General features: G+C 39.8%; 1 protein-coding gene and 1 non-coding gene across 2 annotated transcripts; both read right to left on the bottom strand.

Annotated features, from left to right (window-relative positions):
• Positions 1-24,064: 24,064 nt before the first annotated feature.
• On the bottom strand, positions 24,065-24,139 carry Trnal-caa (transfer RNA leucine (anticodon CAA)). Its single transcript has one exon. It is a non-coding gene; the product is annotated as a tRNA-Leu (tRNA).
• A 14,878-nt stretch (positions 24,140-39,017) lies between these two features.
• On the bottom strand, positions 39,018-129,257 carry LOC126175917 (kinesin heavy chain). Its single transcript, XM_049922987.1, has 19 exons — positions 128,740-129,257; positions 111,413-111,500; positions 100,232-100,459; positions 98,073-98,216; positions 90,588-90,712; positions 90,238-90,491; positions 84,710-84,896; positions 80,225-80,470; positions 74,351-74,557; positions 64,584-64,730; positions 59,866-60,006; positions 58,543-58,711; positions 58,268-58,442; positions 57,839-57,940; positions 55,810-55,942; positions 50,086-50,274; positions 48,883-49,018; positions 48,021-48,176; positions 39,018-43,015 (listed from the first exon to the last, which is right to left on the bottom strand). The coding sequence occupies exons 1-19, from the start codon at positions 128,896-128,898 to the stop codon at positions 42,999-43,001; spliced, it is 3,003 nt and encodes a 1,000-aa protein (XP_049778944.1). The 5' UTR covers positions 128,899-129,257; the 3' UTR covers positions 39,018-42,998.
• Positions 129,258-144,179: the final 14,922 nt, after the last annotated feature.

Genomic DNA, 144,179 nt, shown 5'->3' with positions numbered 1-144,179 from the left:
TCTTCTGTCAGCCATTGTATGTGAATATTTAGATTAAATGATTGACACATTTGAAAAATGCCTATTTAACCAAGATTAAACTACCAATAGAACATAAAGAGCAGCTACCCTGTAGAAACTGAGGAGTCAGCAGGTGGTTTGTTGCTCTCTAATTTACTTGATTAAATATAGCTTGCATAAGCATGAATATCACTAAGCAGTTTAGTGATAATTTATTGTTAACATATTGCACAGATTAAGTTTCAAAGATTAGCTTGTCTATCATTAATGTATACCATGACTCATTCAATATCCCAGAAGATTCTTCTTCTTGCTGATAGGATCTATGAAACGTGACAATCAGTCATAAAGCTCAGCATGGGCAAAGGGATACTAGAACTAGATACTCAATGCTAGGAAAAATATCATCTGGACCTATGAGCAATGGTACATGCTAATGGCATGTTACACTGTTGTCAACATGTACAGGAGATAAACACCCTACTTCCCAGCAGGACCCAATTTAAGTATGTGATGGAGGTCTTGTTGAGTAGGAACTATTCTAATGGCATGAAATGGGGCCCATGATAAGCAAATGAACAAAACGTTTGTTACCCCTGAAGTTTGCATGACAATGTGCCATGTCACTGTACCACAATTGTTGTGGTTGGTTTGAAGAACATTCTGGAAAATTGAAGCAGATGATTTGGCCACCTAGATCACCCACCGTGAATCCCACTGAACATTTATGGTACATAATCGAGAGGTCAGTTCATGCACAAAATCCTGCACTAGCAATTCTTTTGCAATTATGGGTGACTTTAGAGGCAGCATGGCTCAATATTTCTGCAGGGGACTTCCAACGGCTTGTTGTGTGGATGCCATTTCGAGTTGCTGCATGCAAAGCAAAAGGAAGTCCAAAATGATATTAGGAGATATCCCATTACTTTTGTCACCTCCATGCAATCTACTTTCTGGATGGCCCTCCTAGATCTCGTAGAGCTACTAAATCACATGGATGTTTGATTGCTATGCTTCACCTGCTATTCCAAATAGTTCCAGATATTTTCTGTGGGATTAAAATCAAATGATTTAGTGGCCAAGTCAAGTTGCAGTGGGATGCTTCATTGTTCATAAAAACAGAAATATACATGTTCAGCCTTGTGAAGGTGGCTGTCATCATCTTGGGAGATGGGAATGGCCACAGCATACTCATCATGAGGATTTAGAATAAAGTGCTACACTTTCTAACAAATTTTGTTGAAGTACACACCCTGGTTCATGTTAATGGTAATGTAAATAACAGGACCAAAGTCATGGTACAAAAACCACCCCAAAATATCACAGAAAGAGCTCCAACCTGGACCACACCTTCCACACACTATGGGTTAAATTCTTCATTGGGCAGCTATTGCACCTGTCACCTTACATCATTTGAAAAGAGCTATGACTTTTCAGCTCCCCCATGAACCATGGACCTTGCCATTAGTGGGGAGGCTTGCGTGCCTCAACGGTACAGATAGCCGCTCCGTACGTGCAACCACAACGGAGGGGTATCTGTTGAGAGGCCAAACAAACGTGTGGTTCCTGAAAGGGGCAGCAGCCGTTTCAGTAGTTGCAGGGGCAACAGTCTGGATGATTGGCAGATCTGGCCTTGTAACACTAACCAAACGGCCTTGATGTTGTGGTACTGCGAACGGCTGAAAGCAAGGCGAAACTACAGCCGTAATTTTTCCCCGAGGGCATGCAGCTTTATTGTATGATTAAATGATGATGGCATCCCCTTGGGTAAAATATTCCAGAGATAAAATAGTCCCCCATTCGGATCTTCAGGCGGGGATTACTCAAGAGGACGTCGTTATCAGGAGAAAGAAAACTGGCGTTCTACGGATCGGAGCGTGGAATGTCAGATCCCTTAATCGGGCAGGTAGGTTAGAAAATTTAAAAAGGGAAATGGATAGGTTAAAGTTAGATATAGTGGGAATTAGTGAAGTTCGGTGGCAGGAGGAACAAGACTTTTGGTCAGGTGAATACAAAATCAAATAGGGGTAATACAGGAGTAGGTTTAATAATGAATAAAAAAAATAGGAATGCGGGTAAGCTACTACAAACAGCATAGTGAATGCATTATTGTGGCCAAGATAGACACGAAGCCCACGCCTACTACAGTAGTACAAGTTTATATGCCAACTAGTTTTGCAGATGATAAAGAAATTGATGAAATGTATGATGAGATGAAAGAAATTATTCAGGTAGTGAAGGGAGATGAAAATTTAATAGTCATGGGTGACTGGAATTCAATAGTAGGAAAAGGAAGAGAAGGAAATGTAGTAGGAGAATATGGATTAGGGCTAATAAATGAAAGAGGAAGCCACCTGGTAGAATTTTGCACAGAGCATATCTTAATCATAGCTAACACTTGATTCAAGAATCATAAAAGAAGGTTGCATACATGGAAGAACCCTGGAGATACTAGGTTTCAGATAGATTATATAATGGTAAGACAGAGATTTAGGAACCAGGATTTAAATTGTAAGACATTTCCAGGGGCAGGTGTGGACTCTGACCAAAATCTATTGGTTATGAACTGTAGATTAAAACTGAAGAAACTGCAAAAAGGTGGGAATTTAAGGAGATGGGACCTGGATAAACTGAAAGAACCAGAGGTTGTACAGAGTTTCAGGGAGAGCACAAGGGAATAATTGACAGGAATGGGGGAAAGAAATACAGTAGAAGAAGAATGGGTAGCTTTGAGGGATGAAATAGTGAAGGCAGCAGAGGATCAAATAGGTAAAAAGACGAGGCATAGAAGAAATCCTTGGGTAACAGAAGACATACTGAATTTAATTTATGAAAGGAGAAAATACAAGAGGAAATGGAAGAGGATGTAGATGAGGATGAAATGGGAGATATGATACTGCTTGAAGAGTTTGACAGAGCACTGAAAGACCTAAGTCGAAACAAGGCCCCGGGAGTAGACAACATTCCATTATAACTACTGACGGTCTTGGGAGAGCCAGTCCTGACAAAAGTCTACCATCTGGTGAGCAAGATGTATGAGACAGGCGAAATTCCCTCAGACTTCAAGAAGAATATAATAATTCCAATCCCAAAGAAAGCAGGTGTTGACAGATGTGAAAATTACCGAACTATCACTTTAATAAGTCACAGCTGCAAAATACTAACTCAAATTCTTTACAGACGAATGGAAAAACTGTTAGAAGCAGACCTCGGGGAAGATCAGTTTGGATTCCATAGAAATGTTGGAACACGTGAGGCAATACTGACCCTACGACTTATCTTAGAAGAAAGAATAAGGAAAGGCAATCCTACGTTTCTAGCATTTGTAGACTTAGAGAAAGCTTTTGACAATGTTGACTGGAATACGCTCTTTCAAATTCTGAAGGTGGCGGGGGTAAAATACAGGGAGTGAAAGGCTATTTACAATTTGTACAGAAACCAGATGGCAGTTATAAGAATCGAGGGGGCATGAAAGGAAAGCAGTGATTGGGAAGGGAGTGAGACAGGGTTGTAGTTTATCCCCGATGCTATTCAATCTGTATATTGAGCAAGCAGTAAAGGAAACAAAAGAAAAGTTTGGAGTAGGCATTAAAATCCATGGAGAAGAAATAAAAAACTTTGAGGTTCACTGATGACATTGTAATTCTGTCAGAGACAGCAAAGGACTTGCAAGAGCAGTTGAACGGAATGGACAGTGTCTTGAAAGGAGGGTATAAGATGAACATCAACAAAAGCAAAACGAGGATAATGGAATGTAGTCGAATTAAGTCGGGTGATTCTGAGGGAATTAGATTAGGAAATGAGACACTTAAAGTAGTAAAGGAGTTTTGCTATTTGGGGAGCAAAATAACTGATGATGGTCGAAGTAGAGAGGATATAAAATGTAGACTGGCAATGGCAAGGAAAGCGTTTCTGAAGAAATTTGTTAACATCGAGTATTGATTTAAGAGCCAGGAAGTCATTTCTGAAAGTATTTGTATGGAGTGTAGCCATGTATGGAAGTGAAACATGGGTGATAAATAGTTTAGACAAGAAGAGAACAGAAGCCTTCGAAATGTGGTGCTACAGAAGAATGCTGAAGATTAGATGGGTGGATCACATAACTAATGAGGAGGTACTGAATAGAATTGGGGAGAAGAGGAGTTTGTGGCACAACTTGACTAGAAGAAGGGATCGGTTGGTAGGACATGTTCTGAGGCATCAAGGGATCACCAATTTAGTATTGGAGGGCAGTGTGGAGGGTAAAAATCGTAGAGGGAGACCAAGAGATGAATACACTAAGCAGATTCAGAAGGATGTAGGCTGCAGTAGGTACTGGCAGATGAAGAAGCTTGCACAGGATAGGGTAGCATGGAGAGATGCATCAAACCAGTCTCAGGACTGAAGACCACAACAACAACATGACTTTTCAGACCACACTAAATGCCTCCAGTCAACTACTTCCCAGTTTCTGTGTTGTTTGGCCAATTGTTGGTGTACAGGTTTATGTGCTGCTCTGAATTGTGGCCTTTTGCTAGATACCAACTACAAATGTCTATTGCTTGCAGTACCCTTTGCAGTGTTTGCTCAGAAACTGGTTGACGTGGACCTGCATTCACTGACAACTGTAATTCCCATTGTGTTTCGCAACTTGTTTTAAATGTTCAGAAATGTGCCATTTGTTAACTTCACAAAACAAAGAAAATGTAGTTTCCTATGACTATAGTGTCAGTGAGTCACAGTTTGAATCGATCAACTCACACGAATGTCTAGATGTAACACAGTGTAGGGAAATAGGCTCGCTTGTGGGTCAAGAAAGTGGCAGACTTTGGTTTATAAGTCAAATCCTGGGGAAATGCAGTTGATCTATAAAGGAGATTGATTACAAATCACTCATATGATCCATCCTAAATATTGCTCAAGTGTGTGGGATCCATTACAAAATAGGACTAATGGGATATTGGCTGTATAAAGAGAAGTTCAGCACAAATAGTCACTCGTTTGTCTGATCTGTGAGAGAGTATTGCAGAGGTGGTGAAGAAACTGAACTGGCAGAGTCTTGACCCTAGATGTAAACTGTCCCAAGAATGTCTACTTGCTAGGTTTCTAGAACTGGCTCCAGTAGGTATTTTGAGAACATGATGAGGTTTTGCAGGATGCATGGAGGCAGTTACAACAGGCGTTCAATAAATAATACAACACATTTTTTTTTGGAAAGCAGGTTGATTTTATTCGGGATTCCAGCACACCGTATTATTCCCCACTCTTTTGGCTACAAAACCCTAGTTTTCAACATAATCTCTGTTCAATGCAACAAACTTAGGCCACCTTAGTGGTAGGGCTTGCACACCTGTATGGTATCATTCTACTGCTCAATGTCAGAGCCAACATCTTGCTGCGTAAGTAAGCTCTCCATCGTGTACTGCTTCCTGCAGAGTGCATTCTTCATTGAGCCAAACAGATGGAAGTTGAAAGGTGTGAGATCTGGGCTGTGGTTGTACGAGGAAGAACAGTCCAATGAAGTGGCAATGTCTGACAAAAAAATTGTCACTTTCACCCTCGTAACATGCAAGACACTCCACACAGATGGTAACTTCGTTCCTCTTTATGGTTTTCTGTCAGGCAGCAAGGAACCGAGTAGCGCACACGTTTGAGGAAACCAACTGGTGGACGAGTGTGTCAGCACTACCAACAGAGTCGTCCAGTTGTGCAGCAGTGTTATTGCTTGTGATCCATCACACGTTCCAGCAATGCAGGAGTCAGAGCTGTGTGCAGCCAGCAGATACATGGGAGATCATACAGGTTTGTGTGACCTTGTTGCGACGATGACAGGCGCCTTGCCCAGGGACTCACCATGCTTTTTTTTTCACTGCCAGGTCTCTGTAGACATTCTGCAAGTGCCTATGAATATCTGTTTTGCTCTGGTTTTCCAGCAAAATAAACTCAATAACAACTGTCTCCTTGCAATGCGCCTCCACTACAGACACTATTTTGAAGGCTACATGTAACAACGCCATATATCAGAACTTCGTGAAACTACAGGGGCTGAAACAGGAATATTCCATGATGTCCCACTCCAAATTCCACATTTTTTTTCAATTGAAATTGGCAGATAAAAGAAAGTGATGTATTACTTATTAAACACCCCTCATAAACAATCATTCTCTCCACACACCACACTTGAATGGAATGAAAAAAAAAAAAAAACCCTAGTAACTGTTACAACCAGACGTACTCTCTGCCATGAACTTCACAGTGTTTTGCAGAGCATGAATGCAGATGTTTGAAACCAATTGTCATTGGCAATGTGAAACACTTGTCTCCTGTCCTTGATTAGAATCATTTTACAAGCTCTATTCTTACACCATGTGCCATGACTGTGAATGGTACTCCATTCTTTGTAGACAGCTTGGAAAGTATAAGTTGATACAGCAAATCAGACAACTTTATTCATGGAGTGGTCTTGGGAACATCCAGACATGATAGCTCCTTTCTGCCACATCAAGCTGTCTTACTGCATCAATTACATACAACTGAGTGGCACACATTACTTCACTGCCAGCACTTCTGGCAGTGGTGGAGGCTCACAAGACTGCCTGATATCATATCTGCATAATGACAGCAGTCCAAAGTGACCAGTGTGATCATTTAAGGGAAGAGACTAATATTTTGTCCAGTGAGCTTAAATCTACCATTCTCTGTCGCCAGCAAATGATAGTGCAGTACAGGAAACTACCGTCAATTACATGAGCCAGTTTGCCCACCTACAGCTGCTTATACTGTCCATCCGCAAATTCTCACATTGACGAGCCTCACGAGTCTCGCCTTGCAAGGTGCGTAGGTTGGCAGTACATTTGTGTCATGCCTGCACATGTTTCTTGGACCTGCAGTGGTAGGCTGGGGTAGTAGTGTTATGTGTGCATTGCAGCTATTAGGTATGTTATTATCAAGTTCTTGTACGAGATGAGTGTAGTGAGAATGTTTATTATTGGGGGGAGAGCTTTCTAGTGGAAGAAGTTTTCTGTTCATGAGGAAACTTTATGGAGCATGTGAGACAGCAATTTGGATTGCATTTTCCTGCATTCCAGACAACAAGTTCAGTTCATGATGCACCATTAACTGGTAGGCCCACAATTTTGACACAATGGAAGTTTGAAAACATTTTGGAAATTATGCTGCAGAGTCCAACAAAATCCTGGACATTGTCTTGTGGAGTGCAACAAAATCAGTGAGGAGATTATCACAAGAGGCTAAAGTCTCATGTACAACAGCACATAAGGCCGTAACCAAAGAACTGGGGATGTATCCGTATAAAATTACTGCAATGCAACAATTACAGTGCATGGACCATGTGAAACAAATAGCATACTGTGAAATATTTTAGCGATTTGGTGTTTCAGATCAAACCTTTTTCACTGATGAGGCTTGGTTTTACCTCCCTGGCTACATTAATTCCCAAAATTCACGAATTTGGTCTTCAGAAAATCCATATGCCTTAAGAGAAACGTCATTGCACAGAGAGAAAATCAGAGCGTGGATCACCATAATGCAGATGCGAACTAGAGGGCCATTCTTTTTCAGTTCTACTATCACTGCTGATATCTATTCTTCCCAGATAATTTATCCATTTATTTCCCTTCTGAATGAAAAAAAAAAGAGATCAATCATTCATTTTTCCACCAAGACAATGCTACTGCTCATACAGCACACCAGTCCCTACGACTTTTAGATGGTATCTTTGGAGACAGAGTAGTTACAAAAGGTCTTTGGCCCACATGCTCTGCAGATATCTCTCTGTCTGACTATATCCTTTGGGATGGGCTAAAATATTTGTACATTAAAATAAAAAAAAAGACAATAGATGAATTGAAGACACTGATAATTGATTATCTGCATTCAATTACGCTTGAAACATTGGTAAAGGTGTTCGAAAATAAATGTGAGTGTGTTGAAGTATGTCTTCAGGAAAAAGGAAAACCTTTCCAGCAGCCACTGTGATATTGGTGAGCAAAGTGTATTTAATTGTAATTAATATAATTAATTAATTTCATTACTTTAATGGTAATAATGTTGAATCCCATCTTCCAACATTACTGTAACCACTAGCAGTGAATCCCAGCCCCTAGCTTATACAGCAATGTGAATGTGCTGCCACCTTACGTGCTTTGGAAGATGAGACACTCAAAGCTCATCACTGTGAAAAGACTTCGTGGGCGCATTTTATATGATCTGCACCTACAGTAATACAACAGACCGTCCTATTGCTCCCAAAATTGTGACAGAATGGTGTGAAGCACTCCACAGAATTGAGGGTGTTCGTATGAGTGCCATATCAACCCCTTTTCCCCTCAGGTGGTCTGATCTTGAGCACAGGCCATCAGGTAGGGCGTTCAAGCCTTGGACACAGCTCCAACCAGTCTGCATGAGTGATGGGTGCCAGTTGAGCAGTAACAGGAACAGGGTGACTCCTTAGTGCCTTCAGTCTCTCATGGGAATGCATTTTATGACAATGAGGTAGCAAAAATGGTCACTGCTTGATACTAGTTACATGTAATTCAATTACTCGTGAGTGTATATGTGGCGGAAACAACTGAAATCTACAGATATTTGCTTCCATCTTCTGACTGCACAATTCATTACATCATCACCAAAGAAACAGTACTACATGAGAAGTGAAGCATTTATATTAATAAAAGTGACAGTAACTGTCCTAAATCATTAAATGTTTTGGAGAGATGAAAATATTTATGACAGCACTCTAAAGTGAAGTTTCACAGGGGAATCAAAAGTCAAAATGACTGGCATGTAATTTCGTTTTTACAGTAATTATGGTGGGATGAAATGCACATAACATGGCCATTTTGGGAATATAATTTAATATACGAAACATAAAAATATGAGGCAGAGCACATTATTCCAGACAAGTGACATATAGTTCTCCCTCCTCCCTCCCTCAGACATCGTTAGTTGCTTTTTCCAGGGCTCTTGGTAGGACCCTTAAAATAAGTCTAAATCTGTTGACTTTGAAATTTTCCTCTGTAACAGAAACAAATTCCTGAATCTTATTCTAGTGCTGAGTGTTAAAAGAAGAAACTTTATTTCCATTGAAATTAATGCCTGAGAGCTTTAAAAGCTTTTAGTGAAAACAGAAAGAAGTGGGCATATTGTATTGTTTTAGCTTTAATAAAAATGTGCTTGAACAATCAATACAGGACACTAAAGAAAAATTTGGAGAAGGAATTAAAGTTCAAGGAGAAGAAATGAAAACTTTGAGGTTTGCCAAGGACATTGTAATTCTCTCAGAGGCAGTGAAAGATTTGGAAGAGCAGTTTGAATGGATTGATTAGGGCTTTGAGAAGAGGATACAAGATGAGCAGTAACAAAATCAAAACAAAGGTAATGGAATGTAGTCAAATCAAACCACATAATGGCAAAGAAATTAAATTAAGAAATTAGATACTAAAAGTAATAGATGAATTCTGCTAGTTGGGCTGTAAAATAAGTGATGATGATTGAAGTAGAAAGGATATAAAATGTAGATTGGCAATTAAATATAAATTTAAGTGTTAGAAAATATTTTCAAAAAGTATTTGTCAGCAGTGTAGCATTATACAGAAATGAAATGTGAACAATAAACATTTCAGGCAAGAAAAGAATGGAAGGTTTTGGAATGTAGTGATACAGGGGAACATAGAGGATTATATGGGTAGCCTGCATAACTAATGAGGAAGTACCAAATATAATTGGGGAGAGAAGAATAATTTGACTAAAAGAAGGGATCAGTTGATAAGACACATCCTGAGACATCATCGAATCATCAGTTTAGCATTGGAGAGGTGTGAGAGAGAGAGAGAGAGAGAGAGAGAGAGAGAGAGAGAGAGAGAGTGTGTGTGTGTGTGTGTGTGGAGGGGGGGGGGGGGGGAAGAAAGGTGTGGGTAAAAATTGTAGAGGGAGACGAAGAGATGAAAAAGGTAAGTAGGTGCAAATGGATGTAGGTTACAGTAATTATTCAGAGACAAAGTTTTGGTCAGGATAGAGTACCATGGACAGCTACATCAAACCAGTCTCTGGACTGAAGACCACAGTAAAAACAATAATGTGCTATCTATTAAGTGGGGTGGAAGGGATGAAAATATAAATTTCTGTTACTTTTTTGGTCACTGAAACAGATCAGATGGAAATACTTACAGCAAGCTTGGAGCCAGTTGAGATTTATTATTTGCTTACCTATGAATATTGTAATAAAAATTTTACTCACCAAGCAGCAGTAGCAGAACACACATATAAAGATACTGAAATTCGCAAGCTTTTGGACCCAGTGGCTCCTTCTTTTGGCAGAAGTGTTGAAGGGGAAGGAAGATATGCAAGAAAAGGACTGATGAGGTGTAGGAAATGGAGAGAATTTGGAAAAGTTGCTGACCCCAGTTCAGAAGAGACTTACCAGATAGACTGAGAAGGAGATGTTGATTGTTGGGGACTGCACCTGAGAGCTTAAAGGTGCAAGACAGGGTAATATACAAAACAGATATTACTAACAAAACATAGTCCACAAGTTAATAAGAATGGAAAGCTTTGTACAGTATGTGGTAAAGTTGGGGTTAGGGAAAATAGACATGTCAGAAAATAAAAGATATACAAAACTAAAATGTCGTTAAGAAAGGAATAGTTACTGAGAAGAAATGTCGAGACTGAAGAAATTAAATTAAGACCAGATGGGTAGCGAGAACCAAGAACATGTTGTAATTCTAGGTCTCACCTGCAGAGTTGTGAGAAAATGGTGTCCGGGGTAAGAATCCAGATGGCATGTTTGGTGAAACAGGCATAGAAGTGATGACTGTCACGTTATGGAGCATGATGTGCAACAGGGTATAGTGTTTTGCCAGCACACACCCTCTGCCTATGCCCCCATTCATCCTCACTGATAACTTGGTGGTAGTCATGCCAACATAAAAGCCCAAACAGTGTTTACGTAACAGTTGGTATACGACGTGTTGTTCCACAGGTGGCTCTCCCTTCGATTGTATATATTTTTTCAGTTACAGGGTTGGTATACATGGTGACAGAAGGGTGTATAGGGGAAGTCTTATGGCAAGTACGGTCACAGAGCTAGGAGACATAGCGTAGGGGAATGGGTGCTGGATGAACATAGGGTCGGACAAGGATGTTGCAGAGATTGGGAGGGTAATAAAAGGCTATTCTAAGTGTGGCGGGCAAAATGTCAGGCAGAATGAATCTCATTTCAGGGCATGATTTTAGAAAGTTGTAGCCTTGCAAAGTAGCTGATCAATACATTCCTGACCTGTATATTACTGAGTGACAAGAGGTGTACTGCTGAATTAGTTTGGAGGGATCAGGATTGGATGTGATGGCCCAGGAAATCTGCTTGTGAACTAGGGTGGTGAGGTAATGATGTCCAGTGATGGCTGAGGTGAGAATGGTGGTGTACTGCTGTAAAAAGTCTGCATCTCAATGAATGTGTTTGTCTTGATGCCGAGGCTGTATGGGAGGGAACGCTTGACATGGAAGGGATAGAATCTGTCAACATCTAAGTTATTAAGTTTAGTTATTAAGTTTATTGTCTATAGAACTGTGTGTCTGACCCTCAGTGAGTATGAGTTCAGCATCAAGGAAAGTGGCATGGGATATGAATAGAACCATGTGAAATTTAATTGGGAGAAAGTATTTTGTTCATTTCCAAGCAAAAGTTGTTTTGAAATGTCTCATCTTCCAGTTTGCTCCTTATTGCTCTCAATACAACACCCCCTGACAAAGATTCTAAAAATTTTAACAGGTCAGCCTCACCATTGAGTCCATATGGCAAATATGTCATCACTGTATCTAAACCAAACAAGGGACTGAAGGCTCTGGATCCCAGGAAAGACTCCTCCAGGTGACCCATGAAAAGGGTGATATAGGAAGGAGCTATCCTGGTTCCTTTGGCCATGCCCCTGATCTCTTTGTGTGTTTGCCCCATGAAGTAGATTAAAGTGAGCAGTAAGGACATTATAGTTTTGAAATCTGATGGGAACTGGTTGAGGAAATGGTCAGCAGCAGGCAGACCACATACATGGGGATGTTGGTTATGAGGGAGGCGGGGAGGTGGCATCAATGGTGACAAAGTGTTTAGTGGGAGTGGGGCATGCACAGGTTACAGATGATGGAGGAAATGGAAGTCTTTGTACTATAGGTTGCAGTTGTTGATTAACTAAGACAGAAATATGTTTGGTGGGTGCTTTGGAGATGGAAACTATGAAACTGCCAGGATGATTGAGTTTGTGGATCTTAGGAAGAAGGTAAAAGATGGGGAGGGTGTGGTTTGGGTGGGGTAAGAAGTTCTATGAATTGAGATGCTAATCCTTGTGAGGGCCCTGAGATTGTAGGGAGTGACTGCAGGTCACTTTGTATCACAGGGGTGGGATCTTGATAGCAGTTGTTGTACGTAGAGGTGTCAGACAGATGGCATAGACCCTTGCTTATATATTCCTATTGGTCAAGTACCAGGATGGTGGATCCCTTGTCCACCTCTGCTTCTTTTGCCATGCCCATCATCTTGTAACATTCCAAACCTTCCTCTCTTGCCATTATGAATCCCATCACATACTACATTCAATTCTTTCAAAAATACACTTTTGCACTGTCAAAACTAAGGTCCCACATTCATTTTCTTGAGACCTGCTTGTCCCTAGAAGTTACCCCAAAGGCCTATAATTGAAAGTCCCTGTTTATTGATGTAATCCTACTCTACACCAGCTCCTTCTACAGTTTCAAATACAGCAATCTCTTGCACTTACTGTACCCAGCTAATCTGTGACCTACGAGGTCTGTTCATATAATTCCAAAACATTTGTAATTTCGGGCCAATGGTGTGTTGGAGTGAAATGTGATTGGCACCCCTGCACATACCTGTGTTTAATGTGTAACTGCTGGAAGTTTAATTGTTGTATGTCTCCTAGTTATTGTTCAGTGCTTTATTGAGTAAAACATTGTGTCACACACTTTGTGAATTTCGAGATGGTGGAGTTAGAGGAGCAATGCGTCTGCATTAAATTTTGAGCAACTTCAAGAAAACCTATGCAGATACACATCATATGATGCAGGAAGCCTACAGTGATGAGTGCCTAAGCTGTACTTGGTGCTATGAATGGTTCATATGATTTAAAAATGGGCGAACGGAAGTTAAAGGTGACCCTTGTTCAGGACTCCCTTTGACATCTACCAACGATGCTCATGTCAGGAACATTAGCAAAATTGTGAGTGCCTATCGAAGAATGATGGTCTGAAAGATAACAAAAGAATGTGATATTTCAGCTGGATCATGTCATGAAATCCTGACGCAGCATCTTGTAATGCATCGTGTTGCTGCCAAGTTCATCCCATGGCTCATGAGTCACAACCAGAAAGACCTTTGCCTCATAATCTGTGAAGAGCTTTTGGATTGATCAAATGAGAATGAGATCTTCCTTAAGAGAATCATAACTGCTCATACAATATGGGTTTTCACAGTGTGTTGGGAGAGGTTCTCCAAGACCAAAGAAAGCTCATCAAGACAGTCAAATGTCAAAGCCATGCTGACAGTTTTTTTTTCTTTTCTAGGAGTAGTTCATCATGAATTCATACCACAGGGTTAAATTTTTAATTGATGGTACTATCAGTATGTGTTGCAATGCCTACAAGAAACTGTGAGAAGGAAATGGCCTGAAATGTGGCGAGACAATACATTGCTCTTGCGCCATGATAACACATCAACACATTCATCTCTGTTGGTGCGTAACCATTGCATAAAAAAAATGAAATCACTGTGCTGCCTCATCCTCCATACTCTCCACACGTGGTCCCTGTGAACTATTTTTTACTTCCAAAGTTGATATGCAATGACAGATGAAATAAAAGAAAATTCGCAGATGGCACTTTGCACCATCCAGCAAAAGCCATACCAAGACTATTTCCAGAAGAGGTAATGATGGTGACAGCGATTAAAAGGTAAGCATGGAAAAAATTTGTGGACAAAGTTCAGGAATTTTTTGAATGACCTCATATATGCCTCATCTGCCAATTTTCACTCCGCCACACTTCTTTCATTCTACAAAATCCTGCCGTTGTCTGCCCCTCATGTTTCCTTGGATGATATCATCCAACAAGCCAACTTTAGACTGCAACAATAGGCCAGACTTCACCTCATGAAGCTATCCCACCTTCTCCTGAATTACCTCAATAGTAGTGTTTCCCTTCCTGTCCCTCTCCAGTTCCCTGAAAGCTGCACCATCAACCACCACTCCTCTGCTTCAAACCAAGCTTGGCCAGCCTCTACCACTGATCCTCGGAGCATGATAACTCATGATCACAAGAACTAGTCACAACAGTACAGTGTTCTCTACATGTTACCTAAGGCACTCTCCCCTCCTGAATTATCTGCATTATCCAAGGGTCTCACTTTCACCACTAAACCTGTATTTGATCTTGTTGCCTTGGTGAAGGACCTGCTTTCCTTCACATGTAATGTCAACTGCGAGCATCTCTTTGCAACCCAATCCCAAAATCTTTCCAACAGCAAATCTGACATTGAACCCTGCCTTGAACAGTTCCAACCATGATACAAACTTGACCCACCACTGCTACCTCGAAATCAAACCTTCCAAGCCTTCCAAGAACTCACAATATCCATCATTGCTTCAAAACTCTTCCTCAGGTCCGTACAATAAGATCCTAACTTGTCTTCTGCAGAGCTCCAGGCTCTTTGTTCCCTGAAAAGCAATGACTCCCACCATTATCCTCCCTGTGGACAAGGTATCTACCACTGTCGTACTTGACAGACAGGCATATGTAAGTGAGAGTCTATGTCAGCTGTCTGACTACTCTATGCACAGCAGCTGTCATCAAGATCCCATCCCTGTGATACACATTGACCTACAGACCCTCCTTACAACCTTAGGCCCCTCACAAGGACTAATATTTCAGTCCATAGAACTTCTTATCTCACCCAAACCATGCAACTCGATGTTTGACGCTCTTCCTTAGACCCACAAACCCAATCGTCTTGGCAGTCCCATAACTGCTGGCTTCACAGCACTCACTGAACATACATACTGCTTAGCTGATCAGCACCAGCAACCAATAGTACAAAGACTTCCCTCCTGTATTAAAGACACCAACCACTTCCTCCATCATCTGAAATACTGTGCCTGACCCACTCCCACTACATGCCGTGCTTGTCACGAGTGAAGCCATTTCCCTATGGGGTGTGATTCTTACTATCGTTTAACAAATCTCTGAAGTGATGTAGATGATGCTGAGATGGTACATTTTTTGTAAGACACATGGGGCCACAAGTTTCAGGAAGTACCCCGAATGAGGATGATAAATGTCCAACATGTGACATCACCAGCTGATGTATGTCACCACATGTGCAGGAGTTGGGCTTGTTGACCCTACCTTCACTGGTATGGGGCAGTGGTACATTTCAGTCTGCAAGGGTACTCTATTTTAGTTCTTGCATCATCCAGTGTGATACAGTAGAGCTCACAGTAATGGTAATACAAGACTATAATGAATCAGTTTACATTTACAAAACCAGAATAGCTTAGTGGAGCAATGTGGTGCAACAGTTGGATTGACAAACCCAACAGCTGTATGTGTGATGAGATGTGTCATCTGGTGAGGTCACATTTTTAACATTTGTCATCCAATTTTGGGGTATTTTCCAATGTTTGCAGACCCATGTGTCTTACACTAAATTACTTTTCTCAGCATCATCTATGTCACTTTGTGGTTTTTTAATCATTAATAAGAATCACCCTGTATTCCAATATCCCCCATGTACAGTGTCATGTGGTTCTATTCCGGATCCCATGCTACTTTCCTTGATGTTGACCTAATCCTCATGAAGTGTCTGCTATATAGTTCTGTTCCTGTTAAACTTACTGAGAAACAACAGTACTTACATTTTGACAGTTGCCATCCTTTCCATGTCAAACATTCCCACCCATACAGCCTTGGCATTCAAGACAAACATATTTGTGCAGATGCAGACTCTTTACAGCAGTACGCCACCATTCTCACATTGCCTTCACTGGACATAAGTACTCCACTATACTAGCTCAAAAGCAGATTTCCTGGGTCATCACAACCAATCCTGATACTGCTGATCCCCCCAATGACAAATTAGGAGTGCATGTCTAGTAACTCAGTATTATCAAGGGCCTGAAATTATTATTCAGCTACTTTGACAAGGACATGACTTTTTAAAATCATGCCATGAAGTGAGGTCCTTTCTGTCTGACATTTTTCCCACCACATTTAGAAGAGTCTCTTGTTGCCCTCCCAATCTCCGCAACATCCTTTTTGGATCCTATGCTCCTCCTGTACCCATTCCCCTACCCTATGGATCCTAACCCTGTGATCTTCCCCACTGTAAGACTTGCCCTATGCATACTCCTAGCACCACCTATACTAGCCCTGTAACTGACAAAACATGCACTATCAATGGGAAAGCCACCTGTGAAACGACACATGTCATTTACTAGCTGTTATATAAACACTGAGCTTTTATGTTGGCATGACTATCACCAAGTTATCAGTGAGGATGAATGGGCATAGGCAGAGGATGTATACTGGCAACACACACTATCCTGCTGTAGAACATGCTCTATAACATGACAGTCATAACCTCTGTGCCTGCTTCACCAAATGTGCCATCTGGATTCTTACCCCAGACACCAGTTTCTCAGAACTCTGCAGGTGGGACCTGGCATTACAACATGTCCTTGGTTCTCGCTGCCCACCTGTCCTTGATTTACATTAATTTCTTCTGACTCAGCATTTCTTCTCAGTAACTATTCCTTTCTTCTCCCCCTTTTACTTTTGTATATCTTTCATTTTCTGACATTGCTATTTTTCTCTGCACCCTCCCCCCCCCCCCCCCCCCCCTTTCACCTCAACCACATACAATGCACAGAGCTTTCCACACTCACTAACTCATTCATCCGATGTTTCGTCAGTAATCTCTGTCTTGCATATCACCCTATCATTCACCTTTAAGCTCTCAGGTTTTCAAATCTCATCCAGTGCAGTCCTCAACAATCAGGCTTTTCTCCCCATTCAGTCCAGCAAGTCTCCCCTGACCTGGGGTTCTTGGCAACTCTTCCAAATTCTCCCCATTGCCTATATCTCACCAGTCCTTTTCCCCTTTTCCTTCAACTGTCTTCCTTCCCCTTCAGCCCTTCTGTCAGAAGAAGGAGCCACTGCGTCCAAAAGCTTGCAGATTTTAGTATTCTTATATGTGTGTTTTTTTGCCTCCACTTGGTGAGCAGACTTTTTTTATCTATCCAGTTATATTACATTTTCAAAAATAGGTTATGTTCATTGATATAATAAACATTTTGTTACATACAGGGTGAAGCGAAATTTGTGCACTCGGGTATCACAGTACGACTCCTCACATGCCAGCAATAAAAAAAATGTCTGTCACAAAATGTCATCAGGCGAGTATATCCAGCAGAAATAGGACGTTAAAGAGTGGCAATCTGGCAACACTGTAACCACGTGTATGGTAACTACCTCTGTTAGCACATATCAGTCATGTACAGTTGGTGCATCGAATAGGGTTTTGGGTTAGCATGCAGGAAGTCGATGGTTCGATCCTGAGTTGAGGCACATGTTTTTTATTTGGTAAATGTAGTCCAGGTAGTATGGTATCTGTCATCTTAATTATCAATAGCGATTGCAGCAGGTCCTCTAGGAAACATTTGCACTTACATACTACAATCGTAGAAATGGAAGATTGGTCAGCTTTGAAAGAAGCCCCTTCCACATTGTGGATGTGAATTTATTCGCACCACTTCACCTACTAGATGCGAAACCTGTTTTCTTTCTACCCTCCTTCAATGGACCCATAGATTAGTACCCACTATCATTCTTGCCTTGTTCAGGTCCATTACATTTAGTTAGGGTTTTACATTACCAGTAGGACTAGCAATGTGCTCTGTGAATAATGTCCAAACTCGGTTACTATTTGTATGTGTTATCAACATGGTCCCGCTAATTATGTCTTTCAACAATGAATCTGGTAACCACATGCTGTTTAGTATGTATCTCAATGCATTATTATTATTATTCTATCATCACACCTATTATTGTTAGTGAGACAGTGTAATTTGAATTTCACAATTATCAGTGTTGGGATGAATCATGCAGAACAATATCTGTCAGATTGGTAATGTGCATTAGTTGAAAAGCACGCAGGATTGAAAGCATGTTTATAATGTATGCGTTGTCCACCAGACAGGGACTAGTTGCGTGTGGAATAACATGCCCATGACAGACTCCAATGTACATGCTTACACATATCAAATTTTCTCATTGTAAACCTCTAAACCAGTGTGACAGACGTATGGCATACACAAACGATGAATATGTGGATATGCTTCTGGTCTTTGGTGCATCCAATAAACGGGCTGGTGTTACCACTCATGAATATGCTGCTAGATATCCTCACTGATGCCATCCACATAAAAATGTGTTTTGTCATCTGGAGCTGCACCTTCGGGAGTCAGGTTCTCTTCTTCCACCATCACATGACAGAGGTCATCCACGGTCTTGCTGTACTCCAGCTACTGAGGAAGCTATTCTGGAGGTCATACACCAAGAACCTCAGTGAAGTGTATGTAGCGTAGCAAGGTAGCTGCGTGTCTCCCAACACATGATTGTTAACGCGCTGCACAAGCATGAGCTCCACCCCTATCATTATGCTTTCATGCGACACCTGCATCTGCAGATCGCCATCAGCGGATGCAATTCTTTGAATAGTTCCAGCAACAACAGGAAGCCAACAATGACTTCCTGAATATCATAATATAGTCAGATGAAGCAGCTTTCACTTGGGAGGGTGTCTTCAATATGCATGATGCCCACTATTGGTGTGAGGTTAACCCTGATATCACCCGTGACTGTGGATATCTAGTTCACTTTGGCATCAACATCTGGGCCAGAATATTGGGCGACAGGTTGTTTGTGCCCCTACATGTTGCCTGACTGGTTGGCTGCATGAAGGTATCATGGATTCCTCTCAAACTATCTGCCTGATTCGCTGGAAGATGTTCCACTACATGTTCAGCAGAGGATATGTTCCAACATGATGGTGCACGCCACATGCTGGAATTAATGTGTGACAGTATTTAGACAGAAAATTTCCAGGGAAATGGCTCGGATGTGGATGTCCAGTTGTATGGCCACCATGTTCACCTGACCTAAATCCTCTGGATTTCTTCCTGTGGGGACACCTGAAGGAGCAAGTGTACTCTACTCCGCCAACGAATTGGGAAGAATTGGTAGCACATGTTCATGCTTTCTCTTGTTACTGTGGATGCAGCTTTGTTGTGAAGCATCCAGAGCTGTATGATTTGGCAGGTTGCACAATGTTTGGACATGCAAGGAGGTCGCTTTGATCATTTGTTGTTCTGAGGACAATATATTCTGTTGTGAAGGTCATGCGGTCATTAATATGGACGTTATTATTGTCACCTGTTGCTAATGTGTGACATCTGAGCCCTCATATTACATGTAGTACAAATGACAAGTAGATGTTGTGTTATTGTACTGTACTACCATCTTTAGAATCTTGAAATTGATATTGTTTTTGTAGTTATTCTGTTGTATGATAGGTCATATGTTTCGACTGTCTATTTCTTTTTTGTCTTATTTGTTATGTTCAGCGTTACAGACTGTTGTAAATTTAGCATACATGTGACCTAAGAAATGGTGTACACTACAGTATGAAATGTCAGAATGAAATTAGCAAATAAAAAAATGTGCTGCAACCCAGGATTGAACCATCCACCTCCTGCACGCTAACCCAAAACTCTATCCACTGCACCAACTGTACAGCACAACTAATATGTGCTGACTGAGATAGTTACCATACATTTGGTTACAGTGTTGTTAGATTGCCACTCTTTAATGTCCTTTTTCTGCCAGATGTACATGCCGGATGAAATTTTGAGAAAAACATTTTTTCATCGCTGACATGGCAAATTATATGATAACAGAAGCAAAAATGTTCCAGTAAACATGGATCCATAAATGAGCCATCTGCGACATACTTGTGAATGTGTGGTTATGCGCCACCACTGGCTTCAGTATTACATATTGTTGTGGTATTTGTATTTGAAATGTAAAGTTTTTGATTAACCCCATCTAATTGAATCTAATTTCCACTTGCAAAATATTTCATACTGAAGTCTGCAGTGGGCTCTAACCACACATTTCCAGTTATCTCACAAACGGCTCATTTGCAAACCCATGTTTATTAGAAAGTTTTTGCTTCTGTCATCAGTTACTCTGAACAGTGTTAGTTTTCACTAAAATTATGATACCTCCATTATACAAATGTTGCATATCATCTCGGTGCCCTAAGTGGCCACTTGGACCTTAAACTGTCCCAGGCCATCACTGGACTTCAGGAGATGAAATTTTTAATACTGCCAAAACACACATGTGCAAGGCGCTAGCCAAAATACCAGAGAATTTCATTGCATCAGTCAAACCAGGAGCAGCACAACATTCTGCCACCAGATGTCTTGAGGTACATCTCTTAGCTACTGCAGCACAAAGTTGTGTTATCTATGGCACATGCAATTCTGAGTTGCAGTGGTGCATTTTGGGAAGTGTTTCAGTGCTTCTGTGAATTGTAAAATGGATCAGGATTTGCATCAAATTCTGTTTCAAGTTGAAGAAAACTGCAGCTGAAAGCCTTCACACCCTGACGTAGGAAATTGGTGAGAGTCCACTGAGTCAAGCAAGAGCATTTGAGTGGTTCAGGCACTTCAAGAAAGATCGAGTATTTGTGGAAAATGACAAACATTCCGGTAGACCGTCAACATGCGCAGCACCAGAAACAATTATGAAATGCATAATGTGATTTACGAATACCAAAGGCAGACAATTCACAATGTTTGTAACAGACTTGGACTGTTGTGTGATGAATTCTAGCTGATGAACTGAACATGAGATAAATTGCAGCAAAGCTTGTCTCTCATCTCCTCAGCATTTACTAACAAAATTTCAGGTTTCAGATCAGATGTGCACTGAGCCACAACAAAGAGTTCTAGAGTATCCAAAGTTCTTATCCATGTCACAACAGGGGATGAATCTTGGGTCTTCATGTATGGTTTTGAAATAAAGCAACAATCACGACAATGGAAAATGCCATCTTCTCCAAGGCCGAAAAAGCTCAACAGTTTAGGAGTTTGTTTCATCTGGTCAGACTATCAATGGGTAGTTTTACTGTGAGGTTTTGAGGCAACTGAGCGAAAATGTTTAGCTCAAATGACCAGAGTTGTAAAAAAAGAAAGACTGGTTGGTGTGCTATGACAACACACCTGTGCAACTGTCCCCCCACCCACCCCATTCACTTGACCTAGCCCCATGCGACTTCTACCTGTTCCTGGAGATGAAAATCGCATTGCAAGTGCGACATTTTAATTTGATTGAAGACATTGAAGTGAAATCGCACCGAGTCTTGAATGCACTTCACCCTGTGGATTTCCAGGAGTGCTTCCAAAAATGTAAATTACCCTGCGGTAATTGCATACATGTCCGAGTTGACTACTTTGAAGATGATGGAAGACATTAAGATGTAAGTACAGTTGTCTGATTTTTTCAATGAAATTCTCATATATTTTGGGTAGCAGCTTGTATATATGCATGACACTATCCTTTCTCTTTCTTTTGAAACTACTAGTTCCTTCTTTGGGGAAAATTAAAAAGGAAGGGCAGGTTACTCAAGACCCCAGCATGAGAGGATACCACCTGTTGTGAGCATAAGAGGTGACAAAGATGAAGGCTTTCCACACACAGGGCGACCCATTGCCAACACATTTTGGTAACTTTGCTTTAATTTAAAAGGAACAAGCGGTTTGCAAATACTAGCTTTGTATGGGAACTGGAAAAACATCCCATTTTATTCAACTCCATGCCATTGCAGGAGGGATTTGACAGAAAAACTGTGGGTGTGAAATAGGAAAAGATTCAATATATTGTGTATGTAGTATACCGTACATCTGTTGTTTAAAATAAAATTTCTGGTACGTTAGTGAGAGCAAATATATGAAAAAATATGTGTCATACCTAGAGTATTCTTTTGTGTGACTAGCGGTCTGTGTCTTTCTGTAAAATTATATTGTCAATGGAAACAAGCAGTGAAAACAGGAGGAAAATGACAGAGAAGACACAAATCTCTGATATGTGTAAAGACAGTTGTGTTGACATACAAATAATTTAATGAGCACAAACTACCATCACCGCATTTCTGTGTATATAAATTTCAAGATATTTGGGTTTTCAAAATAAAACTAATGCTGTGTTATTGCAGAAGAAATCAGCTGTGCCAAATCATGGTAGTACTGTTTAGGCATTCTGTAAAAAGCTATGAATTTCAAACCTGTCTGTTGCAGCTCCTTGGCTGCTATATATAGTCTGCAGTTTACATTTCTTAGGATGTATGGCTGAATCAGGAGTTTTCTTCATTTTCTCACTGGTGTGTAATAATAACAGAGAACTACATCTTATTTTGAGCTTGAATATGTGCTCAGCATATGGAACAAAACAAAAAATTGTTCCACTGTGGCAAACAATGCTCCATATCCTCCACACTCATACACAGCAACTGCACTTTCTCATTTCAGAGTTGTGCTGTGCATGGAATGGGTTGCCATCTAGTCAGCAACAAGTTGTTGACTTAGATTAATCACTCCTTGTGTGAATAGCCTTATGTCTCTTAGGGAGTAAGAAGTCAGCACTGTGGCAGGTTCATTCCAGAGATAACTACGATAGAGTGAGAAGTAAAGATGAGTCTGGAGGAACAAAAATGAAATCAATTAATCAGTAGGGTAATTAAGAACTGCAACAACACTAGATGGGAGGAGGCAGGGGGGGAGCAGAAACTAATGAAAAAAAAGTGGGACAGGAGAGCAAAGATGACGTTGAAAGTGATGATGACAGTGAATTTTCCTTTTGACATAAATATGTAAAAAAAACATTACTTATGTGTAATTAAAGTACTTTTAAGCCCTAGAACCTATTTTTGCTTTTCAGGTTCAAGTCCCATTGCGGCACAGTTACTAATCTAAGAGTAGGTTTCGGTTGTGTTTGCCACTTATAAAAAAGAGGATGATTTATGTGAAAGTTATCTACATCTACAATCTGCAAACCAGAGAGAGGAGCATGGCAGAGGGCACGTTCCACTGTACTAGTTATTAGGGTTTCTTCCTGTTGCATTCATGTATGGAGCAAGGGAAGAATGATGTCTCTGTGTGTGCAGTAATTTTTGTTCTCTTATCCTCACCTATGTGAGCGATACGTATGGGGTTGTAGTATATTCCTAGGGTCATCATTTAAATCTAGCTCTTGAAACTTATTTTCTGGCAGCTAAAGCCAGACTACAAGCAGCAGCACATGATGGGAGACACAACCAAATAGGGGTAAGGAAGAGGCTGGTGGATGATGGAAAGGGTGGAGGTAGGGATAGCGGGACAGGGGTGAGGGATGATGAAGTGCTACTAGTGGGAGCCTACACAATATCCTCATCCATTCCTACACACAATCCCTGTTCCCAATCCCTTGTCTTGTGGCTCACATCTGTGTAATACACTTAGATGCAAGGCCTGTCCCAAACATCCTCCCAACACCACAAACATCACCTATTTCATCAAAGACAGGGCTACCTGTGAAATCAGTTATGTGATCTACAAGCTAAGCTGAAAGTGCTGTGCTGCATTCTACATGGGCATGATTGCCAACAAGCTGTCTGTCTGCATGAATGAGCACCAACAAACTGCGTGCAAAAAACAACTGGACCACCTATTGCTGAGCACACTGCTGGACATGACGTTCTTCATCTTAATGTCTGCTTCACAGCCTGTACCATCAGCAACTATCCGATTGCCTTGATCCAAGGCTTTCAGTATGTCACATGAGAAAAGTAAGAGTTAGGCATCAAATGATCAATGTTTTCAGACTCCCTGCTGGCTGGCATTGAGACGGTCATTCTGTTCAAGATATCTCATTATGAAACTTCCTGGCAGATTAAAACTGTGTGCCGGACCGAGACTCGAACTCGGGACCTTTGCCTTTTGCGGGCAAGTGCTCTACCAACTGAGCTACCCAAGCACGACTCACGCCCCATCCTCACAGCTTTACTTCTGCCAGTGTCTTGTCTCCTACCTTCCAAACTTTACAGAAGCTCTCCTGCGAACCTTGCAGAACTAGCACACCTGAAAGAAAGGATATTGCGGAGTTTGGAACGTAGGAGACGAGGTACTGGCAGAAGTAAAGCTGTGAGGACGAGGCGTGAGTCGTGCTTGGGTAGCTCAGTTGGTAGAGCACTTGCCCGCGAAAGGCAAAGGTCCCGAGTTCGAGTCTCGGTCCGGCACACAGTTTTAATCTGCCAGGAAGTTTCATATCAGCGCACACTCCGCTGCAGAGTGATAATCTCATTCTGGATACCTCATTATGTTTGAGCTCAGAATATGTTCTACGATTCTACAACAAATTGGTGTCAAGGATATCTGATGGTAGTTTTGTGGATCACTTCTACTACCTTTCCTGTAGATTGGTGTGACCTGTGCTTTTTTCCAAGAACTGGGCATAGTTTTTTGTTTGAGGAATCTACAATAGAAGAGGGGCTAGGTCAGCTGAAAATTCAGTATAGAAGCTGACAGGGATTCCGTAGGGCCCTGGAACTTCCTTCAGTTTTAACAATTTCAGCTGCTTCTTGGTAGTAATAGCCATGTCAGCTGACAGACAGCTCAGGTTTGATTGTTATTTACGTTTATATTCAGTCTTCCCTTAATAAGCAAATTTCTCTAAGCTTTTGATTGGGTGTCTCTATAGTCTTCTCCAATCTTTTCTCAATTTACATTAAAGAAAATATTGCATTCTAGATCGTATAAAATGTCTCAGATCCACTTGGCTTTAACAGCTGCATCCATGCTCAGCAAACCACCGTGAGGTGCACAGCAGAGGGTACTTCCCATTGTACCAGTTATTAGGGCTTTTTCCTGTTTAAGTCACACATGGAGCATGGGAAGAATGACTTTAAATGACTCCATGTATGTTTAATACTTTTGCTGCAGCATCGGTGCAGGCGTGCAACTCTCCAGTGCGACTCGGCAACATGCGCGTGCGGGCCAGTAACACTCTGAAACGGCAGGTACCGCTCGGAGCCGACGCACCTAAGCACGCCTGAGCTACAGTCTGACGTCAAGACCTTGTGAGATCTGTAGGATCATGTTCTATACCGACTTAATGATGACACCTTAGATGCATTACTTCAAATAAGCTTCGACTGTATTGTGCTCATGTTTTAAAGTCTGTTTGCTGTCTGACACCTATAGGGGTCACAGGCGGCATTCAAATGTCGTGATTTGTTGATGTTGTTGTTGTGGTCTTCAGTCCTGAGACTGGTTTGATGCAGCTCTCCATGCTACTCTATCCTGTGCAAGCTTCTTCATCTCCCAGTACTTACTGCAACCTACATTTTTCTGACTCTGCTTAGTGTATTCATCTCTTGGTCTCCCTCTAAGATTTTTACCCTCCAATACTAAATTTGTGATCCTTTGATGCCTCAGAACATGTCCTACCAACCGGTCCCTTCTTCTTGTCAAGTTGTGCCACAAACTCCTCTTCTCCCCAATTCTATTCAATACCTCCTCATTAGTTATGTGATCTACCCATCTAATCTTCAGCATTCTTCTGTAGCACCACATTTTGATAGCTTCTATTCTCTTCTTGTCCAAACTATTTATCGTCCATGTTTCACTTCCATACATGACTACACTCCATACAAATACTTTCAGAAAAGACTTCCTGACACTTAAATCTATACTCGATGTTAACAAATTTCTCTTCTTCAGAAATGCTTTCCTTGCCATTGCCAGTCTACATTTCATATCCTCTCTACTTCGACCATCATCAGTTATTTTGCTCCCCAAATAGCAAAACTCCTTTACTACTTTAAGTGTCTCATTTCCTAATCTAATTCCCTCAGCATCACATGACTTAATTCGACTGCATTCCATTATTCTCGTTTTGCTTTTGTTGATGTTCATCTTATATCCTCCTTTCAAGACACTGTCCATTTCTTTCAACTGCTCTTCCAAGTCCTTTGCTATCTCTGACAGAATTACAATGTCATCGGCGAACCTCAAAGTTTTTATTTCTTCTCCATGGATTTTAATACCTACTCCGAATTTTTCTTTTGTTTTGTTTACTGCTTGCTCAATGTACAGATTGAATAACATCGGGGAGATACTACAACCCTGTCTGACTCCCTTCCCAACCACTGCTTCCCTTTCATGCCCCTCGACTCTTATAACTGCCATCTGGTCTCTGTACAAATTGTAAATAGCCTTTCGCTCCCTGTATTTTACTCCCGCCACCTTTAGAATTTGAAAGAGAATATTCCAGTCAAATTACTAGTTTTCCTGGGTGTTTCATTACATATGGGTAACGTTAAATATCCGCAATTACAAGACTACTGGAAGAAAGTACCGCTGTTTGAGAATAGAGGAATAGCAATGAGTATAAGCAGAGACCGGTATTTAATCATATTACGCTCTCTGCATTTTGCAAAAAAACCGCTTCCAGGGAACCGAAAACCAGACGACCGTTCATATAAGATACGACCTGTATTGGATTATTTTAACATGAGAATGTCTCAATTGTATTACCCAGGAAGAGATTTATCAATAGATGAATCAATGATTCTTTGGAGTGGAAGATTGTCATTTAGACAATACATAAAAAGCAAACGTAATAAATACGGCATTAAGGTATACATGGAATTCAAATTTTTCCTGAATGCAGTGGATTTGTTGCTCGTTTGAATTGTATTTTTTGTTACATTATCAAGAAATCACGAACATTTGAATTACGCCTGTGACCCCTATAGGTGTCAGACAGCAAACAGACTTTAAAACATGACCACAATATAGTCGAAGCTTATTTGAAGTAAAGCATCTAAGGTGTCATCATTAAGTAGATATAGAACATGATCCTACAGATCTTACAAGGTCTTGACATCAGCCTGTAGCTCTTGTGTGCTTAGAAGCATCGGCTATGAGTGGTACCTGCCGTGTTGGAGTGTTACCGGCCTGCACTCGAACGTTACCGGCCTGCAATTGCACGCTGCCCAGCCGCACTGAAGAGTTGTGTGCCTGCACTGATGCCGCAGCGAAACATCTACATCTACATGATTACTCTGCAATTCACATTTAAGTGCTGGGCAGAGGGTTCACCGAACCACAATCATACTATCTCCCTACCATTCCACTCCCGAACAGCGCGTGGGAAAAACGAACACCTAAACCTTTCTGTTCGAGCTCTGATTTCTCTTATTTTATTTTGATGATCATTCCTACCTATGTAGGTTGGGCTCAACAAAATATTTTCGCATTCGGAAGAGAAAGTTGGTGACTGAAATTTCGTAAATAGATCTCGTCGTGACAGAAAACGTCTTTGCTTTAATGACTTCCATCCCAACTCGCGTATCATATCTGCCACTCTCTCTCCCCTATTACGTAATAATACAAAAAGAGGTGCCCTTTTTTGCACCCTTTCGATGTCCTCAGTCAATCCCACCTGGTAAGGATCCCACACCGCGTAGCAATATTCTAACAGAGGACGAACGAGTGTAGTGTAAGCCATCTCTTTAGTGGACTTGTTGCATCTTCTAAGTGTCCTGCCAATGAAACGCAACCTTTGGCTCGCCTTCCCCACAATATTATCTATGTGGTCTTTCCAATTGAAGTTGTTCGTAATTTTTACACCCAGGTACTTCGTTGAATTGACAGCCTTGAGAATTGTACTATTTATCGTTGTTGTTGTTGTGGTCTTCAGTCCTGAGACTGGTTTGATGCAGCTCTCCATGCTACTCTATCCTGTGCAAGCTTCTTCATCTCCCAGTATCTACTGCAACCTACATCCTTCTGAATCTGCTTAGTGTATTCATCTCTTGGTCTCCCTCTACGATTTTTACCCTCCACGCTGCCCTCCAAAGCTAAATTTGTGATCCCTTGATGCCTCAAAACATGTCCTACCAACCGATCCCTTCTTCTAGTCAAGTTGTGCCACAAACTTCTCTTCTCCCCAATCCTATTCAATACCTCCTCATTAGTTACGTGATCTACCCACCTTATCTTCAGCATTCTTCTGTAGCACCACATTTCGAAAGCTTCTATTCTCTTCTTGTCCAAACTAGTTATCGTCCATGTTTCACTTCCATACATGGCTACACTCCATACAAATACTTTCAGAAATGATTTCCTGACACTTAAATCTATACTCGATGTTTACAAAGTCCTCTTCTCTCATTTCCTAATCTAATTCCCTCAGCATCACCCGACTTAATTTGACTACATTCCATTATCCTCGTTTTGCTTTTGTTGATGTTCATCTTATATCCTCCTTTCAAGACACTGTCCATTCCGTTCAACTGCTCTTCCAAATCCTTTGCTGTCTCTGACAGAATTACAATGTCATCGGCGAACCTCAAAGTTTTTACTTCTTCTCCTATTCCGAATTTTTCTTTTGTTTCCTTTACTGCTTGCTCAATATACAGATTGAATAACATCGGGGAGAGGCTACAACCCTGTCTTACTCCTTTCCCAACCACTGCTTCCCTTTCATGCCCCTCGACTCTTATAACTGCCATCTGGTTTCTGTACAAACTGTAAATAGCCTTTCGCTCCCTGTATTTTACCCCTGCCACCTTCAGAATTTGAAAGAGAGTATTCCAGTTAACATTGTCAAAAGCTTTCTCTAAGTCTACAAATGCTAGAAATGTAGGTTTGCCTTTTCTTAATCTTTCTTCTAAGATAAGTCGTAAGGTCAGTATTGCCTGATGTGTTCCAACATTTCTACGGAATCCAAACTGATCTTCCCCGAGGTCGGCTTCTACCAGTTTTTCCATTCGTCTGTAAAGAATTCGCGTTAGTATTTTGCAGCTGTGACTTATTAAACTGATAGTTCGGTAATTTTCACATCTGTCAACACCTGCTTTCTTCGGGATTGGAATTATTATATTCTTCTTGAAGTCTGAGGGTATTTCGCCTGTTTCATACATCGTGCTCACCAGATGGTAGAGTTTTGTCATGACTGGCTCTCCCGAGGCCATCAGTAGTTCAAATGGAATGTTGTCTACTCCCGGGGCCTTGTTTCGACACAGGTCTTTCAGTGCTCTGTGAAACTCTTCACGCAGTATCTTATATCCCATTTCGTCTTCATCTACATCCTCTTCCATTTCCAAAATATTGTCCTCAAGTACATCGCCCTTGTATAAACCCTCTATATACTCCTTCCACCTTTCTGCCTTCCCTTCTTTGCTTAGAACTGGGTTGCCATCTGAGCTCTTGATATTCATACATGTGGTTCTCTTCTCTCCAAAGGTCTCTTTAATTTTCCTGTAGGCAGTATCTATCTTACCCCTAGTGAGACAAGCCTCTACATCCTTACATTTGTCCTCTAGCCAGCCCTGCTTAGCCATTTTGCACTTCCTGTCGATATCATTTTTGAGACGTTTGTATTCCTTTTTGCCTGCTTCATTTACTGCATTTTTATATTTTCTCCTTTCATCAATTAAATTCAATATTTCTTCTGTTACCCAAGGATTTCTATTAGCCCACGTCTTTTTACCTACTTGATCCTCTGCTGCCTTCACTACTTCATCCCTCAGAGCTACCCATTCTTCTTCTACTGTATTTCTTTCCCCCATTCCTGTCAATTGTTCCCTTATGCTCTCCCTGAAACTCTGTACAACCTCTGGTTCTTTCAGTTTATCCAGGTCCCATCTCCTTAAATTCCCACCTTTTTGCAGTTTCTTCAGTTTCAATCTGCAGTTCATAACCAATAGATTGTGGTCAGAATCCACATCTGCCCCAGGAAATGTCTTACAATTTAAAACCTGGTTCCTAAATCTCTGTCTTACCATTATATAATTTATCTGATACCTTTTAGTATCTCCAGGATTCTTCCAGGTATACAACCTTCTTTTATGATTCTTGAACCAAGTGTTGGCTATGATTAAGTTATGCTCTGCGCAAAATTCTACAAGGCGGCTTCCTCTTTCATTCCTTCCCCCCAATCCATATTCACCTACTATGTTTCCTTCTCTCCCTTTTCCTACTGACGAATTCCAGTCACCCATGACTATTAAATTTTCGTCTCCCTTCACTACCTGAATAATTTCTTTTATCTCGTCATACATTTCATCTATTTCTTCGTCATCTGCAGAGGTAGTTGGCATATAAACTTGTACTACTGTAGTAGGCATGGGCTTTGTGTCTATCTTGGCCACAATAATGCGTTCGCTATGCTGTTTGTAGTAGCTAACCCGCACTCCTATTTTTTTATTCATTATTAAACCTACTCCTGCATTACCCCTATTTGATTTTGTATTTATAACCCTGTAATCACCTGACCAAAAGTCTTGTTCCTCCTGCCACCGAACTTCACTAATTCCCACTATATCTAACTTTAACCTATCCATTTCCCTTTTTAAATTTTCTAACCTACCTGCCCGATTAAGGGATCTGACATTCCACGCTCCGATCCGTAGAACGCCAGTTTTCTTTCTCCTGATAATGACGTCCTCCTGAGTAGTCCCCGCCCGGAGATCCGAATGGGGGACTATTTTACCTCCGGAATATTTTACCCAAGAGGACGCCATCATCACTTAATCATACAGTAGAGCTGCATGTCCTTGGGAAAAATTACGGCTGTAGTTTCCCCTTGCTTTCAGCCATTCGCAGTACCAGCACAGCAAGGCCGTTTTGGTTAATGTTACAAGGCCAGATCAGTCAATCATCCAGACTGTTGCCCCTGCAACTACTGAAAAGGCTGCTGCCCCTCTTCAGGAACCACATGTTTGTCTGGCCTCTCAACAGATACCCCTCCGTTGTGGTTGCACCTACGGTACGGCCATCTGTATCGCTGAGGCACGCAAGTCTCCCCACCAACGGCAAGGTCCATGGTTCATGGGGGGGACTATTTATCGAGTAATCAAATTCCAATGGATTTCTTTTGGAACTCACATGGATCACCTCACACTTATCGTTATTTAGCGTCAACTGCCACCTGCCACACCATACAGCAATCTTTTCTAAATCACTTTGCAGCTGATACTGGTCTTTGGATGACCTTACTAGACGGTAAATTACAGCATCATCTGCGAACAACCTAAGAGAACTGCTCAGATTGTCACCTAGGTCATTTAAATAGATCAGGAACAGCAGAGGTCCCAGGATGCTTCCCTGGGGGAACACCTGATATCACTTCAGTTTTACTCGATGATTTGCCGTCTATTACTACGAACTGCGACTTTCCTGACAGGAAATCACGAATCCAGTCGCACAACTGAGATGATACCCCATAGGCCCGCAGCTTAATTAGAAGTTGCTTGTGAGGAACGGTGTCAAAAGCTTTCCGGAAATCTAGAAATACGGAATCAACTTGAGATCCTCTGCCGATAGCAGCCATTACTTCGTGCGAATAAAGAGCTAGCTGCGTTGCACAAGAACAATGTTTCCTGAAACCATGCTGATTACGTATCAACAGATCGTTCCCCTTGAGGTGATTCATTATGTTTGAATACAGTATATGCTCCAAAACCCTACTGCAAACTGACGTCAATGATATAGGTCTGTAGTTCGATGGATTACTCCTACTACCCTTCTTAAAAACTGGTGCGACCTGCGCGATTTTCCAATCTGTAGGTACAGATCTATCGGTGAGCGAGCGGTTGTATATGATTGCTAAGTAGGGAGCTATTGTATCAGTGTAATCTGCAAGGAACCTAATCGGTATACAATCTGGATCTGAAGACTTGCCTGTATCAAGCGATTTGAGTTGCTTCGCAACCCCTAAGGTATCTACTTCTAAGAAACTCATGCTAGCAGCTGTTTGTGTTTCAAATTCTGGAATATTCCATTCGTCTTCCCTGGTGTAGGAATTTCAGAAAACTGCATTCAATAACTCCGCTTTAGCAGCACAATCGTTGGTAACAGTACCATCGGCACTGCGCAGCGAAGGTATTGACTGCGTCTTGCCGCATGTGTACTTTACACACGACCAGAATTTCTTCGGATTTTCGACCAAATTTCGAGACAATGTTTCGTTGTGGAACCTATTAAAGGCATCTCGCATTGAAGTCCATGCCAAATTTCGCGCGTATGTAAATTTTAGCCAATCTTCGGAATTTCGCGTTCTTCTGAACTTCGCATGCTTTTTCCGTTGCCTCTGCAACAGCCTTCGGACCTGTTTTGTGTACCACGGGGGATCAGTTCCATCTCTTACCAATTTATGAGGTATAAATCTCTCAATTGCTGTTGCTACTATATCTTTGAATTTGAGCCACATCTCGTCTACATTTGCATAGTCAGTTTGGAAGGAATGGAGATTCTCTCCTAGGAAAGCTTCTAGTGACACTTTATCCGCTTTTTTAAATAAAATTATTTTGCGTTTGTTTCTGGTGGATTTGGAAGAAACGGTATTGAGCCTAGCTACAATGACCTTGTGATCATTAATCCCTGTATCAGTCATGATGCTTTCTATTAGCTCTGGATTGTTTGTGGCTAAGAGGTCAAGTGTGTTTTTGCAACCATTTACAATTTGCGTGGGTTTGTGGACTAACTGCTCGAAATAATTTTCGGAAAAAGCATTTAGGACAATCTCGGAAGATGTTTTCTGCCTACCACCAGTTTTGAACAAGTATTTTGCCAACATATCGAGGGAAGGTTGAAGTCCCCACCAATTATAACCGTATGAGTGGGGTATTTATTTGTTACGAGACTCAAATTTTCTCTGAACTGTTCAGCAACTATATCATCGGAATCTGGGGGTCGGTAGAAGGAGCCAATTACTAACTTAGTTCGGCTGTTAAGTATAACCTCCACCCATACCAATTTGCACGGAGTATCTACTTCGACTTCACTACAAGATAAACCACTACTGACAGACACAAACACTCCACCACCAATTCTGCCTAATCTATCTTTCCTGAACACCGTCTGAGACTTCGTAAAAATTTCTGCAGAACTTATTTCAGGCTTTGGCCAGCTTTCTGTACCTATAACGATTTCAGCTTCTGTGCTTTCTATTAGCGCTTGAAGCTCAGGGACTTGCCCAACACAACTACAACAATTTACAACTACAATTCCGACTGTTCCTTGATCCAAGCACATCCTGTATTTGCCATGCACCCTTTGAGATTGCAGCCCACCCTGTACTTTCCCGAGGCCTTCTAACTTAAAAAACTGCACAGTCCACACCACACAGCCTCCGCTACCCGTGTAGCTGCCAGCTCAGTGCAGTGAACTCCTGACCTATTCAGAGGAACCCGAAACCGAACCGAACCGGAACCGAATGTGCAAGGGATTTTACATACTCCTGCTATTGCAAGCAGCAGGCATAGGTCCTTAGCAATGTTAAAATATTCATACACTTTTCGTGTCAATTTAAACGCTGTGTCAATACCGCGTCTTCTGAGCACTGTGCTGATATGATCTGTGACAGTTTTTATGAATTGGAGTCAAACATTCCCTCTAGTTAATTCTTTTTCATTAGAAGCTCCAAGGCTTTTAGAGTGTAATGCCTTATTTATCTCTTTCTAGAGTATCCGTTTCTTCAGAGTAGTTCTTAACACTTTGCCGTCCAGTGACACCACAGTGGTGTCGTGCGCAAAATAGCGGTCAACGGCCAGCGACACCGCAGGGGTGTGGTGTGCATAGTATCGCTCAGTTGCCGGCAACGCCACACTGGTGTCATTTGCATAGTATCGCGCAGTGGCCGGTGACAGCAGTTTAGTATCTTTTTCATTCTGTTGGTGTTTTGTTTAGCTAACAATAAGTTACACACATCAACAAGTTTTTTGTTTTTATAAGTACTTGTGCACTTTCATCATGGCAGACAAAAGAGACGATACGATTATTTATGATGAATGTGCGGACGTCTTGTCTGACGTTCCGGACGACTTGGCCGATTGGTAAGAAGACATTGGATATAAAAGAAATGAAAGTGAAGCAGAATTGCTGGAAGATAGTGAAATACATCCAAGAAGAATTCGGCGAATGCTACTGTTGCCAACTGATTCGGATGAACCAGACGAAGAAGACATACTATGATTTATTGAGGACCAATAATAGATTTGAAGGATTTCCGTGTCCACACATATTTCCCAAAGATACACAGAGTGTCATGGATATCATAGAAATATATATTGGGAACAATTTATTTCAATACATTAGCAATGAAACCAACAAGTATTACAATCAAAATTGCAATAGAAGGAAACTGGATAAAAGAAATGCCAGATCTGTCGATGTTACAGGACCCGAACTTAGAAAATGGTTTGGACTTACTATCCTTATGGGAATTGTAAAAAAGGATCGATGATTACTGGTCAACGAATACGTTGATAGACACACTGTGTTTCACAAAACCATGTTCTGCAACTGATTCAGACAAATGTTATAATTTTTACATTTTTCCGACATCAACAATAAACCAGATTATGCCAACCGGTTTTTCAAAGTGCAATTCGTAATTGATTATTTTTCCAAAAAGTTTAAAGAAACATTTAATCACATTAATAACATTAAGTCAAAACATCTCAATTGATGAAGGAATGATACCATGGCGTGCACAGTTAAATTTTAACGTTTACAATCCGTCGAAAATTACGAAATATGGCATACTCATTCGAATGTTGTTAGATTCGATTACGGGATTCATTTCCTCTTTCAAGATATATTCCAGCACTGGACAACCTTTAGCAAAAACAGTGATGGAACTATTGACACCTTACGGAAAGTGGCATCACCTCTACATGGATAATTATTATAACAGTGTAGAACTTGCAGAGAAGTTACTTGAAAATAAAATTCAAGTTTGTGGAACGAAACGGCAAATTAGAGGATTTCCGGAAAAATTAAAGCGCGCAGAAGTCAATGTGTTTGAAGCTTGTCATCAACGGAAAGGTGACAAGCGGCCAGCGACAAGCCAAGCAATCCAAATTAGTGCTGCCGGCGCCAAGCGAATAAATTTTTACGAGATGTGCAGATGGCAAAGTGTTAAATGCCCATCCTCCAAGTACTGTGGTTCATAGAGTCTTTTAGTCTGGTCCACTGATGTTCTGATTATTCATCTTTTGGATTTGGCTGTGGACTTTTTGCCCTAAGGATCTGATGGGTTTTCTAAGTACCTGTAAACCCAAAAATGAGGAAATATAGAAATTCTAAGAGCTTTTTAACAGTAAAGGATTGAAATCAGACAAACTGAGTGCTAAATAAAACAAACAGTGCTAACTATTCCCTGTTAAAAGTTCCATATCACACGTCGGCCGACACACCTCTGCAATCTTGAGTAGCAGTTTGATGATGTCATTAACCAACCTTTGCATAGATATAAACAGTCCAGCTCGCTGGGCTTGTTGGAGACTAAGTGCTTTCTGCGTCATTATTGCCTCTGATGAGGTCTCCAGCATTGGACCACAGCATTATCCCCATAAAACAAATATTGCCAATAACTCAAAAACTGGCCATGAAAGCCTGCATTGTATGATTGCTTCTACATCTGTCGATGACTCTCCACTCCTGCATCCTCCCTACTAAGAAATCCTTAATCCAGTCACAACTTTCACTTCATACACCATAGCTTGTACTTTTGATAATAAGCGTAGGTGTGATACTGAGTTAAATGCTTTTCGGAAAATGAGAATTACTGCATTTGCCACAGTGCATTGATCTGTTGCTTTCAGGAAGTCATGTGACAAATATGTAAGTTGGGTTTCACATGACCCCTGTTTTCAGGATCCATGCTCGGTTGCATGGAGGAGGTCATTCTGTTCTGAGATCATCGTTACATTTCAGGATAAGTTCTAAGATCCTACAACAGACAGATGTCAAGGATACTGGACAGTAGCTTTGTATATCACAGCTGCTACCCTTCTTGTAGATGGATGTCACCTGAACTTTTTTCCAAATACTGGGCATTGTTTTTTGTTTGGTGGTGGTGGTGGTGGTGGTGGGGGGGGGGGGGGGTAGGTTGTGTGTGTATCTATGACAGATTGTAGTTAAAAGAGAAGCTAACTTGGCTGCAAATTTGGTTTAAAATATGACAGGGATTCCACCAGTCTCCTGCTTTGTTCATTTGTAGGAGTTTCAGCTGTTTTGCAAAGCCACTGATTCTAATATCTACATCACTCATCTTTGCGGTGGTGCAACTATTACATTGGGACAATATCCATGGATTACCCTTTGTAAACAAACATTTGAAAACATGAGTGCAGCATTTCTACTTTTGCTTTGCTACCCTCAATTTCAGTTCCTGTCTTGTCCATGAAATGTCTGGGCACCAAGTTTGCTGCAAACATCCTGGCCTCTTGTGTGATTTTTCTGGATCACCATTCCAACCCTCATACAATAAGATACCTGCAGCAGTTATTGCAAACAGTTCATTGAAAACACTTTGAACATTAGCGTTTGGGCTCCATTAAAGCCATCTCGTCAGACGGCACTTAGAAGATGATGAGACCTTAGTCAGACAGATCACTCAGTGGATGTGACAGCTGTCACAAGAATTACTTGCTGCAGGCTTTCAAGACATTGTCAAACAATGGGATCAGTCTGACATTAACATCCTAGTACACACACTAGAGAAAAATTCTATCTACCAGAAGTGTGCCTTGTAATGTTGAAAGTCTTATGAAGATCTCTCAATTGGTAAAAAGAGTGTCTCAGTGTTCACATCTCTGTGAGGGGACTGCCAAGTGGGAGGAGACCATCAGAAAAAGCCTGAAAAACCAGCAAATGGGTAACATTCTACGAGTCTGAGTACAGAATGTTTGGTCTGATTGTGTTATGGAAGCCACTAAATCTGGAAAGAGATATGCAAATGCTTGATTTTGATAATAATGTGAATCAATTGAGTGCAATAGAAAGACTATAAGGAATTTTGCTCATATGAATATATCTAACTACAGCAGCAGAAAATGTTATAACAGGAGCACAATTTGTTACGGATAGGAAGATACAGCAGAGTATATTACTATGAACAATCAGTAATAGGATAATGCATATCAGCACTGACAGCAAAGCAACACCAATACAAGACAGTTCACGCCCACATGCCGACAGTACAACCAGAAGACAAAGAGATAGAGTATAAGGATACTGAATGAGTAACTCGATACCTAAAGGAAAATTAAAGTCTAATAATCATGGGGGATTGTAACATTAGAGTTAGGGAAAGAAGAGAATAATATAAGCTTGTTATTACAAAAGGAGAAGTGAGTTCTACAATAAAGGTGACCTAACAAAAATTAATAATACTGTTCACTAATCACAAGTGGTGGTGGTATACATGGAAAAAGCATGGACACACCAGAAGTTACTGACTGGATTGAATCACCACAAGAGCTTCTAAATTAAAATACTGGGTTATATGTAAGAGTGGTGATGAAAATTAGGGATCTGCTAGATGGCAATCAGTTTGACTTCAGAAAAAGGGGCCACAGAAGCACTTATAATGTTTAACTTGATAAGACAGACAGAAATCCAGTCACTTTTATAGGATAAGCCAGCTTAGAAAAAATGATACAAGACATTCGAAATTTTTCTGACAATAGTTTAAAGCTATAGGGAAAGATGGGTAATGCACAATAGTACAAGAACCAAGAGAAAACAACAAGAATGTAAGACCAGGAGAGGAGTACTCTGATTAAAAAAAACCGCAACTTGAGGCTCATTCCATTAATGGAATTATCACTCGGTATCAAACCAGACATTCTTTGCTCAGATAACAAAAAAACAGCTTTTCCTTTACTTAAAAAACTGCTTTTAATTTTTTCCTTGTGTGTTATCTAGAATATTATACAATTAATTTAATAATTTTCTAACTGCTGCCAGTCACATGTAGCAACAAATCTCTTATAAAGTTATTGTAGCTTGCAGTACATCCTAAGATTTATTTGTTTATTCTTTATCTATCCACTGATTGATTAATTTTATTGCAACAGTGGTGCGAGTTTTTGCTTTAGTAATTATATGGACCATGAAGCAATCTAGACGAATCCCTAGCAAACATCTGTTGGGTGAGATGTAGCTTGAGTACCACATACACTTGAAGCCAAAGTGGCATGGTGTTACATTGCTAAGATATATTAAATATGATATATGCAAAATGCTTGACTGAGAAAGTGCTTAGGACAGTAGTCATGAGGTGGTCTATTATCGAATAATAATTTATACTGTGAATGTTCAAAATCCAAGGCAGACTCGTGTCAGCGAACAGGGGGCACTCGAGCTATGAATGTCAATGTACTTTGGTTGAATCCAGAATTAATGTCGCACAGTCACCAGGATAAACTATGAGTGAAGTTCAGAATCTGTGTTTCTGTAAATAATACGAATGCCCAACACTAACAAAATTTTCAGGTAAATCACAAAGCCTATCTTCTGTAGACATCAGTGAAAGCTTAGACAAAAATTCTAATGCTAGTTGCATATACAAAGAGAGGTGTGTGTGCGTGCTGTGTTCTGAGCATTAAAAATTTACTTTGATAGCACTTCTGCCTTTAGACTGTTGTGTTTACTATAACCACTTTCCTTTGGTGTATTTCCCCCTTGGACTGAAAATGTCCCGGCTCACACTAATGGACACCAATGACAGCACTTATTAAAAAATACAGTATCGGCACAGTCAATTATGCGATACTGAATTTTCAATAATGATACTGTCTTATTTAATAGCTCTCGTTCTTTTGGAAACAGATTCATATGGACCCCTGCGACGCCAATACCTGAATAACCAATATCTTGTGCAATTAAAGCCAAGTTAATTGCCTTCGATTTCAAAATTTGAGGGAGAAGAGCAAAATACAAGGGAAATGAATTGTGCTTTGATCTGTTGCTCTAAATGAATATTTTTCCCACCTCTTTTTCAAGGACTTACAGTACCCAAATTAAGTTCACACCATATCAACAATGCAATGGTCATAATTTCCTTTTTTTTTAATAAAAAGTTCCACTGATACATTTTTTTTTACACAAATTAATGGCAAAAATACATTTTATTAAAATTACAAATCATTTGAAAAGGGGAAGCAATAAACAGAAGTCACAAGTTAATGCAGGAGTCTTTTTAAAAATCTAAGTACCAATTAAGCCAGTTATAATGTTTCTGTTGAAACACAGTCAGCAAGTCAGCCACAGACTGACAAGATATTAATTTTTACTAAATCCATATATTTAGTCAACTTAAATTGCACATTTCTTGATCACTACACATTTATTTTTGAAATGCACTAACTTATAACATTACAGTGAAGCTTTAGATTTAATGGACATAATTTATCAGTTTCAAGTGAAAAACAATATTTTTGAATTGAAATCTTCATTACATTCCATTAAAAACAGTGCACAATTTTGTTGGCAACCCTGCACATGTGTATGTTGTGTAATGGAAGCACAATGTGCGTCCTAAATAATAAATGATGCCATGAGTAGTAAAGCTTATTGCAGGTTCTCAGTACAAATAAATCACACAAACAGCACAGTTAAACATTTACCATTTACACATTCCAGCTCATAAATAATTCCACGGGTACACACATGCAGCAATATGTCAACTTCTCAATAATAAATTAATAAAACAATTTCGAATTTCATCGTGCATTTTATAGTAAGACACCTGTAAGTCTTCAACGCATAAACAATTTATTTTACATCTGATCAAACAAAATATATATAAATCAATGATGTATTTCTAGATATACATCACGCATTCCATGTAAAAACGCATAAGAAAATTACAGCACAACTCAGCCATACATTTCTTTTTAGAAAATAAAAAATGTATTGCATAACATTCTGCATAAAGCACACCGGAAGGTTCTCAACAAAGATACAGCTTCAAGATCATAGGGTTTATATACAGTAAATCCTTCCCCGGGACAACCAAGAAAGGTTATTTGCACAATAAATTAAGAACATATCACAAACTATATGAGATTACACTAATAACATAAATAAAGCACAATAATCACTAATACCTCATAGCTAAAGTATTGCAATGTAATGTATCCCACAACCCAGTTGTGAAGATAGTATGTAGACTTTGATGTAATTACCTAAAATACTAACACAAACCAAAATATTGCATAGCTGTATGCACACCAACAGCACAACCAACTAGTGGGTCATTAAAACATCTAATTAAAAATGGGAAGATTTCATCATCTGCTCCAATGGGCCTTATTAATGTACCAGCAGCAATGCAGCTTGTAACAATTGATGAAAATAGATGCTGATGATTTCCTTAATAGTTGTTCGCTCACAAGACTAGACCTTTTTAAGAATATCTGCATATTAATTACGTTTAACAAGACCTGTAATAAACAACAGGTCTTTCTTGACTGAATGAAATTAGTTCACTGACTAAATTTAATCCTAAGCATTTCAGTAACATGTGATCTCAAATATTCCAAATATAACTGACTGACACATGAAATTTGTTTCCTTCTGTTAAAAAGTTTCAAACAACCCATCATTGAGGAAATCATTACAAATGAAAATAAAGGACAAAAATTAACAATTTGAGCTATAAACAATTTCCTCATGGCCTGTTGCTTAAAATGGCTTGTTTTAGACAGTATTAACTGAATTCCTGAACGTGAAAATTTCAGGTAACAACAACTGTCTGATGATGGTATCTGTTATACACTTTGTAAAAGATGATTAAAGGGGAATGGTCTGAAAAGTTTGATAGATTCCATGGACTCTGCAGATACAACAACAGTGTGATTATGACAACCCCAATATACTTCTTAAACATAACATTACAATACTTGAGAACAGTATACTGGTTTATCTCAAAGATAGTAATGTTGGCCATTACTGAGATCACTTTTCTGAAATATACAACAAGAAATTAATTCTAAATTTTAACTGCATATATGAAAGTGTGTCAGAAATAAAGTCCAAAGCTGCTCAGAATAATAAATAACAATTAGTCTGATAAATAACACTCTGAAGGAAAAAAAAAACACTTTAAATAAATATATTACCAAATCATAAATAAATACTATTTTGTATAATCTTATAACAGTACTGAATAAAATAAAGTTGTTTGTCAAGAATTTACAGCAATGGTGTTTTGATAGACCTAGAAACAGAAGTGCGCATTCACAAACATATCTATAAGTTTTGTTCATCAAATGGTATATTACAAATTATGCGCATGGAACTGGCTTAAGATGTTTTTCTCACAGTTGGAATGTACATACAAAGAAAATATTTCTGGAGTTCAAATCTATGACAAACTGGTGAATTACTGAATGGCTTATATCTCCAAAACTGCTGCAAAAGCTTTTAGGTACACTTCTGTGAGGGACATAATAAAAAGATAGTACTATTGGCCCAAACCAGGAGACAGATGCAAAGTAACACAAACTTTAGCTGCACAACATATTGCATTCCACAATACCTATCCCCAGTCACAACTTAGCCCTTACAGAAGTGCTTATCAAAGCTTAGCATACATCTAAGCCAGCCTTCTGTTCCAGATGTAGCCAGCTACCCACAAATGGGAGCTAATAAATAGTTCTCTGCAGCTTACTTGGACATTCTTATGAATGCCATGCTGAACCAAAGTGAGGCTTGTGGAATTTCAATCCATCCCTATACTAAATGTTTTTCTAAGAAGTAGGAATAATAAATTTTTGTGTAGCTGAAAAAAAAAAAAAAAATGCAGATGACTGCATCATCTACTGAGAATAGTATTGCTGTGTGGCTGCTATACTGATCTAAAATTACACCTACAGTTAATGAATTAATTTGCTTTTTTCTGCTTAAAAAAGCCAGGAACAAAATGGGAACATCTTTTATTACACAACTGCCCTCTCCTAACACTTAAAGAACTTGGTAGTACAGGAATATAAAATGAAGTGGGGCTGTCAGCACTAACGACAAATGCACAAATGCCAAGAATCTCAAACAGCGTGGCCACTGCATTAAAAAAAAAAAAAAAAACCATGTTAATCATACAAGTTTTAATAATTACAGCTATGACAAAGAACAAGCTGAAGTCACATTTTAAATGCACTTTTAATTTTATGGATACCGACTAGTTTGGAACTTTTGTCTTTATCTTCAAACTGACAGCTTTCATAATGAGGAATGTGTAAATGTTAAATTAGTTTTTGAAACTCCATGAAGCATGTTACAATCAGCTGAAAACTGTGGCTTCAAGAGATTTAAAATATCACTATTTACATGTTTGCATATAAAATCTATAGGCACATCCTCGTCACAAAGGAAAGAATTGATGGATCACTTGGGTGACATATTGCATTAAATAAAATGCAGCATAATATACATGGCAAGATATTTTTATAGTCTTCTACAGCTGTAGTGCAAACATTCCCACTTCAAATTTGCACACAATCCCATTACAGCTCTTTTCCCTACTCTTTGGTTGCACGAAAGCCACAAAAAAAGCATAGCTGTAAATTGACACTGCATAAATATTACAGAAATACTAATCAACCAATTTTTTTTTTAAAAAAAGAATGTCATTTTGCTAATACTTTCCCATTTATACTGCACAGTACAGCATTAGTTCATGTTGTACACCAATGAAACCACAACACCAGCAACCTATGCACCAGGAACAATGTGTTTCATGATTTGCTTACAGCCAACTTGCTGCTTTGATTCTTGCAGCATCATGAATAACAAAACAAATGTACAACGTGAACCGATTTATGCTCATCAATGAAACTGGTGAACAAAGAAATAAAATGCTGATGACCTCTTCTTTTACATAAGCACCGAAGAATTAAAGAAGTACTGGTTACTTGTTACAACATTTGCGTATTACATATTTCGGTGATTGATACTGTCCATTAATATTATTGAGTCATGTCAGGAATTAATTAAATCCTAATTTTCTTCTACAGCACCACAATGATTAGCTGTTCAGCTCTCATTCATTTCTGTAACAAATTAAAGAAAATACTTACAAAACAGTAAAAAATATGAAAACACTAGAATGTTACATGAAAGAATGGGACAGAACTACTGGCCAGTACTTCCATAGGCAGCAAATTTTCACTACTGCCGATACACACATAGAAAAGTATGAAAGAACAAACAGCTTTAGTTGCAAAACTGGATTTTTATTTTATTTATCCTCCACTGACGTATTTCGCCTTATGCAAGGCATCTTCACATTTGCTGGCAAAATATGGTGTTAAGCACATAGGACATCACGTGTACACATGCCCCAGCAGGAAACCATCATGGACAGAATTTGAGAAACATTGTGCAGTGTCTGATACAGAAGATGTTAAATACACGGCAAACCATGCCTAAAGCACATGAAAGCCACAGCATGTAGCTGCTCTCGTCAATTAAAAAGGCCTCATGCAGTGTTCTTGTCAGATATGTGGTGCTGTCCACAGGCACTAAAACATGTTTAAACCTAAATATAATGGAAAATCCAGGTTGGAATAACAACAACATTGAAAAGGATAGTTACTACTCACCATATAGTTCAGATGCTGAGTTGCAGATGGCCACAACTAAAAGACTGTCAAATAAAGCTTTTGGCCAAATAGTCCTTCATCAGAATAGACAACACACACGCACGCATGTGCGCAAACGCAACACTCACACTCTCTCTCTCTCTCTCTCTCTCTCTCTCTCTCTCACACACACACACACACACACACACACACACACACACACGACCACAGTCTCCGGCCATGTCAGAGACTATGGTCTTTGTGTGTGTGTGTGTGTGTGTGTGTGTGTGTGTGTGTGTGTGTGTATGTGTGTGTGCGCGCGTGTGTGTGGCAAACCAGTAGTCGTTATCGCAGGAAGGAGGCAAAAGACAAAGCCTGGAAATCCTAAGTGTAACTAAAATAATAAAAAAACAGAGATAAAAACCCAGAAAAAGACAGCACAGACAAGGCATTAGAAGATCATTCAAGACAAGGCATTAAAACCAAGAAATGAATAAGAATAGAGAGAATATGAGGGTGGTTTGAAAAGCTCTCGGAATCACTACGAGAGGACAGTGCTAGCGCAACGAATTGCTCACGTAATATTCACTGGACTGTTGCCTGTAAACATGTGCCACGTCAGTCCTCTCGGAAGAGAGCTGTGGCAGTGATGTGGCTCTGTTGCTGTTCCCGTGTAGTGATTTGCGAAAATGGGGAGGGGGGAGGGGGGAATTGAGCAGCGATTAAGTAGTGTGTTGGACCGAGACTCTAATTTGGGACCTTTGCCTTTCGTGGGCAAGTGCTCTACGAACTGAGCTACCCAAGCACGACCCATCCTCACAGCTTCAATTCTGCCAGTGCCTCGTCTCCTACCTTCCAAACTTCACAGAAGCTCTTCTGCGAAGCTTCTGTGAAGTTTGGAAGGTAGCAGACGAGGTACTGGCAGAATTGAAGCTGTGAGGACGGGTCATGAGTCGTGCTCGGGTAGCTGAATGGGTAGAGCACTTGCCCGCGAAAGGTTAAGGTCCCGCGTTCGAGTCTCAGTCAGACAGACAGTTTTAATCTGCCAGGAAGTTTCATATCAGCGCATGTTCCACTGTAGAGTGAAAAATCTCTTTCTAGTGATTACGTACTTCATAAAGAAAGGTATGAAAGCGAAGAACATTCGTGCCGATTTCCAGAATACACTGGGGGACTTTGCTCCTTCACATTCAACTGTTGGCAAGTGGACAAATGACAAATGGTTGGGAGAGCTTAAATGATGATCCGCACACTGGTAGGCCAAGATGTGTCACTACTCCAGAAATCATTGCAAAAGTGCCCAAAATAGTCACGGAGGAGTGCCGATTAAAAAGTGCATCAAATTGCTCATGCTTGCCAGATGTCATCTGAAAGCGGTTATCACAGTTTAACTGAAGAATCATTTCACGATGGGATCAAGGCACTAGAACATCGTTGGACCAAGTGCATTAATCTACAAGAAGACTATATTGGAAAATAAAGTTTCAGTGAGGCAAGTTATTTTTTTATTCCATTCCGAGAATGTTTCAAACCACCCTTGTAGAAAGGTGGAAAGGGTAGAGGCCAGGCTCTGCCACCAAGCAAGGGCTGCCAAGGGTCCTCGAGGGGGTGGGGGGCAGCAGGGGAGGGATGCCCCACCAACCTCTCAGGCGGTCAATGACACCAAAAAGCCATACCTTGAAGGGATGGATAGCAACCACCTTTGCGGGCAAAACGTATCGGCAGATCAGCCACTTTGGCATTGTCTGCTAGCATCACAGGGCCTGTTTGGGCAAAAGCTTTGTCTGGCAGTCTTCTAGTTGTGCCTATCTGCAACTCAGCATCTCCACTATATGGTGAGTAGAAACTGTCCTTTTCAATATTCTCATTATTCAAGCCTACATAGATGTACCACATAGTAAATACATAGGAGGTGCAGTTCCTCACGCTACCAGCTGTGTGATGGCAACACTGAAATTTCTGTTTCCTGGAGAGAAGTACTGGCTCTCTAAATTTTATATATATTACAAAGATATTTGGCATGAAATGGCTATGCAAAAAAACATAAACCTTTTCTGTTGATGGCAAATATTAAAAACTTATGACTACCAAAGGCATACATCAGTATCATTCTGCATAATTTGACAAGCCATTTACAGTTGAATTATATGTCATTATTACAGTTTCACTTTAGACAACATGATATTGAAATGGAGGATAATTTAATGTAGAAACAGCAACATCTCATTCATTTTCATTCATCATTCAAATAAATATTTTTAACAATACATCTGTAAAATTAGTCTGACACAAGAGAAATTATATTATGTGCATTTCAAATCAGGTTATCATCATATTAATGTGCAAATGAATTATGCCTCTAACTGTGCTCTTGTTGTTGTGGTCTTCAATCCCAAGTCTGGTTTGATGCAGCTCTCCATGCTACTCTATCCTGTGCAAGCTTCTTCATCTCCCAGTACCTACTGCAACCTACATCCATCTGAATCTGCTTAGTGTATTCATTTCTTGGTCTCCCTCTACGATTTTTACCCTCCACGCTGCCCTCCAGTACAAAATTGGTGATCCCTTTATCCCTCAGAACATGTCCTACCAACCGATCCCTTCTTGTCAAGTTGTGCCACAAACTCCTCTTCTCCCCAATCCTATTCAATACTTCCTCATTAGTTACGTGAATTACCCATCTAATCTTCAGCATTCTTCTGTAGCACCACACTTCTAAAGCTTCTATTCTCTTCTTGTCTAAACTATTTATCGTCCACGTTTCACTTCCATACATGGCTACACCTCATACAAATACATTCAGAAACGACTTCCTGACATTTAAATCTATACTCTATGTTAACAAATTTCTCTTCTTCAGAAACGCTTTCCTTGCCATTGCCAGTCTACATTTTATATCCTCTCTACTTCGACCATCATCAGTTATTTTGCTCCCCAAATAGCAAAACTCCTTTACTACTTTAAGTATCTCATTTCCTAATCTAATTCCCTCAGCATCACCTGACTTAATTCGACTACACTCCATTATCCTCATTTTGCTTTTGTTGATGTTCATCTTATACCCCCCTTTCAATACACTGTCCATTCCGTTCAACTGCTCTTCCAAGTCCTTTGCTGTCTCTGACAGAATTACAATGTCATCGTCGAACCTCAAAGTCTTTATTCCTTCTCCATGTATTTTAATACCTACTCCAAACTTTTCTTTTGTTTCCTTTATTGCTTGCTGTGCTCTTACCAGCTATCTATCTGGTGAATGGCCATTGCCAAGAACTTTGGTCAAGACCACAGAGCTGACTATCCAGTGGCAGAACATGCTGTTTAATACAACATGCTCAATTACAATGCTGCTTCATAGCCTGTGCTATATGGGTGCTCCTTCTCAACAACAGCTTCACTTAACTACGTATCTGGGAGTTGTCCTTGCAACACGTCTTTCGTTCCCGTAACTTTCGTGGCCCCAGTTGCAACTAGCTCCCTGCTCCACACTCACCTCAACACTCCCAAAGGAAATTAACTTCACTCACCCTGCAAACACAGCATTTTCCCTGCAGTCTCCCCTTCCTCTGTTTTGTTACCCCTTCCCAACTCACTCCTCGGAGTCATTGGCATGACTGATGCCCATGTTGCATTCCAATTCTGAGCATCTACTGCCTTTCTCACCCACATTCCCATCTCTCATACTTTTTGCCTCCCGCCAAGCCACCCTTCTCCAACCCCCTCTCTCCTCCTTGACTCCTTTTTTCTTTCTGACAACCCCAGCGAAGTTGCAAAACTGTGTTGCCAGCACAGTATATTCAGCCAACACAATATAGCGAAGAGTGTGTGTGTGTGTGTGTGTGTGTGTGTGTGTGTGTGTGTGTGTGGCGGCATATGGGCGCGCACGTGTGCATTGAAAATGGTAGTTTTCAGGTCATCTTAAATTTTCAGTCTTGTCTATTTGTCTTTCGAGAACTCAACACCTCAACTAATTGATGAGTTGTTACCTTTGCTTCTAATTTATGTAGTGACACTCAAGAGTCTCATTAGGAAATTAACAATGTCTCAGAGCACCAAATATTATGTACTTACTGCAGTATGTTTGTAAGTATAAAATCAAAATCCTTAACACTTTCTATTAACCTGCAATGATTATTATGTACATGATGCACACCATTTTACTGACCACTTTAAAACATCTGATTTTGTGTTATCAAAGTTGTTTTTTAAGGTCTTACTGCATGGATATATCCGTCTCTATTAGGCAGGTCTGCAGTTTACATAATGTGTTCCACATCAAGAAATGATGTCCTGGGACTTCTGAGTGAATAAAAGTTTCTGTGACTTCTGAGTGAAGAAAAGTTTCCACCTCAGACAGATGCTGCTCTGCTGAACAAGAGAGAAGGTGGTAGGGATGGGGAGAGGGAAGGGGGAAGGGGATGATGACAGGATTGGACAGGTGGCGAAGGAGGGAAAGAACAGAATGTCAAATACTCACCTCTGTAGCCACCAGCCATAACTGCTTTCTTCTTGCGCATCTCATCGTCATTAATAAGTCTTGTAAGTGGTGAACCCTGTACAACACCGCCTCCTCGAATAGCAGCTGGGTTACCACTAAGATGTGTATGATGCTGACCAGCACGAATTGGTTTTGCTGTAATAATGGAAATATTCTATATTACCATACAGGCATAAAAAAATTAATAAGTTCTACAGCGAATTTAAATGCTTTCAAAAGAACCACTGTTCAGGATTAATTAGTCTGAACATAAATTTCCTCACATTTCTTATAAATACACAAGTAGTTATACTGCTACAGGCACATTCCTTTAATGTGAGTCTGTTGATATAACAATGCTCTTAATATTTTATTTATTCTTCAAAATGAACAAATACATAAACAATCCAGCGCACTACAGAAGATGCAAGTGTTTGTGTTTTGTGGAACATATTCATATTTTTGTTCTTAAACACTGAACACCATTTACTTCGTTTTTAATGCACTCCAATGGGTTGCTCATACAGCACAACAAGGAGTATTAACTTTCTAAACACAAAGTTAAGGAAAGGCTTGATACAATCCATGAGTAAAGAAAGTACATGGCATCGTATAATCCAACAAGCCTGTGCGGCATTTTCTACATCAGTATGTGAAAATATAAGATCTGATAAAATGACATGACAAATGAAAAATTAAGTAAGAAATCCGAGTGAGTGAAGCTGTCATGTGTGTTCCTAACACCAATGGAAACGGTCACAAGAAATCAATTATGATGTACATAATTTATCATTTAGCTTCCATATTTATTTCCACCAGTTATGCATCAACCAAGATATATGAACATTCAAATGAGACATACCAATCTGGGCACTGGGTCCGCGTCTCGCCAAGTTCTTCTGACGAACGGCTTCCTTTATACGGTCAACCTCATACTGGTACCTCTTGCGGTCCTTCATAGCACCTTCCTTAGCATCCTTCAGCGCAGATTCTAGTGCCTGCAAGTAATTAATTTATTAAGATTACTCCCACCAGCTACTAAGCGAAGCTGCAATGTCTGCATAGTCATTAAAGTACATTGAGCAACAATACTTTATAACAAATAATTTTCTTCATGGATTTATAAAATTTGTGAAAACATTGTTTAGGTATACAGTCATTCAAACCCCATAAACGGAAAGCTGATGAGGAAAAGAGACTGGATGACAATCCCTGGAAAGAAACACATCTATGAAATTTCTTACTGCAGATGACGATCTGTTGTCCTAAATTTCACAAATATAAAATGTTTCTAAAAAAAACAGCAGAAGAAGCAGAGGTCACTCTTTCGGCAACTGAAGCCATTTTCATAATACTGTTACACTATCGTGTCATATATTCTGAGTTAACTGAAATTTAGTCATGTCAGAGGGTTTGAAATGAATAAAAAAAACTATTTAATATGTTTGATGGTCTGTATCTCTATCAATATATATCAATTAAGTGGTCAGAAATTACCTCAATTACTGAAGCTAATGAAACAGTCTTCTAATCAATTAAAAAACCTTAAATTAAGAAGACTCAAACAAACTTCATTTACCTGCAGGACTGTATTTACTTAAAGTTGTTCCATTACATAGAGGTTAAGGGAAGACAGTGGACCAGTTACTTTGTAAATATAAGGAAGAGCCGCAATATTCCAAGGAACTATTTAACACGATGTGGCTAGCCGACTATCAGATGAATTAAAGCTAAATGACAGAACCACAATGTTGGCATTAATTTTATTCAACATAACAGTTTCCCTTCATAAGGAACAAACAATATAAAAATCATCATTCAACAAAAAGATTTTTTCCTTTCTTCAGCATTCTGCCTTTTAATTATTTTTCCAGTATTTTACAGTTTCTTCTCAAAGAAAATTGTGAGGTGCCCATTATATCTGTACACAGATTACACTTGGCTGAAAGAAGAAACAAAAGTTGTGTGAACTTGAGAAGAAACTAATAAACTGAAGAGGAGCTACACTTGGGACCCATTCTACCACAATACCTAATCGAAAGATGCTAAAATGAATATACAGTACCTTAACTCTTTCCATAGTAGCACGTAGCCTCTTTTCCAGTTTAGGAAGTTCACACCGCAGGTCAGCATTATCCCTCACAAGCTGCTTATGTACTTTTGTAAGTTGATCAAGATTGTTTTCAAGGAAACTGATCTTCTGTTTCTGTGCAAGTGAACCACCATCATCTTCATTGTCTTCAGCATTTGCAGACTAGAGACAAAAGAACAATATTTATTAGTCACAAAACACTAATATATGATAAATAACAGACATATTACCTCATAGGGGCACACATAACCTGGTTCAAAATTAATTACAGGATAGAGCGAAATGCCAGAAGATTATTTGAAGAAACCTGTCACTATGATAGCCAACTTCAAACAAATTCCTATACCATGAATCTGAATTATTTAATGAAAAAGCATATTCTAACTTTTTAACCATTTATTTACAGATGTACATAACAGCTATTAAGTATATACGCAAACACATTTTTGAAACTATCTCTATAATTTTATACAAAATATTTGATCACAGAATTTTTAATTATTCATTGTTCTAGCACACAATGTGATGATGATAATAAGTGTCTACAAATACACTGGTGCATTTTGGAACTAATTTTACTGCAGTATGGTCTGGGGACCTTTTCTGTTATCTTATTCCTTTTCTGAAGTTGATAATACAAATTGTCTTGGAATGTATTTAGTTTTCTATTTTTGTTTGCCAGAACTAACAAGTATTTCTTTCTTAAGCACAACTTGGCAGATTCTTTGCTGGGCACACAATGTCTTTGCTTGAGCTATAACATGAAAATGGCTGATTTAATGTTTGGAGCAGCCATACATAACATTTTTGAAATTCCCTCTCATTTGATTCTTCGATAAACTGTTTGGTGGGAGAAGAGGAACACCCACGCTTACATAATTGTGAAAGATTAATTACATAGTATTAGACCAAACAAATAATTATGCATAGTTAGATAACTATGACATTACATGTTTTCTTACAATCTGAAATTTAGAAATTAATTTTCTGAATCCTATTGTTATAGGATTTTCTCATACTTACTTTGTTACCGTGACATGAAACAACTAGGATATTTGCACTATACAGCAGCAACCTCAAAAACTAAAAATGGTTCAAATGGTTCTGAGCACTATGGAACTTAACATCTGTGGTCATCAGTTCACTAGAACTTAGAACTACTTAAACCTAACCAACCTAAGGACATCACACACATCCATACCCAAGGCAGGATTCGAACCTGCGACTGTAGCAGTCGCGCGGTTCCGAACTGAGCGCCTAGAACCGCTCGGCCACCGCAGCCGGCCCTCAAAAACTAACAGCACCAAAAACTATACCTTATGAAGAGCAAATATATTTAATTTGTGTGTGAACTGACAAATTAGATGGGCTAGATATTCTGCATTGTTGATCAACATGGACTTCATAAACCTTATATGCAATTACAAACAGAAATATACTCAATTTGATCAGTGCTTGTAAAACCTAAGCAATTTACACCTATAATGGTATTTAAATCTGACAGGAGTTCACTTGTGATGATAATTCTCAAACTGCAAGCTTCCTGAACTTCTCTTTTATCCTATGAGCCCAAAGACTTCTACAGTATAACCCCACTTTTACGTTCCAGGAATTAACATTTTCTCGCTGTTTACAACTTTTTTTTTTTACCACTCCTGTGCAATTTCCTATGCCCCCAATGTTAATGCGCACCCGATTTTGCTTCAAGAAATTCAAAATCATCCTGCGATTTACACTTCATGAAAAAATGTTTGTGGAGAAAAAACTGTCATAAAATGACAATGGCATGATGTTTGTCATCAAGTAGTGTTTACAAACATACATGATTAAGTTTCTTGACACCAGGGCACTCTACTAAGTTAATTTGACTGGTAAATTTGTAAAAGCTGGAACAATTCATGCCGTATCTCCTGCCACTGCCGAGTGCTACTTGGCGTGGAGGCTGATGGGAGTAATTAGGTTTAGTCGAATAAAGATATCGTGACCAATCACAACCATTTCCAAACTGTCTCTACTGCATAAGTGCAGTTTTGTGATTGTTGTGATCTTCGTGACACCTTTGTCGAACCATATTTACCATGTTTCATTGTTTGGTCATTTGTAGCGCTAGTTGACACCTTTACTCACTTTGTACTGCTCAAATGTTTTTGGTTTAAAAACAGCACCAACTGCGTATTTTTTCATCCTGAGCTAAACACGTCAGAGAATCTATCCTCATTGTCAAGTGCAGTATTTACGTATGCATTTTTGGTGATTTTACACAAACAATGTGACTGATAATTTGCGTGTGTGGTTTTCTACATAACTGAGGGGACACAGTACCTGATAGCCTCAAAAGATGACTACAGTGCAAGTGATGCAGAACAACACATATGAATACACCACACGAAACACTTATGTAAATATTTGCGCTTGACAACAAGAAATAAATTCTCGAAATGCGTCATGCTAAGTATGAAAAAGTACATAACTGGTGCTGTGTTTCATTTTTTCAATAATGAATGACAACTGCAGGCTTTCCAAAACGTCAATTAACAAGTATGAAATTAAATCTGACATTTCTGCTTCCCAGACAGTTATCACTTCCAGTTACATCAATGGTTTTCATTAAATAAACCTTTATTAGATAAATGTACATAGCTGCAAAAAATGCAAGGGGGTTATCTTATACATAACTTTTACAGGTTAAAACATTTCCCACATCTTCCCCGCATCTTTTTTCATTAAGTCCCTTGCAAAGTGTAAAAGTGGGGTTTCACTGTATTTTCGCTTGCTGTAAAATGATGAAAACTAATATCAAATAGCTGATACTGTAGCTAGTAACAGTTCCTGGTAATGCTTTGAGTAGCAGGGATTGTGGAATAATTGATGAATCATAGAACATTTCATTTGCACCACACGTGATCACAAACACGAGACACATAAAGACACTTCATGGAACAGCAGACACACTTTCCCTGCTAGAGAAGGAGACATATAATACTAACAATGGCTGGCAGAAAATCTGGTTAAAGGACTGTGTGAAAAAGTAAAACAGGACAATGAAAAATTCACCAATGAGACTCACACGACCATTAAAGGTTAAGAAGATATATACATTCATGCTAGCCCTTGTTTTGTGGAAGGTCTAGCAATATGGTATGTAGTTAATGCTACAGGACACTAATTTATTATATACTCTGCGCACAACCGATAATCCATGCCTTCTTCTATACTTGAAAATTGCTTACTGTGATAGAAATATACTAAAGTGTATTCAGCTAGTATTTAGGTGCAGTGGTGTACAGAGTAATAAAAGGGCACAGTAGTTTGTATAAAGCTACCCAAGGAGCAGTACCCCTCCCATAGTTCTGAATGATCAGCGTCAATCTGTAAGTAAGAAAGACTATTACAAGATAATTATGAGATTTTATTCCTAATAATATGATTTTATAACAGAACAAGTAGTTTATTCCCAAAGAACATAACAGCAAACTTAGCTTATAGAATCCCAGAATTCAGAAAATACATCTTTGTTAGGCTGTGTTATTCTATCAGCTTGCTGTTGCATAAAGTTAATATACTGTATTGGTGAACAGGAATGGTTATTTTTAATCACTAACAGGATCAGGACTGATTAAGTTAAAAATCTTTAAATTTTATTGGAGTATTATGAGAAGGGTAGATCACTGATCATTGTGCTTGGTCACAGAGTTTAATTCTTTGTGTGTTAGTGTCATTGTCTTTCAAATAAACTCAATAGAATGAAAAACCACTACAAGTTTCAAAGATTTTATTTTTAATTCAATGACTAGTTTCGGGCTAAGACCCTTTTTTAAATCTACATAATGAAGTTGAATGTGTAATGTACATTTTCTGACATCTTTGGAAATGCCATTTTTGACTTTGTTACATTGATTTAAAAATCTGTCTTCACCCGACACTAGTCATTGTATTAAAAATAAAATATCTGCAATTTGCACAGGTTTTTCATTCTACTGATAACAGAAGTTGCTGACTAAAGCTACTCCAGGATGCTGGAAGTTCACAAGTTTCTTATAACCTGTTCACATTTGCCACATTAAAACTTCTGTATGTTAAATGGAGACAATTACAACAGCACAGAACAAAACATGGCTGGCAAAAATATGAGGGTTGTCCATAAAGTAAGTTCTGTTTCTATTTCTATCTGCAGCACTACTATAATTGCAGTTCCGAGTAAGTGCGGCAGTTACTCTGACTCAAGGAGAAGACATGTACGTAATTTTCAGATCACTGCTGACTAGGTGTGCTTTGTAGTGCTTCTTTATAATGTCAGCCGTAATTCAAAATGCCGCCGCGTGTGAAATCAGATCTGCAATTCGTTTTCTAAATGCTAAGAAAGTTAAACCAATGGAAATTCATCAGCAAATCTGTGAGGTTTATGGACAAAACGCTACGAGTGATTCAATGGTTGGAAGATGGGTCAGACTGATCTGTGGTTACTGACCAACCGGTTCACACAACTGAAGAGAAGATTAAGCACAACTGTAAGTTTACACTTAGTGCCCTTGCTATGGAAGTTCCGCAAATCTCACAATCATTAATTCATGAAATTGTTACTGCAAAACTGAACTTTCGAAAATTTGGCTCATGTTAGGTACCCAAAATTCTTACTGAACAACACAACAACACAAAAAAGAACAGATGAGCAGTGCACTTCAGTTTCTGACACGCTGCAATGAAGAAGGCAATGGTTTTCTTTCTCTGATATCATGGGGGATGAAACTTGGGTACTGTAAAACACCCCTGGGGAGGAAAAAACACAATCAATGGAATGGACGCACACTTCATCCCCACAAAAGGTTAAGCCTAAGCAAATCTTGACACCTCGAAAAGTCATGTGCACTGATTTTTTGGGACAGAAAAGGCATTTTGCTGATTGATTTCTTGCCACAAGGCCAAACAATCAATGCACATGGTTACTGCAAGACCATTAAGAAACTGCGTTGCACAATACAGAACAAGTGCCGACGATTACTGTCAAAAGGTGGTGTTTTTTTTCCACGATAATGCCCGACCGCACATGGTGAATGTGACCAAACAACTCTTATGGGAATTTCACTGGCACACATTTGATCATCCTCCATACAGCCCGGACCTCGCTCCTAGCAACTTTTATCTCTTCTTATACCTAAAATCTGTCCTTGGTGTTCAGCACTTCAACGATGATAATGAGCTGAAAGAACACGTTACCACATGGTGGAATACACAGGCGGAAACCTTCTATGAAGAAGGCATACAAAAACTTGTGCCACGCTATGACAAGTGCCTACAAAATTTCGGAAGCTCTGTAGAAAAGTAGTTTAACAGGTGTAGATTTTTGTACAATAAATCTTTTTTCTATATCTGTACATATTTGTTTTATATAACCAAACAGAACTTCCTTTGTGGACATAACTCGTAAATCAGAATAAATTATTTCTAGCAGGATAAAGAAAATGAGAACGATCCAGTAAATTTGAGTCAAGAAACCATACTTTTGGTGAAACTGAAATAATGACTTAAGTCATAAAATAAATTTTGTTTGGTTGTCTGTTTGAAGTACTATTACTATTCAATATTTATTGGGGAGAGGTAATTGCCACAGTGACACAAACATTATTTGCTATGAAATATTTGATTTTAAACAACAAAAAATCTATTTATCTAAAATCTGGTAACACTTCTAAATCTTACCTTCTTGATGCGAGCCTGCAAATCTTGCACAAACAACTTCCTCAGGTTGTGCAATGTCTGCAGTTCCTTCGCTACAGTGTCCTCAAGACCTTTAAGATCTTTTCGAGCCTGCTCTCGCCGTTCATTCGTAAGACTGTAAATTTGAGAAAATCATTTAACTTGCAACAACTGCTAAGAAGATTAGCTAGACAACAGATTACTGCAAGGCACCACAGACAAGCAGATGAAATTTACATATGAAGTTGCTTAATAGTTTACTGTTTTATGCCACTTCTGAGAATTAGGATTGTCACCTTCAAGTTATTGCAGTCACTGTTCGAATAGACTGAAAAAGACAAGTTTAATTCTCAAATAATTGTGATGATGAGACTGCTTCCCACATAATTAAATGCTACCTGCTATTGCTCAAATACCTAACCATGGATAATGAAAAGGACAGATTGTTACTCGCTATACAGGGGAGGCAATGAGTCACACACAGACACAATGAGAAAGACTACTAAACATTTAAGCTTTCAGCAAAACGGCCTTCCTCTGACTCAGGCCACAGCAGCCTGAGACAGTGGCTGTGTGCGTGTGTGAGTGTGTGGGTGCGCGTGCACACGCGCTAATTCCAAAGAAGGCCTTGCGGCCAAAATCTTAAATGTTTAGCAGTCTTTTCATTGTGCATGTCTGCAATTCAATGCCTCCTCTATGTGGTGAGTAGGAGCCTATCCTTTTCATACTATTACTGTTATTCCGTCCTGTCCTTCCCACTGATTTAAAGACAGGTAATCTGATTCATTAACTGTGTCCAAGCTGATTAAGAACAACATGAAACTTCCTGGCACATTAAAACTGTGTGCCGGACTGAGACTCAAACGCAGGACCTTTTCCTTTTGTGGCCAAGTGCTCTACCAGTTGAGCTACACAAGCACGACTTATGACCCGTCCTCACAGCCTTACTTCTGCCAGTACCTTGTCTTCTACCCTTCAGACTTCATAGAAGCTCCCCTACAAAACTTGAAAGACTAGCACTCCTGGAAGAAAGGATATTGTGGGGACATAGCCACAGTGTGGGGGTGTTTCCAGAATGAAATTTTCACTTTAATCTAACAGGAAGTTTCATATCAGTGCACACTCCGCTACAGAGTGAAAATTTCTTCCTGGAAGGACAACATGTTCTCAGTTACAGTGTTTTAACAATGATAGCCTAGTATGGTGAAGAAACTGTTGGTTTGTAAGAACTCATCAAGCTAAAAGTGGCCCCAAAAACCTATCAAGCATTTTACACATCTTTGAAACACATTTACATCCAATCAGATGAGCACAATTTTCACTACAAATATTCATACAGAAAGAACGATAGACAGATTATGATTAAGGACAATTCACCAACACCAGGGGAACCGATCAAAACATATACAGTACGAGATTTTTGGGAGCCAGTACAATGCTGTAAAACAAGTTGATCATAAAGAGTTGAGACATTCATATTTCTTAAAACACAGGGTTTTTCCTACTGACTGGTCATTTAACATTAACAATAAAAGAATGAAGAAAACATCCAAGGGTATATTACTAGAAGCAAAACAATGCAACAGAATTATTTAATGTTCCACACAATAAGGCAGAAGCAACATCAGCCAACAGTTACTGATTTGACTACTGCAGCTGTACCTAATCTACATCTGTACTCTGCAAACCCTAGTGAGGTGTATGGTAGAGGGTATGTCTCACTGTACCAATTATAAGGGTTTCTTCCTGTTCCATTCACATATGAAGTGTGGGAAGGATGATTGACTGAATGCCTCTGTGCATACAGTAATTATTCTAAGGTTATCCTCATGATCCCTATGGGAGTGATATGCAGGGAATATATTGCTGGAGCAATCATTTGAAGCCAGTTCTTGAAACTTTCTCGGGATAGTTTACATCTCTCTTCAAGGGTCTGCCAGTTAAGTTCCTTCAGTATATCTGTGACACTCTCCCACAGATCTGTGTGTGTTATTTTCCATACAGTCATCAAAATAAAATCAATGATACGTACATAAGTTCCTGCAGCTTTTGGCTCTTTTCAGTCTCTTCTTGTTTCAGTTTCTCGTAGTCCTGCTGCATCTGCTGGTGTGCTAAGGTGAACTTTTGGTTTAAGCTGTAAATGGAAAGAAGAAAATTAATTATGATGATCATATAATATTAGGTACAGATTCGTTTTTTGAAATGCACTTTGGTAGTGTTGTAACAATTTACTAATTTTGTTAGCATTCAATGAAAACACAAAAGCACTCTCTATAACACACAGCAGTAAAAAACTAGTGGTACTGTGGTAACATTTATGGTAACCTTTGATACCAACTTTACCTTTACCACAGTGACTCCCCATCCCCCTCTTTGTTACAGTACATTTATGCAAATTGTTACAGTACATTTATGCAAATTTAACATAAGCCAAGTATGATGATCTTATGTGTTCACTTACTCCTTGAGTTCATTTATTTGTGACTGCTTTTCCATTATCTCGTCTCTCAATGTTCCAACCTGCTTCTGGTGAGCGTCCCGCAGTTGGTCCATTTGAGCTTCAAGTGCAACCCTCATTTTGTTTGCTTGTTCTTTTTCTTCTGCCTTCTCCTTGCTCGATACTGCATGCATTTGCTCTGTAATTCAATTCATAAATGGATAAGTACATATGACGGCAGGGAAAATATTCTTTATTAACTCAAGGGGCCTAAAAATGTCTAATTTTTAGCAACTTACCAGCTGCTTTCATTTTTGCACATTCCTCTCTCAATGCATCAACTTCTTCTTCAAGAGTGCGCTTCTTATTTTCAGCTTCCTGCATGGACTCCTGCAGTGTCTTCATCCTCGCTTCATGTTGAGAAATAAGCAGACGACATTCTGCCAGGTCTTTCTCGTATTCTGTTATCTGTTGCGGGGAATAGAAATAATGCAGATTAACCCCACAACATATATACTATTTGAAACTTTTACACTTTATCCACAAATATTCTATACTGTTGCAACTTATGAGTACACACAACAAACCAACCATGCTCTGCTATTGAGCTTACACTTAATACGGTCAGGTCTTTCTACCTCAGTTAAGTTTTAGTTTCACTTTATTCAACAACCCTTGTGGTATCATTGTTGTTGCCATCATCATCTTTCTTGGCTGTTTTGATTCTGTAATTTAGTCATCTTCCAACATCTGTTACTGCTGCCTCTCTCTGACGCACACACACACACACACACACACACACACACACACACACACACACACAAAGTTCTAATATTTTTATTACAGTCTTATCATGTCTTTACAATGATAACTGGTTTCATTCATATTCTGAATATGTTAGTGTCCACTATAATTGCAAAACAACCCATCAATATTATTGCTGTGCACAACCTCTGTAAGTCACTAATTAGTCACTACAATGGATCAAGATGTTAAGAAATGAACAAAATCATTTATCATTGTAAAGACAAATGCAACAATAGACTGTAATACAATAGACTGTAATAAAAGAACAGAGTAATAATTCAATTGGCTCATATTTTTATCCAATTCACAAGTCAAGCTTTTGTATGTGTGTTAAGCAAATACTATTTCCAAGTGCTACACGAGTTTCCATTTACTTCTTTTTGTCATTCCACTCACTGAACCTCAATAAATTTAAAGTAAATTCCCATAACCAGTCTGTTCCCACTGCATTTTTAGATGATACAACTACAGTTGAATGCTTGGCTCTCATTTTTTTGTTTAATGTTACCATTCCAAACTGCTGTTATTGTGGTAGATGATTCACATGTTCCAATCTCAAAACAAATTTTCACAGCTAAAGAAAAAGTTCATTAAGAGAAAATTTTATACTGACCAAATACCAAGCAACTGTCACATACTCTCCTCATTTCTTGCATAAGCCCATAAGTACTGAAAAACTTCAATTTGAATTTCAAAAATTTCCTGGCAATTTTGTGTGTTTAAACTATTCAACAGAATAAATCAGGTCAGCTGCAAAAAGCCTTAGACCAATCTGATGTTTGGATGTAGCGTAATTTTATCATGCAATACCTTACCTTTTTGTTACAATCCATCTGATAGGTTTCTAGTCCTTGACAGCGCTGAACCAGATTTTTAACTTCAGATTTCATTTTCGAAATATACAATCGCGCAACAGTAAATTCCTCTTCTAACTTGCCATTGCTGTCTGCAGACACCTAAAAACATATATTATGACACAGTTAATCACTTGACACAGATACCAGAGTGAATATGAAATTAAATAAAACACTGATAGACAAGATGATTCTACACTTTTACACAATGGCCCATCTCATAAAAGTAAAAACAGGTTTCACTACCTGAACCTTGGTGACCTTAGTTTACTTGTTTCTCTGATCACGACACATGCCTAAATTTGCACAACTTTATAATAAATTAAGAAGCAGTTGGCTGCTTAACATATTGTATACAACTAGGTGGAAAGTTTACTTTGCAACACAGATCAATATTAGATCAATGCACTTGTCAAGTACATCTACAGTTGACACAACCTCTTCATTGAACTCAGAAACACTTTCCAGCAACAATTTCTTTGGAGGAAAGGATAAGTGGAAGCAGGAATACATCACACCTGAAAAGCGAGGTAGGTGAACCAAAATTCCATACTCAAAACCTGTTTTTCCAATTTCAACATAGGTTTGCAAGCAGGTGCACTGTTTGTATAAATGAGGAATTTTTTTCCTCCTCTTATTTTCTAATCCAGTACTGTTTTAGTCTTTGCATGTAACCAACAAGAAGCACGCCTTTTGCACCCCATGACGTGCTGACCATAAACGTTTCAATAGACAAAATTAACAAAGGAAGGTGAAGTTAAGACTATGTTTCATTTCTTCTGGCATGAGGAAATAGAATCAGATCTCAAACACAACAACAAATCAGCACGAGTTGTTGAATGCCATTTGTAACAATCCAAACACTGCTGAAAAATTCATTTTTGCATTTGCTTTCAGTCTACATTCAACAAATGTGGCACCCACACCCACCAAAGCTTTCCTGTAATTAATTCTTCAAGTAAAGTGTACTATACTCTCTCTCTCTCTCTCTCTCTCTCTCTCTCTTAATATTCATATTGTGATAGCTATTTCACACATTATAACTGTGATTTACACAATACCATATTGTGTATCTCATCGGTGTTTTCAAGTGTTGTTACAGTGGTGTGCTCTTTGTGTGGGACATATTCAAGAAATTTACAACCACATTTGACTTAGGTTGTACATTTGTTAACTGTAGCATTTGAGAAACAAGACTTCTTACAAACTGTAAAAAATAAATTACAATGGCATCAATGTTCTTTCTGTGCCTGCCAGGGAATTTTAATCTTATCCTTTTACTGATGCACAAAATGCACTAAGTGGACAACAGTACTCAAAGACTATCTACCCAAAAGCTTTTCAGTCCCTGCAAGCAGTGAGGGTTGAATACAATAAAGGAGGGAAAATAACAAGAAAAAGGTGAGTTCTTAGAACTAGTGTTCTTTATTCTGTCAAATATATTTACCACCACTGATAGAGGGTGTCCACAACTGTTTTACTCATTTATCACTGGCTATTGGCCTTTGGGGCTGAAACCAGTCATGTAAGCAAAGGCATTTTTGCACAACTAGATCCGCCATTTAATAAAATGGTTTATGAGAGGCTCCTACATTTCCTTTTTAAATATTTTGAACCTGTTTAACAGTTCTTTACTGTGTTTTTATTATTGTCTATTAAACTAATGGTGTGCATTTAGCTGCTCAGCCAACTCGTCATTCCCATTTTATTGCAACAACTTGACTTAACACCAGAAAGTACACCAGTAATCAATCACATATACAAAACATGAAAAATCATTTTTACTATTCGCAAGGTTTTTTTCCTTTTTATTCCTCTCTTATTTTCAGAAGTCTCATAAAGGCAAGTGTCCACAAACTGGGTTAGTATGTTACAGTTCTTGTGTATGTGCCCATCTGCCATTTAACAACTTCGATACAAGCGAGTGACAGAGGCCTCAACGATAAAGTACCACCACCGGCTGGAACATGTCATAAGTGTGATGCCCATAGCCCAAATTACCAGCTATGCAAATTGGACAAGATAGTGTTGTATACACAGTGGAACCACCTCTCATCATGCCAGGTCCTGGATGCCTATGATGATGGACGCAATCTGGCAACGTTTGTTCTCCTCTGAGCCCCCTACACACTAATATGTCCATCATAATGCAGTATAAATACATCCATCATAATGCTGTACACAGAATCTGGACTGAAAAGACGGCACAGTGCAACTCTTGTACCCAGTTCTGTCACTGACTGCACCACTGGCTACATGTCTTGCCTATGATGCCTCTTCAAGGGAAGCCACACCAATGATCACTTTGTTGACAAAGCCTTGATGGTCCATATGTTCTGGCACTGTGTCTTGAGTACTACTCTTGTTGCAAACAATCCTATTTCCCGACACGAGGTACATAAAAAGGTCTGAAGATCCTGGACAGGTGAGCAAACCATATACCTATCTGTATGGGGCCACTGGGATCCTGCACAGTGTTGAGTACAGTCATCCAGAATCCATCAATTTCACATCTGCCCAACACTTGTGGGATCCCCATCAACGGAAGCAGAAATGTCGCAGAATCATAATTCGCCACCTTGAAAGGCCAAAATCCTGCTGCTGTCTAATTCTGATAATATGCTTGTAGCCTCCTCTCCTTCCTACATAATGCCTATCACAGCATCTAACAACCAACCTACAACAGCAACAAAAATGATCAATTTTTGAAAATATAAAATGTAATTGGATAGACAAAAAATCTACTCATCAACGAGTGACAGGAGAACACACATATAAAAACATACTGAAATTTGCAAGCTTTTGGAGCTGATGGCTCCTCCTCCTGGCAGAAGAAAGAGGGCTGAAGGGAAAGGACTTGGCGAGGTTTATGCTTGGGGACTGTTTGGAAAAGTCACCAAGAACCCCAAATTGAGGGAGACTTAAGCATCCACTTCTGCATGACTTTTCCGATTTCTAAATTCACCAAGTCCTTTTTCTTCAGCCCTCTTCCTTCTGCCATAAGAAGGAGCCACTGGCTCCAAAAGCTTGCAAATTTCAATACTTTTCATAGGGGTGTTCTCCTTCTGCCACTTGGTGAGTGTATCTCACAAGATTCAAATGTTAATTTTGATTGAGAAACTCACTACTTAACCTTTGCTTATATATAGAATAATGATGCTGTCACTCTTATGTACTTTGTGAAATGTGCTGCAACATAAATTATTTGCATATCCAAGCATTCAGTACACATCATGCCAAGCTGACACTTGTTGCACGTAGCCTTCATGGCATTGCAATTTTCATTGCCAGCAGTGTATAAGCAACATCAGTGTGCTACTTTAATACTCTTTGCAGAACAAACAAGTCAATGTAGGTGCACATGTTACATTAATTAAGATGTCTTAATGCAGGTAGATTCTACAAAAAAAAAAGTAGCATGGATGTGGAAGACAGATGGTGAAAGCATATATATTTTCACTATCTCAAGTGATACAGGAATCAAATAACATAAGAAAATGGAGAAGAATACTCCAAACAGCAAACTGCTACTTTTAATCACTTCTAACTGCAGCAGTTCAAGAATAATTATGTTAGAATATGGAGAAGTCTTGTAGCACCCAAAGATCAGCACCACCCCTACGTACATTAGCTACTCCAGTTTCATATTACCTCACCTTTCAACAGCTGGTATAAAGAAACAACTTTAAAACCCGGCCAATCCACTTCTGTAACGAAATTATGTATCGTATAATCTTACATGAAGAATGCCCGAACCCATATTATTTATCATCTTAGTACTGGAAGAATATCTGCCAGTTATGTATGCATCATTAGGAAATGGTAGTTACAGAGAGACAGAATGGCTGACCAATACTTATCTTCACAAGGTGAATTTCCTCGTACTACTGATAACACACTAACCACTGAATGTGTGTTAACTGCACTGCCTTTTATACATGGATAAATACCACTAAACTGGCTGAGAGAATAAATGTCCTCCTTTGGGACACCCAGTACCTAGTTGCTCAGCATGCTCTACAGCACAAGTCAAGTGACCCAAGTGCTTGCTGCACCAAGTAGATTGTTTAGTTCCTCCCAACTAAGTAATTTCCATTAACTCTTGAGCACTTAAGTAGTTTTCTTGAACTCTTGGGACTGGAACTTCCAAATAACCTCACATCCTGCCACCCTCCTCAATGCCTCCTTCAACATACCTCATCCCTTTTGGCTGATTTTCTTATTTACTCAGTAATCTACTGTTACATTTCTTCTTTTTAATCTTTGTGTGTACACATCACACTCTGTGGTTTATCCCCACCTCCTTTTCTGGTTTTCTTGTACTTCTTAGCAGCACTGTTCACACGACTCTCACTCTGATGTCTTCCACTTTGTCTACAGCTCCCCTTGTTCTCAGTACTGGTGGGACACCTCTCAATATTGAGTCTAGGTGGCCCGCCTCTCACTTCTAACCTTCCCTAACAAATTCCTCTTTCCTAATAGTTCCAGAAGACAATACTTTTTTAAAAAGGTATTTGTATGTCTCAATAGACAGTAATTACAATCTCACACCTAAAGGTAAATATTAGCTGAATTGTTTCCTCATGATTTAAAATTTTTCTCAAGTGAATTTTACTTTTTACATCATGAACTAGAAGTGCTAACAATATAATACTAAATTCACCAACTTTAAAACAAACCTTCATATCATTATCACCTCCAATAGCAACACCAATTTCTCCTAGATCTTTCAACAGGTTGGTGAGCATTTCTGTTATGCGTTTCCTTTGGTGAGAGGACATATCTTTCAGTTGCTGAAGTTCTGATGATGTTGAGTTCAGCGCAGACTGAAAAAGAAATTATTTCAAATAGCAAGTGGAATTTTGTTACTGTATGTAGAGCATTGTACATTTCATTGTATATGTGTAATGAAATATGATAAAATTAATGATATGGTTATAATAGAAGGAAACATTCCACGAAGGAAAAATATACCTAAAAACAAAGATGATGTGACTTACCAAATGAAAGTGCTGGCAGGTCGACAGACACACAAACGAACACAAACATACACACAAAATTCAAGCTTTCGCAACAAACTGTTGCCTCATCAGGAAAGAGGGAAGGAGAGGGAAAGACGAAAGGATGTGGGTTTTAAGGGAGAGGGTAAGGAGTCATTCCAGTCCCGGGAGCGGAAAGACTTACCTTAGGGGGAAAAAAGGACGGGTATACACTCGCACACGCACACATATCCATCCACACATATACAGACACAAGCAGACATATATATGCCTGAGTCTAGGTGGCCCGCCTCTCACTTCTACTTGTGTCTGTATATGTGTGGATGGATATGTGTGCGTGTGCGAGTGTATACCCGTCCTTTTTTCCCCCTAAGGTAAGTCTTTCCGCTCCCGGGACTGGAATGACTCCTTACCCTCTCCCTTAAAACCCACATCCTTTCGTCTTTCCCTCTCCTTCCCTCTTTCCTGATGAGGCAACAGTTTGTTGCGAAAGCTTGAATTTTGTGTGTATGTTTGTGTTCGTTTGTGTGTCTGTCGACCTGCCAGCACTTTCATTTGGTAAGTCACATCATCTTTGTTTTTAGAAGTATGATAAAATATATCTAAAAACAAAGATGATGTGACTTACCAAAAGAAAGCGCTGGCAGATCGATAGACACACAAACAAACACAAACATACACACAAAATTCTAGCTTTCGCAACCAACAGCTGCTTCGTCAGGAAAGAGGGAAGGAGAGGGAAAGACGAAAGGATGTGGGTTTTAAGGGAGAGGGTAAGGAGTCATTCCAATCCCGGGAGCGGAAAGACTTACCTTAGGGGGAAAAAAGGACGGGTATACACTCGCGCACACACACACACATATCCAACCACACATATACAGACACAAGCAGAAGCATGATAAAATACGCATCTCTCTCTCTCTCTCTCTCTCTCTCTCTCTCTCTCTCTCTCTCACACACACACACACACACACACACACACACACACACACACACACAGGTGCCTCTGCTAAAGTACAATAACTGCAAAAATGATTATGACTTGTTCTGACTGTTGCTTCAAGTAACTTTAAAGGTAATCCACAATGTCTAACCTTGAATCAGAAATAGCAGCCACCATACTAATCATAACGTTGCTGTTTCTGTGTATAAATAAAGCTGTAAGTAGCAGATAACACAGAATTTTTCTGCTATACACAACACTACAAAGGCAGTTATATACTATAATTAAGGATAAAGTATATGCGCGGAAGTATGGTTTTGAATAACTATTCCTGAAATATGTGCATGTTCGTGATCTTTTGTCAGAAAGTACACCAAATTTTACCATTTGATGAAGATTAAAATTTTAATCTAACAGCTATTTACAGTCCATTTGAGGTACACCAAAATATAAATGAGTGATTAGCAATCAATCTATCTGACTGCATGAAATTTAAACATTCGTGGTTTAAGATGAAACTTAAGAAATGTAATTCTTATAGTTCTGCTGCTATTGCATTTTTAATGTCACTGTACCAGTAAGGGCAATGTACTAGAAGGCAATATTATGGAAATTGAAGAGGACATAGATGAAGAGGAAATGGGAGATATGATACGGCGTAAAGAGTTTGACAGAGCACTGAAACACCTAAGTCAAAACAAGGCCCTGGAAGTAGACTACTGACAGTTTTGGGAGAGCCAGCCGTAACAAAACTCTACCATCAGGAGAGCAAGATGTATGAGACAGGGGAAATGCCCTCAGACTTCAAGAACAATATAATAATTCCAATCCCAAAGAAAGTAAGTGTTGACAGCTGCAAAAATTACTGAACTATCAGTTTAGTAAGTCCTGGTTTGGAAGGTAGTGAGACAGGGTTGTAGCCTCTCCCCAATGTTATTAAAACTGTATATTGATCAAGCAGTAAAGGAAACAAAAGAAAAGTTCGAAGTAGGTATTAAAATCCATTGAGAAGAAATAAAAACTTTGAGGTTCGCCGATGACATTGTAATTCTACCAGAGACAGCAAAGGACCTGGAAGAGCAGCTGAACGGAATGGACAGTGTCTTGAAAGAAGGATATAAGAGGAACATCAAAAAAGCAAAGCGAGGATAATGGAATGTAGTCAAATTAAATCGGGTGATACTGAGGGAATTAGATTAGGAAATGAGACGCTTAAAGTAGTAAATGAGTTTTGCTATTTGGGGAGCCAAATAACTGATGACGGTCGAAGTAGAGAGAATATAAAATGTAGACTGGCAATGGCAAGGAAAGCGTTTCTCAAGAAGAAAAATTTGTTAACATCGGGTATAGATTTAAAGGTCAGGAAGTCGTTTCTGAAAGTATTTGTATGGAGTGTAGCCACGTACGGAAGTGAAACATGTACGATAAATAGTTTGGACAAGAAGAGAATAGAAGCTTTCGAAATGTGGTGCGACAGAAGAATGCTGAAGATTAGATGGGCAGATCACATAACTAATGAGGAGGTATTGAATAGAATTGGGGAGAAGAGGAGTTTGTGGCACAACTTGACTAGAAGAAGGAATTGGTTGGTAGAACATGTTCTGAGGCATCAAGGGATCACCAATTTAGTATTTGAGGGCAGTGTGGAGGGTAAAAATCGTAGAGGGAGACCAAAAGATGAATACACTAAGCAGATTCAGAAGGATGTAGGCTGCAGTACGAACTGGGAGATGAAAAAGCTTGCACAGGATAGAATAGCATGGAGAGCTGCATCAAACCAGTCTCAGGACTGAAGACCACAACAACAGCAATAGGCGTGTACTGAATTGCTACAACCAAAGGCCCTTTACTGTGACTTCATAGTGGCCGCTAGCTCAAAAATACTGTGTCCAGAGATAAGTTATTATTCTGAACTGGGATCCTCTGCCCCAATGCTAGCTGGATTGGGCTCAAAGGAACAAAGTTCTATAAGAGCCTGCAGTCTCCATTCTGAGAGAGAATGAAATATGAGTAAAAAACAAAAAAAATTACAAGAATGAATGATAAGGGGCAGGCCACTGTCAGATCAATAGCAGGGCCGCATGTAGTCCGCAGTCTGCGCATCCTTGGTCTAGAACACAAATAATCTCTTTACCCGATTATAAGATGAGGTTTTTTCCCAATTTCGTCATTCGAAAAACACGGGTTTCTTCTTATATTTACAGACGAGACTACTTCTGCTGAGGTAAATGTTTTTACAATGTTTAACAGATTAATACAGGAGACACCTTACATTTACAGATGTAGTTTTGGCCATAGAGCTTTTGTACAAATTTACTTTGAAGAGTTCAGAAGGGTAATGTTCAGCAAATAGTGCTTTCGTTTGAATAGGATCGAGATTTCCCGATACGCAGAAGTGTTCGATACCGTATCGATATTGCTAGATCAATCATGTGACATTTGACTTGTGGTGCTAGTGCAACTGATAGATACATCAGGAACTATGAACTAGGCCTACAATTATCTAATTTATTTTAATAATAATAAACAATTGCTTTAACTTCTCATGTGGAGCATAGGGCTGCAGCGAAGCATCCCCATCTTTTTCTATCTTCTACTAGTATTTTCACTTCCTCCCATCCTATTCCTTGCCTTTGACCTTCTGCTTCAACTGATTGTCTCCACATAATTCTGGGTCTGCTTCATCTCTGCTTAAAAATCTGACAATTTTGTGAAGCACATGAGGAAATGGCATTAAATTCTATCAACTCACAACCTTTTGTTGTTATTTGAATAGGTTTGCAACAGGACCTCTCATACATATATTGATACCGCATACATATATTTATGCTGATTTTAATGTAAAGGTAGCATTCAAAGGTGAAAGCCTTGTCCTTCAAACACCATTGCACTATTCTGAACCAAAGACAGTATTTTACTTGGCTATGAGAAACTACTGATTTACAAAGTGTGTTGCAAATGAAAATTCAGTAGCTGTTCACATATTAGCATACTGGAGGAAAATGTTATCAGCTTTTAATCACCTTTAGAACAATACAGTGACATTCAGATGAAACAAGAAGGAAAATTAATACAGAATCAAAAGTTCAAACAAACAAAACAAATCTCATTAAACTGACTGCAATAATCACAAGAATAAATTATTAATGGAACAATGCATTGCGGAGACAGTACCAACAAATGGCACTTGATCGTGGGATGAGCAAAAGAAGTTCGAGAATTGGCCTGAATCATGATAACGCACTTTTATTTATGTATCACCTGCTTTAGTTTCATATGACCTGCACCCTAGAGGATATAGCCATCCATGTTTCACTGTTGCTCAAGCACAGCACTATGGAAGGCTTTTAAGGAGGGGGGGGGGGGGGGGGGAGACAGAGACACAAACATAGCTGAAACTGAGTGTTGGGAAGGGACTGGTGAGCAGGCAGCAAATTTCATATTGCTGCCAACCAGAGGAATCTATACTGTGTACTTTGGATTTTTTGAATATCTACCACAGTTTGCCTGAATACATTTGTAGTCAGAATTGAACTGACATCAAAATATGACAAATTTTCAACAATAGTACATATTTCTGCAGGATATGCTAAACATCACGCTTCGTGCAGCAATGCTGCTGACTGTCATGATGTGTTATGATGAAAATGATAGGGGATGTGTCAGCTGCTGGTTCTACACAGCCAATGAGAGAGTGGCAGGCAGACGATATATTTTTATAGCGAAAGACACTGTAACATTCTCACATCAGTACAGAAGCAAAATAAACTGTGTGTTAAAAAGAATCACAACATATGCATAAGACTTATTAATAAAAGTAGTTGCTTTCTTAGAAGACCGCTATTGTTAGTTCTATACACAGTTCTACAGGTGTAACTGAACTTAGGTAACATAGACGTTTAGTTTTTTCCAGTAACTATAAAATTTTACCACGAGTGAGAAGAGTGGGCTCTGTTGTAGGTTTGTGAGTAGTGGGTTACGGTGTGGGGTTTGTTCAAAGTATTTTCATTGGGGGGAATGTAGTGGGGAAGCCAGTGGGCAGCGAAAGATCTGTGCCCTTCAGGTGCAGTTACGATATGCAAAGGAGGAGGGTGAAGGATGCTGTGGAATGGGAACTGGCAATTGGCAAAAAGGCAGCGAGGATGAGGAGGACGTATTCAGACAGTTGTACTTTGTGTATATGCAATAGATCTGACCAACTGTCAGAGTTGAGTGTAGAGGAGCCTGGTGTAGCTGTAGATAACATACATCAGACCTCAGCAGTTAGGAGGCCTAAGTCAGTTGCAGAGTCTAACAGAAAGAAGAAAGTTCTGCTGCTGGGTAGTTCGCACGGTAGAGGTGTGGGCCAGCAGTTGCAGGAAGTGTTTGGGAGTGAGTACCAGGTCACCAGCACTGTGAAGCCTAGTGCAGGGTTGGCTCATTTGACTGACAGCATAGGAGAGTTACGTAAGAAGTTTGCGGAGGAGGATCAGGTAGTGATAGTGGGTGGAGCAAAAAATAGTCATGAGAGGGACGGGGAATATGATGTAGGTGGTGACCTGGTAAAGATAGCCACTCAAACTGGTGGCACTAATGTGCATTTTGTGCAACTGTTTCAGCATCATGATCGACCACTTCTTAATGTGGCTGTTAGGCGCGTTCATATGGGTCTGGAGAAGGCACTGATGGCAACGGGCATGGGTCACATTGCAGTGGTGCCAGTTGAGCCTATCAGTAGATCGGGTTTCAATAGGCAAGACCTGCACCTCAACAGGTAGGGGAAGGGGAGGCTGGCAAAGCTTATAGGTGACGGTGTAGTGGGTGGTGGTGGGATCACTCAGAAAAAAATTCCTGTAGTAGTTGATGTTAGAGCTGCACCTTTTTTAGATTGAAGTCAGCTGATAGGTATACCTGCTTAAACGAAGTCCCTCTAACTAAGGAATCACCTTCAGAGGACATCATGTTTCCAAGTAGAGAAGGAATTAGCATATTTCATCACAATATATGAGGTATTACAGATAAAGTTAATGAACTGCTTATAGATTATTGGTATTTCGGAGCACCACTTAAGTAATTTGACGATTCAGAGGCTTCCTTTACCAGGATACAGATTAGCTGGCTGGAGTTCCTTGCAGAATGGGGTAGTGTCCATGTATGTAAAAAACAGTATTCCATTTGAGTTCATAGACGTATCACGGCACTGCACTGAACAGATATTTGAATGTTGTGCAGGGGCAGTTGAATTGAGTGAAACTAAACTTCTTATTGTTGTTGTTTATGGGTCCCCTAGCTCTGACTTCAGAGCATTTCTGCTCAAGCTAGAGAGGGTTCTTGAGTCACATTATTGGAAATACCAGAAATTAGTTGTATGTGGTGACTTCAATTTTAATTTTGTATATGATTGTGCAAGGAAAAGGATGTTGGTAGATCTCCTAAATTCATATGATCTGATGTAGACTGTGTTTTTTTCAACTAGGGTGCAGGGGAACAGGAGCACAGCCATACACAATATTTTTATTCATTCTTCATAACTAGATGGGGATTCTGTTAGTAAAAGAATGAATAGCCTTTCAGACCATGATGCACAAATTTTAGCACTAAAAGACTTTTGTACTCAAACAAATGTCACATATAATTACAAACTATATAGCAAAGTTAATCCAACAGCAATAGGGAGTTTTATAAACCTCGTCAAGGAACAAGAGTGGCAGGACGTTTACAGTGCCGATAACATAGATGAGAAATTTAATACTTTCCTTAACACATTTCCCTAGCTCTTTGAGAGTTGCTTTCCACTAGAACGTTCTGAATGGGGTACTAGCAGAAAAAGGCAGCCTTGGTGGCTGACTAGTGGGATAAGGATATCATATAGAACAAAGAGGGAATTCTATCAAAATGTTAGTAGTCACAATCAAGCTACAGTGCCCATTACAAACAGTACTGCAAGGTGCTTAAAAATGTTATTAGGAAGACAAAGAGTATGTGGTACACAAATAGAACAGCTAACTGACAGGATAAAATTACAACCTCATGGTCAGTTACGAAGGAAGTGTCTGGTCAGCAGCAAAAGGTCGACGATATAAAGTTAGTTCGTAGTAAAAATATTTCTGTTACTGATAAATCAGATATATGTGCAGTATTTAACAATCATTTTCTGAGCATAGCTGGCGAATTAAATAAAAATTTAGTTTCTACATGGAATCAAATAACACTCTTCGCAAATGCCTTTCCGAGATTGTTGTCTGAAATACTCCTCTGTGATACAGACAAGGGGGAGAGAGTCAATAACTAAATCACTGAAGACTAAGGACTCTCATGTATATGAGGGAGTGTATAGCAGAATATTAAAGTACTGTGCAGCACGTTAGCCCGATTTAGCCATATTTATAATTTCTCCTTTAGGAATGTCAGTTTCCTGAACGATTAAAGTACTCAGTAGTAAAGCTGCTTTATAAAAAGGGAGGGATAATGTAGAGAATTTTAGACCTATTTCCATGCCATCAGTGTTTGCTGAAGTCATTAAAAAGGCTGTGTATGTAAGAATAATTGATCATTTTATGTAACACAATTTGCCATCAAACGTACAGTTCGGCTTTAAAAGTCGTTTAACAACTGAAAATGCTATATTTTCTCTTCTCTGTGAGGTACTGGACAGGTGAGGCACATTTTTTGATTTAACTAAGGAGTTTGATTGTATTGTTCACAAAATATTGCTCCAGAAGTTGCACCATTACAAATGGTCAACCTCTTACTTTAGCAACAGACAGCAAAAGGTCATTATTCACAATTTTGAGCATGGCTGTGATGTGGGGTCTGGGTGGGGTACAGTCAAATAGAGATGCCCCAGGGATCAGTGCTGGAACCACTCCTGTTCCTTATTTTTATAAATGATATACCCTCTAGTATTACGGGTAACTCCAAAATATTACTATTTGTTGATGACACTAGTATGTTGTGTGCAACACTGGGTCAGTTTCAAATAGTGCAGTTCATGACCTAAGGTCATGGCTTGTAGAAAATAAACTAAAGCTAAATCACAGGAAGACTCACTTTTTACAGTTTCTAACACACAATTCAACAAAACCCAACATTTTAATTTCACAGAATGGGCATATGATTAGTGAAACTGTACAGTTCAAATTTCTGTGTGTTTAGATAGATAGTAAACTGCTGTGGAAAGCCCACGTTCAGGATCTTGTTCAAAGACTTAATGCTGTCATTTTAACTATTCAAACAGTATCTGAAGTAAGTGACCATTCTATACAAAAATTAGTCTACTTTACTTATTTTCATTCGCTTATGTCGTACGGTATTGTATTATGGGGTAACTCTTCCGATTCTAAAAGGATAGTTTTGGCTTAGAAACGGGCAGTTCGGGCAATAAGTAGTGTAAATTCGCAAACTTCTTGTCGACCCCACTTTAACGTTTTCCACAAAATAATCGTCGGCGTGAGTATCTGCAACTCTCTAACCATCCTTTTGAACAGTGAGAGATTAGAGTACTTTAATGATAATCCCAACTACACACACACACACACACACACACACACACACACACACACACATATCCATCCACACATATACAGACACAAGCAGACATTTGCAGACATTTTGCTGCTTGTGTCTGTGTATGTGCGGATGTCTGCTTGTGTCTGTATGTGTGTGGATGGATATGTGTGTGTGTGCGCGCGCGAGTGTATACCCGTCCTTTTTTTCCCCCCTAAGGTAAGTCTTTCTGCTCCCAGGATTGGAATGACTCCTTACCCTCTCCCTTAAAACCCACATCCTTTCGTCTTTCCCTCTCCTTCCCTCTTTGCTGATGAAGCAACTGTTTGTTGCGAAAGCTTGAATTTTGTGTGTATGTTTGTGTTTGTTTGTGTGTCTATCGATCTGCCAGCAGTTTCGTTTGGTAAGTCACATCATATGGAAACATTCCACGTGGGAAATATATCTAAAAACAAAGATGATGTGACTTACCAAAAGAAAGCGCTGGCAGGTCGATAGACACACAAGCAAACACAAACATACACACAAAATTCTAGCTTTCGCAACCAACGGCAACCAACGCGCGCCCACACACACACACACACACACACACACATATACAGACACATATACAGACACAAGCAGACATATTCAAATTGAATTTGTCTGCTTGTGTCTGTATATATATGTGTGTGTGTGTGTGTGTGTGTGTGTGTGTGTGTGTGTGTGTGTATACCCGTCCTCAATTTGCGAAGTTATAAGATCATGTCAATGTGCCAGCCTTCTCAATGTAGGAAGCACTGCATTGTAATAATAATAATAATAATAATAATAATAATAAATAATGAATGATTGTTTGCAATCCAAATTTAATACTGACTAAGCACTTTTAACTTTTTCCACAAATTAATCGTCGGCGTGAGTATCTGCAACTCTCTAACCATCCTTTTGAACAGTGAAAGATTAGGGTACTTTAATGACAATACCAACTACATTTTTATATCAATCAATGGAATTTGGGAAAGGAGGTGAAGTTTACCTGTTTCTGCATAAGTTCTTCTGTAAGGCTTTCATATTCCTTGTTTTTCGTTTCCACTTCTTGCGACTTTTGGTCATAATTAACTGCTAATTCTTCCAGAGCTTGAAGGACTTCTTTCACTTCTTCCTTTGCACTCTCATTCTCCTGCTGGATCCGATTCATCTCTTGCTGAAGCAGTTCATAATCTCTCCTAGTTGATGCAATAAGCTGTAATGAATGAAGATATATTTGTCATGGCAATGCCATTACAAACAATGCAATGTTACTTGTTCATTTAGAGCAAATTTCAAACAATTACTGCAAATATTTGCCTCAAGATCTGTAGATATCACACTTCAGTTAACTTTCTTTAAAGTGTGGTAAACTAGAAAAGTAGTGGAGTTGGATTTCTTTATAATACTACAAAATCAACATTTAACAGTTTAGTTTAGTTTCTTGTGGTGGGAAACAGTGTTCTCTACAATAACAATGGAATTTCACATATATTCCTTATTTACATAACACCACTAAAAATGAATGTGGTACATAACATGGTATTTAAAACAAAAATACATTTGTTAGTCACCAATGATTGAGAGATTTCTAAATGTACATCTACTGGACATATATAGATTCACTTAAGCTGATTTATAATGACAGGGATACTCCATGCCAATCTTGTTGCAAGTCTCCACACCTCTGAAAACTGCAATTATGCAATTTTTTGGAAATGCTCCACTGATGTGTAAGCATGGATGCAATTTTTTTTTGAATACCCATTGATATCCTTTCCTTAGTTCTGTTTAAGCAACATTACAGTTTGGATGTTTTGTGTTCTTCAAGGTAATATATGGGGCATTAGTTAAAGTTTTAATTACCATCTTGAGAAAAAAGTTATATAGTTAATTCTCCTTTTGTTTGCGGGTACAAGTCTGCAGGTCTCGTGCAAACTGAAATTCCCACACCACAGTAACATAACACACAAGAGGAGCAGCCATTTAATAAATTGGAGTATCGTAACCCCATTTTTTGCATCTGAGGGGGAAAGATGCTGCAACAATTGATACTGAGACTGTCGAACTGTACAGTAACAACGCATTATTGTACCCATTATTTTACCCATGATTAATGAGGACACCATAGCTGTTTTAGTAAATGTCTTTGAAGAAAATATTCCAGCTAGCTGTACTTTTTGAGAAACTATTATCATAACTAGTTTTGGGAATGAGCCTATCATCAGATGGTAGCGAGGCATTCTTGTGCAAATTAGAAAAGGATATATTAAATCTAGGATGGACTGTAACAATATTATGAAAACGATAGTTGCTACTCGCCATATAGCAGAGATGATGAGTCGCAGATAGGCATAACAGACTGTCACAGAATAAGCTTTAGGCCAATAAGGTCTTTGTCAAAAGTGGTTGCAACTTAACTTTTATGGCACATAAATGGTTGCACAGGCAGCCCTGCTTTAATGGGATAGGTGATGTTTGTGACCTGACTGGAGTAGGTGGGTGTGGGAGGAAGTATGGGACAGGTCTTGCATCTAGTTCTATTACAAGGATACGAGCCATGAGGTAAGGGGTTGGGAGCAGGGGTTGTGTAGGGATGGATGAGTATATTGTGTAGGTTCGTTGGCCAGCAGAATACAACTGTGGGAGAGGTGGGAAGGATAGTGGGCAGGACAGTTTTCATTTCAGAGAATGACAAGAGATGGTCGAAATCCTGGCAGAGAATGTAATTCAGATGCTTACGAGAGGAATGGTCCTCTATAGCCGGACGGTGAGACTTTGGAAGGTAATGGGTGACTGGAAAGATAAGGCATGAGAGATTTGGTTTTGACGAGGTTGGGAGGATAATTACGGTCTGTAAAGGCCTCAGCAAGACCCTCGGTATATTCCGAAAGGGACTGCTCGTTGCAGAGGATGAGACAAGCACGGGTGGCTAGGCTGTATGGAAGGGACTTCTTGATATGGAACAGGTGGCAGCTATTTAAGTGGAGGTACACCAACAATATGTCCACACCACCTGCTGCTCCTGCTGCCGCTGCTGCTGCTATGCCTATCTGCGACTCAGCATCTCTGCTATATGGTGAAATGGATAGATCTACTCACCACATAGCAGAGATGTCGGGTCGCAGACAGGCACAGCAAGAAGACTACTTAACATGTAAGCTTTTGGCAAAACACACATACACACACGCACACACACACACACACACACACACACACACACACACACACACACACAAAATCACCATCTCAGACTACCAAGACCATGTGTGTATGAGCTGCATCTGCGTGTGCGTGTTTTATCCGTTTCAGAAGGAGGTCTTCTGGCCAAAAGCTTCCTTGTTTAGTAGTAGTTTTGCTGGGCCTACTTGCAACTCAACATCTCCGCTATGTGGTGATGAAATTGTTGTCATGCCACCCTGGAAAATCTGTTGTTTGTACAATTTCAAGTTGTTGTTATCATGAGGAAAGGTTTTCATTTGTGCCTTACAGTCTTACAATACTATATTGTAATTAATAAACAAAATCCTTTACTCACGAATGTAATGCTGTGAAGTTTGTACAAGAAATCCTCACTGCCATCTCAGTGTGCCTGGTTGTAGTTTTATTTTCAGTGATATTTACAAAAGCACAACTTAATGGTTAGTGTTGCATGCAATTACAGTGACAAAGAACAAAGTGTCAGATTATCCCAGTGAAGGAAGTGAAGACCAGTCATAGATCAGTTTTTAACATTATACATGGTATTTCAAACATGACAAATGTATTTGGCCACCTGGTTCCACATCACCTCACATCCATCCAAAAACCCCACCAAACTGAAGTACCAGCTGAAATGTTACAGCTGTTCCAGACTAATCTGGACGACTTCTTTAGCCACATAAGTACCATGGACAAGTGCTTCAAGTACCATTATGACCCCAAGACAAAGGAGCCAAGCAAGCAGTGGGAATGTGAACTCGTCATCATCGGAGAAAGTGATAATGAATGTTTTTTGGGGGGGCTATCATATTGCAGCACCAACAGATTGCGCTCATAAGGGTGGCAAATTGTTGGAGGAGCATATGACAATCTCCCGACATGGTACTTTTGTTCCACGAAAATACCCCACTTTATTCTGCACAGGATGCAGACATACATTTTGCTTCTCAGAGCTAACAAATTTTGTCTCATCCCCACGACTCTCAAGACATGACACCCAGCCACCATCTTCCTCTTTCCTCAGATGAAGGAACCATTATGTGGCAGGCAGAATATTTCCTCTATAGCTGGCAGGCAGAATATTTCCTCAATAGCCAGGATGAAGACTTACACAGACAATTTCTCCACCAAAGCACCCATCACTGGAAAAAATGTGTTGGACTGAAGGGTGAATATGTAAGGGACTAACAGTCATCAAATTTTAATGTTGCTGATTGATTTTTTTCAAGGTGACATAAAATTTATCACTATCCCTCAAACATTTCTGGCAGCTTTTGTTTTCGATGAGTCAATACTTGAATGCAAATTCTAAAGTCCACTGATTAGTGGTCACAACCGTGAGAGCAAGTTTCAATTTTACCACTTTAATGTAATATACTTCTAGTGTATTTTCTCTTTGAGTTGCATACTGACACAATTCCTCAAATGGCATAATGGTTAGCGATGTTAATAGCAGTTAGTCTGCTTTAACCTACGGCATTTGAAAATGGAATTTATGTTGACATGATGGGAATTATACAAATTTTTAAAGTATCTCTAATAATTACTTTTTTGTTGTGTGTGTGTGTGTGTGTGTGTGTGTGTGTGTGTGTGTGTGTGTGTGTGTTTTTAACATTTACACACATTTATTGATTTATATGACACAACTGACAGGAAAACCTCTCTCAGAGTAATAATGGCAAGAAAGTATAGTATCACCATTTTGCAGGCAGACCAACAAAGGGGGAAGACGAGGGAGGGTGAAGGGCGGGGGGAGGGGGTAGAATTCCCCAATTTCCAAGTTCAAAATACACTTTTCTGGGGTGAAAATAAACTATACTTCAGGTGAAAGCACATTTTTTGTCATGTTTAGTGACAACATAATTTATCTCAGATCTGTAAAATTTACAAATGCTTTGAATGTAAAGGCTTTATACACCAGTGTAGAACTTCTCCGCACTTTAGGAAACAAAACCACGCAAAAAACGTGTTTTTGGAAGATCTCTGATGTGTGGCAATACGTACACTGCGTATTTCCTTGTTATGAAAGTGTAAATACAAACTTCGCTAAATACAGCATGGTAGCTTCCGATGAACTGAGATTGAGACTGCACTGTGCAGTGAGGTTTTGTCAACCAATTGTAGTCCGTCATGTGGTCTTGCCAGCAAATAGCAAGCCGATATTCAAAGCTTAGAACATGTGATGCAATCAGTCAAGCAACATCACTGTTAAGTAATGTGTCTCAAAAACAGGAAAAGTTTATGGTTTAAATTAATATACGGAGGGTGTAGTTAAGCATGGTCCTAAGAAACTAGCTTAAATTGCAACAGCTGAATATTTCTGACAAGCATGACCATAAATAATTTCAGTACTGTGCACCAAACATTTCATGCATTACCTGGCTGAATACACGTTCTGTGTAGTACTTTGATTTTTCCATACAAAAGCCCATTACGTGTGAAACTGCTCACGAACTCACCTCGCCCTTTTTTTGAAGGATAATTATAGCTTTTTCCCATCATTACTGCGTAATTTGTAATCTACGAAAGAACTGAAATAAATATGAATAACCAACCTTGAAGTTTGGTCTTTTTTAGCATGTGTTATCATTTACGATATATCAAACACAAATGTGCCAGAAAATGTTAAACAATGGCTCAAACAGGTGATTTTCTGGGCCTGAAATTTTTCTAAGTGGCTGGCCCCCAAAGTGTTGGATTTCGAAAGAGTGTCAAATACTCTATGATTTAAGAAATTCATTGCACATTCTCGCATGTAACATAATTCATCTAGCATAAAAGGAAATCTGCTTTGAAAATAACACTTCTCAAACCAACATTCACAATATTTTCCCATGGTCTGTTACAAATGTAAAATGTTCTGATGTAATGCTTAACGAAAGCAGTTTATTGTTACACAGTACTGCATAGTCTTTGCACTTAATGCCTTTGACACATTTTGCTGTTGGCAGACACTTGTGTTTGCATTGTGTATTGTGGTTGTAAATGGTGCATTTTCAATGCAAAAAAAGTTTTATTTTGGTGTTATTCTCATGTTTATGTTTTAGTGCTGCAGTATATTCTGCAGTAGTAGGCAAAGTAAAATTCTTCGTTAGAGTATCAGTTCTTACTAGACAAATTAAAAAAAAAAAAAAAAGAAATGAACTGAAAACTAAAACAATGAAAAATTCTTTAATTGTAAAAAAAAATCCATCTATTTCATGGATGAAAAAACTGCCTTGTTTTTCCATGATTTCCTGGTTGTTGAGATGTGTATAAACCCTGCAACAGATACCTTGAAGAACTGTAGATACCTTGGAATGTTGAGATTTTGGGAGAACATGAACTCATCAGCTAAACAGATTCAACTGCACTCCTCAAATAGGCATAATGATAAAAAAAAGGGGGGGGGGGGGAGATGCCAAGGAAGTGACAACAGATCAATGGACATACATTTTACTGAATAGGCTTACAAACAGCAACTAAAATGTTTGCTTTTATCTCAAGTAATCTATGTAGTAAAGCTCCTCATTCTGGAACCTATATGATCTGAAAGAAACTAAAGAAAATTGCAGACCTAGTATGATTTCAATCAAAAAATGCGAAAAATTTTCAACTGCTAATGTCACTGGCCACAGGTAACCCTTTGACTGCAATCATTCTGAAGAAAGATTGCATTAAAGCAATTAACTGAAACTGTTACCTCCTCTTGTTCAAGCATCTGATCCTTTAACTTCTCTACAAGCTGACTCTGCTGGTTGATCTCTTCATCTTTTTCATCAAGTTGCTGGTACAGTTTCTCACGTTCCTCTTCCAATTTTTGCCTTTCTTCATTTGACAGTGATCCAATCATCACACCTCCACCTGGAGTTGCTGGCACTGGGCCCAAAACATCATCTTTTTTAACCTCTATTGACTGAGTGATAGGTGTTGCAGCATCCAGAGGTTCCTAGAAAGAGACATTTTTTATACTAAATGTTCCAATGCAGAGTACTTTCATTTCTATACATCATCCCTTACTACCATTTAACTTATGTAAACAAAAGCAATAGCTTGATAAATGCAATACAACTGAATTTTAAATAATCCACAAAATTCGTGTATATAAATAGAGCCTTATAGTTTATATATCTAAAAAGAAAGATGATGAGACTTACCAAACAAAAGCGCTGGCAGGTCGATAGACACACAAACAAACACAAACATACACACAAAATTCAAGCTTTCGCAACCAACGGTTGCCACATCAGGAAAGAGGGAAGGAGAGGGAAAGACAAAAGGATTTGGGTTTTAAGGGAGAGGGTAAGGAGTCATTCCAATCCCGGGAGCGGAAAGACTTACCTTAGGGGGAAAAAAGGACAGGTATACACTCACACATATCCATCTGCATATACACAGACACAAGCAGACATTTGTAAAGGCAAAGAGTTTGGGCAGAGATGTCAGTCGAGGCAGAAGTACAGAGGCAAAGATGATGTTGAAAGACAGGTGAGGTATGAGCGGCGGCAAATTGAAATTAGCGGAGACTGAGGCCTGGCGGATAGCGAGAAGAGAGGATATGTTGAAGGGCAAGTTCCCATCTCCGGAGTTCTGACAGGTTGGTGTTAGTGGGAAGTATCCAGATAACCCGGACGGTGTAACACTGTGCCAAGATGTGCTGGCCGTGCACCAAGGCATGTTTAGCTACAGGGTGATCATCATTACCAACAAACACTGTCTGCCTGTGTCCATTCATGCGAATGGACAGTTTGTTGCTGGTCATTCCCACATAGAACGCTTCACAGTGTAGGTAGGTCAGTTGGTAAATCACGTGGGTGCTTTCACACGTGGCTCTGCCTTTGATCGTGTACACCTTCCGGGTTACAGGAATGGAGTAGGTGGTGGTGGGAGGGTGCATGGGGCAGGTTTTACACCGGGGGCGGTTACAAGGGTAGGAGCCAGAGGGTAGGGAAGGTGGTTTGGGGATTTCATAGGGATGAACTAAGAGCTTACGAAGGTTAGGTAGATGGCGGAAAGACACTCTAGGTGGAGTGGGGAGGATTTCATGAAGGATGGATCTCATTTCAGGGCAGGATTTGAGGAAGTCGTATCCCTGCTGAAGAGCCACATTCAGAATCTGATCCAGTCCCGGAAAGTATCCTGTCACAAGTGGGGCACTTTTGGGGTTCTTCTGTGAGCCTTATAGTTTTAAATACAAATAATGTGAATGTAGCAAAACAATGTAAGTAAAATATTGTAGGAAATTAAAGTTAACTTCATTATGAAGAATCAATTGAATATGACTAGAAACGTGTTCTGAAACCAAATGTTGCATGAAAATAATTGCATTCTTTGTTATATCAAATGCTTGTAAAGTGTATCACGGACAGACACCACATTGTGAAACAGCGTTAATAGGAGGTAACGATCATCTACTGTCAGTTATCTGTGTTCACCATTACAACCCACAGAAATATCAACTCTAGCCTCCATTTGGAACTGAAAAGCAAAATATATAGGCTGCGTAAATCTGTGCCTTACAGAGCACTGGAAGACCTAAGTCAAACAAAGACATCTGGAGTAAGCAACATTGTCGGAATTATTAATATCCTTGGGAGAGCATAACATGGCAAAACTATCCCTCCCGATATATGAGACAAGCTCAATACCCTCTGACATCAACAGGAATATGATAATTCCTGTTTCAATGATTGCACATGTTCAATGATTGCACATGCTGACAGGAGTGAACACAACAGAATCACCAATTAGTAATGACTGCAAAAATACTGACACAAATTATTTACAGGAGATGAAAGGACTGGTAAAAGCTGACCTCAGGACATTTAGTTCAGGCTCCAAAGAAAAGAAAGAAAGGAAGGAACATGAGAGAGAAATCTCATTCTACGACTTATCTTACAAGATAGACTGAAGAAAGGAAAATATACATTTTAGATTTAAAGATTTTTTTAAAAAAAATTTATGTTGACCACAATACACATGGAAATTTTTAAGGCGGCAGGACTAACATGCAGGCAGTGAAGGGTTTTCTATGACATGTAGCGAGACCAGACAGCAGTTATAACAATGACATCAAATGGAAGATGTAGTGGAAACGGGAATGAGACAGCTCTGTATATTATCTTAGTGTTATTTAATCTGTACATTAAGCAAGAAGTAAAGGAAACCAAATAGAAATTTGGGAAGGAGCTTAAGAGTTCAGGGTGAAGAAACAAACACCCTGAGATTTGCCTATGACATTTTAAGTCCATCAGAAGAGCCAAAGATGTGGAAGATTACTTGAACGGAATTAGTAGTGTCTTGAAATGAGATGGTAATACAAATATCAACTAAACTGAAACAAGGGTAACTCAATGTAGTCAAACAGAATCAGGCAATGTTAAGAAAATTAGATTCGGAAATAGATGCTGACAGTTGTAAACTGATAATGACTGAAGGTTTACAAAAGAAAGCTGAAGATTAGATGAGTAAACAGATAATTAATGAAGATGTGCTTGTCTTGGGGAGAAAAGAAATATATAACATAAATGGAGTAAAAGAAGGAGACAGTTGAAAGGACAGATCCTGAGGCACCATGGAATTGTCAATGAAGACGCTTGCAAAGAATAGAGCAGCATCAAAGCGGACTTCAGACAGACCACAATAACAAATATAATTTCTCCAAATAATGAACCCCAAAACACTCAGCTGCTGTTAACACAAAGCTTCATACCTGACTATTTTCATATTATTTTCCTCAATAACAATACCGATTTCATAACAGCTTTGGGGCAATACGTAGCTCTGACCTCTTCCAATTTCTTCATGTTCTGCAAATTGGGAATGAAGAAGGTCTGCTATCCTGATATTCTGCTGCTGTCAAACACTGCCACTATCATCATAACATATGTGAGTGAGAATGGCACTTTGATGCCTAGGTATTAATGAAAGCAATGAATTGAGAAAACTTCACTATCAATATTTATTATTTCACTATGCTTGCAACCTGTACCATAAATGATTTCCTGTCTAACATAGTAACAGTTACATAACAACTATCATGTATGCATGCATGTTTAAACTCTATTCAGTTCCTGCACATTTACAGTAATTTATACTACTTTAAAGACATATTTCCACATATATCAGTAACAGAACCAAGTGAGGTAAAGACATTTATATTACAAAAAATTTAGTATCTCTCTCCCAAATCTCATTTTTTCCCCTTCCCTACATGTAACTATTAATCACCAAGTATTTAGTGAGTTAGTGGGAAAATAGCGCTACAGACTCTGCAATATTATTACATACTTCCAATTAGAGACAGACCACTCCTATTATACAAGTCTGATCATCAGAACTATTCTTAATATATAAAAACTAAAGAACAAGTGGAAATAACTGACTTATACAGCTCATCATACTGATCATCTACACAAAAATTTCATTTCTTTGTAAATCAGCAAAAATTATGTTTTTTCTCTCTGATTTGTCAGCACAGGAATACCCTTCTTACAACTGTAACACATGACCCATTTTCTTCTCATCACAATACGAAAGAGAGAGGGTAGTGCCACTGATATTCACAATGGTCATTTTGCTTCTTATTCTGTTGGTACTATTTATTGCCACACAGGAATCAAAAACCACCATTCGAAGTTTTATGAATGTTTGTGAGTAGCTATAAATTTGTTGCTGTTATCAGAGACAGGAGCCTTTTCCCCCCTATTATGTTGCCGTACATAATTTATTCAACCTAACTAGTGAAACTAAATAGAGTCTGTTTGAAGCTAAATAGAGTCTGTTTGTGATGAGGTAAAATGTGACAACAGCATTTATATAACTATTTAAAACAAAGGGACACGTCGAATTCAATGAGAAGTATTTCTATGGCTACCATGAAAAATTATAGTAACCTTTTGGTATAATACAAAGAAAACAGAAATATGACGGAGCCAACTCTCGACTGACAAAATTTAATACTCAAAAGAAATAAAAGCACTTCTGAACTCCATATAAAAGTAGTCTGATGTGACAATGGGAGACGAGTTGGAATTCAGTTATTAGGACTATAAAAAACAAATCTTACATACTTTTCAATACGTGAGACCGACTTAGAGGAGATGTCTCAATCACTTAAATAAAACCACTGCAAGCAGCACACAAGAAAACACAAGAAAAGATCCACTATGCATTAATGCTCCATTACCTGCAAGTTCACCTGCTCATCTACGTTAACCGTTTCTCCAGAGCGCCACCTGCTGAGCTCCAATTCTAGTTTTTCCAGTTTCCCTTTCAGCCGTGCCACTTTCTCCTTCTCCTTCTCGTAGCGTCGTTTCCATTCCTCAGCAGTTAACTCTTCATTCACGCATACCACATTCTTTATAGTCTTTGCTCTAAAATAGTAATGGAAGAAAATCAGTAATTTAGTTGTACCTTAATTTAAAATCATTCTGTGACGTTTGTATGCATCTTGGAATTGCCAGACAAATTTCTTTGCAAAAATACTTTCCTCTGAGTTGTAGTCCCAATAAATTATATCTCCATTTTCAGTTTTTGAAACAATTCAGAAAAGTGAAATACATAATGATTTCCCCGTCATTGCAGACCACAGCTTCTGACATGTCTGAACAACATGTTATGGTTGTAATATTACAACATTATGTGGTCATACATGTTGGGGCAAGGTCCATGCCTGCCACAGCACTATTTTGGCTGTCCTTAGCATGGCATCGTGTACGAAAGTGTGTCCATTGTGCATTCTGTTTCACCTTTGCACTTGATAATGACAATAACTCAGACTGTGATAGTGCGAAATAACGAAAACTTGCATTCCAATGGTGAAATGGTGGAAAATTCATTAAAAAAGGTCATATTTTCAATCTATTAGTTCTCAATAACACAGCTCTTGTACCTTTAGAGCCTTAACCCTCATTTCCTATCACTCCACAGAGGCCCCATGTACACACTTTTATCCTCGTTATGGTTTTTCATTAATACAGTATATTTTCAAAATTATTTCTCCACCCTCATTTCCAAACTAATTTTCCTATGCACATTCAAATACTTACAGGGTTATTACATATGATTGAAGCGATTTCACAGCTCTACAATAACTTTATTATTTGAGATATTTTCACAATACTTTGCACACACATACAAAAACTCAAAAAGTTTTTTAGGCATTCACAAATGTTCGATATGTGCCCATTTAATGATTTGGCAGACATCAAGCCGATAATCAAGTTCCTCCCACACTCGGCGCAGCATGTTCCCATCGATGAGTTCGAAAGCATCGTTGATGCGAGCTCGCAGTTCTGGCACGTTTTTTGGTAGAGGAGGTTTAAACACTGAATCTTTCACATAACCCCACAAAAAGAAATCGCATGGGGTTAAGTCAGGAGAGCGTGGAGGCCATGAAATGAATTGCTGATCATGATCTCCACCACGACCGATCCATCGGTTTTCCAATCTCCTGTTTAAGAAATGCCGAACATCATGATGGAAGTGCAGTGGAGCACCATCCTGTTGAAAGATGAAGTCGGCACTGTCGGTCTCCAGTTGTGGCATGAGCCAATTTTCCAGCATGTCCAGATACACGTGTCCTGTAACGTTTTTTTCGCAGAAGAAAAAGGGGCCATAAACTTTAAACCGTGAGATTGCACAAAACACGTTAACTTTTGGTGAATTGCGAATTTGCTGCACGAATGCGTGAGGATTCTCTTCCGCCCAGATTCGCACATTGTGTCTGTTCACTTCACCATTAAGAAAAAATGTTGCTTCATCACTGAAAACAAGTTTCGCACTGAACGCATCCTCTTTCATGAGCTGTTGCAACCGCGCCGAAAATTCAAAGCGTTTGACTTTGTCATCGGGTGTCAGGGCTTGTAGCAATTGTAAACGGTAAGGCTTCTGCTTTAGCCTTTTCCGTAAGATTTTCCAAACCGTCGGCTGTGGTACATTTAGCTCCCTGCTTGCTTTATTCGTCGACTTCCGCGGGCTACGCGTGAAACTTGCCCGCACGCGTTCAACCGTTTCTTCGCTCACTGCAGGCCGACCCATTGATTTCCCCTTACAGAGGCATCCAGAAGCTTTAAACTGCGCATACCACCGCCGAATGGAGTTAGCAGTTGGTGGATCTTTGTTGACCTTCGTCCTGAAGTGTTGTTGCACTGTTATGACTGACTGATGTGAGTGCATTTCAAGCACGACATACGCTTTCTCGGCTCCTGTTGCCATTTTCTCTCACTGCGCTCTCGAGCGCTCTGGCGGCAGAAACCTGAAGTGCGGCTTCAGCCGAACAAAACTTTGAGTTTTTCTACGTATCTGTAGTGTGTCGTGACCATATGTCAATGAATGGAGCTACAGTGAATTTATGAAATCGCTTCAATCATTTGTAATAGCCCTGTACTTCCGACAACACATTTGTAGCATGATCCTCATATTTTACACAAAAAATTGAAATTCTCAACAATACTTGAAAACAAGTTGTTGAATGAAAAAAGTATGAAAAACCACTGGAAACTTCTCTACAACTGAATGCCTATTTTATTAACAGCAAAAATAACTATGGAGTAAAATCTAACACAAAATAAATAAATATGTATAATAATGTGTGTTTCCATAATATACTAACTTAGCGGTCTAATGATCTTCAATCAATTCCAGTCATTATATGATAAACATCTCACTAATGAAGATTACTGATGTGTAAGTGTGCTAGTAATTAATTACGTACAATCAGCTATAGTAGTTCTCATACAACATAAAACACAAGATGATGTAAATTAATTTAAAATATTTTTTTATGTTCAGATGATACTACTACTTCGTATAGCCAATACAGCTTCATAACTTAAGTAGCATCACATGGCCTAAACTAGCTTACTTGAAAAACAGACAAAGCAGAAAACCTAAAAATGTCTCATAACAAATACACGGATGTGGCACACAAACAAAATTACAGCATACATAGTTAAATCACTGTGCTTTGAGAGGTCAATACTATTTGGACTAATGCATTAATGACATACTGGCACCTGAATATGGTACTATGCTGCTCAAATACAATGGGCCACACCATTTTTTGTGATGAAGGTAACAATGGGAAAAAATTATCGAATGCTATACAATTTGCAAAACGCAACCAAATTCACAGTAATATAATTAAGTTTACAGTTACATCACACTTTGTTCATCTGCTCTACCTATTATTTACAGAACAATTAGATGGTTCTGTTTACACTTTTAATTCCTGGTTGCCTCATATCTGACTCAGAATTTAATAATGCCTTTTTCTCAAAACTGATGCCTCAGATTTCTGAATCTTGTGTTTTGTTTTTCTATTGTTTCTCAAGATGCTATGTAGTCTTACTGAATAAAACTTTTCTTCTATGCAGTATTCTGACCTCATTTCCTGTATGCATGTACAGGCAGCATACGTCACATTTCTCACACACTTCTGAACTTTTTAAATGTGAGAGATACCTATAAACTCCCTCCAACTATTGTTTCTTATCTGTTGTCTTTAGCATTTGTATCAGCAAATCAAACTTCCTTGGGTGTACTGATACATGAATACTGTTCTCCCTTCCTTTCACTCTCAGCTTTATGTGGCTCCATATTCCTCTCCTATACTTCCAGCTAGCCTTGACTGAATATGCAAAGCCCTCCACCCCGAAGCTCCTGTCAATTTCATATTCATGTGAGTATTCTAATTCCTAGTGAGGGCCAATAATCTTTAACTGTCCAGTTTATAATAGTTCTTACTTAGACGAGAGTAACGCAACAGCATGTTCTCTATGAGACTTCTTACGACATTAGTTTTGTAATCTATTCCACACAACATCTTTCTTCCAAGACTTTAGTTTACTAAATCTACATCATTTGTACACCAATCAATAATTACTTATTTCGGATCCTTCAACAGCCTATGAGCCAGAATAAGATGAAAGAATGGTCTGTAAATCAGCTACACAACTATAACCTCTGAAATGAAGTCACATTTTCATTGCTCTTTCAGGTAACTCCATCCAGCTGCAGTGCACATTAGTCTCTACATATAGCATTTCTTATACTATTCTTATACTCCCAGAATTAACATTTTCCTGCTGTTTATGACGTTTTTGATTGCTCCTGTCCAATTTCCTATGTCCACAATGTTAATTCACACCTTATTTCGTGTTAATATATTTATAAATTTCCCATTATTTATGTTTTATGAGAAAATGTTCATGGAGAAAAGACTGACATAATTGACAGAAAATGACACTAGCATGGTGTTGGCCATTAAGTCATGTTTACAAACATTACATGGTTAAATTTCTTGTTTGGCCACTCAGCAGATCTGAGCCAGTAAATGGTTAAAAGTTAGAACAATTCACGTCGTATCTTTTGCCATTGCCAAGTTCTATTCGACGTGGTGGCTGATGGCAGTAACTAGGTTTGTTTGAATAAAGATATCGTGACTATTCACAACCAATTCCAAATGGTGTCTACTGCACATGTGTAGCTTTACAACTGTTGTGATATTTGTAACACCTTTGTTGAACCACATTTAGCGTGTTTCATTGTTTGGCCACTTACAGCAGTAGTTGACACATTCGCTGACTCTGCGTTACGCAAATGTTTTTGGTTTAAACATAGCACCAGTTACATATTTTTCATGCTTAGCAAGACATGTTTTGAGAATTTATTCTCACTGCCAAATGCAATATTTATGTACGTATTTTTTTTAGATATTTCACAAACCAATGATGTGAGTTATAGTTAGCATACATGTGGTTTTTACACGATTGAGGAGGCACAGTACATTATAACCTCAAACAGATAATGACAGTGGAAGAGATGCAGAACAACACATATGCAAACACCATACACAATAATAATTACATAAATATTTGCACTTGACAACTAGAAAAAATTCTCTGAACACATCTTGCTGAGCATGAAAAAATACATAACTTGTGCAGTGTTTCATTATCTAAATAATGAATGACAGCTGCAGGCTGTCCAAAAACATTGATTATGATGTATGAAATAAAGTCTAACGTTTCTACTTCCCAAGCAGTTACCAGTTCCAGTTACACCAGCAGTTTTTATTAGATAATCAACCTTTATTAGATAATAAACAAGTCGCTGACAAGTATTTTGATGCCTATCATGAACATATATCAATACATAAAGAGTGAAAAATGCAGAGGGGGATCATGTATGAAACTTTTATTGCTTACAATGTTATTTCCCACATTTTACACTTTCCAGCATTTTACACAACTTTTTTTAAAAATCCCTTCAAATGTGTAAAAGTGGGGTTTCACTGTAACTTGTTCTATTTTTATTGTGTTGCTATCTTAGAATTGTAATTCATAGTTACTGCACAGATACAAATATCAATATGCTATTAGACTGTTTATCTGGTTCAGTTATAGAAAATAAGAAGATAGCAAATGGGATAGGTACCTTACCCCTGATATATCTCTTATTTTTAGAGTACTTTCACTTTCATTGTTTAAATGTAACTACATTTTCAGTTTTCTCATCAGTAATGCTGGAACACCATTACACTGATTTGTACCTTTCACAAACCATTTCCCTCTGACTGATTAACAACTGAATGAGAGCTAAAGTTTAAAAAATATCTGACTATAAAATTAGAATTCATAATGTTGACATCTTCAAAAGAAGTAAGCAAAATAGAATTGTTAATGAATTCACATAAAATGCACTCCAACCTACCTCTTTCCAAATTCAAGTGTTGATTTTGTTTCTGCTTCATTGAATGAAGCTGGGGAACAACATATTATAATTGTGGTCCTCGCATTGCCACCTAATGATTCCTGTAGAATCCTTGTCAGTTTGGAATCTCTGTATGGAATGTGGGTTTTGTTGCCATCAGCAAGTGCAGATATGACATTACCAAGTGCTGAAAGAGATTTGTTTATATTTTTTGCTTCGTCTAAAACTGTTCCTTCAGCACCAGTTTTGCTGACCTGTTAAAAAATAAATTTAAAAATACAACAGTTTTACAAGCTTTTTCTTAAGCACTGTGTAATTCTTTTATTACAAGATAATAGGGAATTACGGACCTTTTCACTGCCAGCCAGATCCACCAGGTACAATTTTCCAGAGAGTTTCTTTTGGTTCTCTAGGTTTTCTTGTTTCACATTTATTAGGAATACACTGTGTGATCGGGAACTGTGTTCATTCATATCTATAACAAAAATATAGCACAATTAAATAATAGGTGCATAAACTGACCAATACTGCATAGTTCTAGTAAGGATTCCAATAGATACGAAGAGCACCCCAATAGATACAAAGAGCTATGAACAAAACTCCACACAAATTAAACATTTAAATACTTCTGGATTGCTGTAAAAAATTTTCAGGGGCCCAACACAAACTTTTTTTTTACTCCGTCTGGAAACGAAGTGCTAAGCGACTATATTTATTTCAATTGGTGAAAGAAGGTCCAGCAATCATTCACTGTTGTGTTTATTGCAGCAGATCTGGATTTTGGTCACTGAGTAACTAGTCTCAAATGCAAGAATGGAAAATCCAAGATGGAATGAACCAATTCTTTTTGTTGTGCCTATCGTAACTCAGCATCTCCTCTATATGGTGAGTAGCAACTTTCCTTCTCTGGTATTCTCAAATGCAGCAGATAAAAGTTAAATTTAAGTCATTATGTGGCATAGTCACTTTTTTTTTTTTTTTTTTGTTTTGTGGTTTTAGGGCGCAAAACTTCTATGGTCATTAGCGCCCAGCCCGTGACTTAAGACAGTAAAAAACCGAAATTGAAAACCAGCAGCAATGGGAACAAAGTCAGAAAATTGTAGAAACTAAAAATAGAAGAATGCTTAAAAATCTGCTACATAAAGGGGGTGGTGGTCCCCAAAAAAGCTTCAAATGACTGACGTCATTTCACTGTCACTAATAAACTGGAGAACGCGGTCGGCTGAGCGCGTGTCATCTGCTAAAATCGACGATAAATCAGGCGATAGCTGTAGACGGGAGCGTAACGGATTAAAATAGGGGCATTCAATTAAAAGGTGTCTTACCGTCCACAGCTGAGAGCAGTGGGGACAGAGTGGGGGAGGATCGCCGCTTAAAAGATGTCGATGACTAAAACGACAGTGCCCTATCCGGAGTCTTGCTAAAATTACCTCCTCCCGACGACGCGTTCGGGAGGAAGAGGTCCAAGCGCAAGGAAGGGCTTTTACTTCCCGCAATTTATTACGGGGAAGTGCCGACCAATGCGCATGCCATAAATGAGCAACTTGGCGACATAAACCGCTCCGTATATCGGTGAAGGGAAGCGACTGAATAGCTGGCCGAGGAAGAGAGACTGCAGCCTTGGCCGCTATATCGGCCGCCTCATTCCCACAGATACCAGCGTGTCCCGGGAGCCAGAGGAACGCCACCGAGACGCCCCCCAGGTGGAGCAAGCGCAGACAGTCCTGAATCCGGTGGACCAGAGGGTGCACAGGGTAAAGAGCTTGGAGACTGAGGAGAGAGCTGAGAGAATCTGAGCAGATAACGTACTGTATCCGCTGACTGCGGCGGATGAAGTGGATAGCCTGGAGAACAGCGTAAAGCTCCGCAGTATAAACCGAACATTGGTCGGGAAGCCGAAAGCGATTTGGGGTGTCGGCAACAATATAGGCACTCCCTACACCTAACGATGTTTTCGAGCCGTCGGTGTAAATAAACGTGGCGTCCGTCATTTGTGCACATAGAGCAGCAAATGCCCGACGATAAACAAGTGTAGGGGTACCATCCTTGGGAAATCGACAAAGGTCACGGAGCAGGCAGATCCGGGGACGGAGCCAAGGAGGTGCTGTACCCCAAGTTGTCAAGAAGGTTTTAGGAAAGCGGAAGGAAAGAGAATGGAGCAGTTGACGGAAGCGGACTCCCGGGGGTAGGAGGGAGGAGGAGCGGCCTGCATACCCTACATCAAAGGTGGCGTCGAAAAAAGGGTCGTGGGCTGGATTAGCAGGCATGGAAGACAGATGGCTAGCATAACGACTTAGGAGGACTGCTCGCCGATTGGACAGCGGAGGTTCAGCAGTCTCAGCATAAAGGCTTTCCACAAGGCTAGTGTAAAAAGCTCCAGACACTAAACGTAATCCACGGTGGTGGATAGAATCGAGACGCCGAAGAATAGACGGCCGAGCAGAGGAGTAGACTATGCTTCCATAATCCAATTTCGAGCGCACTAAGGCGCGATAGAGGCGGAGAAGGACCACTCGGTCCGCTCCCCAGGAGGTACCATTCAGGACACGGAGGGTGTTAAGCGATCGCAGACAGCGAGCCGAAAGATAGGAAACGTGGGAGGACCAGCATAGTTTTCTGTCAAACATAAGACCCAAGAATTTAGCGACGTCTGAAAACGGAAGGTTGACAGGACCTAGATGTAAGGAGGGCGGAAGAAACTCCTTACGTCGCCAAAAATTGACACAAACGGTCTTACTGGGTGAGAAACGGAAGCCAGTTTCGATGCTCCACGAGTGGAGGCGATCGAGACATCCTTGAAGACGTCGTTGAAGGCTGGTCCGTTGAGCGCTGTAGTAGATCGCAAAATCGTCCACAAAGAAGGGAGCCCGAGACATCAGGAAGGAGACAATCCATAATTGGATTTATGGCGATGGCAAACAGGACAACACTCAGCATGGAACCCTGGGGTACCCCGTTTTCTTGGGAGAAAGTACGGGAGAGAGTAGTGTTCACCCGCACCCTAAATGTGCGCTCTGCCATAAATTCGCGAAGAAAAAGGGGCAGCCGGCCTCGAAAGCCCCAAGAGAACAGTGTGCGGAGGATGCCTGTCCTCCAACAGGTATCGTATGCTCTCTCCAGATCAAAAAATATTGCTACCGTTTGGCGTTTCCGGAGAAAATTGTTCATGATGTAAGTGGAGAGAGCAACAAGATGGTCAACTGCAGAACGATGCTTTCGGAATCCGCATTGGGCAGGTGTTAAAAGACTGCGGGATTCCAGCCACCAAGCTAAACGGTAATTCACCATACGCTCCAAAACCTTACAGACACTACTCGTGAGAGAAATGGGGCGATAGCTAGAGGGGAGATGTTTGTCCTTTCCAGGTTTCGGAACGGGAACGACAATAGCTTCCCGCCACCGTCTGGGAAAGATACTGTCGGTCCAAATTCGATTATAAAGGCGAAGGAGGTAACGCAGACTACGGGTTGATAAATGCAGCAACATCTGGACAGGGATTCCATCCGGTCCTGGGGCGGAGGAGCGAGAAGAAGAGAGGGCATGTTGGAGTTCCCGCATGGAGAAAACAGTATTGTAGCTTTCGTGATTTGGAGAGGAGAAGGCAAGATGTCGCACTTCTGCTGCACGTTTCTTCGGGAGAAACGCTGGCGGGTAATTTGAAGAGCTCGAAATCTCAGCAAAGTGCTGACCCAACGAGTTAGAAATTGCGACGGGGTCCACTAAGGTATCATGCGCGACAGTGAGCCCAGAGACCGGGGAGAAACTAGGCGCGCCTGAGAACCGTCGAAGCCGACTCCAAACTTCCGAGGAGGGAGTGAAGGTGTTAAATGAGCTAATAAAGAATTTCCAGCTGGCCTTCTTGCTATCGCGGATGACGCGACGGCATCACGCACGGAGCTGCTTATAGCGGATACAGTTGGCCAAAGTAGGATGGTGACGGAAATTGCGAAGAGCACGTCGCCGCTCACGTATTGCGTCACGGCATGCCTCGTTCCACCAAGGAACTGGGGGGCGCCGGGGCAATGCGGAGGTGCGTGGTATTGAACGTTCCGCAGCTGTAAGAATAACGTCGGTAATATGTGTGACCTCATCGTCGACGCTGGGAAAGCGACGGTCATCGAATGTCGCGAGAGACGAAAAAAGTGTCCAATCGGCTTGGGCAAATTTCCAGCGTCGCGAGCGCATATATGGCAGTGGAGACTGCAGTCTAAGGACACATGGAAAGTGGTCACTCGAGTGTGTATCATCAAGGGCGAACCATTCGAAGCGCCGAGCTAGCGGAACAGTACCGACCGCAAGGTCCAAATGAGATAAATTTGTCGTGGAGGCAGACAAAAATGTGGGGACCCCAGTGTTGAGGCAAACTAGATCCGCTTGGTGGAAGACGTCTAGCAATAGAGAGCCACGTGGACAAGGATGTGGAGATCCCCAAAGCGGGTGGTGGGCATTGAAGTCCCCAACCAGCAAATAGGGGGGTGGAAGCTGACCAAGAAGATGAAGGAGATCAGCTCGTGCCATTGGTGTGGATGATGGAATGTATACAGTACAAAGAGAGAAAGTGTATCCAGAAAGGGAAAGACGGACGGCGACAGCTTGGAAGGAACTGTTTAGGGGGATTGGGTGATAATGGAGAGTATCATGGAGAAGAATCATGAGTCCTCCATGGGCTGGAGTGCCTTCAACAGAGGGGAGGTCATATCGGATGGACTGAAAGTGAGGGAGAACAAAGCGGTCATGGGGACGCAGCTTGGTTTCCTGAAGACAGAAGATGACCGGCGAGTAGGAGCGTAAGAGGACCGACAATTCATCCCGATTGGCTCGAATGCCGCGGATATTCCAGTGGATAATGGACATGGGGTGAAAGGAAAATGGAGGAATGTGACCAAAGTTGCTGTCAACTCAAAGACTGCTCGGAGCTAGCAACCGACAGCATGGAATGGCATTCAGCCGAAGGCAGAAGATCTTGATCCATAGGTTGGTCAGGAGCAGTCCCTGCCACCAGCGATCGGCCGGTTGACCGGCCACCAGCAGTGCGCCTCGGCGACACAGAAGATGGCCGAGGGCGATTTCCGCCAGGTGGTGCTGTAGAGGGGACACGCCTTGGCGGAGAAGGAGAGGAACTGGGTTTCTTTGTAGCCTTCTTGGAAGAATGTTGTTTAGATGAAGGAGGAACCGATGGTTGTGAAGTTGCGGTACGTAAAAACTCTTCACGAGTATGCTCTTTTTTCGAAGACTTGGCGTCCGACTTTTGGGCTCGAGATTTAGCAGAACCCGACGAAGGGTGAGCCATAGAGTGGGAAGGCGAAAGTGGTGAGGTTGAACGAGCGATCTTTGCGCTGGCCGATCTGACGACCGTGGTACTAAAGGTGAGGTCGCAAGTCTGCGTGGCCGCCTCCTTTGTTGGCCGAGGAGAAGCAAGGACAGTGCTGTATTTTCCCGTCTGAGGCACGGTGGGCTTGCGACTGGCGAATAATTTTCGAGCAGCAAAGGTCGACACCTTTTCCTTCACTCTTATTTCCTGGATGAGCTTCTCGTCCTTAAAAACGGGGCAATCTCGAGAGGAAGCAGCGTGGTCACCCATACGGTTGATGCAGCGAGGGGATGGAGGTGGACAAGCACCCTCATGGGCATCCTTGCCACACATAACACATTTGGCTGGATTGGAACAGGACTGGCTGGTGTGATTGAACCGCTGACATCGATAGCAACGCGTAGGGTTTGGGACGTAAGGGCGAACGGAAATTATCTCATAGCCTGCTTTGATTTTCGATGGGAGTTGAACTGTGTCAAATGTCAAGAAGACAGTGCGGGTTGGAATGATGTTCGTGTCAACCCGTTTCATTACTCTATGAACTGCCGTTACGCCCTGGTCAGACAGATAGTGCTGAATTTCTTCGTCAGACAATCCATCGAGGGAGCGTGTATAAACGACTCCACGCGAGGAATTTAAGGTACGGTGCGGTTCCACCCGGACAGGGAAGGTGTGGAGCAGAGAAGTATGCAGCAATTTTTGTGCCTGGAGGGCACTGTGTGTTTCTAACAACAGGGTGCCATTCCGTAATCTGGAACAAGACTTTACAGGACCGGCAATTGCGTCGACACCTTTCTGAATAATGAAAGGGTTGACCGTGGAGAAGTCGTGACCTTCATCAGTCCGAGAAACAACAAGGAACTGTGGCAACGATGGAAGAATCGTCTGTGGCTGAGACTCAGTATACTTACGTTTGTGAGCAGACATAGTGGAAGGTGAGGAAACCATTGCGGAAGAATCCCCCATGATTACCGGCGTCTCCGATGGCGCGCTCCTCCCTTGTGGGGGCCCTCTCTGAGGGCACTCCCGCCTTAGGTGATTGTTCACACCTCAGGTCACACCTCCCGACAAACGGACGGAGGGACCAATCGGCATTTTCGGAAGGTATCAGCTCGGGTAATCACCCCTCCCTGGGCCTGGCCGTTACCAGGGGGTACGTACGTGTCCTACCTGTCTACCCGGGGCGGGGAATTACGCGTTACCCCGTCACCGGCTACGCACGAAAGGCGTGGGTCGGCCTTCAGACACGCACAGGGAGGAAGAAAGAGAAAGGGAAAGGAAGGAAGAGAGGTCTCAAACGCCGCAGCGGAGAAAAGGGAAAGAGAAGAGGTAAGGAAAAGAGAAGGACAAAGGAAGGAAGAAGACAGAGAAGGACAAAGGAAGGAAGAAGACATAAAAGCAAGGAAGGCGAAGAATGCAGTACATTTACGAGCGTCCGTCTCCGGACGTAGGCACAAACCATACTCCCAGATGGGGAGAAAGGGAAGGAAAGAGCCAGAGGTGAGGGGAGGAGGGGCGAAGATAGGGATGGGGAAGGATGCGGAATGGGAAGGTATGCAGCCCGGAAAGGAAGGAAGGCCACATTAGCTCGGGGTCCCGTGCTCGCTACGCACGTATCCACAAAAGAGTTGTGGACCCCCTGGGGGGGGCATAGTCACTGTTTGACTATGAATGTCGAGAGTTCATAGCTCTTCTAATCCCTTGACATGTATAGTCCAGGAAGGACTATGACATATAACAGCTAAAATGAGTTAACTTGATATGGTGCGCTGACGGTGGTCACTTAGTAACTAAACTCCCGACTGCTACAATTAACACAAGTTGCAACTGACTGCTGCACCTTCTTTCACCAATTGACAAAATTTGCATATACTATTTTATTTCCTGGCCATACAGGCCATAACTACAGCTGAATTTCAATATTTCTTGGCACTCTTCAATTACGTTGTGGTAATGACTTTCATAACGGCTTGTTTTTGAAGAAATAAAAGTTAAGTCACATAATAAGTGTACCAGAAAATTGTTCATATGCTTTAGTCAATAAATGTGTAAGAGTAAGTAAGATATTTAGTTAGTTGTCCCTAACTATATGAAAAACTAAAGCTTCAGGAAAGAATTAGTATATTATAAAGCTACTGGGATTATTGTGTTTTCTACAATGATCTTGCTATTTATTTTAGAGATTATATATGTCAAAATTTACAGTTCCAGCAATTTAAAAAACAAGTCTCCCTAGGGATACAATACTCACAGAACATGCACTGACAGGAGTAATTAATTATTGTCAGTATTGTCAGTAATTAATTAATGTCAGTAAAATTACTTTCACTAAACAAACAAATTATCCAGATTAAGATATAACAGTTCATGGTTAAGAAAACTAAATATGTAGTACTGTGTGCAGGATGATCATGACAAAACCAGTAAGACAAGTTGTGATTTATTAAGTCTTGCCTATACAATATTCTTTTGGTAATTAGTAGAACACAAATTTTATTAATTAATAAGTATCATGACTGCTTACTTGTGACTGCAATGTGCCTGTTAGCTTTGCCTTCTTCTATTACTTCAAATACTTCCTCTGGACTTGAAACAAATCGTTCAGTTGCTCCTTTCACAAATGGTACCCTGTTCTTGTCTTCATGGACACTGAGATTTACTTTGGAGACTAATAACAGAAAAAAATCATGCAAGTTACAAAAAAATGGGTTGCAAGAAACTTATCTACATTTCTTATGCTGAATGAACACAAAATGTTGAATTTACTGAAGCCTTCAAACAAAAAGCCCTAAAAATACAATCAAGAATGTTTTAAAGAAATTATCTGATGTTAATAAAGCATTAAAAAACCTATAGATACTACTCAACTATGATATTATTGCATCTGGTCTCCTGTGGTCATCATCAGAAACATGTAGGTGACATTACAACAAACAATTACAGTGGTGAATAACGAAAATGCACCACACTGTGAATGATTTCAAGACAATGTGCCTGTAATCATTGCCTCCTCCTATTACTTCAAATACTTTCACTATCAAGTGGTTTGGTATGTTCTCATGAAATATCACGATAAAAACAAACAATAAGGTGACAAAAACACTCTCTCTTAGTAACTCAATCTTCGGAATCTATTCACTATTATCTGCCTACTCACACAACCAACCATGCAGCGGGAGTTATGATAGGTCTTCGCGGGCAGTGTGTCAACATGGTGGTTTCTCAGCACTGAATTTTGTAACATGTCAAAGCAGAAACACAACTTGAATGTCCCGAAAAAAATGTACTTTAATGCAACAGACTCACATAAATGATTGATGAAGATCCAGTCAGTTAATAGTAAAGTGAATAAGCAAGCAAAATGGATCTTACACATTTGCAAGCTCTAAAACAAAGTAATTGTGTGACAGATGGGGAACTACATCTCATTCTTCTGGATGTAAGAAATGAATTTCAATGTACAAAATCCAATATATCACAGATGTCGAATCAACACTCTCAGTTCATTTATGAATGTGAGACAAAGCCAATGAAGGGGCAAACAACTGACATTAGCGGTAACTTAAAACTGGCTCATGAATCTTGGCTCCATACAGGATATCTGTCCTTCACAGGCAAAGCAATAGCAACTGAAGAGCCTAACTGACCCTAAGCTTCAACTTGCCACTAGTTCCTCCTCATATCTTCCAAACTCAATCAACTGAACAGTTTTGAGTTGTATACATCTTAGCAGCTACTGTTTTAAATGCACTGACACCATAAATTATGTCCTAGGGATGTATCTGAATTCAAACATTTAGAACAAAATCACACACTTTCATTCTCGAATGTTTATATTCACTTCAATGTTAGCTAACAGGCAGAAACAAAAAGTTCATACTTTTATTGTTTTCAATACGTATGTTACACGATCTGTAATGATTCCATGTGTCCATAAGATGTTGACATTAACTGTTGTTAGTGAAACACTAAAGAACATTGGTAAAATTACAGAAACAGGCAAAATATAGCCTAAAAATATTTTAACTACTTATGACAGATTCTGTTAAAGTACACATGTCTAGTACATGTATTTTTTGTCTGGCAGTTATGTTGCGTAGCACCTAATTAAGGGAAAAGAATCTTGCCCTTCCGCACACTGGCAATCCCCCTTTGTTACTGCATAGATTTTAAACCACCAGCTAATAAAGTGCTGCTCTTTCACAGAATGAGCCTCTTTGTTTTTCCTATGTCCAATGTCTCTTTATTACATCCTGAATAATATATTTATTTCTAACATTTTTAGAATAAATAAAGTTATCACAATCTCATAGGTCAAACTAATTTGTCAAGTGCAAGGTGCAGTTCAAGTAATTAATTATTATGTTTTAACAAGATGCTACAATGTGTTTCTTATTAACAAAAATGTCACACACAGTTTCTTCAAAACTAATAATCTCTGTTAAGATTGGAAGCATTAGAATGTACACATATTCTGTTAGATTTTTCAATTAGTGGTAACTATAACAATAAAAGTACAGCGAAAACGGCCATTTCATTTATCATGGCTAAATAACGAAAGTAAATACATTACTCAGCATACATGGAACTTTTTATAAGACGCTTATACCAAGCACAGAAAAATGAATGTCAAAAAAGAAAGATGGAAATGAAACATTTCCACTGGCAAAAACAGAAACTCACCATCTAATAAGTCCCTTATTTTGTCCATGTAAATTTCAAAGTATGAAACTTTGATGTGGAATTCCAGGTTTTCTTCCATAGCGTAAATGTGATTGAATATATCATTAACTATTCGAGGTATTATACCCTGCTTCACCGGGTCACCAATAACACCTTCCATCGTGTGCGTTTTGCCAGAAGAAGTCTGACCATAGGCAAATATTGTTCCATTGAAGCCAGAGAGTACATCTGCAAATAAACACACACAGTTTTGAAGTTAATTGTTTGTTTTGTTTAAGGGCGCAAAACACTCAGTTTTGAAGTAATTAATAATTTTATTTATTGCAAGCTGTACTGGATTTAGCTGTTCAAATACCAACTACATAAAAGCAAATCCCTGCATCTTGTAACATTAAATACAAAGAGTAATTTTAAAAAAACTTCTATTAAAAAACTAATTTGAATGGAACTTTTACACACAAAATCTTTAACTCAGCTTCAAACTGAAAATATGCAAATGTACAATTAAAAACATAATAATAAAACAGAACATGGGCTTAACTTCTTTTGACTGGTCATGAATTGTGAGCCAAGTGGAATAAAGAGACAGAAAATACATACCAAGCCGGTTGCTTACATACTTAGCCCTTGTCAGCTGAATTGTCACCTTCTTTGTTGTTGTTGACATGTCTTACTGTCATATGCTGTTGTCTCAGACTGTGCCACATGGACTCAGTATAGCACAAAATGTGCTCACAGGAATGTGTCAGTTTTAAAGATCTCAAGTTTGTTGAAATTTTTTGCAATGGCCAGAGGAAGATATCAGTGATAAAGATCAAGATCAAGATAAAATAGCCAGTGATCGCATTTCTGCTAGCGGAGGGTCATTCAAAAGAACAACTTCAGGACAATTGTGATAGGTTTCTCTGTTTTTCCAATAAAATACTTGAAGTGTTAGTTAAAATCAAATGTGTTCTCTGTAGTGATAAAATTGTGGATCCCAGCATTACATGTCACCTTTGCAGACCCGAGGACAGTTCTTATGAGCAACTTTAAACTATAGATTTTAGTTTCATGTGAAAATTTATTTGTGACAGAGATAGTATACCTTTTCACAATGTAAAATTCAATTCTGTAACAATTTATTGATGTGTTCTATTTAAAATCCACACAACATGTATGATTGTGTCTGATAAAAAGTAAATTCCTGCAGGCTTAATTTATCACAACAAAATCAAGAAGGAGTATTTAAACATTATTTAACTAAACCAAAAATTTCATATGATTTGTGCCTTAAATCTCTGTTTAAACATACAGGTCCCAGAGACCCCACTGGGTAGTATACATTACAGGAAAGTCACCTCTAGAGTTAACTCTACTTGATTATATACTGAACTTGTATCATAACATTTCAGCAGCTGCTGTGGAGGCATCTTAAGAAGAGGAACAGAAAACAAACACAAATCATAGACCAATTTTTTTCAATGACAAATTTAGGCAGTGAAGAAATCTCTCACACTAGCACTCTTGCCTTTATGCAACATTGTACTTACAAAGCAAATTTTCAATAAAATTGTAACAATACTGCTTACTGTATTCAAAGTATTGACTACAACAACAAATGTAGCCATGCATGTGTGTCCAGTGCTAATGCTAGCAGCTCATTGTTATTACGGCCAAGAGAGCACGTTTTGACACCTGACTGTGCCAAGTTGAACAAGTTTTACACATTGCTACATCATACAACAAGAATTAAAGACCCCCACTTGGCACATGTGATACAAAACTAGAGACAAATATTTCTTGCTCACAGTTGTGAAACCCCCTTACAGAGCAGACATGAAAGAGTGAGTTTGTATGAGGTCAATAGTGGAATCAGGATGCAAGATAACCCAGGTGAAGATACAAGACCAAGAAGCACTCTAAATACCATGTCTACAAACTGCTGAAACCTTGTAGCAGCAAGGAGATGTAGTTTCAAAAATGTTACATTTTATTATGTGCTATGGACAATTACGCAGATACACTAAATTGAAGTAGAATATATTCAGGTGGATTATCCAATATTTGACTTAAAATTTTATGCCCTGCATTCACTGAGTATCATATACAATTCACAGCATGTACTTTATGAGAGTATTGACATTACTACACATTTTGCCTCTTGAAGATGAGTACTGACCAGCAATTCTCTCTCATTCTATAGCAATATTTCACAACTATGACACACCCAAATCTACAAAGATCACCACCTTTCTGATCCTAATGTTGCTGTTAGAGTGGTTAGTAGTAGTAATTTTGTAACAACAGACAACTGCTTATTTTCTTTACCATTAGAGGTATTGCTGTTGTTGTTGTCTTCAGTCCAGAGACTGGTTTGATGCAGCTCTCCATGCTACTCTATCCTGTGCAAGCTGCTTCATCTCCCAGTACCTACTGCAACCTACAGCCTTCTGAATCTGTTTAGTGTATTCATTTCTTTGTCTCCCTCTACGATTTTTACCCTCCGCGCTGCCCTCCAATACTAAATTGGTGATCCCTTGATGCCTCAGGATATGTCCTACCAACCGATCCTTTCTTATAGTCAAGTTGTGCCACAAATTTCTCTTCTCCCCAATTCTCTTCAATACCTCCTCATTAGTTATGTGATCTACCCATCTCATCTTAAGCATTCTTCTGTAGTACCACATTATGAAAGCTTCTATTCTCTTCTTGTCTAAACTATTTCTCGTCCACATTTCGCTTCCATACATGGCTACACTCCATACATTTATTTTCAGAAAAGACTTCCTGACACTTAAATCTATACTCGATGTTAACAAATTTCTCTTCTTCAGAAACGCTTTCCTTGCCATTGCCAGTCTACATTTTATATCCTCTCTACTTCGATCATCATCAGTTATTTTGCTCCCCAAATAGCAAAACTCCTTTACTACTTTAAGTGTCTCATTTCCTAATCTAATACCCTCAGCATCACGCTATTTAATTCAACTACATTCCATTATCCTTGTTTTGCTTTTGTAGATGTTCATCTTATATCCTCCTTTCAAGACACTGTCCATTCCATTCAGCTGCTCTTCCAGGTCCTTTGCCATCTCCGACAGAATTACAATGTCATTGGCGAACCTCAAAGTTTTAACTTCTCCTCCATGGATTTTAATTCCTACTCCGCAAATCTTTCTTTTGTTTCCTTTACTGCTTGCTCAATATACAGATTGAATAACATCGGGGATAGGCTACAACCCTGTCTCACTCCCTTCCCAACCACTGCTTCCCTTTCATGCCCCTCGACTCTCATAACTGCCATCTGGTTTCTGTACAAATTGTAAATAGCCTTTCGCTCCCTGTATTTTACCCCTGCCACCTTCAGAATGTGAAAGAGTACTTCAGTCAACACTGTCAAAAGCTTTCTCCAAGTCTACAAAAGCTAGAAATGTAAGTTTGCTGTTCCTTAGTCTATTTTCTAATATAAGTCATAGGGTCAGTATTGCCTCATGTGTTCAAAATTGATCTCCCCCGAGGTCGGCTTCTACCAGTTTTTCCATTCATCAGTAAAGAATTTGTGTTAGTATTTTGCAGCCGTGGCTTACTGATCTGATAGTTTGGTTCTCATCTGTCAACACCTTCTGTCTTTGCGATTGGAATTATGAAATTCTTCTTGAAGTCTGAAGCTATTTTGCCTGTCTCACACATCCTGCTCACCAGATGGTAGAGTTTTGTCAGGGATGGCTCTCCCAAGGCTATCAGTAGTTCTAATGGAATGTTTTCTATTTCTGGGGCCTTGTTTCGACTTAGGTCTTTCAGTGCTCTGTCAAACTCTTCACGCAGTATCATATCTCCCATTTCATCTTCATCTACATCCTCTTCCATTTCCATAACATTGCCCTTGTATAGACCCTCTACATACCTTTCTGCTTTCCTTTCTTTGCTTAGAACTGGGTTTCCACCTGAGCTCTTGATATTCATACAAGTGGTTCTCTTTTCTCCAAAGGTCTCTCTAATTTTCCTGTAGGCAGTATCTATCTTACCCCTAGTGACATACGCCTCTACATCCTTACATTTGTCCTCTAGCCATCCCTGCTTAGCCATTTTGCAATTCCTGTCGATCTCATTTTTGAGACATTTGTATTCCTTTTTGCCTGCTTCATTTACTGCATTTTTGTATTTTCTCCTTTCATCAATTAAATTCGGTATCTCTTCTGTTATCCAAGAATTTCTATTAGCCCTCATTTTTTTACCTACTTGATTCCTCTGCTGTCTTCACTATTTCATCTCTCAAAGCTACCCATTCTTCTTCTACTGTATTTCTTTCCCCCATTCCTGTCAATTGTTCCCTTATGCTGTCCCTGAAACTCTGTACAACCTCTGGTTCTTTCAGTTTATCCAGGTCCCATCTCCTTAAATTCCCACCTTTTTGCAGTTTCTTAAGTTTTAATCTACAGGTCATAACCAATAGATTGTGGTCAGAGTCCACATCTGCCCCTGGAAATGTCTTACAATTTAAAACCTGGTTCCTAGATCTCTATCTTACCATTATATACCATATTTAATCGAATCTAAGCCACACTCGAATCTAAGCCGCAGATGAAAAATGAGACTCTAAATCAAGGGGGGGAGGGGAAAAATTCCCGAATCTGAGCCGCGATCCCAAAGAAAGCAAGTGTTGACAGGTGAGAAAATTACCGAACTATCAGTTTAATAAGTCACAGCTGCAAAATACTAACGCGAATTCTTTACAGACAAATGGAAAAACTAATAGAAGCCAACCTCGGGGAAGATCAGTTTGGATTCCGTAGAAATGTTGGAACACATGAGGCAATACTGACCCTACGACTTATCTTAGAAGAAATATTAAGGAAAGGCAAACCTACGTTTCTAGCATTTGTAGACTTAGAGAAAGCTTTTGACAATGTTGATTGGAATACTCTCTTTCAAATTCTGAAGGTGGCAGGGGTAAAATACAAGGAGCGAAATGCTATTTACAATTTGTACAGAAAGCAGATGGCAGTTATAAAAGTTGAGGGGTATGAAAGGGAAGCAGTGGTTGGGAAGGGAGTGAGACAGGGTTGTAGCCTCTCCACGATGTTTTTCAATCTATATATTGAGCAAGCAATAAAGGAAACAAAAGAAAAGTTTGGAGTAGGTATTAAAATCCATGGAGAAGAAATAAAAACTTTAAGGTTCGCCGATGACATTGTAATTCTATCAGAGACAGCAAAGGACTTGGAAGAGCAGTTGTACGGAATGGACAGTGTCTTGAAAGGAGGATATAAGATTAACATCAACAAAAGCAAAACGAGGATAATGGAATGTAGTCGAATTAAGTCGGGTGATGCTGAGGGAATTAGATTAGGAAATGAGACTCTTAAAGTAGTAAATGAGTTTTGCTATTTGGGGAGCAAAATAACTGACGATGGTCGAAGTAGAGAGGATATAAAATGTAGACTGGCAATGGCAAGGAAAGCATTTCTGAAGAAGAAAAATTTGTTAACATCGAGTATAGATTTAAATGTCAGGAAGTCGTTTCTGAAAGTATTTGTATGGAGCGTAGCCATGTATGGAAGTGAAACATGTACAATAAATAGTTTGGACAAGAAGAGAATAGAAGCTTTCAAAATGTGGTGCTACAGAAGAATGCTGAAGATTAGATGGGTAGATCATAGAACTAATGAGGAGGTATTGAATAGAATTGGGAGAAGAGGAGCTTGTGGCACAACTTGACTAGAAGAAGGGATCGGTTGGTAGGACATGTTCTGAGACAACGAGGGATCACCAATTTAGCATTGGAGGGCAGCGTGGAGGGTAAAAATCCTAGAGGGAGACCAAGAGATGAATACACTAAGCAGATTCAGAAGGATGTAGGCTGCAGTAGGTACTGGGAGATGAAGAAGCTTGCACAGGATAGGGTAGCATGGAGAGCTGCATCAAACCAGTCTCAGGACTGAAGACCACAACAACAACCGCCGCTTACAATAAAAAAAAGAGAGGTATTGTCTCATAAGCAATACAATAGCAAGAGACTGCTATTTGTTATTACTTACACTGCAGCTTTCTTTGATAATGATCAACAAGAACCAAGACTGCGTATGATAGGTGTTCTGAACGAGAGTTTAGCGAAAAGTTTTCTCCGTTTGAAAATCTTTGCATACGCCTCTTTGGTACATTACATTTTGCACAGAAATTATATTCAACTTAGATTTAAAAATCTAGTCAGTTGCCGTGCTTCATTTCTGACTGTATCAGTATTCAACATAAGAATAATACGAATATAAACATGACATGATATGTATATTATTCCGCATTTGCTGTTGTCTCACTCTAGTTTCGTAGTTTGTTAGACAGACAGGATTTAAATGAGATAGCAGCAGACACGAAAGAATACATGGCATAATGTTTACATTCTTCTACGTTTTCTTTTAATTTATTCACTGACGCAGAGGTTTTGGCGATAGTATTTATCTTTGTGCCTGCAAAGAATGCCTGTGTGGCGCTACATATATTCGATGGCAGAAGTTAGTTGCAGCCGCACCTACCAACAATTTTCAGAACTTCTGCTTACTTTGCACTCGATTCTAAGCCACAGGCAGTTTTTTGGATTACAGAAACCAGAAAAAAAGTGCGGCTTGGATTTGAGTAAATACAGTAATCTATATGAAACCTTTCAGTATCTCCAGGCGTCTTCCATGTATACAGCCTTCCTTTGTGATTCTTGAACCAAGTGTTAACTATGATTAAGCTATGCTCTGTGCAAAATTCTACCAGGCGGCTTCCTCCTTCATTCCTTACCCCCATTCCATATTCACCTACTACGTTTCCTTCTCTCCCTTTTCCTACTACCAAATTCCAGTCACCCATGACTATTAAATTTTCGTCACCTTTCACTATCTGAATAATTTCTCTTATATCATCATACATTTCATCAATCTCTTTGTCATCTGTGGAGCTAGTCGACATATAAACTTGTACTACTGTCGTAGGCGTGGGCTTCCTATGTATCTTGGCCACAATAATGCGTTCACTATGCTGTTTGTGGTAGCTTACCCGCATTCCTATTTTTTTTTATTCATTATTAAACCTACTCCTGCATTATCCCTATTTGATTTTGTATTTATAACTCTGTGTTCACTTGACCAGAAGTCTTGTTCCTCCTGCCACCGAACTTCACTAATTCCCACTATATATAACTTTAACGTATACATTTCCTTTTTTAAATTTTCTAACCTACCTGCCCGACTAAGGGATCTGACATTCCACGCTCCGACCCGTAGAATGCCACTTTTCGTTCTCCTGATAACAATGTCCTCCTGAGTAGTCCCTGCCTAGACATCTGAATGGGGGACCATTAGAGGTAACAATTTCTAATTTTCTTCTAAGTCTCTCTCACATATGATAGAATTGTTTGAACAGCACAACGTAAAGCAGAAACCACGTCAAGCTGTAGTACATATCTTCCACACTGCAAAATAACCTTCTAGGATTTACAGAAACATGTAGCTTTGGATGAATCCACCTTGCGCGAAGCTCTCTATTACTAACACTCACGCTTAATACAAATCTTAGTTCTTTTATAAAATCTACTAGTGACCCAGCCTGACTTCGCCCGTTTAGCATCAAGTACCAGTGGGCAAACGACCACTGCATTGAGTAAAGAATATATTTTACAGAATGGTGTTAAGTAACTGAATATCATCACTTCCATATAACTTACGGTATGTAAGCAACGTATAGCAGGAAAGCTGTCTGGAGGCATAAATTTTGCATGTTCCATATCGAACTGGGGTTTGGAGCAACATATCTTGGCAATGATCGGAGCACAAAGTGATTTAAGTAATATGTTTAACAAAGAATCTAAATATTTTATGCGAATCATGGGTGTCTGCGCATGTGAATGATTTAATACGAATCAGACATTCTGGCTGAGGTGGCCAAAAAAAATTATGCATGTTTAGCTCGTGATACAGCATTCTGGTGAAGTTCTGTACACATTGTTAAGACTTGTTGCTGCAATTCTTTTTTATGGACACTTTATGGCAGACTTCTCTGCCGTGCAATGCAAAAAAATCATGCCTGTATTGAGACAGTACAACCCAGAAATGCCTAAAACAACTACTACAACAACAGATGCAGCCATGCATGTGTGTCCAGTTGTAATGCAAGCAGCTCATTGTTATTAAAGCCAAGAGAGTGTGTGTCAACACCTGACCATGGCAAAATGAACAAGCTTTGTGGCTATGTTAATATGTGCCAACACCTTTCATGCATGATGGTTGGCAGAGCTTAAAGTATGAGAAATCCTGACTGCAGGTCAGACAACCAGAGACATACACCGTGTGGTGGAAGAAACCTGAAAGTTGGAATAAACTAAGGAAGGTGGCTGCCACGGCCAGTTACTACTGAATAAAGAAAATATGAAACAATGAGAAATTCTAAATAAAAACTAAACCAAATCAGTGACAGAAGACCACCACACAGCTTTAATGACAGAAATCAGAAGAGTCTGTGAGTGAAAATGTACCCTTACAAGTTATTAAATGTTAAACATTTTGAATATAAAATAACTTTAATAACTCACTACAACCTTAAGTAATTCACACAAATGTAGTGACAATGGATAGGTCTCAGTATGTACTAACTGATCTCATAGATTGTCTGTGAATATTACATATTTCAAATTACAGCCCCGAATGTATATTCCATGCATGAAAAAGTGAATCTCCTAGCAGGTAATACATGAAATAATGAAAGTAGCAGCAGTATTAATAAATAATGGTATTTAGAGATGTATGACAGTAATTAGTTTCATTGTTTAATATCTATTAGTGATATAACGATGCAAAACGGCGTCCACATGAACAAAGACACTGTGAGAAAACCATTAAAGCTATGTGAAAACTATGAGGAGCACTGAAAATCTGATGAAATTTCTGCCCACATTTGTGTGTGTGTGTGAAATTCAGAAGGTGATATTTTGGCTGAAAGATTACTTGTTTAGCAGTCTTATTGTGTGTGCACCTGTCTGTGACTCATATCCACTATATGGTGAGCAATTCATCCTCCACACACACACACACACACACACACACACACACAGACAGACAGACAGAGAGAGAGAGAGAGAGAGAGAGAGAGAGAGAGAGAGAGAGAGAGAGAGAGAGAGAGAGAGAGAGAGGGGGGGGGGGGTACTTTTATGAATACTTTTGTTAGAAATGTGAGAGATTGACTCATGTCAGGGCAATGGTATAAGTAATGGCACCAATTTTCACACAGGACAGTGATAGATTTTGGCAGTCAGTGGGAGTGGAGTTGATGAACGGATAGGACGTATATGTGACTAGAAGTCATCTCGTGTGTGTGCTCTCAGGAATATTTTCTAAGTATCTAGTCATGCACTTGTAAAAAATGTGTGTGCAACAATCACGAGGCACTGAGATATTTTTCGCGGGCATGGACTTAGAAAACTTCGTGCCACATGAACTGGCTGTTTGAAACTTTTCAATATTTCAAGCATTTTGATTGTAAAAACTTCAAAACATTTTTTACCAGGAGGACTCTGAATAATTTTGGGTTACGCGACAGTCTAATCTTCTATGAACTGTTCTGCAGTTAACTTTGATGGTGAACGGCAATTGAAATATCGTTAGTTTGCGATAATAGAACATCAACTTAGAAGTGTGCTGAAGCACTTTAATTTTCATGGATTTTCGAAAGATTAAGCGAACTTGTGATGCTAGCTGGTCAACTTACTTAGGTTCTCGCACTGACAAATATTACATTAATAATAATCTTATTGGGAAAAGTGTGAAAGGATATTTTACTTGTTTTTTTCTGCAATAAACTCAGTTTATTAAAATATAAATCAGTGTGAAAAGTGAACATAATTTCACCGCAAATTCCTTCCTGCATATTTATTAAACTTGTGACCAATTTCATTTCGGGTTAATGCAATGGACTCATTGGTTGGCCCCTGAACAATGACATAGCGAATAATTTGAAGCCCAATCACATACTGGCCGCCCTTTGAACAGTGTTTTCCTTGCTTTATTTAACACTCTGATGCACGTGGAGGTTCATGAATCTATCTCTGGTGGTAGCAACAGTGGCTAACTTCACCATTTTTTGGACAGCAAACAGCAAGAAGTGCAGTGTGAACACTGCATGATCATTTAACATTTCCCAAATATTAGCCATTTATCCCACATGTTGCTCTTGTCCAGAGCCACTTAGCATCAGCAAATTTGAACAGTACTGTTGCAACACCTTGGCATAATTCAAGGAAGGAAGAAAGCTGAAAGTTGATAGAGTCATCTGCTGTGCTGCTAAAAGAATGTACTGTATGTAATGGAAGCAAAGTTACTGAAGTAGTTTTTCAGAAAACGTTTTACATGTAGCATAAAAAATAAACCACTACATATTCTGAATTCTGAGGGTGTTTCACTACCCAATTGTTCTCATAAAGTTGCAGAGAAATTAATGTTTAAAACTGTGTGATTATTTCACACTTAAAGTCTTACTTTGCAGCCTGATGAGGTGTTTATGTTTTTGTTATTAGTCATATTTATTATGATACTCAAAATTGAGCAACTCACTGCCCACTGTTTGAAAAATTTGTAGTAAATTAAAAGTGCAAATTGTGATTCCTAATCTGAGGGAAGCAGAACTTGGCAGTCTCAAAATAATCAACATTTTTCAAAATAGGTATCTTCACATCTCTGAAAAGCAATGCTAGGTTAAGAGCAGTGTAAAAAAAAAAGTGACTCAACCAAGATTTGATCCCAGAACTTATCAGTTTCCAGCAACACACACTACTACAAGACCACCACACCAGATTGAATTAGATCCCATTTGCTGCATTCTCAAGTCAATGCTACTCTCTCGAGTTACAGCAACTATTCGCTACAAGGTAATGGCATTGTTTTCACAATCACAACTGGTCTGTGTCCTTTAAACTAATCTTCTATGGATGGAGAAGTAACAGGCTGAGCAAATGTTTCATGTAACTGTAACTGTCATAACCATAGTTCAATAATGTTTGTTCTACCTTTATGACTATTCCTACAAAATTTCTATGTCAGCAAAATGAAACCCAGCGTTCAGCAATATCTACGTATGTTATACTGTTTGACAGATAAATTTGGCAGCTACCAAAAAGCAAATACTTCAGGAGTCCAGATGGAAAGGTAGTAAAAGCAACCTCCAACATACCTGTAACAATTGATTTTGCAGCTTCATTGTAGACTTTTTCCTGTGTTGCATTTGGCTTGAATACCTTGTCAAACAGGAAAACCTTACTCTGCAAAGAGAGAAACAAAAATTATATTTTCTATCTGGAATGAACTCTCCACTAACCCTCACAAAATTTAATGACATTTTATCTACAACACAAATAAAAATCATTCAGTATATGTTACTCAAATTCTTGTAAGATGAAAGAAAAGGAACACAAATGAAGGTTTGCACTTTAAGTTTATATTTTTGAGCCTCTCAATTTTTTGACACTTGGAGCTGAAATGATAAATAGGGAAAAGTATAGACACATGACACTATAAAATTGTCCAGCCTCCCTATTACATTCCACATACCACTTAAAATATCTACTCTCTTCTATTTTAACTTTCAATGGACGGAAATTAACATGACTTTATGATCTCATTTTAATGAATAATGGGAAAAACTGAGTTTAACAATAAGAGAAGGGACTGATTCAGCTAATGTATAACTGGACAATACTGATAAAGATACGAAGATAACAGCTTCTAACCCCAAGATGTTTATTTCGAAATATGTCTACATCAGTAAAAATCCTTTCTCACTAAACTAAGGCTTTATGACAGGCAGATTGCTCTCATACAACTCATCTCACTAACTTCACTACTAATAACTTTAAATTCCCATGACCATGTGGTTAAAAGCTTCTTTTTATCATAGTGATCTGACCAAAACTTAATTACATCACAATTAAATATAAGGAGATCATAGCATGTCCTGGTTGATCACAGCCTGTTTTCTATCAAGGCTTAAATTGCTCCAAGATACAATATCTATGTTGCCTAAATGCTCACCCTCACCTTCTATAGAATATGTTTACTGGCTACTATAACATACTTAAGCTGAGCCTAAGATTCACATCAACATGAGTGGTCTTGTCACATTTTACCCAGAAATCACTACATAATGTAGTTTTGTAACTGACAAAATAATGAACTACTTTTATCACAGAATGAGAAGTGGTGATCCAACAAATACGCCTACCTGACTTATGTGAAACACATTAACTAACACAACTTCTTTCACTACTTCTCTTTTGCATCTCATTTTCCCGTGCAATCCTCTTGCCACAGATGTCATATTCACTGTACATTATTTCCCAAAATTTTTGAGAAGGTTAAATACGCTACAGTTTACACCTGGTTATTAATAGGTTACTTGGCCACATACAGTTTGGATGTCAAAAGAGATGAAAAAAAAATAATAATAATAATCCTTAAATGGCAACATGTCAGCAATGGTAATAATCTGGGACTTTTTGAAACCATTTGACACTATCAATCATAACACTGTATTAGAGAAATTAAGTTTTAAGGTATAAAAGGTTCATCTCTCGTCTAGTTTGATTAAACTCAGGATGTAGAAAGTTACACTAGGATTTTCAAGTATTACAAACAAGGATGTAACATCTGCATAAGGAGCAACCATAATGAGCAGTTCAAGGGCTTGATCATGGGCTATTTATTGCTGTTGCTCTATGTTGTGATCCACCATTTTATTTGAATCAGAAGTCAGAATTAGTCCTTTTAGTATTTGATAAAAGAAGTATTGTCAGGTCAAGCAATAAAGTGTCAACAGGGAATACAGTGAATGATGTTTTTGTTACAGATAGCTGATTTTACACAATTGGAGTGGACTTAACTACTGGGAAAAAAAGGATATCCCACCTCCCATTAAAGTAGTGTAACAATCAAAATAGTAAAGAGGATACAAAATTCCAAGTTCTTTAGTGTACATATGGAAAAAAGGTGTGTGTGTGTGTGTGTGTGTGTGTGTGTGTGTGTGTGTGTGTGTGTGTGTGTGTGAGAGAGGGAGGGAGAGAGGGAGGGAGAGAGGGAGGGAGAGAGGGAGGGAGAGAGGGAGGGAGAGAGGGAGGGAGAGAGGGAGGGAGAGAGGGAGGGAGAGAGGGAGGGAGAGAGGGAGGGAAAGGAATAACGATGTATTAAACATGCTGAAAAATTTATGTTCATCTACTTTTGGCATAACGTTAGATTAGTGCACAACTTCGTAGCATTTTTGTTTTGCAAGTTGGTATTTCGGTTGCTAGGGGTTTATTTATCAATTTTCACTTTTTCCTTGCAGTTCATAGTTGCTATTTGAGTTTACATATTGTCATTTGGAGATAGGGAGTGGAGCTGTGGACACTAGAAAATGGAGTACCAAGTAGAGAAATCTCAACATTTCTGACATATTCTTCTGTTTGAATTCAATAGAGGGGTAACAGCAGGAGGGGCAGTAGGAAACATTTGTGCCATGTATAGGGATAACGTCACTGGACAGAGTTCAGCAAGAAAATGGTTCTCTCATTTTAAGGAGTATATTTTTGGCATTATTGACTCTCCATGTTCAGGAAGACATTTGGGGTTTTATGAAGATCATTTAAAAGCATTCACCCACAGTGATCGACGTCAGCAACCTCGGGAACTGGCAAATGTGATGAACTGTGATCATTCCATCAACATGTGATATCTCTATGAAGGTTCAAAAATAGGGTGTATGGTTACTGCACACACTAAACAAAAATCACAGACGACCATACATGCATCTCTGCTTGCTCATCATCAATCTGCTCATGAACAACACTGACTCTTCCTATCCTATATTATTATTGGTGATGAGAAATGGTGCCTTTAGGCTAACATAGGGAGAAGAAAGGAGTGGTTGAACCAAAAAAAAGCCATACTCTCTGCACAAAGACCTGTGTGCACCCACAAATGGCAATATTATTCATCTGGCGGAACAATTATGGTTTGGTGTACTACGAATTGCTTCCCCAAGATATAAACATCACTGCTGACATTTACTGTCAACAAATGAGACATCTTGCAGATGAAATCTAAGAACAATGACCATGAAGATTGTGTGATGTGATGCTACTTCACAATAATGCCCACCCACATTCTGCTAGACTGACAAAAAACAACATACAGGAGTTGGGCTGGGAAGTCATTCCAAATCCACCTTGTTCACCTGATCTTGCGCCTTCAGATTTTCACCTTCTCCACTCTCTATCAAACAATCTTCATGGAACTTACTTTCTGTATGAAAATGCACTCCAAACATGTCTCGGCTAGTTATGTGCCTCAAAACCATGTGACTTCTGCAGTTGCAGAGTCAAAAAGTTACCCTAGTGTTGGCAGACTGTTGTAAACAGTGAATGAAAATATGTTATTGATGACTTAAGTCTCCGAGTTAATTAAACTTTCAGAAAAACCCAATAACTGACAACTTGGGAGATTTTTAAATCAGTAAATTAACCATTTTGTGTATTTTCACTCGCTAGTTACTGAGAAGACACTGTGGGGTGATATCTCACACCTAGGTAAAAAGTATTCAATTCAAACAATAAAGTAATTAGAATTATATGTTGGGTTCACACACATCTTGCAGGCATCTCTTTAAGCATCTGGTAACATAGTCCACAGTAGCACAGAACATTGATTCACTGATGAACTTTGTCGTTAACAACTGATTACTATCTGTGAGTAATACAGCAATTCACAAATTCAATTCCAGAAGGAAAAATGATTTACACTTCCCTCTAACAAAACCAAACTTAGGCAAAGAAAGGAATGAAGTATACAACTACTGATGAACTTTGTCGTTAACAACTGATTACTATCTGTGAGTAATACAGCAATTCACAAATTCAATCCCAGAAGGAAAAATGATTTACACTTCCCTCTAACAAAACCAAACTTAGGCAAAGAAAGGAATGAAGTATACAACTACTTTTAGCTATGCTCTTTGTAGAAAACGTATACTTACCCAAAACATTCACATATTTGCTTTTATATATTATAATTCAGTTGCTTATTTCATCTTAGTTCAGACAATCATGACAAGGAATTTCAACAATGGTATAGTATCTAATGACAAAGAGCTGTGCAGAAATAATACAGGAGTCTGTGAAAAGCTTACACACACTGAACTTCTTTAGATTTAAATAAAGTTTTTAGTCACCCCAAGTGCCTCTCTTCTACAAATACACCTAATGGAAGCAATGGCATCAACACCTCAATTGTACATGAAACACAGGAGATTTCATGTCTTCTAAATGTTAGAGACAGAGTTACTTAGTTTCATTTTCCCTAATACTATTCTTAGAAGCCCGTTCCATTTCATATAACTTTGCAACATTACACCTAGATATTTAATTGATGAGACACTGTAAAGCAGCACACCACTAATACTGTATTCGAGCATTACAGGATTGTTTTTCACAATGATCTATGTTAACTTTTATTTCTCTACATTACGAACAAGCTGTCATTCGCTACACCAAATAGAAATTCTGTCAAGTCTTCCTGTATCCTGCTACAATCGCTCAACAAAGACATCTGTGCATACACTACAGCACCATCAGCAATCACAGCCTGCTGCTCATCCTATCCATCAAAATATTTCTGTATACAGACAACATGGGTGGTCCTCAAGCACTTCCCTGGGACACTCCCGACAATACGCTTTTTATGATGAACACTCGTCATCGAAGATAACAAACTCGGGTTCTACCACTTGACAAGTCTTAGAGCCACTCACATACATCAGTCCTGTATCTTCATCACTATACCATCCTAGCTTCAAACACTGCACAGTGTCTACCTTCTCTCTGTATACGTGCAGCATACATCAGAGAGCTACTGGTATTATTCAGAAAAGTAGCAGGCCTACTTCTATAACGAAAAAATCAATGTCATATTCGTGACGTGTAATAACAATGAAGGTTTATTTTATTTGCTTTTTATGACCCAATCCACAATTACAGTAAAGTATTCCATTCGACAAGAAACCCTCAAATGAAGTGAATGTCTGATTACAGTTTCTTTGGGAACTTCACTTACAATTGGCCCGTGCCCAACTCTGTCAAATTTTAATCAAAGTAGAATACAATAAAATAATAATACAATAACATAATAATAGGAAGCAACTAACATATGCAAAATTTGAGCTCAACATATTAAAAATGTATGGTTTTAAGAGGCTTTCAGTAGGATGCTGCCAAATGAGCTGTATGGTGGTTTTGGCAAAACTTTAAGATGGCTTAGAATTTACACCAGCAGTAATCCAATGGTGATATTTGCATCTGATACATACGATTTTGGGTTTAACATAATGTTAAAATTACAATGCTGTGCTGTGGTGGACATGACAACATATCCTCAAGAATAATACTACTGCTTTCTGAGAAAATTACTTGAAACAAATTGTCCAAAAACACACACACACGATAGTAATATATCAGATCTAATGGCAACCAATAAGGGCATAGATATTGAAACTTGTACCAGTATCCATGAGTCAGCTGTAGCAACAATAATAAATAAAGTATGAAAGGCCACTAAAAACTGGAGAGATTTACATCTTCAGTAAGATAGACTAAGAAGGAATCACATCATACAACACAATCAGCCACTCAAAACATCGACATCTGGGAAGGATCATCTAGAGGAACTCTTTCTCAAGTTTAAAAGAACATTTCACAATAGGAGAATGATAGGCACACTCTATGGTATATGAGCTCAAGAAACTTCTAGAGAAACAGCAACTTCCGCACCATGGGTGTAAAATGAAGCAGAGAGATATCGCAGGAGGATGACAAAAAAGATGCACTTTGTTGTCTCAAGGACAATGTATGAAGCCAACAATGAACACTGTAGCAGAATCTTATCAAAAAATCTCTCTCAAAATACAAAAAAATTCTGGTTATGTGTAAAGGCTGTCGGTTGCACCAAAGTTAGTGTCCAGACGCTCCTGGATGATAGTGGATTCGAAATTTAAACCAGCCAAGCAAAGCAGAAACTCTGAGCACTTTCAGACAGTCCTTTCAATAAGAAAGACACAGAAGTACCACACAGTTCAATCCGACACCACTGGAAAGGCGAGTGATATAGTAATTGTCGGTGGTGTTGAGAAGCAGCTAAATTTGCGAAATTTCACATCGCTCAATGGAATCCTCCTCAGATCTCTCTGAACAAAAATTCATGCCAAATGGTTGGAAGTAGGCACAAGTTGCACTTGTCTATAAGAAAGGGAGCAGAAGTGATCCACAAAACTACCACCCAGTCTCATTGATATCCACCTGTTTTGGAATCCTACAAAATATTCTGGGCTCAAACATAATGAGGTATCTCAATCAGCAAGACCACATCCATACCAGCCAGCAAGAATATCATAAACCCAACTCTTCCATTTCTCATACGACATCTTCAAAGTTCTGGATCAAGTATGAACACAATATTTCTTTACTTCCAAAAACCATTTGACTCGGGACTAGGCCATCTTTTAATAACAAAAGCATGCTTATACAGGGTGTTTCAAAAATGACCGGTATATTTGAAACGGGAATAAAAACTAAACGAGCAGCGATAGAAATACACCGTTTGTTGCAATATGCTTGGGACAACAGTACATTTTCAGGCAGACAAACTTTCGAAATTACAGTAGTTACAATTTTCAACAACAGATGGCGCTGCGGTCTGGGAAAAACTATAGTACGATATTTTCCACATACCCACCATGCGTAGCAATAATAAGGCGTAGTCTCTGAATGAAATTACCCGAAACCTTTGACAACGTGTCTGGCGGAATGGCTTCACATGCAGATGAGATGTACTGCTTCAGCTGTTCAATTGTTTCTGGATTCTGGCGGTACACCTGGTCTTTCAAGTGTCCCCACAGAAAGAAGTCACAGGGGTTCATGTCTGGCGAATAGGGAGGCCAATCCACGCCGCCTCCTGTATGTTTCGGATAGCCCAAAGCAATCACACGATCATCAAAATATTCATTCAGGAAATTAAAGACGTCGGCCGTGCGATGTGGCCGGGCACCATCTTGCATAAACCACGAGGTGTTCGCAGTGTCGTCTAAGGCAGTTTGTACCGCCACACATTCACGAAGAATGTCCAGATAGTGTGATGCAGTAATCGTTTCGGATCTGAAAAATGGGCCAATGATTCCTTTGGAAGAAATGGCGGCCCAGACCAGTACTTTTTGAGGATGCAGGGACGATGGGACTGCAACATGGGGCTTTTCGGTTCCCCATATGCGCCAGTTCTGTTTATTGACGAAGCCGTCCAGGTAAAAATAAGCTTCGTCAGTAAACCAAATGCTGCCCACAACATATCGCCGTCATCAATCCTGTGCACTATATCGTTAGCGAATGTCTCTCGTGCAGCAATGGTAGCGGCGCTGAGGGGTTGCCGCGTTTGAATTTTGTATGGATAGAGGTGTAAACTCTGGCGCATGAGACGATACGTGGACGTTGGCGTCATTTGGACCGCAGCTGCAACACGGCGAACGGAAACTCGAGGCCGCTGTTGGATCACCTGCTGCACTAGCTGCGCATTGCCCTCTGTGGTTGCCGTACGCGGTCACCCTACCTTTCCAGCACGTTCATCCGTCACGTTCCCAGTCCGTTGAAATTTTTCACACAGATCCTTTATTGTATCGCTTTTCGGTCCTTTGGTTACATTAAACCTCCGTTGAAAACTTCGTCTTGTTGCAACAACACTGTGTTCTAGGCGGTGGAATTCCAACACCAGAAAAATCCTCTGTTCTAAGGAATAAACCATGTTGTCTACAGCACACTTGCACGTTGTGAACAACACACGCTTACAGCAGAAAGACGACGTACAGAATGGCGCACCCACAGACTGCGTTGTCTTCTATATCTTTCACATCACTTGCAGCGCCATCTGTTGTTGAAAACTGTAACTACTGTAATTTCGAAAGTTTGTCTGCCTGAAAATGTACTGTTGTCCCAAGCATATTGCAACAAACGGTGTATTTCTATCGCTGCTCGTTTAGTTTTTATTGCCGTTTCAAATATACTGGTCATTTTTGAAACACCCTGTATATGTTATCTAACAGACTTCATGACTGGTTTGAAGATTTCTTGGTGGGCAAGACACATGTTAAGTAGCATGGACAGTCCTCGACAGAAGTAGAAATAGCTTCCGGGATGTCCCACTGAAATGTACTGGAACCCTTATTTAATTTGCATACTGACCTGGCAGACGAGAAACATCATGCTTTTTGCAGATGATGCATTTATCTATAATGAAGTACTATGAGAAGAAAGTAGCACATATATCCAGTCAGATCTTATGAAGTTATCGAAATGGTGTGCAGACTGGCAACTTGCTTTAAATGTACAGAAATGTAAAACAATGTAATTCACAAAATGAAAAATAAAAGTAATATCGTACGATTACAATATCAATGACTCGCAATTGGAATCAGTCACCTCACACAAAGTACTGGGTGTGAGGGTATGAAATGGAATAATGACATAGGCTCAATTGATTGTAATGCAGATGCCAGACTTCAGTTCATAGGCAAAATACTAGAAAAACTTCATTCCACAAAATAGGCTGCTTAAAAAAACTCTAGTGTGTTTCACTAATAGAAATGCTGATAAACCTGAAGCGACACATACTTTAAGATAGAAGCAAACTACCCCATGGAAGCCAACTTCCTAAGTTTCAAGAGGTAGCTTAAGTGAGGAATCTAGGAATATACTGCAGCCCAATACGTATTGTTCCTGTAGATACAATGAAAACAAGATTAGACTAATTATAGTGTGCAGAGTGGCATTTGTCATTAGTCCCAAACTACATGTGTGATTCGAACAGGAGGAAATTCAAACAGTCCGCACAGTGTGTATGTAGATGCAGTATTTCCAAGTTCTGTTTTCTAAACTTTGTCCAGAGCTTCTCCACAACAAACAGTACTTATGTAGTACAAAAATGCCTGCTCTTTCCAGTGTAAAAAAAAAATTAAAATAGTGATAATATTCAGCAATGTGACATCAATGTATGCACAGATTTGACGCAACGATATTGACTGCATGTTTGCAAATGCTGTAAGTAGCTCCTGGAATACTCTCAAACAACTGCTGCAGGTTGGTGCAATTTATAATACATAATGTCCTTGCAGGATTACTAAAGGAACTTCAGTGTTATTATTTGTTTAATAATTTTACCAGTAAAAAAAAAAAATTGAAAAACTTTCATTACTGATTTTTCTCTAACTCTGTCCTCAAGCATCACAGAAATGGTGAATGGCACAGTACTGAAATTTGAACAGTGTTAATAACACAAACAATTGTGAATCCAACTCTAATATCTCACATTACTACTAGTTTCAATTTTAAGACATTTAATATTTGGCTGAAACTCATTGGGCTCCTATGAAATTTTGCAAGCATCCACGAAAGCCTCCTAGAAGCTAGAGTTTTTTATGATAGGGGTTCAAATATTCAACAGCTTAGTTTTATTCTGTAAGAAACATCTGTGCAAAATGTGGGGATGACTCCTAAAATATGTTTACTTGGTGTGGAATTACCACAATATTGTATTGTATCAGTAACAAATTTTATAGCCTGGACTGAGTAAGACAATGCCTTCCATACAACTGACATGCAAGTAACAGAACTGACATGCAACAACCTACACTATAAGTAATTGTTGAGTACAACACAGGACACATGTACTGATAAATATTATTTGCTCTATACAATGGTACCAACAAAAAACTTAAGTACAACTTCACTGGTACTTAACCATTCAGTACACTACATACAGTCCTCAACTTAAATTTATGGCACTGAATTCAAAAACTGAAAGGAAAGACTACTAAGTTCACTCACGGAAGCTGAAAGAAACAATAACGCATGCCAATGCTAGAAACTAATAACTTCAGTGAATTGATAACATGAAAATAGAGACTTAAATTGTAAATTCTACATAAGCACACAGAAGAGTTAAAGAGAACTTTTACAAACACTCAATTCACCTCACAATTTGGAATCTATAACCTAACAGATAATTAGCAACAAATTAACAATTAACACTTAATCTCCATTGACAATACAAAACATTGCCTCTCCATAACGAAAATATGTACATTTGTTGAGAGGCAGGTCAATCCATGGAGAGAAAACGAATGAATATTTGATATTCAGTAATTTTTCTATTTGAAACATGATGAAAAAGAAGAGATCAGAATAAATTGTGTATTTTATGCTCATGTTCACAACCACGTTAGGGTATATTTATTTTCATTTTTCCAGCAATAGTCAATTTTTATTTCGAACAAATATTTCGTGTGCAACCAGCCAAGTTTTGCTGATTGGGAATTGAAACAACATTACATGATAGTGCAACTATTCTAAACAGTGCACACATTTCCCATAGTACATTACTGATATAAACAATTCTTGTCCGAGTTCTTTATCTCCCTATGAATGGAAAGTGTTCACCAGAAACAAAGGTAGTATTGGAGAGTCCCTACAGACATTACATGAGTGCTGATGTCATCAATACACACATAGCTATCAGGCAGAATACACACCACTTTTTTTCCCTTTAATGGCCACACTACTGCCTCTATAAAGTTACGGTATAATAACTAAATGGTTTTTACAAAATAATATGAATACCCATGAAAAAAATTCTTTATTAGTAGCCAGCATGTTGGTCTACTTCTTTTTCATGAATTACACCTTGTGTTTCACAAGGGATGGGCAAGGTATGCGATAACAACTGGAGGGCTATGTGGCCAAACTTTCCCAAGAAAGGACACTAATTCTTAAAGTATACTGGGGGAAGAAATATACTGCGCAGTTATATTTAGATCCGGGAAACGAGACAATAAGTGGCATGTGCATTAAACCAATTGCTGAAACTTCAAGAAATGTCAATGGCAAATATCATCATGCCGAAGGTAAGTTACTCACCACCTACTTGTGCAGAACTGGGCCAAGACAACAGTGTGATATGATGGCCAACAGCATGACTGAACCCATACTATGATTCACAACAGAACAGATATAGTCAACTACATAGGTTTCTGCTGGTGTTCTCCAAATGTAAACAGGTCTGTTTGTTGAAAAACACATTTACAATGATTTATCTGATCAGATGACATTCACCCACTGTTGTTTGTCCCATCTGTATGCTCAAGACACCATTTTCATTACTTAAAGCCAATCCAATGGAATGATTTTAAGACAGCTGTGCTACCACTAATGTTTGCTGCATACACTTAATCCTGACTGTTTTGAAGGATATAGCTTCCTGTAAATAGGCTATGTATTCACCGGTGATGGTATTTGGGTTGCTGTTTTGTTCTTTCTGGGTACAACCTGTTTCAAAGCTCTTCTGTCTTGATTGGAAACCACTTTTGGCTACTTTTGTGGCTAGCATGTTACGTTCTTCCAGTCTGATACAAGTTGTCATTTTTGTGGCTAGCATGTTACGTTCTTCCAGTCTGATACAAATTGTCATTACTATCAACACACAATATCTCCTAGCACCAATATGCACGCTTTTTCACAACTGTGGATCTGACAAAATGGACCCAACAATAATGACTCTAGCAATCTCAGAGAGTTGTAATTAAGTTCCAACATCATAATACATTTCATAACTGGTCTCTATCATAGCTAGTAAAAACCTATTGTGTGCATATTCTCACCAACAAAGTTGCACATTTGAATACTAAAGAGTCAGAGAACATTATAGGTTTCTTTTGAGAACTGTTACTGCACAGTCAATATTAATAGACCAGTCCTTGCAGAACTGACCTAATAACGCTGAAGTACAGCAGTGGATGGCTGCTCATCATAAGTGTCAGTAAATGTAACAATATCGACATAAACACACAAAAAAATACGCTAACAAGTATTGCAGGGTATTCTTTAATTCAGTTCAACAACAATGTAGAGGCTGATGCAACTGGGATGTTTCCCGCTACTGATTTAACCAGAAAGTTCGATTGTTATGTGTAGAATATTTTATGGAGACACTATGGTAACTTAAAGAATAGTTGTTGGAAGGAGACTACCTTCTTCCCAAAAGCTATTAGGAAAATTTGGATGCCTGTATTTCTTGTACAAGGTGCAGAAAATTAATGATCCTGACAACATATTTTATGGAGAGAACAAGATAGGAGAAATTTGTATATATCCTGAGGCATAAAGTCCAGCTGTTATTTATTCCCTCTTCCTACTCCATATGTAGCACAAAATGAAAGGCAACAATTAATAATGTAACTGAGTATAGTTTGAATAAAATAACTTTGTGACTGACAAATTGCAGTGCATGGGGCAGTGTTGCCGGAGCAAACAGTCACAATCATGGAGTTAACGGAAGATCCACAACCGCTGGAGTGGGCTTGGCACATCTACTTTGTGCACCCACCCCAACCAATCATGTAACATTATTTCATATACTTCTCTATGGCAACACCTTATTATTGTTGCAGCTCTAGAGAAGACTACTGTTTTACTTGCAGGCATCTGCGCTTCGCAATTTTCTGGCAACAGCACTGTCAGGGACCTTCATTTGCCAACTCTACCAAACACGACTCAACTGTCAACCGCAGTGGGATAGAGGAATTCAAGAAATAACTACTATTGGCAGCTGGCCCCTATTACTCAAATGACTGAAACATCAATTACACAGGTATTTTATCTTGAGCAGACCTCCCTATTCTACAATATAGAAGCTTAAAGCGCATCTGTGTCTACGCAGATTGACTACATCGACACAGTGGTTGGGGAGAACAATTACTCTGGACGAATAGGATTTATGATTTGATCTGCAGGCAAAATACTTCAGCTTACTGATTGCTTTGTCAAGTGGCCACAAGAAGAAAGGATACAACAAAAATTACATTACTACTTTTGTGATTTAACTGAAATGCCCATTTTTTCGTGAGAGATAGGACATGGTCACTTACACTTAGCTGCATTTTTCTTATCATAGTTGGAAACAATGTTACATATACCACAATGCATCTTTGTGTTTCTGGTGTAGAAAACTTCTCACACACGTATGCTATCAATGAAGTTAACTGAGGAAAGCTTCACTACCAGATCATCTTGGTATTTACTATGCCACTCATCTTTAGTTTTGAATGGAAACATATGAAGGAATAAACAATGTGTTACGATGACATTGTTTTTGTATGTTAAAAGACTTCTGGGTTGCAGGTTTCGCATACATCGGCAGTGAACTTGTGCAAGGTCATAGTTGAATGAAGATTTGAGTACTAGAGGGTATTGAACTGAAGTACAATTACATAATCTTACAGGCAAAACTGGTGTCACTGATTCAAACAACATAGGAGAAGCTGTTCTTGGCATCAGACTTTGCAACAGCATTATTGGAACTGGCATAGCGCAACTGAAGGACCAGTTTCTGAGCTGTATCCAGTGTGATGTCTTAACTTTTTGTTAATCTTCAGCTTTTTTTTTCTCTTTTACAAGTACAGGTTTTAGCTGAACAGCTTCTTTGTGGGATGTTTCAACCCGCATTTTTTTTGTTCTTGTGTGGTGAATTGTTTAGCTGAGGTTCGCCGTTATTTAGGGTTTTCTTATTTCGCCTCACTTTTGCCAAACATCATAGAAGGCCACATGTTTACTGTCATGTGAGTGTTCTCTGTGTTTCAGTGTTCATTTTTATTTTATAGTGTGGGTGTAATATTGTTATCTTAAAGCAGATGAAACTTTCAGCAGTGTACTGCATGTTTATTTTCCTACTTGTCTTTGCTAGCAGAGGATAAGGTGTTGAAGCTTTCCTCAGTTGACTTCATTATTAGTAAATGCATCCAAGAAGGTTTCTACAATGGAAATGCAAAGAAGCATTGTGGTATTGCTGGTATCTGTAAGACTGTTTCCAGTTATCATAAGAAAAGAAAAGCTACGGGAAAGAGATCATGTCCTACATCTCATGAAGAAAATTTGCACTGAAGTTAATTCACCAAAGCAGTAATGTAATTTTTATTGTATTCTGTCTTCTTGTGGCCACCTGACAAAGGTATCAATAAACAGCAGTATACTCCTGCAAATCAAATCTTAAATTCTATTTGTCCAGAGCAACTGTTGTCCCCCAGCACTCTGACAATATAGTCATTTAGTTCTGTGTGCAACACCTTATTTGATTTAAACTATTCTAGTTCAATAGCTAAGGCCATGAAAACAAATGTTGTTGTTGTTGTGGTCTTCAGTCCTGAGACTGGTTTGATGCAGCTCTCCATGCTACTCTATCCTGTGCAAGCTACTTCATCTCCCAGTACCTACTGCAACCTAGATCCTTCTGAATCTGCTTAGTGTATTCATCTCTTGGTCTCCCCCTACGATTTTTACCCTCCACGCTGCCCTCCAATACTAAATTGGTGATCCCTTGATGCCTCAGAACATGTCCTACCAACCGATCCCTTCTTCTGGTCAAGTTGTGCCACAAACTCCTCTTCTCCCCAATCCTATTCAGTACCTCCTCATTAGTTATGTGATCTACCCATCTAATCTTCAGCATTCTTCTGTAGCACCACATTTCGAAAGCTTCTATTCTCTTCTTGTCCATACTATTTACCGTCCATGTTTCACTTCCATACATGGCTACACTCCACACAAATACTTTCAGAAATAACTTCCTGACACTTAAATCAATACTCGATGTTAACAAATGTCTCTTCTTCAGAAATGCTTTCCTTGCCATTGCCAGTCTACATTTTATATCCTCTCTACTTCGACCATCATCAGTTATTTGGCTCCCCAAATAGCAAAACTCCTTTACTACTTTAAGTGTCTCATTTCCTAATCTAATACCCTCAACATCACCCGACTTAATTCGACTACATTCCATTATCCTCGTGTTGCTTTTGTTGATGTTCATCTTATATCCTCCCTTCAAGACACCATCCATTCCGTTCAACTGCTCTTCCAAGTCCTTTGCTGTCTCTGACAGAATTACAATGTCATCGGCGAACCTCAAAGTTTTTATTTCTTCTCCATGGATTTTAATACCTACTCCAAATTTTTCTTTTGTTTCCTTCACTGCTTGCTCGATATACAGATTGAATAACATCGGGGACAGGCTACAACCCTGTCTCACTCCCTTCCCAACCACTGCTTCCCTTTCATGCCCCTCGACTCTTATAACTGCCATCTGGTTTCTGTACAAACTGTAAATAGCCTTTCGCTCCCTGTATTTTACCCCTGCCACCTTCAGAATTTGAAAGAGAGTATTCCAGTCAACATTGTCAAAAGCTTTCTCTAAGTCTACAAATGCTAGAAACGTAGGTTTGCCTTTCCTTAATCTTTCTTCTAAGATAAGTCGTAAGGTCAGTATTGCCTCACGTGTTCCAGTACAAATACAGTATTAAAATAATAAGGCACTCTCAGAAACAAGCAAACAATACTTTATACATAGTGAACAATTGCCTTTACCCTTCTGTTCCACGTGATTACCATATAAAAATATCTTGCACTATAAACTTTCAATTTGCTTAACAACCCAGATGAGAAGCAAATGTAAATATAAACATAAGATTCCATGTCGTTTCCATTACACGATAAACAGAGCTAGGTTGAGCAAAGGTGTAAAGCTCTGGAACTCCATTACAGAAGAGCTATGTTCAATTTTCCTTTAGCCAACAAGATTTACTTCTTCATGGTTTCCTAAACTGATTAAGATGAAAAACAAGATTCTTCCTTTGAAAAGTAACCAATTTCCATCTCAATACCACGATATCCATACTTGTGCTCCTTCTCTAAGGATCTTGCCAGAAATGGAATATCAAACCCTAACACAATTTCCTTTATTATACCACAGACTGGTCAATGGAGCAAGTTTTCATGTAGTTCTTGAGATCTACATACCTATGCACAAAAACTCTTTATTTTTGAACTATGATAACACACTGCTTCAATAGCATCTAGGCCTACTCAGCTTACTGCATTATAACTGACAAGCATTATACAGCCCATAAAAAATAGTTATATTCGCTATAGTACCACAGAGTAACAAAAGTAGTTGTTGATTAACATGGAAGTTCTACAAACAAAAACCTTCATAATATGCTAAAATGCACGTTTCTGAATTTTCTCCAAAATAGCTTTCATGCCATAATGAAAGGGTTATTGGTTGGTTTTAAATTGTTTGTTGTTACTATACTGAAACACAGTCCAACACACAGGCTCGATTATCTCAGTCCTACAGTGCACTGCATGAATTGCTGAAGTGAACAACAGAAATCTTTAAAAAAAATCCTATCAATATTATTTACTACTTAGCCTACAGAAATCAGTCCTACTCTGGTATGCCACTTTGAAGTCAATATTTTTAATCTTCACTTGTAAACAAACGTAATCAGTACCTGTGGTAACGATCAGGAGGATGAAGACAAATGTAACTGAAGAAAGGAGATTTTTAAAATTCTAGAACGACAATTCAAGCAACAAAAACACATAAAAACAACCAATAACACAAATAAGAATATAAAGAACGAGCTTTAGCGAACAATTTGGTCTTAGATTAAGGATATACATTATACTAGGTAGGCCCTACTGCAAACTTATATTGGACTATAATACAGTTTCACAGTTAGTGTCTTCATCTGCACTAGTTGTTCGACGATTTTATAGCACAAGCATCTGCAATTGCTCGAGTGAAATGTAAATGACAGTACGCTGTCGCCAGACGACCATAATCAGTTTCAAGGACAAGACAATACTTTTATCACAAAACATTGCGCACAATAACACGTTGCGGCAACAAAACGTCAGTTGCAATGGAAGCTACAGGAGAAAGCACTGACCAGAGGTTAGGCCCCTAAAGCTATACTCTAGAGCTGGCTGTGTACGTTCTAAAACACGATAGGAAACCGTAAATAATGACTCGATACATTACAGACATTTAAAATACAGAACTAGCGAGCTACCTTTTTAAGGACAGCGTTACGATGAAAACTTGTACAAGTTTCAGTAAATTCACGCCCTTCGACACACTAATTGTGATGAAATACCAAAGAATCGCATCTGCGAAATCAATACTGATTATATCAAAACTTACAGCCGCAAAAGAGTATCTCAAGCTCAAAATTATTAAACATTTTCTTGATGCACAGGAAATAAGAACCAGAAAATCGCGTATGGCAGGATTCTAGATAATGTATAAGAGTTCTGCACACCCCCGTCACGCACTGACAATTAGAACTCGGCAAAACCGCAAACAAAAACGTTCAGTACTGAACAGCTAGATGACTCACCACCTTTCAGTGCCTTAATGCTATAGTGATGAAGCAGACAATGCACTGCCAACATCAATCAAACACGACACACCTATTCATGAAAGTCAACACACTGCAAATCTTTTTCTCACTCATGCACGACGAAGCGGTCAGTTTCCAACCTAAACAGCCATATATTACACACATGGTTTAGAAAACTAGAAAGTATATGTATTTGTACTTACCCCTATCGATATACAATTATCCTCCGAACCAGAAGGAAATTTACAAATGAATTTAGATCCAGCTCTCTCCTCTGAATCATTCAAGGGCCTAAATCGGCAGACGACTTTTATGCTGTCTTCTGCCGCAATTTCTCGTTCAGGCCGTTGCTCGGTTGACATTGTGAATTTTCGTCGATAAAAACTTTATAGTGTTATATTTGAAAGCTGGAACTTAAAACCGTGCATAAATTACACCGAAAACTACTTGTAAATCTCCATGTAAGTAATTGACAACCTAACCCAAGATGGCTTCCATTTTCTGTACGCAGCGGTCCTCCGCACTGTGTGAACAGCTGACTGTATAAACTACGCTAAGCAGTCGCATTAAAACCGAAAATATTTACAATTTATAAAAATAAAACAAACAACACATCTGATAAACTTGCAACGATTGCCGACTATCACTACTTCGCTGCCAACTGAGCGATTCTTGCAAAAATTCTCCTAAAACGAAAACAGTCCACACCACACTACCGCAACGTCCGTACAGGCCGATGGGAAATGTGCGCTGTGACGTCATCCCCAAGACGGCCATGCGCGGGAGCTATTGATCTTTGGAGCGTCATCCGTGATTCCAGTAAGGACTGTTGCCAATTTACAGGTCAAGATAGAAACGCGGAATTGACAACAATATATTTCTTAACAATTCTGTAGCGTTGTACACACAATTTGAAGACCTTTCACAATTTACTTTCTTTGCCATTGCAAAAGGGAGCGTTTGTCCAGAATTGGCTAGAAAAGGGAAAAATTGTTTTTTTTTTTTCTGATTAACCGACAGTTAACGAATTACGCTCATAGCTCAGTTGCACATCTCCCGTATTTTAAAGTTTCCTGCAGAAATAATTATAATTTAGCTGGAAATACGCTACAGATATTAAAACCATCAGTCTGGTGAAACTTCTCACTCGAAAACTGTCGCAAAATGCGTAGAACACCAACGAAGCTGATAAAGAAGTTATTGTCTAGTAATAAAAAATATATATTATGTATACCGTGTACACAAACTGACCTTATTATCAATAGTACTGCTTCTCATTGCAACGACAAACATTTATTTTTCGTTAGCAGTACTGTTTTAGAAAGCAACAATTCTGTAACAGTTGCCACCTGTAGTACCGTACAATATATTATTTTTAACCATATGTAAATTAAGAGAATATCTGAAGCAAGGTTAATAACCTTGTTATCTGGAAGAGAAGTGATTTGTTTGTGTCGTTTGCAACAAATTTTCTCTTGTCTGTAACGATGAATTACAAAGTACTCAGCGTGAATTCGCAATGGTTCAGGGCACTTAACAAAACAGCAAACGGTACTTGCTCTATGATGTCTGAACCACGCTGTGTACAGACTGATTCGTAGGTCATTTCCTAGTTTTAATTAATTGTAATATGGTACTCAAACTCTGAGATTAGACATTTTGAAACGTGCAGTTTTATTTGACATTTCCATTCTTTCTTTGCAGTTCAATTACTGTACGTAAGCAAAGTACGCAAGAATGATCCAGTTTATAAGCCAGCGATATGGTTTGAGAACCTCCGGTAAAACACGATACAACGTTGGAGTGTTATGGTCTAACGTCCTGCCAACGGTAGGTTCTTTGCCAGCTCGTAAAGGATAATTATGAGCAAAATATTGGTCAAGACTTTTTTAAGGCACGATCCTGGCGTTCACCTTAACGGATTTAGGAGAACATCGTAAAACCTTGATTAAGGATGGCCTGACGGTGATTTGAAAGGAAGATTACGATTTAACGTATGTTCTGTGACGCGATTATTAGAGACGGAACAGAAGCTCGGGTTGGGGAAGGACGTGTTTTTAAGCCCGTTCTTCCTCAGTATGAGTCCACTAATGTAATCACCGTTTCGCCTCAGGCGTTCAAAAGTGGAAGTGGTGCAGGGCTAAACAAGGAACACGTGCAATAATGGACGCCAAGAGGTTATTAATTGTCACTCTTAAGTTCTTACGAGGCGCCGACACACACGCCTCCTCTTCTTACAGTGCGGCCTCTGTAGTACCACAGGTAGCGCTTAGCCCCTTCATGAATTGCGTTTTCTTCTTCTTCTCCTCCCTGAACCTCTTCATCTTTTCTCTGCTTCTCCCAGCTCTTATTTCTATATACACTCCTGGAAATTGAAATAAGAACACCGTGAATTCATTGTCCCAGGAAGGGAAAACTTTATTGACACATTCCTGGGGTCAGATACATCACACGATCACACTGACAGAACCACAGGCACATAGACACAGGCAACAGAGCATGCACAATGTCGGCACTAGTACAGTGTATATCCACCTTTCGCAGCAATGCAGGCTGCTATTCTCCCATGGAGACGATCGTAGAGATGCTGGATGTAGTCCTGTGGAACGGCTTGCCATGCCATTTCCACCTGGCGCCTCAGTTGAACCAACGTTCATGCTGGACGTGCAGACCGCGTGAGACGACGCTTCATCCAGTCCCAAACATGCTCAATGGGGGACAGATCCGGAGATCTTGCTGGCCAGGGTAGTTGCCTTACACCTTCTAGAGCACGTTGGGTGGCACGGGATACATGCGGACGTGCATTGTCCTGTTGGAACAGCAAGTTCCCTTGCCGGTCTAGGAATGGTAGAACGATGGGTTCGATGACGGTTTGGATGTACCGTGCACTATTCAGTGTCCCCTCGACGATCACCAGTGGTGTACGGCCAGTGTAGGAGATCGCTCCCCACACGATGATGCCGGGTGTTGGCCCTGTGTGCCTCGGTCGTATGCAGTCCTGATTGTGGCGCTCACCTGCACGGCGCCAAACACGCATACGACCATCATTGGCACCAAGGCAGAAGCGACTCATCGCTGAAGACGACACGTCTCCATTCGTCCCTCCATTCACGCCTGTCGCGACACCACTGGAGGCGGGCTGCACGATGTTGGGGCGTGAGCGGAAGACGGCCTAACGGTGTGCGGGACCGTAGCCCAGCTTCATGGAGACGGTTGCGAATGGTCCTCGCCTATACCCCAGGAGCAACAGTGTCCCTAATTTGCTGGGAAGTGGCGGTGCGGTCCCCTACGGCACTGTGTAGGATCCTACGGTCTTGGCGTGCATCCGTGCGTCGCTGCAGTCCGGTCCCAGGTCGACGGGCACGTGCACCTTCCGCCGACCACTGGCGACAACATCGATGTACTGTGGAGACCTCACGCCCCACGTGTTGAGCAATTCGGCGGTACGTCCACCCGGCCTCCCGCATGCCCACTATACGCCCTCGCTCAAAGTCCGTCAACTGCACATACGGTTCACGTCCATGCTGTTGCGGCATGCTACCAGTGTTAAAGACTGCGATGGAGCTCCGTATGCCACGGCAAACTGGCTGACACTGACGGCGGCGGTGCACAAATGCTGCGCAGCTAGCGCCATTCGACGGCCAACACCGCGGTTCCTGGTGTGTCCGCTGTGCCGTGCGTGTGATCATTGCTTGTACAGCCCTCTCGCAGTGTCCGGAGCAAGTATGGTGGGTCTGACACACCGGTGTCAATGTGTTCTTTTTTCCATTTCCAGGAGTGTAATTCAGCACCGTCTGCTGCACTGATGACTCTCTATCCTTTCCCTGCTTCCTTCAACGTCGTTGATCTTTGACATATTGTTGGTGCGTACTTGATTTTCCAGTTTTCCTTTCGCCTTACGTTGACAACCAATTCTGACCAATCCTTTCCGAGTCCACAATCCACTTGGTTCCTGACCTTTCTCTGGACCTACCTGTTGTGTTCCATAATCTCTTGGACATTTTATCCATATTTATAGTGATCACATACCTTGCAAATAGAGCATCTTTCAATCTGATTTTTCTCGGATTGTCCTCATACTCCTACACAGTTCTTCCATAGGTCTTCACATTCATCTCACACAACCTCTTTTGAGCCCAGTACCTACCTTAGCAATATTCTCTCTTATTTCTCTAATTGTATTGCAGCTTGCTTTGCAAGTGATACCGTTTTCAGCCCATGTAGTGTGATGTTCCACATCTTTCCTTGTAGTGTCTGATCTTTGTGCCTGTAGGTAAATCATTTTTGCCCTATACATCTCTGGCCATACAGAAGACTGACATTTTCTTCATCCTTTCTATTTTTCCTTCGTTGCTTCTGTTTCTTCCTGTTACACATTCTCCGAAGTATTTAAATTTGTCCATCTTTTTCACGGTGCATTCTGGTGTTTTCCAACCAGAAGTGGTATTCAATATTATTGTCTTTTTGCAAGCGAAACTGAGTCCCATCCTACTGGTTGGCCGTCTTTCGTATGTTGCCAACTTGTTTGTAGCGTCTTCTTTCGTCTCACTATCGCTGTTTCGTTCACATGGGACAGGCAGTACACTTGGGCCCTATTATATTTTTGGATCACCGCACGCTTCTACATACACACGGATTGTACAAAAATAAGGAAACCTCGAGAGAAATGCGTGCTTGAACATAAATGCAGATGCTAACCAAACCAGCAGTTTGCGCTGTTGTATTTGACCACGAGAGGCACCTGTGCAGTGTTCTCAATAAGTTGCAAGTGTCAGTCGTCTTGTGAACGCGTTATGACAGAGCTAAGTGAATTCAAACATAAGCAAATTGTTGGTGCGCCTATGGCAGGTGCTGAAGTGTTCGGTGGTTCAAGGCACACCGTAACGAAGATTAGTAAAGACATACAGGGAAGCGAACAATCATCCGTTACGTCACCACATGGACTAAAGTGTGTGCTGAGTGGTCGAGACAGACGTTCATTGACGAGGACTGTGACGAAAGATAAGAGGGCGACAGTTGGGAAAGCTACCGCAGAATTGAATATCACTCTCGCGAACCCCTTGGTTTCCAAAACCACTCGTCACTGATGCAAAAGGCAGGAACAGGAAAACGTGCTCCCAAAACGATAGAAACTGGGTCATGGAGCAATAGAAAAATACACTACTGGCCATTAAAATTGCTACACCACGAAGATGACGTGCTACAGACGCGAAATTTAACCGACAGGAAGAAGATCCTGTGATATGCACATGATTAGCTTTTCAGAGCATTCACACAAGGTTGGCGCCGGTGGCGACACCTACAACGTGCTGACATGAGGAACGTTTCCAACCGATTTCTCATACACAAACAGCAGTTGACCGGCGTTGCCTGGTGAAACGTTGTTGTGATGCCTCGTGTAAGGAGGAGAAATGCGTACCATCACGTTTCCGACTTTGATAAAGGTCGGATTGTAGCCCATCGCGATTGCGGTTTATCGTATCGCGACATTGCTGCTCGCGTTGGTCGAGATCCAATGACTGTTAGCAGAATATGGAATCGGTGGCTTCAGGAGGGTAATACGGAACGCCGTGCTGGATCTCAACGGCCTCGTATCACTAGCAGTCGAGATGACAGGCATCTTATCCGCATGGCTGTAACGGATCGTGCAGCCACGTCTCGATCCCTGAGTCAACAGATGGGGACGTTTGCAAGACAACAACCATCTCCACGAACAGTTCGAATACGCTTGCAGCAGCATGGACTATCATCTCGGTGATCGTGGCTGCGGTTACCCTTGACGCTGCATCACAGACAGGAGCGCCTGCGATGGTGTACTCAACGACGAACCTGGGTGCACGAATGGCAAAACGTCTTTTTTTTTTCGGATGAGTCCAGGTTCCGTGTGCGGCATAATGATGGTCGCATCCGTGTTTGACGACATCGCGGCGAACGCACATTTAAAGCGTGTATTCGTCATCGCCATACTGGCATATCACCCGGCGTGATCGTATGGGGTGCCACTGTTTACACGTCTCGGTCACCTCTTGTTCGCATTGACGGCACTTTGAACAGTGGACGTTACATTTCAGATGTGTTACGACCCGTGGCTCTACCCTTCAATCGATCCCTGCGAAACCCTACATTTCAGCAGGATAATGCACGACCGCATGTTGCAGGTCCTGTACGGACCTTTCTGGATACAGAAAATTTACGACTGCTACCCTGGCCAGTACGTTCTCCAGGTCTCTCACCAATTGAAAACGTCTGGTGAATGGTGGCCGAGCAACTGGCTCATCACAATACGCCAGTCACTACTGTTGGTGAACTGTGGTATCGTGTTAAAGCTACATGGGTAGCTGTACCTGTACACGCCATCCAAGCTCTGTTTGACTGAATGCCCAGGCGTATGAAGGCCGTTATTACGGCCAGAGGTGGTTGTTCTGGGTACTGATTTCTCAGGATCTATGCACCCGAATTGCGTGAAAATGTAATCACATGTCAGTTCTAGTACAATATATTTGTCCAATGAATACCCGTTAATCATCTGCATTTCTTCTTGGTGTAGCAATTTTAATGGCCAGTAGCGTATCATTTGATTCGATGAGTTTCACACTGTTTCCAACTTTTGGCAGGGTTTACACTGAGGAATCGAAATTCATGGGATAGCGATATGCAAATAAACAAATGGCGATACTGTCGTCTACACAAGGGCAGTGCATTGGCGGAGCTGTCATTTGTACTGAGATGATCCATGTGCAGAAGATGTCCGACGTCATTATAGCCGCATGACAGGAATTAACATAAACGGGGAATGGTAATTGGAGCTAGACGCACGAGACATTCCATTTCGGAAATTGTTAAGAAATTCAACATCCCGAGATCCACAGTGTCAAGATTGTGCCAAGAATACCAGGCAATGCACCGACAGCGCAGTGGCCGACGGTCTTCGCTTAACGACCGAGAGCAGCGACGTTTGTGTAGAGCTGTCAGTGATAACAGATAGCAACACTGCGCGAAATAACCACAGAACTCAATGTGGGACGAGGACGAACGTATTCCTTAGGACCGTGCTGTCAAATTGGGCATTAATGGACTGTGGCAGCAGACGACCGACGCGAGTGCCTTTGCTAAGAACACGGCATCGTCTACAGCGCCTCTCCTGGGCTCTTGACCATGTCGATTGGAGCCTAGACGACTGGAAAACCGTGGCCTGCTCGGAGGAGTCCTGATTTCAGTTCGTAAAAAATGGTTCAAATGGCTCTGAGCACTGTGGGACTTAACTTCTGAAGTCATCAGTCCCCTAGGACTTAGAACTACTTAAACCCAACTAACCTAAGTACACGACACACATCCATGCCCGAGGCAGGATTCGAACCTGCGACCGTAGCGGTCACGCGGTTCCAGACCGTAGCGCGTAGAACCGCTCGGCCACCTCGGCCGGCTCAATTCGTAAGAGCTGATGGTAGGGTTCAATTGTGGCGCAGACCACACGAAGTCGTGGACCCAAGCTGTCAACAAGGCATTATGCAAGCTGGTGGTTGGGCCATAATGTTGTGGTCTGTGTTTACATGGAACGCGCTGGGTCCTCTGATCCAACTGAACATATCATTGACCATTTGCAGCCATGCATGGATTTCTTATTCCCAAACAATGATGGACAATGCGCCATGCCATCGGACCACAGTTGTTCGTGATTGATTTGAAGAACATTTTGGACAATTTGAGCGAATGATTTGCCCCGCCCACCTCCGTCCCCCGCCCCCCAAGACATGAATCCCATTGTAATGTTATGTGAGCCTCACTGCCCTTTTTTTTTAAACTAATTTGTGCCTGATTTCATTCTGAGAAGCTCTGTGATGTATGTAAATACCGTAAATGTAAATTTGATTCAAAAACTACTTGAAGTGAAGTGAAGCGCAGCTGGACAGCAACAAACTCTTTTGCGCGCAATCCCCGCAACGATAGTAGTTGTGAATCTTTGAGTATGGACTAAAAAAAAAAAAAGACAAATGATTTATTAAAAAAAGAGGACTGTTAATCTGTATCTAGTGGAAAGAAGACGTGTTGCTAGGCCGTCGCTCAGAACGAATTGTTACATTTAATGTAATAGTTGCCAAACATTTATATATACTATATAAGAATATACAGCCTACAGTTGCAGGTTAACTTTATCGTTTACCTAGGTTTCAACGTTAGTAATAACGTCTTCTTCAGAACATAAAATATTATTTAAATGTCTGCCTAAAACAGGCCATGTCCTAAGTCAACTTTATAAAACTTGATGCAAAACTTATGGTTAGGCTGTATATTCTTATATAAACAATATCAGTCGCTGTCGCTGCATAAAAATGTTAAAAATTTATATATATACAAATTTTCTAGAAGTGAAGAATAGAAATATCTTGTTTTTTGGAAAAGGAGGTGAACTTCATTGTCTTCGACGACTATCAATCGACAGAACTCTAAGTGTGCGAAGTTCACTAAAATACAGGAAAGGAAATGCATTCTCTATAGTTTTCATTCAACACGTAACAACGTCTCATAATTTCTTAATTGCAGTAACTGGATTATGTTGTTGCGTATTAGTGTGGTGCTGAACTCTACTGACCAATTTTGATGCAGCATAGGATGGAGAAATATGCTGTAAGGGTCCTAGGAACCCCACATTGCAGTAATGAAATACATGCAAAATTTCTTTTCACATAAAATCTGGTCTGAGGTGTAAAATTAGTTTGCGTTCTTTCAATTTCACATTATTAAGCTACTAAACTTTTTACTGACCCAGAAAGTTCTTTTCAGGTGAATGACATGCCCTGGGGACCAGTGGAAAAACTCTACTATCAGAGCATAAAAATGGTGAATATGCTCCTGTTTAAAACGCTGATTGAAAAGTGTGGCACCAGTTGACTCATTTTACCTTCCTCAGCACATCTGAAAACATGTAGTTTGAAGGAAGTTTGTGTGCTAAGCACTCTCCTTTTCTCACGAAAAGCAGATTGCTGTTTGATCTTATTTACTTACAACAGTGGTCCCTTAGGTATGAAAAGCTACGAAAGCTTCGGCTAAAAGCTATCCGCAATACTGCCAAGTAACTAACAGAGTCGTATTTTAAACCTTATAGAACAATAACTTCCTCCAGATTATAATACGACACCAACTGGTGCAGAAGCCGATCATTCAATGAGGTAGCAACCAAAATTCAGGTACCAGTTACGACTTAAAGTAAAAATCTCAGTCACCCCACAACTGGCCATTAAAATTGCTACACCAAGAAGAAATGCAGATGATAAACGGGTGTTCATTGGACAAATATATTATACTAGAACAGACATGTGAGTACATTTTGACGCAATTTGGGTGCATAGATCCTGAGAAATCAGTACCCAGAACAACCACCTCTGGCCGTAATAACGGCCTTAATACGCCTGGGCATTGAGTTACAGAGAGCTTGGATGGCGTGTACAGGTACAGCTGCACATGCAGCTTCAACACGATACCACAGTTCATCAAGAGTAGTGACTGGCGTATTGTGACGAGCCAGTTGCTCGGCCACCATAGACCAGATGTTTTCAATTGGTGAGAGATCTGGAGAATGAGCAGGCTAGGGCAGCAGTCGAACATTTTCTGTATCCAGAAAGGCCCGTACAGAACCTCAACATGCGGTCGTGCATTATTCTGCTGAAATGTAGGGTTTCGCAGGGATCAAATGAAGGGTAGAGCCACGGGTCGTAACACATCTGAAATGTAACGTCCACTGTTCAAAGTGCCGTCAATGCGAACAAGAGGTGACCGAGACGTGTAACCAGTGGCACCCTATACGATCACGCCGGGTGATACGCCAGTATGGCAATGACGAATACACACTTCCAATGTACGTTCACCGCAATCTCGCCAAACACGGATGCGACCATCATGATGCTGTAAACAGAATCTGGATTCATCCGAAAATATGACGTTTTGCCATTCGTGCACCCAGGTTCGTCGTCGACTACACCATCGCAGGCGCTCCTGTCTGTGACGCCGCGTCAATGGTAGCCGCAGCCATGGTCCATGCTGCTGCAAATGTCGTCGAACTGTTCGTGCAGATGGTTGTTGTCTTGAAAACGTCCCCATCTGTAGACTCAGGGATCGAGATATGGCTGCACGATCCGTTACAGTCATGCGGATATGATGCCTGTCATCTCGACCGCTGGTGATACGAGGCCGTTGGGATCCAGCACGGCGTTCCGTATTACCCTCCTGAAGCCACCGATTCCATATTCTGCTAACAGTCATTGGATCTCGACCAACGCGAGCAGCAATGTCGCGATACTATAAACCGCAATCGCGATAGGCTACAATCCGACCTTTAGCAAAGTACGTATTTCTCCTCCTTACACGAGGCATCACAACAACGTTTCACCAGGCAACGCCGGTCAACTGCTGTTTGTGTATGAGATATCGGTTGGAAACTTTCCTCATGTCAGCACGTTGTAGGTGTCGCCACCGGCGCCAATCTTGTGTGAGTGCTCTGAAATGCTAATCATTCGCATATCGCAGCATCTTCTTCCTGTCGGTTAAATTTCGCGTCTATATCACGTCATCTTCGTGGTGTAGCAATGTTAATGGCCAGTAGTGTATATAAATGTTCATATTATTGAGATGAAAGTCATTTTATACCATCAATCATTTACGGGACATAATCGAGGGGTGAGATCGATCATAAAATCCTGCACAGGCAGTACTTTCGCAATTATGGAGGGATATAGAGGGCAGCATTGATCGATATTTCTGCAGGGGCCTTCCAGTCGCTTGTTGTATCCATGCCACTTCGAGTTTTTGCAATAAACGGGCAACATGAGGCCCGATACGATGTGATGAGGAATCCCATGACTTTCGTCACCTCATGTGCGTTCCAAGTGCGAAATATGGCGGGGGTTCGGTGATGATTTTGGCAGCCATATCGTGATTTTCCATGAGCCCCATCGGTACTCTGAATAATCGCATTACCGCCAGGGATTATGTGATCATTTCGGTCGATCAGATCCATCTCATGGTACATTGTTTGTTCCCTAGTGGTGATGCTGTGTCCCAAGACCAAAAACCGTGTTCACAGAACTCGCTTCGTTCAGGACTGGTTTTGTGAGCATGAGGATGAATTGTTGCGTCAACATTGGCCACTACAATCACCAAAAATCCTAATTATTGAACCTTTGCGGTCTCCCTTGAGGCGTAGGCTGAGTAATCGTTGTCCACCTCTACCACCGTTACCTGAACTTGTCGTTATTTTGCGGGAAGAATGGGCTAAGATTCTCTTGAAAACCACACAGGATCTGTGGCTTTCGACACCGTTCCTCACAAGCGTCTTATAACCAAACTGCGTGCCTACGGAATATCGCCTCAGCTGTGCGACTGGATTCGTCATTTCCTGTCAGAAAGGTCACAGTTCGTAGTAATAGACGGAAAGTCATCGAGTAAAACAGAACTAATCCGGCATTCCCAAGGAAGTGTTATAGGCCCTCTATTGTTCCTGATCTACATTAACGACATAGGAGACAATCTGAGTGGCCGTCTTAGATTGTTTGCAGATGATGCTGTCATTTACCGTCTTGTAAAGTCATAAGATGATCAAAACGACTTGCGAAATGATTTAGATAAGATATCTGTGGGGTGCGAAAAGTGGCAATTGACCCTGAATAAGGAAAAGTGTGAAGTTATTCACATGAGTACTAAAAGTAATCAGCTAAATTTCGATTACGCGGTAAGTCACACTTCTGAAGACTGTAAATTCAACTAAATACTCAGGGATTACAATTACAAGTAACCTAAATTGGAACGATCACATAGATAATATTGTGGGTAGAGCAAACCAAAGACTGCGATTCATTGGCAGAACACTTCAGAAGGTGCAACAGGTCTACTAAAGAGACTGCTTACACCACGTTTGTCCGCCCTATTCTGGAGTATTGCTGTGCGGTGTGGGATCCGCATCAGGTGGAACTGACGGATGACATTGAAAAACTACAAAGAAGGGCAGCTCGTTTTGTATTATCGCGAAATAGGGGAGGTAGTGTCACAGACGTGATACGTGAATTGGAGTGGCAATCATTAAAACAAAGGCGTTTTTCGTTGCGACGGGATCTTCTCATGAAATTTCAATCACCAGTTTTCTCCTCCGATTGCCAAAACATTCTGTTGACACCCAACTACATAGGGAGAAATGATCATCACGATAAAATAAGAGAAATCAGGGCTTGCACATAAAAAGTTATTGTGAATACAAGAGTAATCATGTAGATGTAGATGTATTTATCGATTTCGAGAGGACTGGAAGCTGTTTTGAACGCAACAGTCTTCTTCTACCGTATTAGGCATGACAATATGTTATGTTTTTGGTGTTTTCGTTTTTTCGTCCATCCCCTGTACATCTGTAACCTATAAACCGCTATGAAGTGCGCGGCAAAGGGTACTTTCTATTGCATCTCTCCACGATCCTTTGCGTGTGGATTGCAGGAAAAATTGGTGCTTAAACGTATCGCCTAGCGCTATAATCGGCATAATCTTGTCTTCGGGGTGACAATGGGAGAGATACACAGGGAGCTGTAGCACATTGCTACATTCATCTCTTAAAACTACTTGCGAAATTTTGTATTCGCGGAATATATGGCATCTATTTGAAGTCGTATGCCAGTTCAGGTTTCTCTGCATCCTCGTGACGTTCTGAAATGGATAAAACAAACCTGTAACGTTTCGTGCTGCCCATCGTACGACATGTTCAATAATCTCTGTTAGTCCCGTTTGGTACGGGTCCCACACACTTGAGCGATATTCCAGGATTGTTGGTCACACGAGTGTTTTGTAAGCAATCTCCTTTGGAGACGGACTGTATTTTCCGAGCATACTATCAAACAATTGAAGTGTGCCACTTCTCTTAGATACGACTGAGCCTGTGTTATCGTTCCATTTCGTATCCCTACAAACTTTTATGTTTGGTATTGCTATTTGATGACTTGGTTGGTTCCAGTTGCGACTCATTGATATTTTAGTCACAGGATACTATGTTTTTTGTCGTCGACATCGAGGTCATTAGAGTACGGTATGCTAGGTTGAAAGAGGCAGTAAATCAGCCGCATATGCTGCATAGATTCTAGCATAGATTCCATTGGAACCAAGAGCTTTGTTCAGTTCTAGCGATTTCAGCTGTTTCTCAACGCCACTGGCACTAATATCTATGTCACTGATCTTCACAGTGGTGCAATAAGTATACTGAGACAGTACCTCTGTGTCTTCCTTAATAAACGAACATTTGAAAATGTAGTTTAGCATTTCTGTTTCTGCTTTCGGATCCTCAATTTCAGTTCCTGTGTCACCAACAGGTGTTTGGATACTAACTTTGTTGCTACTGTGAGCATTTACGAATGAACAGAATTTCTTTGGATTTTGTGGGAGATATTTCGATAATATGCTGCTATTTAGTTATTGAAGGCTTCACTTATTGCCCTTTTGAAAGCCAAGTTTTGTTTCACTTAGCCTTTCTCAAGCTGAGACCTATGCTTCGTTTTACGCTTGGATAGTAGCTGCTTCTTTAGAAATTTCTTTGCATATGCTGTGTACCATGAGGGTCCCTCCCACCACGGACCTTCAGCTAGTTACATATGCATCTAGTGATTTCTCGATTATTCTACGTGCTTCTGTCGATAAGTTGTTGTTGTTGTGGTCTTCAGTCCTGAGACTGGTTTGATGCAGCTCTCCATGCCACTCTATCCTGTGCAAGCTTCTTCATCTCCCAGTATCTACTGCAACCTACATCCTTCTGAATCTGCTTAGTGTATTCATCTCTTGGTCTCCCTCTACGATTTTTACCCTCCACACTGCCCTCCAATGCTAAATTTGTGATCCCTTGATGCCTCAAAACATGTCCTACCAACCGATCCCTTCTTCTAGTCAAGTTGTGCCACAAACTTCTCTTCTCCCCAATCCTATTCAATACCTCCTCATTAGTTACGTGATCTACCCACCTTATCTTCAGCATTCTTCTGTAGCACCACATTTCGAAAGCTTCTATTCTCTTCTTGTCCAAACTACTTACCGTCCATGTTTCACTTCCATACATGGCTAAACTCCATACAAATACTTTCAGAAATGACTTCCTGACACTTAAATCTATACTCGATGTTAACAAATTTCTCTTCTTCAGAAAGGCTTTCCTTGCCATTGCCAGTCTACATTTTATATCCTCTCTACTTCGACCATCATCAGTTATTTTGCTCCCCAAATAGAAAAACTCCTTTACTACTTTAAGTGTCTCATTTCCTAATCTAATTCCCTCAGCATCACCCGACTTAATTTGACTACATTCCATTATCCTCGTTTTGCTTTTGTTGATGTTCATCTTATATCCTCCTTTCAAGACACTGTCCATTCCGTTCAACTGCTCTTCCAAGTCCTTTGCTGTCTCTGACAGTATTACAATGTCATCGGCGAACCTCAAAGTTTTTACTTCTTCTCCATGAATTTTAATACCTACTCCGAATTTTTCTTTTGTTTCCTTTGCTGCTTGCTCAATATACAGATTGAATAACATCGGGGAGAGGCTACAACCCTGTCTTACTCCTTTCCCAACCACTGCTTCCCTTTCATGCCCCTCGACTCTTATAATTGCCATCTGGTTTCTGTACAAACTGTAAATAGCCTTTCGCTCCCTGTATTTTACCCCTGCCACCTTCAGAATTTGAAAGAGAGTATTCCAGTTAACATTGTCAAAAGCTTTCTCTAAGTCTACAAATGCTAGAAACGTAGATTTGCCTTTTCTTAATCTTTCTTCTAAGATAAGTCGTAAGGTCAGTATTGCCTCACGTGTTCCAACATTTCTACGGAATCCAAACTGATCTTCCCCGAGGTCGGCTTCTACCAGTTTTTCCATTCGTCTGTAAAGAATTCGCGTTAGTATTTTGCAGCTGTGACTTATTAAACTGATAGTTCGGTAATTTTCACATCTGTCAACACCTGCTTTCTTTGGGATTGGAATTATTATATTCTTCTTGAAGTCTGAGGGTATTTCGCCTGTCTCATACATCGTGCTCACCAGATGGTAGAGTTTTGTCATGACTGGCTCTCCCGAGGCCATCAGTAGTTCAAATGGAATGTTGTCTACTCCCGGGGCCTTGTTTCGACTCAGGTCTTTCAGTGCTCTGTCAAACTCTTCATGCAGTATCTTATCTCCCATTTCGTCTTCATCTACATCCTCTTCCATTTCCATAATATTGTCCTCAAGTACATCGCCCTTGTATAAACCCTCTATATACTCCTTCCACCTTTCTGCCTTCCCTTCTTTGCTTAGAACTGGGTTGCCATCTGAGCTCTTGATATTCATACAAGTGGTTCTCTTCTCTCCAAAGGTCTCTTTAATTTTCCTGTAGGCAGTATCTACCTTACCCCTAGTGAGACAAGCCTCTACATCCCTACATTTGTCCTCTAGCCATCCCTGCTTAGCCATTTTGCACTTCCTGTCGATATCATTTTTGAGACGTTTGTATTCCTTTTTGCCTGCTTCATTTACTGCATTTTTATATTTTCTCCTTTCATCAATTAAATTCAATATTTCTTCTGTTACCCAAGGATTTCTATTAGCCCTCGTCTTTTTACCTACTTGATCCTCTGCTGCCTTCACTACTTCATCCCT

Source organism: Schistocerca cancellata, chromosome 3, assembly GCF_023864275.1.
Source record: "Schistocerca cancellata isolate TAMUIC-IGC-003103 chromosome 3, iqSchCanc2.1, whole genome shotgun sequence".
In the NCBI taxonomy this organism is placed as follows: Eukaryota; Metazoa; Arthropoda; class Insecta; order Orthoptera; family Acrididae; genus Schistocerca; species Schistocerca cancellata.
The sequence above is the reverse complement of the archived record's forward strand: the minus strand, read 5'-3'. Positions and strand labels throughout refer to the sequence as shown.

Excerpts from the sequence above, each read along its gene's own strand:
- LOC126175917 (XM_049922987.1), bottom strand. The coding sequence starts at position 128,898 with ATGTCAACCGAGCAACGGCCTGAACGAGAAATTGCGGCAGAAGACAGC. Across the intron at positions 100,460-111,412 it reads TGCAAAATCAATTGTTACAG|ATGTACTCTCTGGCTTCAAT; the intron begins GTATGTTGGAGG and ends GTTTATTTGCAG. Across the intron at positions 64,731-74,350 it reads AAGAACTTATGCAGAAACAG|TCTGCGCTGAACTCAACATC; the intron begins GTAAACTTCACC and ends TTTCTTTTTCAG.